The sequence below is a fragment of the Ixodes scapularis genome, unplaced genomic scaffold (assembly GCF_016920785.2).
Source record: "Ixodes scapularis isolate PalLabHiFi unplaced genomic scaffold, ASM1692078v2 PGA_scaffold1__304_contigs__length_218370807, whole genome shotgun sequence".
Classification (NCBI taxonomy): Eukaryota; Metazoa; Arthropoda; class Arachnida; order Ixodida; family Ixodidae; genus Ixodes; species Ixodes scapularis.
The window spans coordinates 39,672,277-39,814,836 of NW_024609846.1; the positions used below are offsets into that span (position 1 = coordinate 39,672,277).

At 44.3% G+C, this 142,560-nt stretch overlaps 2 protein-coding genes across 2 annotated transcripts; one reads left to right on the forward strand and one right to left on the reverse strand.

The window, feature by feature from the left end:
• The first annotated feature begins 61,867 nt into the window (after nucleotides 1-61,867).
• LOC115317413 lies at nucleotides 61,868-79,043 on the forward strand. Its single transcript, XM_040214443.1, has 7 exons — nucleotides 61,868-61,910; nucleotides 61,984-62,048; nucleotides 69,972-70,070; nucleotides 72,457-72,535; nucleotides 75,704-75,777; nucleotides 76,704-76,793; nucleotides 78,948-79,043. Exons 1-7 carry the CDS (start codon nucleotides 61,868-61,870, stop codon nucleotides 79,041-79,043), a joined length of 546 nt encoding a protein of 181 aa, XP_040070377.1.
• A 20,661-nt stretch (nucleotides 79,044-99,704) lies between these two features.
• On the reverse strand, nucleotides 99,705-114,158 carry LOC115317933. Its single transcript, XM_040214444.1, has 7 exons — nucleotides 114,116-114,158; nucleotides 113,978-114,045; nucleotides 108,433-108,531; nucleotides 106,009-106,084; nucleotides 103,002-103,075; nucleotides 101,952-102,041; nucleotides 99,705-99,800 (listed from the first exon to the last, which is right to left on the reverse strand). Exons 1-7 carry the CDS (start codon nucleotides 114,156-114,158, stop codon nucleotides 99,705-99,707), a joined length of 546 nt encoding a protein of 181 aa, XP_040070378.1.
• Nucleotides 114,159-142,560: the final 28,402 nt, after the last annotated feature.

Consider the following 142,560-nt stretch of genomic DNA (forward strand, 5'->3'; position numbering starts at 1 on the left):
TATTGTTTCCACCCTTTATGAATGAATATTCTCTATGCAAGATATAAGCGATCTGTTGCATATGACATGCTCGGCTCTATCACCGCACAGCAAACTTCTTTCATATACTACAGGTTCATTAGAAAAGTTACCTTTCAATGCTAAAGCATGGGTTCTGTTAGTACTGTAAAAATACGAGTACCCCGTGGTCAGGCCATAAATGACTTACGTGTTAGGCAGTAGGGCCCTACAGCCCCTCCCGCATCAACAGCCGAGCCGCAGGTAGTCCTGCAATTGATAGAGCAGGGTAAGTCAGAGAAAGGTGTTTCTAGCAGCTCTGCCGGTGTGCCCCCTAGCAGCATTACTCACGCACATTGGAGTGTAGGCAGAAAGCATGGCATTCCTCATCAGCAAATCATGACAACACATTGTTGCCGGCATCAAACTGGATCCCTGTGCTATTTTTTTTTTGTGATTTAGTTGATTATTTGTCTTCCTTGTCACTCCCGACTGCTGTACTGGCCTTTGTGAAATAAAGAAGGCTTGGTAAACTGCAAAGCCTTGACTGAGTGGTGAAAAAGAGCAATCCCAAGGAAGCATAAATGTTAAGGACTCGACATGACATTACGCAGTGATGGGATTCCCAAGCTGCTTTCCACACCCACATTTTGTGCACGACCAGCTCTCTTTCTGCATCAGTTGGACCGGTCAGTTGTGTGCCCGGTTCGGTCGCTGCTAGCGATATGTGGCTGGCGCTGCTTTTGAGAGCCTTGCAACATCGTCACTTTCAGCTTTTGTCCTGACATAAACCGCATCTAAAAATTTAATTAGCGCTAAGATTTAGCTTTTGGACACTCCCAGAAAAATAGGCTGTACCACATTACATAGACAGGTAATAATATTCTGGTGACAAAATTTCCACAAAAACTGCTTTGCGTTAGAGGGCACAAGGGCTGACGTTTCTGGGAGGAGCAGCTTTGTGTGAACTTGCAGATGCTTCAGCTGCCTGTTTGCGCCTGGCCACCCTACTGAAAAAAAAACCATTTGGCGCCTGTATGAAAATAAACGGGTCCATACCGGTAACAGTTTAGCCATACGGGTCACCAGTTTGCCAAAGGGGTCGCCCGTATGGCTCAAAGGGGTCCCCCGTATGAGCCATAACGGTAACCTATTTGGGCAAACAGGTCACTTCTTTGGCAAACGGGTCACTCGTCGGGGCAAATGGGCGACTCGTTTGGGCAAAGTTGTCGCACGTTTGCTCAAACCGGTGACCATGTTGCACAAGCGGGTGACCGGTGACCGTTCAAACTGTACCGGTTTAATCAAACGGCTCTCGGGAGCCCGTTTGATATTGAACGTACAGATCGGCGGCCTGGGCACGCCTAGCTGTTTGAGCCGTGGCAGCCAATGTTTCCGGAAGGCTGGGAGCGCCGGGTCATTGATTTCAGATCGTCCGCCTAATGCAAGTAATTGTATTTATATTTTAAGTGCGCTGATGTGCGCTTATACTGCAACTAAAACTAACACTTTTTTTTTTCTCTTTTTACGTAAACGCGGCGACGTTGGTGAGCCGATATTTTTGACAACTTTAAAAGTTCGTCCATCTTTTTTGCCTCAATTTTCTTATTCAGCTCGAATCTCTCTCGCAGAAGACTCGACCGCATGAAAGAATGTACTTCTATACTTCGTTTCACCTTATGTGCTAGCGAAGGCAAGACTGGAAGTGCGAGCACGAAAGCTCCGTGCTTTCAGGCTTTGCTCGAGCGCGCGAGCTGGGGAGAAACGCAAAAAGCGCTGGTCTCGCGCTTCCAGCTTTGGCTTCGCTCGCAGATAAGGTAAAACGAAGTATAGAGTCCGTTTCACATCATTTCAAGACGCGGCGAAGGTAGCGCGAACACGTGCCTGTAAGAATATCGAGCATTGCGAGAGCACGCCCGCCGTTGCAGCAGTCAAAATACGAGCTCGTGCTGGGTGCTCTTTTGGCTCTGGCGCAAGCCGAGCTCATGGCCGACGCCATTTCCAGCGTGCGTGCTGAAATGCGCACGTTTCGCCTGCTTTCCAAGGCTGCAAACGCGACGTGCAGTGGCAACTCCAAGAGAGAAAAAAGCGCGTGTCCAGCCAACACCTCCTAGAGAAGAAGGCCAGAGCGCTCTGAGAGGTTACGTCACAATGGCGGAGGAAGGAAGTCCATGGCGCAACTACGTGAAAATACGCTATCGACGTGAAAAAAATGTACCTCGGCGCAGTGGTGTTCATGCGCGTTTATCCGGCATTAATATACGTTTTAAAGGCGCAGTCTTGTACCATTTATTATATATATAATATAAACATAATATACAACGCGTTACCAAGGTTGAGAGTACCAAATTTATATTTATGAGTATCCCCGTAACCGCGGGACTACGTGCAGTTCCGCAGCACCCCACACTTTTCGAAAGGACCGACTGCGATGCTGCCGATGCCACATGGCTCCGATTCTGGTAAATTTACGTTGTGTGTTAGCTGCTGAGTGTCTGAAAAGGAACGCTGAGACATCTCAGAAGGGAAGGAAACCGAAAAGAAATCCAGTCATTGTCGCAGGGAGCGCACACGAGCAAGAGATGGTTCGACAACGTCAAGCCTTTCGTCGCCGCTGCTCTCGTGTGTGGTACTTTTGAGACTTGTTTTCCGTCGTATTTCTGTCATCACCGTATAGTCTCGGGTAGTTTTTTTTTGTTCGCTTGATACTACGGCATTTACGTGGATTCGTGAAACAAGTCCTGCTTCGGTTTGAGTGACATGTGTAACAACTAGCCAACGAAGACTGGTCGATTAATCGATAGACCTCTCTCGACGCTCTCGACAGAGAGAGGCTTCATGGAGTTCGTGTTCAAATGTGTACGTCACGGATATTGTGGGACGTATGGATACGATCGACAGGTGAGAAACAACTTATTTACGGGCTTTCTTAGTCATGTAGGACGCAAGTAAGATGCTGCAATCGTTTTTTTTTTTTTTTTAATCGCATGATAGATTGCAATTTTGTTCTTTGTCATGATTCGCGTGCAGTTTCGTCGACATTTGTAAATATGCGCTCTAATCTTGTTTTCACTGGAAGGTGAAAAACAAGTTTGTGTGATTATTGAAAGTGCGTTGTTCGTGGTTCTGTGTTTATTTTTACTAAAGTTATTTTATTGCCTTTTCCGCGTTTATACTAGAATCTTAACTGTATTAAGGTAATAGTATTGTTATATACAAAATAAGTTATATGTTGTTCTAAGGCAGCTCGAGCCCCATAGGGAGAAGTAAATTAGTTGACTAAGTAGTAAGTTTAGTACCCCTGCCACACGGAAAAGTTAATATATTTTCATTCAGTGATATAGGATTTAATCAGCTCGCGGTCTTGAGTGGTTATACGAGCGCCGCAAGCGGATTTGTCGACCCCACAATGTCATTCGATCGAAATTGCATTAATTTTGCCATGTGGCCGGGGTATGATGCAAGAATTCAGTGACTGCACGCAATAACGTCGCTTACATGATCGTGAGAAACACTTGTCTTGCCTTGTCCGCGTTGACCACGTCTACCTGATTTTTAACTGTTCTGTTTTGCTGTTTCCGAATCACTGCGTGTCTCGCCATTTTGTCGAAGTATTTCTGTATAAAATATGCATTCCTACAACAATAATTGCAAGACTCAATGTTTTCGACTTAAAACAATCACATTTTTTTATAGACGTCTTGTACGCATACCTCGTGCCATTTCGTACCGATTATTTAGAGGTGTAATATTTTGCTCGTGCAATAAAATGTTTTCTAGACCCGTTGCTATCTGCAGCTTTCATTTTAGCTAATATGACACGCGTATGTGGCTAAAAACGCGTTACGACGGTCGATCTACGCGCGTTGCATTCGCTTCGACGCGCGCCCCCGATGGCCTTCCTTTGCGACGTCACGAGGAGAGCGCTACGGCCTTGTCTTCTAGGAGGTGTTGGTCCAGCGGTCCGCGCACCCTCTCCCCTAGCATTGACTGCATTGCCACAAAACGCCAACGACAAGTTGTTTTTTTTTTTTTTTTTTTTTGTGGAATGCATGAGGAGAGGGTTGCGAGGGAGGGGGGTGGGGTGTCCCGGAGTCTTGCTCCTTGACCTCGCCGTCTCCCTCTTCCCCTCTCTGGTCGGCTCTGTCACGTTACGAGAGAGAGTTTAGGGCACGCTCCACGCTGATAAGCATAGCCAGATCCGGCTGCGCGCGCCTTGGCAGTCGCTTGTTTCTTCGTCTGTTTGTTTTTTGTTGCAGCTTCGTTTTTCCTGCCTGCTTCGATCTGTCTCCTTTCCCTGCGGTGTTATAAGGATGTCTCTCGACAAGGTATGGGATGTGCACCAAATGTTCGAAAAGTGCTACGTGTATATCGGCAACAAGCGATTCTTTAAAGAAGTCAGGAATTCTTGCGGTTTGGCTGGGTTCGGCAAATGACAGCTTGTGCGCCGCATCGTGCTGATACTTCAACGAGCCTTAATTCTTGTTGTGTTTGTGTGGTTGTCCTGCTTTGACCGCGTCGACATTTCTTGGATTACATCTTTCAAGTCCGCTGTTTTTATGGTAAGTGCACTGCAACCTACGTGTAGGCAACGATTGACCGCTCTTCTACGCGTACTCTTCCAGGTTATCCGTAAAATTATGCAGCGCCTATTCACACGGCAGCCGGGATAATAATTTCCCCGAAAGTCTAGCTGTATAGTCTTGAATTACCTCGGTTCTTGTTTGCTTTGCAATCTTCTCAGTTGTATAAAAGCTTAAAGTGCCTCGCACATTTCACAGATCGCTTGCACGTTTGTACTTGTCGCCAGAAGAGGTAATAAACTTCGAGGAGAATCGAAAACAATCCTTTGTGTCTGTCTTTCTGTTCATTTGCAAGCACCTACGCGAGCGCATTTGTTCTACGTGTTTTCTCCTTGTTGTAAATACGTTTATGAGTTTCGGGACGTCTTAAATAAGTTTAAAATAACCAATTTCCCAGACGATACCCAGTTAGGGCTAGCGAACCGAATGGCACGTTCAAACGTGTGGTCACGTGCCAGGTCGAACGGGCACCCGTATCAAACGGGCACCCGTATCAAACGGGCACCTGTATCAAATGGGTACCGTTTCGAACGGGTACCGTTTCAAACGGGTACCCGTATCCCATAATCACGTTTGATTCAAACGGATCGACAGGTTTGATTCAAACGGGTCGACCAGTTTGAATTTCAAATGGGTTTCTTCAGTAGGGCAGTCTAGTTGCCATTTCCTCTTGGGTTTCTAGTAGGTACAGTCGGGAACAAAAATCTCCAGGACACGCAAGCTGCGACTGAAACGCATTGATCTGCCATCTGCCGGCGGGTCGCCTGGTTTCGAGATCACAGAAGCGCGCATGTGCGTCCTATTGTGCCTGCCAACGTGTGCGCTTTCCCGCTCTGCTGCGACGCGGCGCCTAACTCGGAATCGGGCGCGTGGTACCACTTCGGAGATAGTGCTTACTGACATGGCACCTATAAAGCAAGAAGTCACGGCAGCTCAACTAGGCGATAAGCTGAACTGGTTATAAAGCAAGGTGCGCTGACACGGCGAAATGCGGCGCAATGCCCCAGGCGGTGTCTCGAGTTTCGGAATGTATAGCAGACGCTCGTCAGCCGCCAGCGCTATCTCCGAGGCGGTACCATGTGCCCGATTCCTAGTTAGGTGCTGTGCCGCAGAAGAGCAGGAAACGCACATGTTTGCAGGCAGTGTAGGACGCGCGTGCGCTTTTATGTGATCTCGAAACCAGGCGGCCCGCCGGCAGGTGGCAGAGCAATGGGTTTCAGCCGCAGCTAGCACGTCCTGGGGACTTTTGTCCCCGACTCTACATTTGTGATCATGAATAAATAAATTGGTCAGGAAGCAATGGCAGCTGATGCAACATCAATGCAAGCCATGTATTATATGACTCGCATGAATTGACATTGAATCAGCCACGATTGTGCGCCTAAGTTTGTGCTGCGGAGCGCAAGAGTTTCGCGCTCTGTTCATTAAATGGACAGAAGCGCCACCAAAGGACTGACACTCAAGCGTGCTCTTTTTGCACCGAGTATTTCTTGAAGTGCGAGTCATTTCTTCGCGCTGACAGAAACGTCGCCGAGACGAGGAGTGCAGTGGATCGCTGCCTGATTTCAGTTGAAGAATGCTTAACCCAGCGAGTAAAATGATTTGATTTCAAAGCCAGGACCATTACGGAAAAGATTTGTTCCCGAATCTCACCTGAAAACGAATTACCTATCGAACAGTAGCATTATGATGGTACAGCGACAGAAAAGTTGTCGGGATGAGAGGACAGTCCGATCGCTGCCCTTTGTAGAATGCACAGCCCTGCGAATAAAGATACTTCGATTGGAAAACGAAAACGTTGCGGAAAAAGCTTGTCCATGCATCTCACCTGAAAAATAATTAATGTGCTATTTATTGAACGGTGGTGTGCCAGTATTGGAGTAGCACATCGACAGGTTCCATCTCGCGCTGGAAGACGGAAACCCAACATATCTGACAAGTTTGAGAGTTTCTTGTTTTGACAAGCGAGATCAAGAATGTCTTCTTTCATTTGAATCTAAACAGCATGCATTGTCAATAAATAGATCGGTCAAAGTAACATTCAACATATCTGGTCGAAGCGAGTCTTCAAACCTTTCACAAATATTAAAACATTCGCAAAATTTCCTAACGTCGCCGCGGATTTCTTTTCCAGCTCGCCGACAGTTTCGGTGTGTTGCGCTACTGTACGATATGCTTCGTTTAGTTGCTGCGCTCGGAGTGTGAAACTCGGAACGGTGGAGTACGAGTAAATTAGCGCGGACGTAAGGCACAGGAGCAATGGCGGCTTGTAGAGTGCCATATAATGTCACGTGCAAGGCAGTCCAGTCCACACGTTCAACTGAAGTATTAGCCCATGCATTCATCTGCCTAGCTTGGTGCCCCATATAAGCAGTCTACAATATTCATTTTTAATTACAGTCGCAATAAAAAAGAAAGAAAACGGCGATTGCTTGTGACTACGTCGCAATTTGGGATGGTAAAAAATACACACTCACCCGTCAGTTTGAGGATCTCGGCGTCGTAATAGCCTCCTCGAGTGTTCGCGTCGCCGTCCCAAAACACCTTGTACGCCGTCCTACACTCGAAGTTGACCACATTCGAAGGATTGCAGTTTTTAAATAAAGCCCTGTGGACGTCGCTTATTTCTCTGTTCTCGCAAAATCGAGTGAAACCTACCGAAATATCTAAAACCTCGAAAACACTCCACGAGGTAGGCTGACTGGTGAGGCTGCCGAGGCAACAAAGCGCACGAAACAACTGGATTTGGATTTGGATTCGAAGCTTTTGAAGACGCAGTTGCTCGAACGGATGTAAGCGGCGAACGTTTTTCAAAATATAAAGTATACATTAAAATTAACGGATTGTCGAGTGTCGAACACTGCGTATGAACTTGAATGAGAACATTTTTGAGAGAAATCTGTCAAGTGTCAACACTGCGTGTAAAGAAACTGGCGCCGCAAGTAGCCGATGCGCCGGCAGTAGCCGATACATTAAAGAGTAATTCATAATTTACGCGATCCTCGACAGTCTTCCGCCCGTGTCGCAGGGGTAGCGCGTCGGCATACGGAATGGGAGGTCGCTGGTCGACTTCCCCCCGGGAGAAGGAAGAGAACTATTCTTTTTTTGTGTGTGTTTTTCTTCTTTTTTTTATTATATCTATGATGGTGGTGAAACATTAATTCAGTCTAAAACCCCTGCGACGCTCCTTCCTTAACGACCGCCCTGGTCCAAAATGGTTCTAGTGCAGCTGAATACTGAATAATGCGGGTTTTTCTACCTTTCGTGTCGCCGGTTTTAGTGCCTTTCGTGACTCCACGTGTTTCCGCTCAAGAACTTTGAAGGTCGTCTGAACGACGAGACATATAAGGCTTTTCCTTAATAAAAAAAATCACATCAACCCATTGACCACGCGGCTGCGGCCCATCATATATCATACGCGAGATCCAACGACAGCTTTTTTTATCGCGACATAGCCTCAAATCGCCTATTTTGTAGCGTGCAAAGTTGCGGAGCCTCCTCGACTTTGGGCTGCTCATTCAGCGAGGCGGTGGCGCATTCCCCCGACTATTTAATCTTCGAGCAAAGTAAAGCAAAGCAATGGCCGCGCGGTCTGTTTGGAAGCTGAACTTAATTGCCGCCGCGACCGTCCGATGCGCACAACGGTTGCGGGGCTCGGGGGGTGCAGTGTCTATAAAAATAAATGTGTCGACGAAAAGTCTGTCGACCTTCCGTTGGTAATGAAAGGCGTAAATGAAGCAGATGCGAAACGATGAACCCTACCGTGAGATACGGGTTTCCACGGTGCGTGATTGCAGACGAACGCACAGTTGCCGGTGAATCGGGGACTCAGTGTGTAAAGACAAATCGCGTGACGTAGTTATGTCAGCACCTCGCGAGCCCGCGACTCATCACAAGCTGGCAAATATGTCGCGACCCATATATCAATTGTTATTAAACGCCTCTGACGGCGCCGTCAGAATACCGCGAGCAACAATTAATCAAGCACTTTTGATAAACATTGTGCGCAAAGAAAGTCCCGGTGGCCGGGAAATAAGGCGCTTTTGATGGAACCGAAGTGAAACATAAAACTTCTGCCGACCATTAGACCACCTCTGACGGCCCATCAAGAGTGTCCAACAGACCATTAGGCGCCGTCAGGAACTTCTGACGGACCATCTAAACGCATCTGATGGTCCATCAGGACTGTCGGATGGTGCGTCAAGAATGGGCTGATGGTCAATCAGACTTTCTTGATGGTCCATCAGGAAGCCTGATGGGCCATCAAAGAAGTCTAATGGTCCATCAGGAAAGTCAGATGGTCCGTCAGGAATAGGCTGATGGTCCATCAGGAGTGGGCTGATGGTCCATCAGACTTCTTTGATGGTCCGTCAGGAAACCTGATGGACCGTCTGATGGACCATCAAGAAACTCTGATGGTCCATCAGGAAAACCTGATGGTCTTTTCGATCGGGAACTTTAGCTACAGTTACTCTCGAGATCGAGGGAGGGTTAAGGGAGAGTATCATCGAAAGAAGTGGCCGCGGAAGAGTAAATTAAATTAATGTCAAGAGTTGGGCTAGTTGGTATTCGTTGATCATAATGTAAAAACAGCGCAAACAAACACGGACGAAGGAGAAGAAACACGCAGACGGGACAAGCGCTGACTCGCAACTGAAACTTTATTACTTCAAAAAGAAAAAAGAAGAAAATAAGATAAAAACACACACACCAGGAAGGCCCCAGATCAGCACTCTCACTCAGACATGTACGTGTCAGCCCCTTCCCCTATCAGCACCATCACATTACCGCGTGGCCAACTTTCACCCTGTCGCGCATAAATTCAAATTCTTTTTGTGAAAGCGTTATTGAGGCCTCACTCACACACCGATCCCCCAGAGTGGCAATGCGAAAGGCCTTGAGCACTTCTCTCACCAATCTATCTTTGTTTCGTCCTAATACTGGAGTGTCAGGGAAGGACGGTTTACACTTGCCTACGTTGCAGTACAACGAGAGGTGCCCTCCAACCGTGGCCCTAAGGGAGCAGTTATGCTCTCTAAGCCGATCGTTTAAGCAACGTCCTGTCTGCCCGACGTAACACTTATTACACAAGAGGGGGATCTTATAAACAACCCCCTCACAGCATCTCACGAACGGTTTCGCATGTTTCTTTCCGCACTCTTGTTTTGGGTGCCCTTCCGCTCTTGCTTCAATCCTAGAGCAGACCCGTTTCTCTGCTGCGACGCAAAAACCCAAGCATCTCGCAGTTGCAACGCCACCAAGATAAAGTCACTATTTTTATTTCACACGTGAAATGCCGTAAATTGAAAAAAAAAGTAAGTGTTTTGGTCCAAAGTAACATTTTAGGTTTGTTTAAACATGAGAATTCGACGCGAGCGGTCGACCGGTCGTGTCCGCTTGCGTCGTCCAGGCAAGAGAGGTCTTGTGTACTAACTTTCGCACATCGCACCTTTGCCGAAAAATGCTCGCTGGTCGCAAGCATCAAGTTGCCGGTGATCGCTGCCAAACCGAGTGCAATGTCGTCCCGTATTTAAAATCGCAGTCGCGAGGATGCCGCCGACGTCGCGCTCACGACGGTGCCAAAGCGGCCGCAGCCGCGGTCCTGGGAGCCGCCATTTTTCAACTGAGCTCGTCTTGGCTTTAGCCAACTTCATATCACGAATCCTCCTTGGGAGCAGCGCAAAGACTCCTTGCGTACGCGCGCTATTTCCGAAAAATAACATGCGCTAAAATAGCTCCCGCAAAGCGCAAGATGTGGTTAGCGTTCGGCGCATGCGCAGGGGCAACGACGCTATTCTTGGCGTACACGAAGCTTTAGCGTGTGTTATTTGAAAACTTCCTAATTTCCCCCAACATTTAGCGGGGAAATTTAAATAAAAGGGAGTTTTAGAATAGCGCACGCTAAAGCTTTGCGTACGCAAAGAATAGCGTCGTCGCCACTGCGCATGCTCCGAACGCAAACCAGGTTTTGCGCTTTGCGTGCGCAATTTTAGCGCGCGCTATTTCTCGGAAATAGCGTGCGTACGCAAAGAGTCTTTGCGCTTCTCCAAGGAGGATTCGTGATGGGAAGTTGGCTAAAGCCAAGACGAGCACAGTTGAAAAAAATGGCGGCTTCCAGGATTATGTCGGCGGCTGCTTTGGCGGCGTCGTGAGTGCGACGTCGGCGGCATCCTCGTGACTGCAATTTTAAATACGGGACGACATTGTACTCGGTTTGGCAGCGATCACCGCCAACTTGATGCTTGCGACGCGCGAACATTTCACGGCGAAGGAACGATGTGCGAAGGTCAGTACACGAGACCTCTCTTGCCGAGGCGACGTAAGCGGACACGACCGGTCAACCGCTCGCGTCGTGTTCTCATGTTTAAACAAATTAAAATGCTACTCTGGACCAAAAAGCTCGTTTTCTTTTAAAGTTACATCATTTCGTGTGTGAAATAAAAATTTCACTATCTTGGTGGCGTCGCAAGCGCGAGATGCTTAGGCTTTTGCGTCGCGGCGGAGAAACGCTATTCTAAAACTCTCCTGCGTCGCGTGCGCTAATACAAGCGCTAAATTTAGCGCTAGCGTGCGCTAAAATTGCGTACGTTATTCTAAAACTCCCTAAAATTTGTCCACTAAATTTAGCGTTGAAACTAAATTGGTGTTGAGGTCACATGACGTCAATTTCCACGCTAAATATAGGGGGGGGGGGGGGGGGGGGGGGGGGGGACTCAACAAGGCAAAATTATCGGGGAAATTTTCCTGCTAAATATTTCCTCGATATTTAGTGGAAATGTTCTTCCGCTAAGTTTAGCGCTTTAAGTTCCGCCGCTAATTTTAATGGTCCCGCCACATTTAGAGGAAAATATTTCCGCTATGTTTATCAGGTAAATGTTTCCACTAAAAGTAGCGGAAAAATTTCCCCGCTAATTTTAGCGAGAAATTTCCCGTAATTTAACGCGCGACGCTACGCCGACGGCGACGCCGCCCAACGCGGAAACGGCCGCCTAAGAGCTGCACTTTAAAAGGAAGGCGCCACCTGTGAGTCTTTGTCGGCGTCTTCTAGTTGTGAACTAGCATTTTAAAAGGTAAAACAGCGCAAAAAGACACGGACTGGAAGAAGTTCAAAAACTAGCACCTCCAAGAAATAAGTCCCGCCACTGTGTCATTTTTCGTTGAAATGATCGCTGAACAGGTCACAGGAACTTCTGATTTCTGGTTGCTCTTGTACCTATTTACACAACCAAGTAGATCCGAACCATCATGTTCATTTTTTAATAGCGCTACGCATTTTTTTATCGTTCTATTTCACAACTTTTCTTTGTCACTAAAGTGTTCATAATAGTGTTCAGCTCAAATTCGCGTGGGTGAAGAGGAACAAGTGGCACACCGTGGTGGCTTCTTGCTCTGCACTCTAAGAAAAAAAGGAGGAGAAAGGTAGCAACAGCGACGGTTCCTCCTTGTTGCGGACAAGTTGCCCAGAGAAGGGAGGAACGGCAGTTCAGATGAAAGGAGGAGGGTGATCGAGTTCCTCCTTGTGGAGAAAGAAGAAGACGCCGTTCCAAACGGACGCTTTTCAATGTTCTCCAAGGAAAACTCAACGGCCACAGGCCGGGGAACTGTTGAGGCTTCGGCCGGTACTAAGGGAACTATGACTGAAAAATACCGGACCATCCTGCCACATTTGCCAACAGGAGAAATGGTGAAGAACAGCGTGGTGTTGCACTGCGACACCGGCGGACGCCCATACCGGGCCGAAGATTTTGTACGACCGTTACAACAGGCTGGAGTATTGTCGGAGTTGGCGGGTCTCGGAGCCTATCAGATGGGTCACGTGTGGCTCCTCAAGTTGAAAACACCAGAGGCCAAGGAGAAGCTGCTGCAAGCCGGTGAAATCCAGGTGAAGGGGCGTCGCTGCCTAGCGATTGACCCATATCGGAGAGAGGTCAGGGTGAAGCTGCATTGGGTGACCTTTGACGTGCCCGTCGACACTGTCCGCCGCGCTTTCGAACCGTATGGCGAGGTAAAGAGCGTCGTTCGTGAGATGTGTAAGGTAGACGGACTCGTGGGCGTCGAGTCTACAACGCTGTCCGTCGTCCTAACTCTCCGCCAGGACCTAACACTGGAGAGCCTGCCACACCAGCTTCGATTCTACGGGGGCACGGTCCTGGTAGTGGTTCCGGGGCGTGCGCCCGTTTGCCTACGTTGCCGACGCATTGGGCACATACGGCGTGAGTGTAGGGCGCCTTGGTGCTCAGAGTGTCGTGGTTTCGGGCACGAAAGCACGGACTGCACCCGCAGGTATGCCCGGGCTGTGGCAGTGCACAACGATGGTGGCGGCGTCAACGAGGAACTGATGGACGAGGTCGAGGCCGAGGAAGCTGCAAGCGTGGCCGGGGATGCGAAGAGTGAAGCTGCACACGGTAGCAACAGTCAAGCACCTACTGAGGGACCGAATACCACGGATGAAGAACGGCAAGGAAAGTCGGAGGCTGAGCAGACTTCTTCGACGACGCAAAGTAGCGAAGACAGGACTGTGCCTGGATCTGATACAACGAAAACCTCCGAGGGCGAGAAACACGGCAACGACATGGACTTCAACCCGGCGATGATTAAGCGAAGACACGAAGGGGCAGATGCGGCTGTGGCTGGACCAGGTGAGCAGCCTCGGCAGAGCTCGCAACAAGAGGGGGACGACGTCAAGAACAAGAAAAGTCGCGGGGGGTCACCAAGGCGGTCATCGTCCTTGTCTCAAGGCAGCCTGCCGCCCCAGTAACTGTTTATTATTGAGGCATGATATGCTCTTTGTGCGCACGCGCAAATGACCACACCAGTCCTTGAAAAGCCATTGCGTGTAGGCAGGTTGAATGTTCGAGGTCTAAGTGATAGGCGTAAGCAGTATCAGCTGAATCGCCTGTTTATTGACCAAGAGCTAGACATAGTTGCAATACAAGAGACAAAGGTGGAGAGCGACGAGCTCACTCAGAGCATGTTACGACCCTTTACATCGCGGTACAACGTTTGTGTAAGTCATGCAGTAGGAACTTCCGGAGGGTGCTGTTTGTTCTTAAAGGACTCAATAGGTATAACTGTAGAGTCTGTCGTCACATGTCTAACGGGTAAGCTTGTGATTTGTGATTTCACTTACTATTCGACACACTGGCGTGTTATTTGTCTGTACGCGCCGACGTCTGCAGTGGACCGCAAAATTTTCTTTGAATTTGTCCGTGGCTACTGTATGTGCGAACGTAATGTTATTTTAGTAGGAGATTTCAATTGTGTCTGTTCAGCAAAAGATAAGACCGGAGTGACCCCGTACAGAGATGCTGGCACGTTGGTATTGAACGACATCGTCAGCGAGGCAGGTCTTTATGACGTCGCGGAATGCATCGGTCACGTGGGAACTGTTCAGTACACTCATTTCCAAGGAATCAGCCATGCTCGGTTAGACAGAGTTTACTTATCATTAGAACAAGTGCCAGTCTGCAACGAATATCAAGTAGTTCCGGTATCGTTCAGTGACCACTGCTTAGTTTCTTTTGTTTTGGGAAGCACGCATAGGCGACCAAAGTTTTCCTGGGAACTATGGAAGTTGAACTGTCGACTCCTAGACGACGAAGGGTTTACAAAATTGGTACGAGGCCTCTTAAACAAGTTAGAAGAAGTTTCAAGCAACTACGCAGCAGAATGGGAGGGTTTTAAAGAAGAGTTTAAAATGATAGCCATAGAAAAAGCCTGTGCTGTAAAGGCACTTCAGAGACATGAGGAGGCGATCCTGCGCAGAAACTTTCAAACGCTCATCAGAGAAGAAAGTAAGTCACCGGGCGAATTCAAAAACGATATACGTGAATTGAAGGAAAAAATGGAAGTCCTTGATCAAGAGCGTTATCACGGAGCTCTTATCAGAGCACGAGCAGAAAAGTTCGCTGTAGGGGAATTTCCGACAAAAAAGGCGTTGGGCATGGAAAAACGTTATGCACGAAAGAACACTATCAGCGAAATCGAAAAAGATGGAAAGATTATGAAGGACCATACAGATATTGAACAAGCGTTTTTTGAGTATTATTCAAACTTGTTCGCGCACAGCCCAGTGAAAGTGACAGAATTTATGGAGGAGTTCTTAGTGCTTTTGCCGAAGCTAAATGAGGAGACAAAGGAATTTCTTGAGATGCCGATCACCGTAACAGAAATAGTGAAAGCGATAGACGAATTGAGCCCTGGAAAAACACCTGGATCCGACGGAATTAGTGCAGCTTTCTATAAGACCTTTAGAGATGAAGTTGCGCCAGTGCTTCACAATGTCTTTAACGAGGCCTATGAGGAAAAAAAACTACCACCCTCCTTTGTGAGGTCTCACACGGTGTTAATACCCAAGACCGAAGATATTGTCAAATTGCGTTCGGTTACATCCTATAGGCCAATCAGCTTAACAAACGTAGACTACAAAGTACTAATGAAGATTTTGGCACGACGGCTTCAAGGAGTAATAAGAGAAATAGTTGGTTCACACCAAACGTGTGGAATAAAAGGAAGATCGATAACAACAAACATTCACACCGCTCGAAGTGTACTAGAATGCTGTGACGCAACAAATGATAAAATTGCAATGCTCCAGATTGACTTGGAAAAAGCATTCGATCGTGTGTCACATGAGGTTTTGATGGCGATAATGGAACATGTAAACGTAGGCTCCGTAATTATAGAGGGTGTTCGTATGGCGTACGAGGGGTGCACGACAAGCCTGGTTGTAAACAAGTCAGTTGGTAAACGTATTGGCGTCCTCCGGTCCGTGCGACAGGGTTGCCCTCTGTCCCCGCTTTTGTTTTACATATACATAGAGTCTTTCTGCTTGAGCGTAGTTAAAAGCAGCGTCATTCGTGGCTTTAAGCTACATGCTTCCGAGGTGCGAGTACTGGCCTACGCAGACGATATCGCGTTGTTCTGTGCAAACAGAGAAAGCGTACGAGAGGTGATAGCACTAGTAAAACGTTTTTGCAATAGAAGTGGTAGTGCCGTAAACTGGGAAAAGTGCATTGGTTTTTGGCATGGGGAGTGGGACGTGAAGCCCAGTGTGTTTGAAAACGTCAAATGGGTCTCGTCTCCGGTAAAGTATTTAGGGGTCCCCCTGGAAAACTATTGGGACAGCGACCCTTTTTGGAGGACCCAGGTAGTCGAATTGCAAGGAAAAGCTGAGAAGTGGAGAGGAAGGGATCTCTCGGTATTTGCCCGATCCACTGTTTGCAATGTGTTCCTAATCAGTAAATTGTGGTATGTGCTTCAGGTTTTACATTGTTCCAGGGTGAATATCCAAAAAATGCATCGGGTGTTTGCGGTCTTCATTTGGGGCTCTTCCTATGAGCGCACGAGCCGGACTAGTCTTTTTCGCAGTGTGAGTGATGGAGGCCTGGCGCTATCTCATTTGTTTTTAAAGCAGCTGGTAAATCGTTTCCTTTTCTTACGTAAAGTCAAGGACCCGTTTTTGAGCACAGTTTGTCAAGTGCGATTGTGTAATGTTCTGCCTGAGTTCATAGTATCGTCAGAGTATGGATATGGTGGGTGTATTTTCGGTTATATGCGCGATGTGGTGGGAGCGTACAAATTCCTAAGAGCACGCTTTTCGTTGGAATATCTGAGTGAAGTCACTAGGAAAAAGCTGTACCAGGACCTTGTTGACGTTACCCTGCCGGTTCCACTGTATAGAGCTCTGTATTCTACAGGTTCGGGACAGGATGTCCTGAAACGCGTTAAGAAAATGTCCGTCCCAGCGTGCATCAAAACCTTCTTTTTCAAGTTGCACACCGGTACTCTGCCTGTTAAAACGTGGATGGTGGAGAGGGGTATGTTTGTCGCGTGGGGTGACCACTGTTTTTTGTGTAAGAAACCTGAGTCAGTTGAACACGTCTTCTTGGACTGTTGGGACGCTATATTTTTCTGGGATGTGTTGCAGCGTACTCTAAAAAAGGAGTTTCCTCTGGATTCCCATGGCATACGGTTCCTAGCAGTCGAAAACGAGAATTGTGTGCCTTTCGATCTTTTCATGTTGCTCGGCCTTCACAGCATATGGAGATGCCGCATGGCGGTTCGCCATGCAGATGTTGACACAAGGCCTGTGGGGGAATATTTTTCCGAGTCTATCCGTTATATTGTCGAAGTTTGGAAGGTTCGATCAAATGTCCCGGAGTGGTTACCAACAATGGAAAAACTGTTAAATCTAAATTTTTTTTAACCATGCCACGTCAGTCGGTAAGTGATTGACGGAATTTTTACAGCACTGTACTTATTGGCTGCACCATGTCAACGTCGGCAATAAAGAAAAAAAAAAGTTGCTCCTTGTTCAATTGGCGCAGGGGTAAAACATCGCGCCACTGAACAAGTGGTCAAAGATTCGATCCCTAAAGGAGCGGTTTTTTTTTTATTTTTTTTATAAGGTTTTTTATTATATTTTTATTTAACAAAACACACATAAACAAACCCAGACCGATGAAAGGAAAATTAAAGTTCTTCTTATTCACCGAGACGTTTTCCTCCTTCTCCAGGCAGACGGGAGAAAGCTTTCGCCCTCCCGACTCATCTTCTTTCGGTTTCGTTTTTCGAGCACATCGCGCAAGTTGTTTAATAAATTAATGTTGAGTTGATTGAGCTTCAGCGGCAGCGAAGGCCGCCTGTAATTCCGTCTTGTAGTCCAAACGTGCAGAACATTTCGGTTGCATTGACGTTTTTACGACTAATTTTATCAAACGATCTAACGGAGCCGCTAGAAACAGCGAAGTTCCGGAGCAGTACCAGCAGCGCTACATACACTGGGTAAGACGGCCGTCTCCGATTTGCGGGACACACGCGGAACTACAGCAGCGAAACCACGAGGAATTGTGTCGACGTTTTCGACGTTATGGAAATCGCGGGAACTGCGTTCAAGGAAGGCAGGTTTTCCTGCCGGCTACCTGGGGGCCTTCCATGCTGAGTTCGGTTCTGTTGACCCGTGCCGAGTGCCAACCGGCGTTCAACGTGATTCTGTATTTCTGCGTGTCTGCAACATCGTCACCGTGGTTCTGTATTACTGCGTGTCAGCGACATCGTGATGGCAGTGTTGTGGGTTGTGAACAGAAGACTGGAATCGTCGCCGATGTGACCGTGTGTTCGTGTATCAGTGGTGTAACAACAAGATGAGATGACGTAAACTGTCGGGCATTGATGCCGCTGGCCGGGCCGCGTACGGAGGGGGCGGGGTGTCGCAGGATGAGATTCCGCTTTACATTAAAGAGTTTAAAACCACTTGAGGGATTAGGTGCAGTCGATCGACGTGTGGATAGTCATGTTGAACGCTGGTCTGAACGGTAAGCTCCTATCGTACAGTGGCCAATGTGACTGTCGGTCCCCGAGAGCGATTGCGCTCTGGGGAAAAGACTGAACAGTACGAAAGTATGACGGAAAGTACGTATATTTACAACGGAAGTTTAGCATAAAAAAAAACGCTATCCTTTATTTTAGTGTTTAAATATTGTACGGTTCCTGTAGAAACTGCCCTCCAAGTGGCGCGCTGGGATGAGCGCTAGAAGTGTTCGAGCTCGCAACGGCGTAGCTCCGTACACTTTAACAGTTGCCGCAAGTCGCGGCTTTGACTGCATTCAAGTTGATCGAAAAGCGATTTCTCTGCCCGTGAAGCATCAGTTCCAGCTGAGTGAATATCCGCCCTACAAAGATTAATTCAAGACGGCAATTGCAGCCGTGCGCGAACACCACAAATAGAAAAACAAACACTACAGTATAAATACTGGCTACGAAGGGCCGTGCGGGAAAACAAACTCATGGCTTGGAACCACATTGGAGCGGCTCGATTTATTGGCTTTCAAATAATTACGGCATGATCGAGCGTTTTCATTTTAATAAGAGATTCATCCCCTGGGCCATTAAAAATAGTCTCAGATGTATAACATTGCTGGAAAAAAATGAACATGTTCGGACTAGTTTTTATTGCTTAGGGAGTCACCGAAAAATTCCGTACGGTCAAAACGACCAGTATAAAAGAGGGAAACGCAGGGCTCGGAAGTAGTGATCGGGTTTGTGCGCTCAATATATGTTCACCTGATGCTTCTGGCGTACGTAACATGTCCACATGTGTTAGAGATTCCCGAAGAAAAGGAAGCGCAATTGAAGCGTAAGAAAATAAGAATATTTTTTTTTGTAAAACCTGAATTGGGCGGTACCTAGCGCCACCTAGCCTAGCTACTTTCGATTACTCTGTTTGACCCTGCCATCTTGTGGCAAGCGATTTAACATCCTTTTACGCTACGCGGCTGCGCCATAATTTCGTGTTACCGTGCTGAGATAAGCCAAGAGGTTGCTTCGGATTTGCTTTTATTTGAGAGCGGCTTTTGGTTTTGCGGGCGAGTGATTTTTACTCCTCCGTGATGTGCGGTTGACGCAACGGTTAACGAAGGAATTGTGGCTTGAGGAATAGCAAAGGTAAGACATAAAGTGCGCGAACTGGGTGCCGGGTTGTCTCCGTTGAACATCGCAGTGCTGACGATGAGAAGACTGAGTGACTGCATGCTTTCGAAACGTAAGTTTCTCTACCTGCAGGGGTAAAGAAACTTCGGAAATAAATACAGTTCGCGGAAAACTCGTGTTACGTTTTTATTTGCTGCTCCTCTCGCTTCGTACGATAGACTTAGTGTTCTCGTTAAGCCTTATCGAGCTCGATTTGCTCAATTCGTGGCCGCCATAATGAGATGCAGTCGACGGAGGAACTTTTGCTCTCCTGCTTGAGGGACGAAAGTTTCTCCCTTTCTGAAGGAACATATGTGTCAAGAACGTTCCTCCCTTTAGGGAGGACTATACTGACCCTTTTTTCTAAGAGTGTAGCACTAGTTGAAAAAGCGCCAGAGTATTTTTTTAGTTCCTGTTGCCACATACCTAGTAAGTTGCAGGACTTGAGACAGAGATGCCACGTATAAACCGGAAAAACCACCCGTGAAACATAAATCTGTGATATGTTCGAAGAATTAGGCCCAGAGTTGCCGCATGAAAACCAAACAATCAGAAGTGAAGCCTAAACTTGTCAGTTGCTTGGTGATTTAGGCCCAAAAGTTCCAAGCGACAAGACTACCAAATTCGAAGTCTACCTTTTGCAATTGTTTGGCGAGTGAGTGTCGAAATACAGACTCTAGCAAAAAAAAAGGAGAAATCTGACTATCTTGTTGTCATGGGAGCTCAGATGAGGTCATGAAATTTCTCGAAGAACCCAAGGACAGAAGGATCATGGACTTTTTTATCGACGTTCAAGATCTCTATTATGACCTACCTGAATATTGTTTCCTGGTGCGCATAGAGGACAGTGTTGACTCCTTTGCTGTCGTAGCCTTTCAAAATACAGCAGTGGTGTCTATCAAGGGTTTCCTGAACCTAATATCTACCTACATACATTTTACTTTTGCCACATACAATAGCTTAACGTTTTTACAGAAAACCGACGTATGTATAGGGTCTTATATTGCTCCTGTCCTCAGTGACCTCTTTTTGGCCTTCCACACAGAATCTTGCAGCAAAACCTTGACAATACAAAAATAGTGCGTTTGTTTCGGTACGTGGATAGCTGCTTGGTTTTCATTGACAGAAACGATATCACTTTGCCCATTACGGTGGCCGATGGTCTTTCTACCTTCCAAAAATGCTTGACCCGTTAAAACTTACGAACTTTATAGGCACCCTGGCGGCGCCCCAGCCCAGTTGCCCGACTGCGGGGCACAGGTGGCGAACTTTTCCTGCGTGGCGGCGACGTCACGCCGGCCACGCGCAGATCGTGCACACCGCCTAGATAAGGCGGACGAGAGGCGGAGCACAGAGATTCGGTGGCTGGACTCAGACACCGCCGATGCTTCTTGTGTTTTCTGTTAGTATTATAATCGTCCGTGTCCAACTAGGTTATTTTCTTGTTGTTAAAACCGTTGGTTCCGTGTTGTTCCTCCGGGTCGGGTATGCAGCAAGGCAAACCGACCACAATGGCACCCAAGCGTGGTATGCTACCCACTCGCAGGAATTTCACGGGGCTTGGTTTCTTCTTTCGGTAAGCCTTTTTCCCACTCCCCGTGTTTCCTACCGTCACTCTGTGCGTCCATTACGCCCGCGTTTATTGTATTGGCGTGCTTCTAACTGTGTTGTTATGACCGCGGCAATCGTTTTGCGCGCTTGTGTTGGTTTCTGGGGACGTTTCCTTTATTTGCTCTTGTGTGGAGCTTGTGTTTGTTTTCCTGTGGCGTTTTTTTTTCTTTTGTGCTCGGAGGCATGCTCACACGGGAGCAGGAAGCCGCGATGGCCATAAGGGCAGAAATAAACCTGCTCAGGAAGGTCACGCAGATGTCCGACTCCATGATTCCGCGCCTGGCCCACACGCCTGGCCAGCAGGAGATCCCACCGCGAGAGGCTCGACCACACTTGACTGTTCCACTCTACACGGGGTACGACGACGTCAAGTCCGTGGCAGGCTTTCTGGGCGAGCTGCAGACGTACCACCTTGCCTGCGGTGCCTCGGAAGCCTTCATCGTGGACCGGATTTTCCCGCTGGCGTTGCAAGCCAGCGCCAGGTGCTGGTTGAGGTTGCAGGCCTCCTTCACCAGCCTGGCGGACTTCCAGACAAGGCTTCGAGAAGAGTTCCTTCCTGCCGGCTACGAAACGCAGATTCTCCGAGAGCTCGAGGCAAGGACGCAGCACCCGGACGAAAGTCTGGTCCGGTACGTTCGGGTCACGCAGGAGCTCTTCAAGGGGGCGGACCCGAGGTCACCGGAGTCGGACAGAGTAGCTCGGGTCAGAAGACAGTGTCACCCAAGGTACCACGTTTACTTCCTGCTCTTCCTGCCGAGCGGAACTACGTGCCGCCACCACCAGCCAAGTAGGCGCTCGAAACGGCATGCGCATGGCGGTGCCCCGAGGCCTCCACGCAAGTGTACTGTCCAAACGAGACTTCCCTTCCCCACCACGTCAACCAGGAGAGTTAGCGTGGCATGCTCGGCGATCTCCAGTGCGGGACAAGCGAATGTTCGTCTAACTATCGTCGAGAGGTCCCTGGAGGTCACAGCGGGGCCCGTGAGGGTCTCCGGCGGGGGTCGCCACGACAGGTAGGAGGTCGCTGGCCGTGCCCTATTGTTAGCTGGGGCCCAACGGAGATTACCACCCAAGCGAACCATCTTCATCAGTCTGCTACTGCAAGTGCTGGTGAAAACTGGCACGGTGCGGTCGCAGTCCCGCGGCCTACCAGCATTGACCCCCGCCACAACGGAACAAGCCCTCCCTAAAACTGCCGGTCAGAAGATCGGTGGAGGCCCTCCCATAGAGTTTCTTTACCCGATCACAGGAAGCGGTTCGACGGGCACCTCGGTGCGGGTGTCGTAATCAGGCAACTGTCGTCGGAGTGCTGCTACGAGTGTGAGCAGCCCGGCCGTCACCGAAACCAGTGTCCAAGACTTCTGAACACTACAAACAAGAGGTGGCACGAGACGGCGGCAAAGAGCCGGAAACAACCAGGGAAACTACTACGGCCGGCAACGCGGAAACCAGACAGCCATTCGCCGACGGCCGTTGCAGTCCCTGGGAGCAGTGAGGCCGAGGCACAGATTCCATCATTATGTCGAATCCAATCCCAGCCTAACATCATTGAACCCCGCATGACAATTTCACTGCTGGATTTTCCCATTGCCGCACTTTTGGATTCCTAGAGCCGCTATCTCTCCTCTATGGGATTTCGTTTTCGAACTCTACAAAGTAAAAAAGATAAGCCTCCGGGAGTGCGAAACCCGTTTGCAGCTAGCTTCTGGTACAGCGATAACAGCTGGAGGAGCCGTGAGGCTGCAGACTCGGTTTAATAGAAATAGGCGGCGTCAGCGATTTCTTTATAGTCAATCTGCAATGCTGTTTGGTTTGGCGCTATCTAGCGACTGAAGCAAGAAATATTGGGTATCCCTGGGAGTGGCAGCTGCGTTATTCAAACGTGAGCTTTTACTCTGGTGGCGCCGCTTGCCCTAGTGTCTGAAGCAAGAAATACTGGGTATCCCAGGAAGCCGTAATCGCGTAACATGCCAGTACGACGGAAACTACGGCCCTAGCGGGCCAATGGGAACGTGACTGCCTATCACCGGAGCGCGTCTCTACGCCGAAGAAGAATCAGGCTTTTCGCTGCGTCATGCTCAATATGTGCGTTGCGCTTGTATACGTCCCGCATTTCGAAGCCGTCGGCACGCCAATGTGGGACTTATCATTCCCCCTTTGCCAAGTTACAAAGAGAAAGGGTATGACCGTGGGCTCTCGCTCTGCCGGCGCCGCCTGGCTGTTGCCGGCTGGCTATATGCCAGGACTCGTGGTACCCGTGATCTTGGGCCGAGATTTCATTACAGACGGAAGCATGACACTAGACTTCTCTGGTGGTGGATACCGGCTGAGACAACAACCGGAGCTTACTTCGTTTACCAGATGGGAGGACTGCACCTGTAACCCGCCCACTGCTGCTCACTTCACCGTGGTGCCAGACGTCTTGCCTGCCGGTGTTCGAGAATCATTGCGAAAGTGCCCCGCAAGCAGCCAGCACAAGCAGGAGCTTCAAGCCGTCCTACAGTTTTCCTCACCGACGTTCACGGAAACGCCTGGAAAGACTGACATCCTGCTGCACCGCATTGAGACCGGTGATGCGCCGCCTCGGAGGTGCGACCCTCGACCGATCAGCGTCCACAGAAGGGCACTATGCGGCGCTCGAGGAAATGATCGACACCGGTTCAATACGTGAGTCGAAGAGCCCCTGGGCGTTCCCCGTTGTTCTCGTTCCGGAAAAAGACGGACGCTCCGAAAAAATACGGAACAGCCAGACTTTGTGTGGATTACAGGCGGCTTAACGATGTGTCCGCACGGGACAGCTAACCCTTTCCCCAGCATTTCCTCCGTGATGTACTACGTGCTGGGTAACGCGACCGTGTGTACAACGCTGGATTGCAGTCGCGGGTCTCTTCAGATTGAGATTCACCTATCAGGCGCTCCAAAAACGGCTTTCATCTGCCACGGAGGCGAGTTCACCCGACTGCCGTTTAGCTTGTCTTACTCTCCAGCCAGTTTTCAACGCCTGGTGGATGTTGTACTCGGGAACTCGAAGTACGAATTTGCCATTTCATACATGGATGACGTGGTTGTTTTCTCGAGAGCTATTGAGGAGCATGTCGATCATCTTCGCATAGTGCTTGAGCGAATGCGTAATGCTGGCCTCACAATTCATCCCGGAAAAGTTCAGCTGACTGCGCCCAATATTAACTTCCTTGGATTCGTTGTGGATAACGACACGCTCCGACCCAACGAAGATAAGTTGCGCGCGCTAACGGAATACCCAAGCCCACATGACGTACAGAGCCTATAAAAATACCTCGGAATGATTGTGTTCTATCGAGATTTTATTCCACACTGTTCCTAGATATCCCAACCACTCATCACCTTCTAAAGAAAGGCGTCAGGTGGTGTTGGGCCGAAGAACAGCAATGCGCATTCGCAGCCCTTTAAAAGCCGTGTCTGACAACGCATGCCCTATTGAAAATCGCTCTGATGGGACCTCAGGATTTTTTTAAAGGGGTGAAGGGGACTTCAGGAATTACTGAGATGTTTGAAGGGGGCACCGATATTCCCTGGTGGGTTCGCTGGCCCCGTCGGAGGCTCTCCTGAAATGTCTGAAGTGCCCTTTACAATGCCTTGAAATGTCTGAAAGCCTGTCAAGAACTTTTCTAATGGGGTCGGGAAAACCTTCAGGCTTCTTGAGATGTCTGTGGGCAACGGCTTAGATGGCGAAAACACATTTGTCAGAATCATAGCATAGCTGCTTATTGTACGCGAGGGGAAAAAATAAGTATTTGGAGATTGCCGACCCCATGTGTGTACGGTCAGATTTTTATTACTGCTCTTCTATCAAATACGAGTGGTGTTGGCCGAGCGGCGTTTCGAGGCGAACGCAATCCTGTCCGCTCGAGGGGAAATCCATGAAGTCATGAATAAAAAAAGGAAAAAAACACATTGAGAGCAGTGCGTTTTCCAGGAACAGGGACGCACGCGGGAGCGACTCGCTCCGTGAACCGGTTCTTCCACGGGGGACCGTCCCCAGAAAGCAACTCACATTGCGCCTCTCTCCGCCCGGCGACGGGTGCAGGGCTGCCAGGCCAGCGGTCGGCGGGAGAGAGTGGTTTGTGCAAGCGGGGGATTTTCTCTCTGCTAGTGGGCGGTTCCGGTTAGCCCACGAGCCACCGCGGATGTTTGGAGTGGAACAATTTCCTCCAGGAAGGTGAGCATGCATGGCTTTGAGGGCTTGCTCCTTGGTCTGTTTTGATCCGTGCAGTTTTTTTCTTGGTCACGCAGGTGAACCACAGTTCGGCGATGGCCGCCTTCAGCACCGCTCGAGCGCCATCGTGTTCAGCGTATTCAAGGAGATGGCGGCCGGTGTCGGCTTACTCGCTGCAAAGCCTGGCAGTCGGGGTCAGCGTCCCACCGCATGTTGTGCCTGCGCAGCAGGATTATGGCACTGTGGGTCTTGAGACGGTGGATGACGGCCGCTGTCCGGACTTGTTCCTTGCACCTCTTCGTCCGTCCGACTTCAGAAGCATCCAGCGAGCGAAAAATACCCCGAAGACGCCGGCGCGACGTCATCATGGACGAAACCGTGACTGTGCTCGTAATTTCTCAGTGGCGGCGGGTGCTGCTTGCGAGTTCGTGGTTTTCGCTATACGTCCTTACTGAGACTGAGCATACGTGTCCGTGAGGTGCACCTGCTCGGTTTTATTAGCTGAACTACCGTACATCAGGAATGTACCCAGTGGCATTGCGAGTACTTTGAAAGATATTTTTCTTTGTGATAAAGAAGTCAGTTGTCCCTATTTGATATGGTCTCTTTCGTCTACTGCTTCTTGCGCCGGGTTTGAAAAAATTTTTCTTTTTATCGCCTTTTTCAGTTATAATATGCTTGTAAAATTAAATATCTGCTATAAATATTCAATAATGATTTGAACTGCATTTTGTCTGTGGTTAACAGTCATTTGGGCGTCTAAAGGGTGGATGGGCTAAATCACTCTTTAAAAAAAATGGTGCGCAAAGGGACCAATCGCCATCTTTTATCCCCACGACCCTAGCGCCCTCTATTCACAAGCGGTAACTCGAGCAGTTCGTCCCGCGAGCATTTTGTTGCTCCCACTGGAGTTGCTTCCCTAATGAATACTTTAGTTCCCTCGTCAATAATGGCTGCCGCAAGCCTTCGATGAAGTGGACGAAGGATCACTCGAGCAGCTATTGTGGGAAAAAGCCTTGGGAAAACAAGATTTTGGCACCGGGATTTAGAATTTTTGACTACACGCGCATATTTGGTGAATGTTTCCAACCGCGAAAAGCGTGAGAACGGAATCCGAGGAAGCGGAGGCGCCGGTTACGAGGCTACATACTGTTCAACTGCAGCGCAAGCGCCCGAGTTTGAACTACTCAGGTAACAATTTATGTTGTGGAGACAGTCGGCGCAACAAAGTTTCGCAACATGAAAACAGTTTTACTGCAATCGCGCAACAATGTTGTAGCAACAGTCATAACACTGCAGAAGTGTCCGCTGCTAAAGCACTGCGGCAACTGTGTCGGTCAACCGTTGATTGTTTCATGCTCGCAACAGTTACCGAAGCATTGCTTTTACCCAGAAAAATGTGTGCTGTCCTGATGTAGCTAAACTGTTCCCGTGGCAGATTCAAAAACAGTTTGCGTTTACACTGCCAGAATGCAGTCACCAAACATTGCTTTCCAAAAGTGTTCCAACCGGACGACACAGCAGTTTCGCGCTAAGTTGGGATAGATGTGTCGAGAAATTGGTGTGAAAACACCAGACATCATTGTTGGTTGACTCTTGCTCAAACCTATTCGGCAGACGTTCCGTGCCACAACGGTACTGCAGCTGTACATCAGATTTTGCAAACTGCTGCCGCATGCATCTGCTCAACATTTGCACTGCATGTGCAAAGGGCTGTAGTCTTCCATCCTTTGGCACATATACCACCCTAAAAATTTCAGTTTTTCGTTCAGCGCACTGACGTTTCACTAGCGGTACCACCTTTTACGAGCGGCATGATGACCGTGTAGGACAACTTATCAAAATAGCATATGGACTTGTTCCTCACTGCAAAACAAATAATCGGGGTTTTCTTGGCCCTGCTCGAAGTGCTCAGTTTTATTTTCTAGTCTTTGCTACATACTTTAGCTGTTTAATAAATTATATCACACTGTTATCAATCCCCTCGCAAATTTTGGGGCCGTCAGTTCGTCGTCATGGCGCTGGACGTCGAACGGGACTTTTGGGTGTGGTAAATATGGCAAAAGGTGTAAAGCTACACCGATTTATTAGAGTGACAATAAACAGTCAGATGCCGCGGTTTAGGTAAAACTTACTCAGCACTGTGGGAAACTGTTTTCGAAAACGACTGCTAGAAGTTCGAAGAACGTACATTGCATAAAATACGGTGGTACCACGATTATTTATTTAGCGAAACTATATATCCACGCTCGCTTCACAGTAGGTGTACGAACAATGCTTCCGCGATACATGTTGTCTCAGCCAGATATACAATGAAGATTGTTCATTTTACAGTCTTAAAATAAACAACTTACGTATGGAAGTGACGCTTGCTTGAACGTCAGTAAAATATTGAAACTCAAGAACAAGTATAAGACTCAAACAATGATCTCTCCTTACTCGACAATACAAATGGATAGGAAAGCTCAGAACACAATGAAATTTCATTCGTGGCAAAACAATAGGTTTCCTTCTGGTGCATGTGTTCAGTTATCAAAAGTAGCGAATGTGAAAAATCTTTTTACATCTAACAATAAACAGAAAGAAAAGTTCCAAGTGCGGGAGACTCCGTGTCCTGCAAAAGTATGACCTGCGACGTACGTTAGTTTTTTTCTTAATGTTTTCTGGTGTGAGGAATAACTTCGAAATAAACCCCTGCTGAGAATCGTTAGTTCGCCAATTATTAAGAAAATGCATACCCTAACCGTAACTTGAATTGGAAACATAATCTAAACATCATTTCATACAGAAAAAAAAAACTTTTAAAGTCATATTAAAGTTGATTACAAAACAAATTTATTCCTGCTTCAACAAACTAGAAATTGCTGGTAACGTTGCTTTTTGTTTAGTATTAATGACTGACTTTTAAAGCATGAAATGTTTTTAAACGCATGACCCACCCCCCCCCCCCAAAAAAAAAAGAAAATCTGTCCATTTGTTCGTCCATTTTTTTTAAACATTAAGCGGAGAAATTGATTGCACGTGACCAATTGACACTTAACGTTCTGTGACATCGGCGCTGCCATCTTGGAATTATGTGACGCGGCGACCATAATGTGGCCTCAACTCGGCACTCTGCCCTCTTCAAGCCTTGGCAAAACTTTTGTAATCGTGTTTTTACCTTCTTTACGAAGTGTCGTCTGTTGGCTCTTTTACTGCCTAACTGCTTGCCATTATTATGTGCACAACGTCTTCATTTGGTTTTATAAAACGTTTTGACTATTTGCACCGTCGGTGTACCGGATTCGTGTGAAGAATTGAGTCCTGCAGCTTTAGCACCGGCACACATTAAGCGTGTTGACGACTCTAAGACACACGAGGGTTGAGACGCCAATTATTTATGACGTCGCGAATTTGCTTAGGTTGTAGTGGCTAAGTGATAGTGACGCAATAAAAAGCGCCAAGTATATTTATGTAGTATCACGAATTTGTGATCTGAGAGATCATAAGTGCGCGTTTCTTGAAAGCACCGCGCTCTGCTTCTATAACAAATCCAACACAGTTGCTTTTGATAATATTAGGGAATTAATTTTGCAGTACTGATATTCGCTTGATTTGTTTTTTATGCATCTACACTCTAAAAAAAAGGGTGTCATGGGGTACACCCATAGGGGGTGTAAGTGCTTGTCACATGTACTACACCCTTTGGGGGAATACATGTGCACCCCAAATATGGGAGTACGTGTACACCCATTGGTGTGGTGCATATGTACACCTTTTTCTACAGAAATCTCACTCGAAGGGAACACAGGTGCACCCCATTCAATGGTGTACGGCTACACCTCTTTCTACACCCAATGAAGTGAAAGGGAACACAGATGCACCCCATTCGATGGTGTACCATTGCACCTCTTCATACACCCGCCTCACTCAAAGGGAACGCAGATGCACCCCGCTCAATAGTGTACCATTACTCCCCTTTCTACACCTACTGCTCTCAAAGGAAACACAGGAGCACCCCGTTCAATAGAGTACTGTTACACTTCTTTCTACACTCACTAAATTCGGAGAGAACACAGATGCACCCGATTCAAAGGTGCATGGTCACACAACTTTATGCACCCGTTTCATAACTTCATAAACCTATTTAAGACATCAAGGAAAACATTAAAAAATACACGCGCTCCGGTGATTGCAAAAAGGCAGGTAAACGGACACACGGGATTGTTTTCAAATCTCATAGAAGTTTATTAGAGAGCCTATTCCGTAAACAAGTACAAACTTGCAAGCAATCCGTGATATCTGAAGACGTACAAAGAAGCTGTTACACAACTGAAATGATTACTAAGCAAACAAGAACCGGGTGTGAGCCTTAGGTATAGTGTCCATTCTGCCAGCAGCCGTTAGAATTATTTCCACAAAATTCCACCGGCAGTCGCCATTAGTTCATCGAACGACGTTTTATCGACAGCTCAGATTAGCTTTTCTATATTAGCTTCTCTCCTTTCTTTTCTTGTAATGAGCCGCCCCAGAATGTATCCGCGAAGTGACGTGTATGGGTGGGACAGGTCGGTTAACATTTTTGTAATGAGCCGCCGCAGACTGTCGCCACGAAGTGGCGCGAACGGGTGTGCTGGGTCGGTGAGCACGCGCCTCAGAGATACACGCGCGACAAAATGTCCATACAGCGTGCATTTTGCGTAACGAGTGACGATGAAACGTTAGTGTCGATGAAACGTGTCTACAAAACGTGTATCGACAAAAAGTTTTTTCACAAAACGCCAGGAGAATAAGAAAGTCAGTATTCCACCTGCAGTTGTCACATGATTGTAGACAGCTAATGGCAGGCGACTGCCGATAGAATTTCGGGGAAATTATTCTCCCGGCTGCTAGAAAATAGACACGGCCTAATTCTAGAGGTAATTCGGAATAAAACGGTCAATTGTTGCAAAGGAGTAGGTTGCAGAGCACTTACGATGAAAATACCGGACTTGAATTATGTAATCCGATATATATGTCGACACGGGCACTCCAGTACCACACGAACACAAAAACGAAAAGAAAGGGGTCCGTGAAGATTCAACACGATGTGGCAGAAGCACTAATTTGCCGAAGCGAACACTGAACACATCACATGAATTCCTTGGGCTTTTTTGAAGAAATCCCCTGTTGCCGATATACGCGTAGGACTTTTCAAACACTGGAAACCTTGGTACACTCGAATTCGTTGTCGCGGGCGAAATCTACGGCAGCCCCGCTGGTCGCAGCACAGCACACATGCAACTAGGCCGGGAAGCAGACATTCCGAGATCGAAAAAAGCTACTACGTCATCCCTGAAACATTTACCACATGATCACGCTCCTGCCGTTATCCGCGCTCAGACAGTAGTGTCGAGGCATAAAAAAAGCCTCCGGTTCATTGGTCCGGCAACTGCGCGCCTTCTTCCTTGCTTTCAGCTTAGGGGGAGAAAGAACAAGAAATGAGTATGAAAATTGCAGCTCCTTCAAGGCCAAAAGGGGGCGCCTTTGCAAAGGCTTATCTTCAGGGGCAACCCAACACTGAAAGGATTTGTCGCTTATATCCTCCTGAAAGTTCGACCCAAAGTTAACACTGCAGTGGATGCTATCCGTGGCCTTGGCCTTCAGGCAGGTGCCGTGCTCTGACTTGTCTCTAGCTTGGAGACTGTAGTCACGTGATCCTACCCGGAGACCCGATTGGCCTAAAACAAGCATAGCGTCCACTCTACTGTCAATACCGAGGGAACAGGATAGCTCCATAGTTCCGAAAAAACTGCCCAACCCAAAAAGTGACCCCCATGGCGGAATCCAAGCACAAGCTAATCGGGGCGCGTGGCTAGCGTGGCGGTGCATTGGTACACCTAGATGTTTTTAAGGGAGAGGGGGATGCTCATTGTCGGTGTACAAGCACACTGGCTGCGCAACGGAGGGTGCGTCTTTCAGGAAGAGGGTGCATGAGCGCCTGATGCACCCGACTACACCCTTTTTTTCTTAGATGTATAAATACAAAATATGTGCTCGGTCTCATGTCTGCAGTAATTAAATTTCTTAAATATATATAATTCAATTTATTTATTTCGACACAAAGCGTTGGGTTTCTCCGTGTGAAAAATGTGATACATCCAGCTTTTGGGGGCCTGACAAGAGCTCCTGAGGCACGCAATATCTGTCGCCGGAAAGAAGTCGTCTGCATGGAAATATTTTGTGTGGAGCATTATCGCTGCCAAATTTACTCCCGACGCCGCAAAAAGTAAAAAAAAAGAATTGAAATAGAGAAATATATGTCTACCCAAATCCATGAAGTGGTGACTGGCATTCTCCTTGAGCCAGGCTTGTTGGACGTCAATGCTCTTGAGTCATTTAGTCTTATTTCGCAAATTATACGGAACACGTACGTGAGATTTTAATTGACTGCTTTGTCACTTATCTCATATTCTCCATACGTCGTAAAGAAATGTCCGTGTAACAAACCGTTTGCTCAGCTCAACATTGTGAGAAACATACCTCGAGTACTTAATTTATTAAAAAAAAAAAAAAAAAAACCGATGGAGACAAGATTGCTTCTTTTTTTTTTTTGCATTCCGCCGCATCAATACACGAGAGTTTCCCGGTTGGCAATTTTCACAAACCTGTGGAGTCCTGGAAAGCCGAATAGTAAGCACAAAACTTGCGAATTAATGTTTTGTTTGAAGAAGTGACTCACGATGATTTTTGTGGTGGTCAAAAATTGTTTAGATTGATTGCCGAACGGTACGGTTCCGTGTTTTCAGAAATAAGAAACAACACTCGCGGGTTAAACTTTTTTCATGAACTCTGTATTTTGAGGTCACGATAGCAATTAAGAAATGAAGAAAGACAATAAAGCTTAAAACACAGGGCTAAATGTGCTTAAAAAAGACTTAGTTTGTTAATATTGTCAAATTAGGATTTTTTCTTTTCTATTCGATATACTAAAACCCGAGACGGGGGCAAAGAAAGAAACATACACAACTTAAGACGTTTTGTTTGTCCTTTTTTTTGGTTGTCTTTCGCAAGTTGTACGAGTTATGCTTCGACTCCTATTCTGAAGGCCTTCACTACAGAAGGGTATCAACTTGGGCGAGCTTATATGACTTATACGAATTCAACTTTCCCACTAAATTTAGAGGAGAAACTGAATTGGTGTTTAGATCAGCACAGCACATTGTGCTGTGCATTATAGGCTGACTTGGTGTTGAGGTCTCTTGACCTCAATTTTCCCACGAAATCTAGTAGGGAAATTTAATCCGGAATCACTTAATCTGGTTACACTTGATCCGAATTCTCTTAATTCAGCTTCACTTAAAGAGGAACTCCGACGATTTTATGTAGTCTTCGATTTGGCTCAAAATTGGCAGCCCACATCAATAGCAATTTTTCAGCAGATAGCCAAAATGTTTTATAAATATAAAATTTTTCCGTGAAGTTAATTTTTGGGTGTGCCTCGTTTTGAGCTATGCAGGGCCGTTTCGCAGCATGGAGGTAACTGCACGCTTAGTAACGCACGGACGATATCCTGAGATTTCTGTAACCCCTCCTTTGCTCACTTGGGCGAGACCTTACGATTGGTGTTTTTTTTTTTTAGTGGATTTCACAAACCATTGATTGGTAACCGATGTTTGGCAGCTGCCGCAAAGCACTATGGGTATTCTGCCTTCCTCTTTATAGCTACCGACCGGAGCATGACCATAGTGGCTATGGCAGCGTGTGCGGTATTGAACCCCATCAATTCGAGCTATCCTATTTTTCTGCTGCTAGGCGAGTTGAGCGATTGAAGCAGCTTCTACGGACATGTTAGGTAGAAATACATCGAGAAAGGCCACGAAAGCGCCGAGTGCGGCCGGCAGCTAGCTGCGCTCGGGTCGCACTTTCCGTATCGTCGTATGACAATTCAAGCTAGGTTAGCTATTTTGCTTTCCTTTTAAGCCAGCTTTCTTCATTGCGCTTCGCTTATTTTTTATGGTTAAGTTAGATCAGATCTTTGAATTATATAGGTATGACTGCGAATGTACGCCATGGGACTCAGCTAGCTGGAATACCCGATTGGAGGTTTGGCGTACATTTCACGCCCGAACGAAACTGCACTTTTGTACTAATGTTCGTTTGGACGAAGGTGTTTTTGTACTCTGCGTAAGTCGTGCCCCGCGTACCATGAACCCCATTGAAACATCTCATCTGTACGAGACATTTTTGTGTCCAATTCACACATATAAATCATACAAGATATATAAGAACATATAAGAACCACATAAGAACCATTCAAGAACTAAATGAGAACTATATAAGATATATCGGAACTATATAAGATATATCGTAACTATATAAGAAATTTGTGAAAAGTTACATAATAAGTTTCTTGTAGGGTTCTATATGTTCTAATATGTATTATATAGGTATTATGTGATTCTTATACTTTCTTATATATCTTGTATGATTTATAGGTGTTTATTGGACGCAAGAAAGTTCCGATAAAATGGCTTTTTCACTGGGAAACCTCTTCCTGTACTTTTTCTAAGGATGTCGAGTAAGATAACATGCATCAACGCACACTGATTTCAACATGAGCTACGGTAGCGCGCGCAGTGCATGTAAACTAAATATTTTGCTTGAAGAGTCGCATTCTCTTGGGCCCCTATCCTTTCGTCGGCACTGATGTTTCATAGAAACTATTTACGGAAACCCCACGGTGTTGCGACATTTCGTCGCGCGTGTTTCACTTGGGAGCAAGCGTACCATGCAACTCCGATCAGGCCCACCCTTTACGTCGCTCGGGGCATCAGTCTCAGACTCTCAGGCGACTTCTTACAGAGAAAGATAATCTGTGCTGTCGATGCAAAGATCTATAGATCATTAAATAGACTGTCATTGAAACGGTCTGTCGACAAAACGTCGTGCGATAAACTGATGGCCTGCGAGATCGCAGGCAATTTGATGTCTGCTCATTCCCCGTTCTTGCGGTTGCCTTGTTCAACAAGCAGTGCTCACCCCTTCGCAGATTAGTCGATTACTTTTTCATGTTGTCGTGAGAGTTTGTGAGAAATTGTAATTTGGCGCGGCCCTTACCTGAAGGAAGCGAGAACACGTTGTACTGACCAGTAATAAAATGTGCCGGTCCTAAATCGGCACCGACGCTTGCTGCACCCGGACACCTCGCTCGGTTCTTCCTTCCAAGGAAACCGGAACATCACTTGTCGTAAATGGCTTGCATTAGAACAATGTACCGCAGAGCAGTGAACCAGCTTAAAAGCGAATGCAGCACGGCTGCCACTTTTAGAAGGTCTCTCGATGCAGCTGAACGTACCATGACCGGCACCAGACGAACCGGAAGCATCAAGTGACGCCTCGTTTCGGATGACTAAACTTTCGTCTAAAACCCCGGTAACCTTTAGATCAGGGGTCAGCAAACTTTTTCTGCAGCGGGACAAATCGCCGCAAAGCGGGGGCGTAGCAGGCCGGACGGAGAAACGGAGTTTCGGGGAGGGGAGGGGGGGGGGGGGGGGGAATTCTTTAGGAATTGAATTTAAAAAAAACTGTCAGATTCTAAGCGTGATATGCAAATATAAAGATCGCTTGAACCCCCTCTCCATAAGATTTTGGGTGATCAATATTGCTTACCATGCTGCGAAAATTCCCAAGAAAACGCTTAACTAAAAGTTGTAGATCATTTTCGAGGAGCATATCTGTCATTTGCAAGACCCAGGTTTGCCTCCTTATCTTTTTATAATATAGGCACATGTTGTAGCGAATACTTCGAGCAAGCCCACTCCGAGATTTGGCATATTTGAACAGTTTAATTCAGGGAGGCCAGCGGAAAACTCAACAAAGTCGTTTGCTGTAAATGCATTCTTCGGGTTATTCTCTGTATCGAGACCCTCTGGTTAGTGAACTCTGAAATATTCCTTGATCTTGCTCAAAGTTACTACGTCTGGTTGCACCGAGTTCGCAAACAATCATACCCCTTCCAAGAAAAGTTAAGGCGCAGGCAAGCTGGTGTAGGTTTCCCATTTTGTTAGACCACCTGAGACTGGGTGGAAGAAACACGACAACGCTTCAGACACAGCTAACAACTTTATTCAGTGCTCCCTCTTTTTATACATCCTGAACCCAAAATCGTCACCAGACAAAACAAACTCCGAACAATGGCAACAGGAAGACACGCCTTAACATCACAAAAAAAAAAAAAAAAACACCCAAAACCACGAACAGGTATACACATCAAAATATCGGCAAAAGGGAACACGCTTTGACCGCGTAACCAAACTTATCTTTACGAAAAACGAACAAGTGAACCGCACGGACCCAGTTCGAACCCATCGACGTTTTACACTTTTTTTTCGTTCCCTTTTGCTTTTCCTTTACATACGCGTATAAACAGAACAAGATCATGACACAGCCGCTGTCTCTCACGAAAAACACAAGACCTGTTCGATTCTTACTCGCAGAAAAGCTTTCGCGCCATCACTAAGAAGCATAGACACCTGGCTCATGCAATCGCCGATCGACCTCATTTTTACTGTCTCTTTAACAACCGTTTTGACGTCATTGACCTCTTTGCATACTACCGTTGTATCGGACCACTCGGCTGCGCAGTTTCTGCACGCTTGTACGTGTGTCGCAATTTCGGAATTACGCGCTTTTATCTTTACGTTTCTTTTGTGCTCAGCTAGACCATCGTTCTGCCGTACATACCTAAAACCGCAAGTCATCGGTATCTCGTAAACAACACCAGTTTCACAAAGCGCAGATTTTTTCCTGTGGTCCTTTTGGCACCCTTGTTTCTCTCTTTGGGACGAGGTGAGGTTGCCCAACTTAAAGTCCGAGCTGAAAACCACATTAACGCCAAATTTTTTTTCACACGCTTTTACATTGTGTGACAAGGTGTGAAAATAAGGCATCACTGAGATCCTATTCCTCGATTTGTCCTCTGTCTTTTCCTTCTTGCGGTTCATTAAGGTCATTTGCGTCCCGACGAAATCTCTCTCGTAGGCTGCATTAATCAACCGTTGCCATTGACCTCTGACTGCCCTAACCATGAAATGAACACAAGACCTGTTCAGAGCATTAGAGAGCATTGATCTAACGACACTCGCATTTACCGTCTTAGATTGGCAACTCTTCCTTGCGAGTACTGGTTTCGAAGCATTTTTTTCCATACTCCCAGCATAGGGCTTCAACCACATGAAGTTTTAGTCCCAAAAACTGTAACCTATCTTTCGTTGGTTTTTCCATTGTGAACTTCATTTCAGGAGCTGATGATACTATTAGTGACTGTAGCCACTCCGCAATTCCACTCTGAAAAGTGTATACGCTAATGTCGTCGTCATATCTCCTGACTATACAGCTGCCGGACGGCATTTTTCTTAGTCCCTCTACCGCGGCAAAAATCAAGGGAGTTCAGGTACATCTCCGCCAAAACTGGTGCCAACATAAACCTATGCACACCCTATCTTTCTGCACACATTTTTGTCCATCGTATTCAACCACCGTTGAACGAAGATACACATACAACACCGTCAGGAAACAATCTACCGAAATGCCCGAACCTGACTGGACTTTTCCAAGATTACCCTCCAGGGCCCCTTTTACTCGCTTCATCAGTCTGTTCTTGTCCAACGAATAATAAAGGTGTTTTATGTCCATAGAAAATATCGAGCACTTCCTGCCATGAAGGACCTCCGAGATGGCAATATATTCGTTTGAGTTTCTCAGCGAGAGTGAATCTACAAGCTTAACATACTCCAACCCTTGTTGCAGGAATATAGACACCACCTTCTGCCATGTCCCGTTCTCTTTTATCACTGTGCGGAAAAGAAGCTCAGGTTTATGGCCTTTTAGAAAAAAAAAAACAGGCTCAGGGGGTCTAACAAAATGGTGTGCCACTTGCGCTGGAGTGCTTGTTTGGGGTGGCGTGCCAGGGTCTGAAGAGAGGGGGGGGGGCGCTCTTTTCGATCATTAAGCAGAAGAAACTCCTTTACTTGGTGTCCATTACAGATGAGCTACGCCTGGATGGCCACCTTCTCCAATGCAGCAGCCAAATGCAAGATCAAAGCATGTGTTCGAATGAAAGAATGACCAACTCGAATGAAAAGATCAAGCTGAAATTTAAGTGGTTCCTACTGCATTTTCAGACAGCAAAAGGAAGAATTTTTTTGAGCCGCTTGGCACGGTCAAAGGTATTCAAAGAAAGTATAGCGAATTTCTAAGCCTACGGGGAAGAGAGTGAAACAACTACACTAGTCGTGACACCGGATCTGAAGGAACATCTTTCTGTGGAAAAGGCATAGCACATGCCCAACATCTGTTGTGTGAACACGCTTGTGGTCATCCCTGGACGTCCTCCTCTGTATCTACGCTGTAAAGCCATCGGTCATATTCGTAGTCAGTGCTGTAAACCCCGATGCACCAAGTGTTGATGATATAGGCATATCGGTGAAGAATGTGTGAATACGTAGGTCTCGAAGGCTGCTAGGAAATGCCTTGCCGAAAGCTGATGAAAGTGAGCTCATCATGGACGTGGAAGAGACAGATAAACAAGGATGTCAATTCTCCTCAAGGCTCTCTTAATAGGCAGAAAGACAAGGACATATCCGACGTTCCTGAAGACCTAGATGTTGAACAGATTCTCAATGTAAAAAATAATACAGGCTCAATGCAAAAATTCTCTACAAGACCTCGAAGTGTCACACAACCAGCAAGGGTAAAAAACCCGAAGACACAACTTATAAAGGCATCTGAGCACGCAATGGCAGAGGCGAAGGGAGGTAGCCCAGGTAGCACGCCAGAGGAATGCCGAACTTGGGCAAATGTCTGGCAAACATAAGGGCCCAACTTTGGCGCATTTAGGTTTTTGCACCGTGGCACTCATCAGTGCCGAAGTACGGTGCCTAACTATAGCCTTAGTTGGGTGATCCTAGGGCATGCCAAAGTTTGGCTCTTCTCTGGTACGCCAGAGGAGTGCCAAAGTTGGTGCCATACTTGAGCCATAACTGCCATAGTAAATCCGAATCTGGGAATTCGGGGCATGCCAAGGTTTGGAGTTTCTGTGGTCCGCCAGAGGAGCGCCAAAGTTGGTGCCATACTTCAGCCATAACTGCCAGAGCAACGCCTAATTTGGGTATTTTAAACATGCCAAAGTTTGGCTTTTCTCTGGTCCGCCAGAGGAGCGCCAAAGTTGGTGCCATACTTCAGCCATAACTGCGAGACGAACGCCTAATCTGGGTATTTTAGACATGCCAAAGTTTGGCTTTTCTCTGGTCCGCCACAGGAGTGCCAATGTAGTGCCATACTTGAGCCATAACGGCCGCAGTAAATCTAAATTTGGCGATTCGGGGCATGCCGAAGTGTGGCTCTTCTCTGGCTACCCAATGCAGTGCCAAATAAGTACCAAAAGTGGCAAAGAAAGCCAAGAGGCCTGCCCAAGTTTGGAATATCCCTGGTGGGTCACAGAAGTGCTCTTTCACGCGCCCCAGAAGAGAATTAAATTAAATAAGCGTTGGAAACATGATGGTCAGATGTCATCCCCTCCGTTCCCAAGCAGCACGGCAATACCTTGCAGTATCGTGACAGTACCGACCGAAACTCGGTTCAAATATCACTCAAACGTCCAGTTTTGCACCACCGTTCGATATCCGGCAAGCATTGCCGTACAGCCGCTTTGCTCCGGCCTAGCGTTCGCGCAATATTTTCCGAATACCCAACGATGCGTCTGCCCCGTATTGACCGAACGTCGTGCAATTATATGTACGTTGCATATCGTTTGTTGCATATCCAATCGCATATACGGACAAACAAAATTTTTTCGATCGCTCCCAGAAGTTTATTAAACCACTATCATTACACACAGTGTATTCTCGACATATTTACAAAGGTCACACCTCTTTGTGAAACAAAAAGCAAATTATAAAACAGAATTAACACTGTCCTCATGCCAAGCAAAACTCATCACACAAAAAACCGCGGAGATTGAGAGGAAAGCAAGACTACTATCAGAAGCATGCTTGCAGCGTACTTACCAACAAAAGAGCGATATCCATGCAGTCCTTGATAGATGCATAATCCAACTCAGGCACCCCACAAACACACTTGAGAAAGAAGGTTGCCCACATTCAGCTGGCGTCTCGTCGTCGGCGAAGAGCAGTTTTTGTCGAAGCGTGTCCAACAAACAAATCACAAAAAATTCCACGAACTCTGGTGAAAAAAATGCCTGTTATCAAAAAATTGCCATGGTCGTATTCCGGCCGTTTACGACGAAAAAACACAGCGGCGTCTGCAACGCACGAAAGCAGCAGAACACTGAAGAGCGGATTTCAAAAACCGGACCTACGTGGCCCGCCTATTTGTATAACTAGACAAACGGCGAAAACAACAGCCCAAGAGAACCCATCAGCGTGACAGAGAGAGTCACGTGACAAATTTTCGTCCAAACGTATTTGTCCTACGCGTCATACATAGAGAGGTCACGCGTTTCGCTCTACCCTTTTGATTTGCTTCAAGCGGGTGTCGCGCTCGCTGACAGCCACACGAAGACAAAAAAGCAGGTGGGGAGGATTTGCAAAAGGCGAAATCGAAGGGGCATCCACCGCGCAGCTAATGGTGAATTCCACTCGTAGATCTGGAGCGCTTTCCAAAATCCGCGAGGGAGGCAAAATTCCGCTCCGTGGGACCCGCTCCGAATCGACGAGGGGAAGATAAACTTGCATTTTTGGAGCGACGTCCCCCACACCCCTCCCCACCTCTTCTCCCTCCGCCGTACAAAATGGCCGCTGCTCAAACTTGACCAGCCCACCAGCGCCTCAGCCGGCTGATCTTTCCGACGACCAGTGACGACTGTCACTGCTTAGCTGCAGAAGCAACACGCGACACAGGCCGGGCGAAATTATACGTACCACGGCGCCCATGTCACAAATAACAAAGACGTCCGCGTTCGTCACAGTCACATACCTTTCGGCCGCCTCGAGGCGGCGGGGCACGGACACCGATTGCCAGCGGTGGAGTTCAGATTTGTAGTACGACTTTAATAAACCCAGAGGTAACAAACCATCACTTGCGCGGTCGTTGCCTAACTACTTCTTGCTTTATTTCACGGGAAAACGCCGACGGAATGCAGGTAAACAATCATTGGCTGCAGAATGAATAGGCCTAACCTTGCGTCTGCCTCCGGCTTTTCTGTCATTCTTTTTCTCGTTCTTCCTCTCACGATCGCAGATGTCAGCGCTTACGTTTTGCCACACTCCACATTCCCGGCATTTTATCCTTGATCTACGCGAGGTAGAAGCGTTCGAGCCGTTACATTCCAGAGTAAACAACCGACGCACCCGAACAGAACCAACTCCACGATCTCTCCAACCTCGCCGCGCATGCGCACCGCCGATTTAGACGAAAATCGCGTGGGCCGCTCTGTCAACTTCCGGAGAGATCTATGAAATCCCGCAGAGCAAGTTCGGCGGAGTTTGGGGCGCTCCGTGGAGTGGGCGCTGCCAGAGATTTACGAGCGGAAGATGACCAACTTGAGCCAGATCTGCGAGCAGAATATGCGCGCTCCAAATAGAGCGCTTTTGGAGCGCTCGAGATCTGCGAACGGAATTCACCATTAGCTCCCTCTGCATTTTCGACGCTTTAGAGTAAACAAAAACAAAAACAAAACAAAACGGAAACAACTTATAAAAAAAAAAAAAAAACCTTTGCTGTACAGCCAGAGCTAGATGGGAGAGAGTGTACCTCGACCCAACAGTAGGGAAATAAGGGACGGGGAATCCCAGCCCTCCTCTGGAATGAAATGGAACGGAATGAAAGGAAAGGCCGCTTCTGCCGGTGACCTTGTCGCCTTGCCTAGTCTGTCAGCGTTCGGCTTCGATTGTGGGCATCAGGAAGATAATCTACTTTCTTCAGAGCGAAATGGAAGGGGTGCTTATGTTTTTCGGGCTTGTCGCCATCCCATAGGGCTCAATTATTTCTCTCCCGACTCGCTCGCAGTGGCCTCCCATGGCTTTTGTGCCGGTGAAATTAGGAGCGCAGCCGGGATATTTTTGCCAGTGAATGACGATCGAGTGCTGAGAAGCAGCTCTTTCGGCGTCCATTTGACATTCTCGGAGTCGGTCGTTGAGGCATCGCCCCGTTTGCCCGATGTACCTGGCCCCGCAGGACAGGGGGATCGCGTACACTTCCTCCGCCTCCTCTCCTTCCCCCGATAATTCACTTTCCCGTACTCCCACGGAGCGGGCGGGCTTTGAGTTTGAAGCCGAAAATAATTGTTGCTGAAGCTGAAAGATTGATTTGTCTGTATCATCCCTTATGTGTCTCCACTTTCTAAATATTTAAAAAGTACCAACACACTAAAATAGTACAAGTTCCGGGACTTCATTTTAATTCCCCAAGTGTGATGCGGGAGCGGCGCCACGGAGCCCCGGTCGTTTCCGTTCTTTGTTATCGCTAGGATTTGACAGTGCTCAATCACAATACAAGGCACGCACATGAGCCACGCTCGCTTTTGCATTGCGCCACCTAATAATAAGATCTGTTGAGGAGACGTGCGCACATCACTCTCGCGCAGCGCTAGCTCGATGGCAGCACTTTCTGTAAAGGCGCATTCACACCGGGGATGCAAGCAGTCGCGCAGTGCGACTAAATCGCATCGCAAAAAAAAAAAAAAAATAATAATAATAATTAGAAGGTCACTCTGGCGTGCGCGATGAGCGAGTCCGACGTCTTCGTTGGCAAGTCGCTTCTCAAAAACTCTCGCTCCGAACGCCGTTGATTGGCTGAGCCTCTCCGCGACTACACTCTAAGAAAAAGTGAGCACCCCCCCTAGTCATCATGCGTTTTGACGGCTGTAACAACCCCACAGGATTACTTAACTACCCACTGGGCTCGAGCCATTGAGCGTTACCACCCTGTTGGCAAGTGACAAGCATGGGGTAGTCACTTTTTATAAACTCTTGAATTGAACATTCGAGTGTATGCAGTCGTTCAATAGTAAAAGTCACTACGAAAATCTCAAAAAGTACTCGAAACTTGTTTTCTTTGTGCGTTGGTTACCATTTATTCAAATTTGAACCGGTCGAAACAGGCGTGTGGCTCAGTTCGCCTAAACTGGCAGAAAAAAAAAATATATTGCCAAAGAGTACAGGCAACCTTGGTAGGCACCTACTAAAACCCGAGGCAGATAAAAAGTATCGCAGTTGTCCTTTTCGGTTCTGTCGCGGGTTTTACCATGTACTGGTAGTGAACAGCTGGCAGCTGGCGTCGTGCTCGAGGAATTTAACCAAATCTCTAGAAAAGCACAGAAATCTACGCACAGGCGTCAGTTGACTGGAATGTTCGCCGGACGAGATACTCTTGTCTTTTATTGTGCGGTTCAGTAAAGAGCGTGCTCTCATTAAAGGTGTGATCGGTCAGTTCTGCGTGCAGATCAGTTGCAAATGGCCTCCTCGGCTCCGCCGAACTTGCACACCTGTCATATCCAATTGTTTTTGCTTTCAATTGCAGTGAGGTATGAAGCATTGAACACCACGACTGAGGCCGGACAGGACGAACGTACACAGATATCTAGGATCATGCCCCTGTATTTCAGTATTTCTCTGTCTTGGGATATATGATTCGCCTTCACTGGCTCATTTGGCACATTTCATCGAGCATACTCGATAAAAGTGCATCAAACAAAAATGCTTCAAACAAGTGTGTGTCATACAAGGTGGAGTACTTTGAAGGGGACTAGCATTTCAGGCCTTTCGGCACGCGTTCCTTTTACCTGTATAAAAGATTCCAAGTAAATTTCCAAAAATAAGGCGTTGCCAAACATACACGTGCTACTTATTTCAGATTTTTTTTTTTTTTTTTTAGAAAAAGTACTGCTGGAGAAGCCAGCAGATGCAGCGCAGAGAGCTATGTTCTCGGCGTTCTTTGATGCTTCAGGCCGGTTCAGACACTTGCGTTTGAATGCGTTTGACAGCTTTGCGTCGAGAACCGAAAGCGACTCACCGGCACATCTGTGCTTCGTATGAAGAGTGGAATCCAATTCAACGAATCGTCTTGGCACGCGATATAAGCTGCAGGGATGTCCTGGTTTCTCGCTGCCGCTACGCAGTCAAACGCAACTGTCTGAACCAGGCTTCAGATAATTTAGCATACGTATTTCGCGCTCGGTGTGGGTGGCCCGGTGTAGGTGTAGGCCCGAAAACGTCAATTCTGCGCTGTCCTCTTGGCGCGAGCGCGAGCGCATAGAACGCATATTTGAAAGACACACGCTTGAGCAGAAACAATTGTAGCGAAAAGAAGAAAACTGAAACAACGCCTCGGGGAGGACCGGCGGACGGGCTTCGCTAGACTCACCTGCGCGCGCTCAGTGTACTCAACATTTACTCAACCGCCGCTGAAGTCATTCGGATAGGTAAAAAGAGAAAAGAAAATGCATCAGCGTGTTAAGAAAGTTGTGATTGCAGAAATTGGTTTCGATAATTAATACAATTAATTAAAGAGGCTTCTTTATACTTTAGGTGTAGGCAAGCGAGAAAATGAAACTGATCAACACGGGCCGTGTAGCGACTATTCAATTTGATTTATAACGTGCAGTTCACTTTTGCAATGAATTACATTAGAGATACGAGCGCTTTCCTAAGGGCAGTGGAGGAAAATAATATATACGGGTAAATCTTGCACAGTCTTTTCGTATTTATGCAAAATATGACAGTGGTCACCATCCTAATCGGTAACAGGAAAGACAGCAGTATATAAGCTGGTGGTGTCAACTATTCGTTTGAGGGGAGGAAGTGGGCTAACGCGTCTCAGCTCGGAGCGTGGAGCGAAAGCTTGCGCTGGGAACCTCCTGGGTTCGATCCCCGCCGCCCCCGCCCGTTTCGATCTGGATGAGTTTCGTACCGGCACGCGTTCGTGTGATCACTACTGCGTGATGCACGTTAAAAATCCCAGGTTAGCGGTTGTACCGCACTGGCTAAATTTTCTCATCTACAGCTAAGAGACCGATTACCCGTTGAGGCGCATCTCCATCAAGGCTGTATAAACATAAAGAGCAATCCAATTTTTTTTTCTATTCGTTTGTATAGGAATGTAGTGTGTGAATACCTCACGTTGTACCTTGTGCTATTTGTGAACGGTTTATATATATTATTGTGTGGTGTCTGTATGTCGCGTATGTGTAAAGTGTGGTGTGGAATATGTAGTACGTGCATGTGTGGCGAGGCGCTCAGAGCAAAGACTGTTGGTTTCTTTCTTCTTAGTTTGAGTGAGCGCTGTCCGTTAGGTGGCGCGTGTCGCCGCCTAATTCAAGGAGTCGCGCGTTTATGTGTCTACTTATTTGAGTGAAAAACATGGAGGCGCTAGATGGCTCCATAGAGCAGCCACAAAGGTTTCGGTTCTCGGCCTCTCGTCCCAGTCGGATCAGTACCATGGCCAGTTGAACGGGTGTTCCGTGTGATGAATAGTGCGTGCACAGACGCGGTGGGGATTACCAGGGATTTGAAAGTGGATAACGAATGCTAACAGGTGAGCAGGAGCGTCGAACGATCGGAACCGACGCCGCTTGAATCGGTGATGCCTCGCCTCGACGCTGTCAACCGAAAACGCCTGATCACTTGCGGCAAGCACAGCAAGCAGATTCTCTGTTCAATAAAGACATCATTCTATTTGTCGCTATACGATTCCTTCTTTTAATGTTATCTGGCCGCGAAGCAAATGCAGACGGCCGCGCGAAAACAGTCGCGGACAAAGCCCCTCGAATGCCCCCGCCCCCCCCCCCTCCCCCCCCCCCCCCCCACACACACACACATACATCGCCGCCCCTACTCGTTATAGGTGCGGTGCCGGTGCTTCGACGCGCGTTTTGGAGTGCTTTAGTGCGCACGAAAGGCAGCGAACGGGCGTACGCACTTGAGAATCGTATTTTAGCAAAAAGCAGTCCAGCTCGCTAGGCCTTACTCGTATTGATCCACTGTCGCTCGCAAGCTGCCATGTTGCTTTTGGGGTTGCTCACTGTGACTACCTGTTCATTGCATGCGTGTGACTACCCATGGGGTCGTTAGTATTACTAAGCGGGGGGGGGGGGGGGTAGCGATATCTGTGACGGTTTCTAACTACCCCAACTATAGTACCCTACGACTACCCTTTTGTTGAGAGTGTAGATCGCATCGCAAAATGTCGAGTCAGCAAAATAAAACTTGATTTCTCTTTTAATTAAAATGAAGACTACCCACGTGCATGAAATACTTCATCAGCCGAACTCCAAGGCAGTATGCCTAGTTCTGGCACTTGTTTGGCAACTTTGGCCCGTAGCTGCCAGGTGATACCCGAACTATCGGGAAGCGAGGCCTAACTTTGGCACTTGTTTGGTGACTTTGGCCCGTAGCTGCCAGGTGATACCCGAACTATCGGGAAGCGAGGCCTAACTTTGGCACTTGTTTGGCGACTTTGGCCCGTAGCTGCCAGGTGATACCCGAACTATCGGGAAGCGAGGCCTAACTTTGGCACTTGTTTGGTGACTTTGGCCCGTAGCTGCCAGATGACAGCCGAACTATCGGGAAGCGAAGCCTAACTTTGGCACTTGTTTGGCGACTTGGGCCCAAAGATGCCAGATGTCAACCGAACTGCAAAGTAGTCAGCCTAACTCTGTCACATCTCTGGCGATTTTGGCCCGAAGGTACCAGATGACAGCCGAACTATCAAAAGGTGAAGCCTAACGTTGGCATTAGTTTGGCGATTTTGGCCCAAAAATGCCAAATATCTACCGAACTACCGGGCAGTAAGCCTAACTCTGGCATTTGTTAGGCGATTTAGGCCCAAAGTTGCCAGATGACAGCCGAAGTACCAGGCAGTGAAGCTTAAGTTTCGCATTTGTTTGGCGAATTAGGGCCGAAATACACAGACTGTTGCCAAGGGAGGTGAGGTTTGGCTCTACTTTGGGCTTCTTCGGGGTTTTCAATGCCCTAAACTCCCAGACAAAAGCCAAGTTTTGGCCCAGAACTCGGTGCTACCTGGGAGGCTATCCAAGAAAGTCTCACTCACCGTGACCGAGAAACAGAGGTCTCCGGAACCTGGGGGGAATCAAGAGGGCTTTCTTGTTACACAAAAGCCCTAAGATTATTTTTAATTGCTTTCATTCAATAATCGAACAAGTGAAATAACGGCCTGAGTTCCAAATCATTAAAGAACGGTAATTTATAGACAGTAGGCTGTGTAGGACCGTTGAAACATTTACACACGCTTCCGTTTTACGTGGTGATGCAGTTATTTTTTCCTAGGATGCTTTTAAAAGTACGTTAAAATATATTTCAAAGTTTAAGAAATACTTTCTTGACATTTACGATACTCTGACCACCTGGATAGCGTGGTGCAGTCTTAGGGATTTACAATATTGGGGAAATCAAGGAAGGTCGATGCTGAGGAAGGGTTGCCAAACCCTGATGGGTAAATTTCAAGTATATCGTGATCACAGTGGGGCAATAGACGGTTAGCATTTCTGAAGGTGAAGAGTTGGAGGAAGTGGGTGAGATATCTAAGTCAGTCACCCGACATAATAGAGCTCTAGCTGACTTAAAAAAAAACCAGAATCGAGTTGTTTAGTTTTATGAACCTATAAAACGCTGTAAAAGCGTAGCTGACGTTGCCTAGAATCAGTCTCCTACTTCTACGAAATGTATTACGCTATTTGATAGCCATGTATAATGATGATTTTTGATTGGGCCATATGTACATAATAAATATAGGTATATGAAATTCAAAGAAAAAATCCTGATAAAACAACGCTTCAGCGTAGATTTGTGCTAACGCGCTCACTTCACACACAGTGAAAACATGTTCGAATCCTCGGAACACCGCAATGGCCGGCGATTTGTTCGAAGCATTATGCGATATCGATGATGGTCGCCTACGACCACTTACGCAAACCAAAACATCATCTATAACAAAAAGCAGATGTGGTAGCCAGTGAAGAAAAGAACCCACAACGGCCATCGCTGTAAAATAACGCGGGAACACATGTAAGGTTCCACTTGAGAAGTCTCGGTCTAGAAGTGCGTCCTGCAGGCGTACGCGGCCTACGAGGAGCTCTTGTGGCCTCCTGTCTCAAGCAAAGCCCTTCAGTACAGAATGAATACCGAGGAGAGGCTTCAGGCCACTCCACATCGAACAAACATTAACCGGTATTCTGACCACAACATCACATTTGTCGTCATGAAGCGGCCTCACACGGAACTACCCAAGAACGCAAAGCCCGCGGAACACCTGCCGCTATAGCTATCCTCGTAGAGAGATCTCTTCTTTAAATGGATCATTAGCTGATTTTTTACCTTATTTCTTAGCACAAATCCTCAACTCATAGGAGGCACACGCGTCGTGAACCAGGTTTTGAAACATAAACATACGACTGCCAGCCGCTCTTCAGAGCAAACCCCGAATGTTCGGAGGCGTATGAGAGAACCATATCTGCTTCCATAAAATTCTATGAAATAGTTTAGAAAGAATACACAAGCTTCTTAACGTTCAAAACAATATGAGTTAAAGCTTCGTAACATACGTATCGGCGTATTCATCATTTGTATGCGACATGTATGTAACAGCTCAATATTGCATAGGAGGATGCATCCGAGGGTGTTATTGTAATCATAGATTACCGTGCACCTGATTGCGACGGGGAAACTTGACAAAGGTGCCATGTTTCAAAAATAAATACATACTGCTTCGAAGGCGTCGTTTCAGTAGACAAACTATTTATTAACGCCAGCGAAATCGGGTGAAGACACCCTTTACGTTGATGGTTCACTCATGCTCATCCCGTACATAGTACTACATTTATAAAGAAGATTTTGGTGACTCCTGCATTTTAACGCCGCTCCACGGAAATCGCTGCGCATTAAAACCGATGCCGTCACACTCTTGAGACGCAATCTGAGGCAGACAGAAGCAGACAGCGACCGAATACGATGCTAAGCTTTACGCCCACATCGAACTTTTCGATGGCAATATCATCGCTGAATTCTCAAGCGGTCGCGCAGAACCTAAGCGAACCTAAGTCGCGCAGAACCTAAGCAGCGAGCGATCCAGACACGCGTGTTTTCGGCCTCAGTTGACGCATTGCCTTCTGTATTTTTGCAGTCTGCGGTCATATCGCCCAAACGGTGCCTATCAGGGTTTCAAGCGATCATCAACGCCCTTCGAGATTAGCTCCTGAGGGACTGCCAAGACTACGTTGCAGTTGCCGGTGACATCAGCTTTCCGGAACAAGAGCCTACAAAAGGAAGCTCTCGCCGTGGGTCCTTCCATTGCAGCGGGCGATCCAGACACGCGTGTTTTCGGACTCAGTTGACGCATTGCCTTCTGTATTTTTGCAGTCTGCGGTCATATCGCCCAAACGGTGCCTATCAGGGTTTCAAGCGATCATCAACGCCCTTCGAGATTAGCTCCTGAGGGACTGCCAAGACTACGTTGCAGTTGCCGGTGACATCAGCTTTCCGGAACAAGAGCCTACGAAAGGAAGCTCTCGCCGTGGGTCCTTCCATTGCAGCGGGCGATCCAGACACGCGTGTTTTCGGACTCAGTTGACGCATTGCCTTCTGTATTTTTGCAGTCTGCGGTCATATCGCCCAAACGGTGCCTATCAGGGTTTCAAGCGATCATCAACGCCCTTCGAGATTAGCTCCTGAGGGACTGCCAAGACTACGTTGCAGTTGCCGGTGACATCAGGTTTCCGGAACAAGAGCCTACAAAAGGAAGCTCTCGCCGTGGGTCCTTCCATTGCAGAGGGCGATCCAGACACGCGTGTTTTCGGACTCAGTTGACGCATTGCCTTCTGTATTTTTGCAGGTGGGTAGTGTTGCTGCATTTCTTCTCTTTTGTGGTTGTCTGGATCGCCCGGCTGTATTTTTGGCTGTGTTGGTTTGCTGTATCGCTAGTTGTTTGGTTGTTAGCACCGAGTAATGGGTGAAAAACAGCCTGGAACTGCGAAGGAGCTCGCTAAGCTTTTCTTCGAATTTTCAGCAAAGCTGGATGAGATGAATACAAGCTTAAGCCGGGAAATGAATGTAATGAATACGAACTTGGGCAAAGAAATGGAGGAGATAAATCGGTCAATGACTTTTATGAACAAAAGTTTTGAAGATTTCAAGGAAGATCTAGCCACCACTGTTAAGGAGGTAAAATAACTAAGGGTGGAACAGCAAACTCTTAAGGACGAAAATAGGAAGCTTACTGAAGAACTTACCTCTGTAAAGAGAGAGCTGGTGGAACTAAAACAGTACAGTAGAGCTAACAACCTCGAAGTCAAAGGACTTCCACAAAACGCAAACGAGGTTCTTGATGCGCTCGTCGTTGAACTTGGTACCCGTGTCGGAGCTCAGCTATGTCCGTCTGACATTGATACTGTTCACCGTGTGCCTTCAAAAACCAATGGCGTGCAAAATGTAGTTGTGAGATTTGTACGACGTAGCGTTCGGGACCAAGTCTTGCAAAAGGCAAAGAAACATAGGCTCACGAGTGCTGACCTTGGTTTTCATGGTACTGAGCCTATCTTTGTGAATGAGCATTTGTGTCTCGAAAATAAGATCTTACTGAGCAAAACGATTCGTTGCAAAAAAGAAAAAAGGATGGAAGTTTGCCTGGGTTCCTCAAGGAAAAATTTTCATGCGAAAAAATGAAAACAGTGACGCTCTTCAGATAACCTGTGATAGTGACCTTTCCAGTGTAGCGTAGACGGTTATCTGTCTCGAAACAGCATTTACTTTTACTTGTTTTTTATTCATGGCTCAGCACGTTTTCACGCCACTTGAATTGTGTGAGTTTCTAGACGATAAACGTACCGTTTCTGATACGTACTTTCATATGAATGCGAGATCAATAAAAAATAAACACGATGAATTGAATACATTGTTTGGCGAAATCGGACCACATTTAACTGTTATCATGTTTTCCGAAACGTGGTACAGGAGTAGTTCGGACTATTATATTTTACCGGACTATAATCATCTTTGCATGGATAGATGCGATCGAAGAGGTGGTGGCGTTGCCATGTTGCTGAAAAAACATATGGGTTATGAAGTATTAAAACAATTTTTTAAAATAACCGAATGGTATGAAGCTTTGACAGTGATTGTAAACAATGTACTATTCTCAGTTGTCTATCGCCCTCCGGGTGCAAGTTCAGCGGCTTTCCTTGAGTTTTTCGAAGGTTTATGCGGGTTTATTATTGATAATAACTACAAGTCTTATATTGCTGGTGATTTTAACATCGATGTCCTTAATCAGAACAACCTGAAATCACTCTTTACTAATCAATTTCAGTCTTGTGGTTTTTCAAACGTTATTACAAAGCCTACTAGAGTGACTAGTACCTCAGTTTCCCTTCTCGACTTATTTATTACGAACTGTGAACATTCAGTACTTTCTGCCGGTGTCATTTCATCAGATATCAGTGATCACCTTCCAATTTTTATAACTGTGCAAAAACAGTGTGCTAGCAAATTTGTCACTAGCTCAACGCTCAACATGTATCAGCCAATTTCACAACGTCAGCTGAACGCGTTTAGGTATGAAATTGAGCGCACAAATCGGAGCTTCATTTCGGAAATTCAGTCGGTAAACCAGGCCTATAACACTTTTTTGGACACTTACATCGGCATATATAATAAGCATTTCCCATTCAAAATCTTAAAACCATCGAGGCATTCTCGCAAACCTTGGGTTACACCTAAACTTCTAACTATGATTCGCACACAAAATAATTTATACGGGAGGTTTTTTTAATATCTAGGGATAATGTTGCACTCGAAGTGTTTAAAAAGTACAGGAATCAGCTGACAGTCATGTTGAAACAAGCAAAAAAGCAATATTATGTTCATATGTTTAGTGTTGACGATATGCGGAGAGCCGATATAATCTGGCGCAAGCTAAGATGCGTAGTTAATTATAAACCACAAACTGCCACCCCGCTCGAACTTAATATAAACAATACTCGTGTTTCAGAGTCAGATATGACAAACGCGTTTAATGAACATTTTGTAAAGTCTTCGACCTCTTCAGTCTCCACACCCCTTGCAAATAACGCAATTGAATATATGCCCGTACCTTTACCAAATTCTATATTTTTATTCCCCACTGATATTACTGAAGTACAAAATATATTCATGAGTTTGAAAAACAGTAATAGTCTTGATGCCTATAATATGCAAATAAAAGCAGCCAAATTTGTTCTAGATATTCTAGCGCCATATTTAACCCATATTTTCAACCTCGCATTTGAGACTGGTGAGTTCCCTGCCAAAATGCAGCTAGCCAAAGTGAGCGTTTTACATAAAGGAGGAGAGTTAGGCAATATTAATAATTTTAGACCCATTTCTATACTTCCAGTGTTTTCCAAACCGCTTGAAAAACTAATTTCTGTGAGAATTACCTCGCATCTTGAAAAATACAGTTTAATAACTGAGTCTCAATTTGGTTTCCGTCAAAATCGTTCTACCGAATTTGCTTTATTAAAACAGAAGGAATTGATATTAAAAGCGCTAGACAATCGCTTATTAACAATTGGAATTTTTCTAGACTTTTCTAAAGCTTTCGACACAATAAATCATGACATACTTCTTGCAAAATTAACATGTTTTGGAATTCGAGGTAACACGTTAAAGTTATTAAAATCATATTTGCAGCATAGAACTCAATTTGTAGTTATATCTAACTTTAAGTCGCATATTCTAAATATAACCAGTGGCGTTCCCCAAGGTAGTATATTAGGCCCATTACTTTTTACTATTTATATAAATGACATTGTTAACGTAAATCGCGACCCTGACATCGAGTTTATTATCTATGCCGATGATACTAGTATTTTTTTCCTGGGCGAGATATTAATACACTTGTAGCCAAATGTAACAACTTGCTTGATAAAATCAATAGATGGACGACGAGCAATCTGCTTAAACTAAATTCACAAAAAACCAAGGCCATCATATTCAGCAGTTCCAATATTCCAGTTGTGATCTCAAGCCCCGTGGTTTTAAACAACGAAGAAATTGAATTTGTAGATAAAATTAAAACTTTGGGTATCTGGTTTACTAGAACTATGTCCTGGACCGCACATGTTGATTTTATTCTATCCAAATTATCAAAAACAGTTGTATTACTCATAAAATTTAAGTCGTTGTTACCTCAATCTGTAAAGCTTTTACTTTATAACTCATTGGTATATTCGCAGTTTAATTATTGTCACCTTGTGTGGGGCAATACGACAAAAGCAAACATGAACAAGCTGTTTATTTTACAAAAGAAAGCTGTGCGCGCTATCGCTAATTGTTCATATTATCACCATACCGAACATTTGTTTTCTTCGTTAAAAATTAAACCTATTCAAAATATCTATGAATATAAGCTTTTAGTCACGTATAAGAAATCATTGCTGATTACAGATAGCTTTTTTATGCGTCTATGTAGTCTTGTCCCATTCACTTCACCATATCAACTTAGACCAAAAGAAAAATGGTTTGTTGCACCATCACGCACGTTGTATTTTAATCAAACATTAAATTACCAGTTAACTACTCTATTAAATTACTTATTTACCAAAGAAATTGATATCGATGGGGTGACACTGACTGAGGTACGAAAATGTTTTTGATTTTCTTTTTTTTGTATTGAAAAGTCCCGTATGTTATAATTATATTTATATCTATTTTTCTTAGCCGTATGTGTGTAATTATATTTATATGTATTTTTCTTCGCCTGCTGTAAGAGGGGGCTCGGACCTTCGTCAAGCTGCAGTTGCAGCTTTTTGTCCATGTCCCCTGTTTTCCTCTCCGAAACGAATAAAGAGATTTATTATTATTATTAAATCGAAAAAAGTGGACGAGGGTACCACTTAGCGATGTACGCTCGTGTAAGTGTAAAACAGCGGTAAACTGCAGAATAATTGCTGCAAGAAGCTGGAGTCACAGAAAATCTGCCCGACGGCGATATTGAAAATATTCCTTGAAAAGAAGAAGATTGGTTGCGGAGGAAGATTTTTGTTGAGGTGCATTTTCCATTACATTCTTGACTCGGAACCGACCATAGCGACCATTACAGTAGGAGAGGAATGAAAACAATGATGCCGCAAAACTCGGGGTGGTTAAGGGTAGCGTCCAGAAGAGGCAAAGGCACCGACACGAGTGTCCCCAGGCCCCTACTTGCCTTACGAAGCTTGATCTGGCCCGCTTTTCCGAAATCTTTTGTTTATTTTTTTTTCTATTCCAAGGGGAGAATTACACTGATATTGTTTGGGGGGGGGGGGGGGGGGGGGGGGGGGAGGCGGAAGGAAGAGGAGGAGGTAGGGTGCGTTCGTTTCACTCAACAATTGGGTTTGAGGAAAATCAGCAAAACAGATTAATCAATTGATTATTCAATGAAAATGCGACAATTATTCAGATTAAAATTTCATTCGGCGCATAACACTTATATACACATGTTTGTAAAACGTTGCTCAAACGTCCGAAGCACATAAATTTTGATGTGCTTTGGACGTCTCGTAACTAGATGTCGATATTGTAACAGTGGAACCCAATGAATCTACGAGTACACTAACATGCAGGTTTCAAAACTAAAAATCAAGATATCTTCATATCGAAAAGGAAGCAACACCCTTGATTCTACCTCTCTCTACCTCACCATACCCCATATCTTCGAAGCGATATTACTAGAACGCAGATACGTCGATGTAAGTTTGTGGGTGCATTTTCATCCCTCCGGTGCCCGGGGGCCTGCCTGCCCGCGCCTCCAACCTTCAGGGAACAGCTTATAGTCCCGTGGCCTGCGGAGAGGCAAATATTGGTGTATGAAACGAACCCGTCGCGGGTATATATACAACCTAGCTCTTGAGGAAGTTGACATGTGAAACTCATGTAGCGATAACCAACGTTGAATGCCTTTTGCACCAGGCCTTTGAGCAGGACGCAGTTCTGACGGCGTCTTTCATGCCTAGGTGGAGGAAGCGAATCAGTAATGATAAAAACAGTGACCACTCTCTCCCTGATGGCTAGCTTACCGAAATACTTTCCTTTCTTTGAAACCAAACTGCTTATCATGCGTTTGGAGAAACACCTTCTAAAAAAATGCTACCACGTTAACCTTAGCCTCTATATTAATCGGGCCCGTTTGTATTGAATTATAGGATAATTGTGATAAGCACTTGGAACACAAAGGAATAAAACACATACGGACGGACACACACAGAGTGGAAACTTCTTTTATGTCCTTTCTGTGTGTGTCCGTCCCTATGTGTTTCATTATTTCTTGCTTTGAAGTCATCTGTTCCAACCTGCTCTGGGTTCATGTTGTCATGAACAGCTAGCCGGCGAAGTTTTTAAAAGAAACTCTCCAATAGCATGTTTTTGTTGATTGGACAACAGTGCGATGTTGCGGGTGTTAAGGTAAATTTTATTATAGCCGGAACCAAGTTTTGAAACGTAAAAGGTAAGCTTAATATATATATATATATATATATAAACGAAAATACTCAGATGAATGAACCGTACTTAACCCACTAAATCGAAGTATTAAAGTTTTCAGGAACCCGCCGAAAGCCAAAATAACGGCGGAGCCAGGATTTCAACTCTGGGCCTCCCAATGTCCGGTCGGGTGTGCTAACCTCTACACCACTCCACCTTGGCTTTCTGGCGTTTCCTATCTGCCTTAATAATGCACAAGAAACGAAATGTATCCAATCGGAGGTGTTCTGGAAACACACGCCGCCGCGTGGAACGCGGTACGACGCTTGGTGTCAAGTGGTACGTGCTCGTTTGTGCCCCAGAAATCCTCCGAATGTTTTGTCTCGTCCCGTGTACATGTAATATTCTTTGTTTGCGAGCTTTAGAGACACGGTATCATCATCGTCTGCAAGAATCAAGAGCCACGTTATTGAATATACAACACCGGCACTTCACACCATCGTACGTGGTCTCCGAGGAGGATATGAACGAATATATTCAGATTTATGCATATGTTCAAATTCAACGTCAAAATAAAAAAAAAAGAAATTACTCAGATAAGATATAGCAAACAATTGGTTTTGAGCTAGAACCAGCTGAGTGATGAAGTAATTTTGGTTTTCAATTAAAGAGTGTGTCAGCAAATGTCGACAGCTTATGACTCTAAAAAAAGGGCTGTAGTCTTGCATCCTTCGTCACATATGCCACCCTAAAAATTTCAGTTTTTCGTACAGCGCACTGACGTTTAACTAGCGGTACCAGCTTTTACGAGCGGCTTGATGACCGAGTAGGACAACTTATCAAAATGGCTTTATGTACCATTCCCTCACTACAAAACAAATAATCGGGGTTTTCTTGGCCCTGCTCCAAATACTCAGTTTTTTCTTTTTTTTTTCTGTAGTCTTCGCTACATACTTTAGCTGTTTAATAAGTTATTTCGCACCGTTATAAATCCCCTTGCGAATTTCGGGGCCGTCAGTTCGACGTCATTGCGCTGGACGTCAAACGGAATTTTCGGGTGTTGTAAATCTGGCAAAAGGTGTAAAGCTACACCGTTTTATTAGAGTGGAAATAAACAATCAGATGCCGCGGTTAAGGTAAAGCTTACTCAACACTGTGGACAATTGTTTTCGACAAAGACTGCTAGAGGTTCGAATAACGTTCATTGTATAAAATACGGTGGTACCACGATTATTTCTTTAGCAAAACAATCTACCCTTGCTTCACTGTAGGTGTACGAACAATGCTTCCGCGATACATGTTGTCTCAGCCAAATATACAATGAAGATTGTTGATTTTACAGTCTTTAAATAAACGACTTACGTATAGAAGTGACGCTTGCTTGAACGTCAGTAAAATATTGAAACTCAAGAACAAGTATAAGACTCAAACAATGATTTCTTCTTACGCAACAATACAAATGGATAGGAAAGCTCAGAACAAAATGAGATTTCATTCGTGGCAAAACAATACGTTTTCTTCTGGTGCACCTGTTCAGTTATCAAAAGTCGCGAACGTGGAAATTCTTCTTACATCTAACAATAAACAGAAAGAAAAGTTCCAAGTGCGGGAGACTCCGTGTCCTGCAAAAGCATGACCTGCGACGAACGTTAGTTTTTTTCTTAATGTTTTCTGGTGTGAGGAATAACTTCGAAATAAACCCCTGCTGAGAATCGTTAGTTCGCCAATTATTAAGAAAATGCATACCCTAAACGTAACTTGAATTGGAAACATAATCGAAACATCACTTCATACAGAAAAAAAAAAGAACTTTTAAAGTCATATTAAAAGTGATTACAAAACAAATAAATCTATTCCTTATTCAGCAAACTAGAAATTGCTGGTAACGTTGCTTTCTGTTTAGTATTATTTACACTCTTTTAAAGCATGAAATGTTTTTAAACGCACCACCGTCCCCCCCCCCCCCCCCCAAAAAAAAAAAAAAAAAGATAAAATGGATAGGCACAAAGGGTTGCGCTTTCCGGGTGAAAAACGTGTCAAATATAGCTTGTGAGGGACGCCTTGTGTGACGCCGGACAGAAGCCGTTCGCATTGAAATAACTAGAGCACTGGTTCTCAAATGGGGATCCGCGAAGCCAATTAAGGGGTCCGAGAAGCGCTGTCTCATTAGTGAAAAGCGGCAATAAAAGTTGACTTTTTGCAGATTGAAAAGAGACGTTTCAATTTTCAGCAGCGTTTTATCATGTGTATGTCAATGAGTGAAGTGTACTTCGCACTAGCTCATTTATATTAAGTTATTAAATCATTATCATAATCTATGCATTTCTCTTCCCCCGCCCCCTTCCACAAACGGTGGCCTTCATCGCTTCCTGCCATCTACAAGGGGTCCGCGAAACATCAATAGTTGAGAACCACCGCACTAGAGTGCAGCGTCTTCAATGGCGGATATACTCTCGAGGCTGCTGAAAGTAAAACGCGCATCTGTTTAAGCAAATAAAGATATGTCTACACAAATCCATGAATCCACATCAATCCTCTTGCAACATTTATTCTTATTTTGAGAATCGTATGGAAGGCGGACCTCAGACTTCAGTTGACGGGTTTGTCCCTCATCTCACATTCGCAATACGTTTTAAGGAAACGTTCGTACAACAAATAGTTTCCTGAGATTTGAGCCTTGTAAAATACTGATAATAAATAATCTAGCCGGGCTGATGCTTGGAAACAATTTCCTACGCGGCCTAGGATGGACCATTAAATCATCTCTCGAGTGCTTAACTTCGATGAAGGGGTCATGAAACGATATCAAGTCAGAATATTACTTACTTTGCTGAGGCGTGCTGGTCCTAATCTGGCTCAAGTGTACTCGCACAGACCGCCACTGATTCAGAAGCTTCTTTGTTGCGATGAAATTGCGAGGAAAAAAGGGGACTATTTCTCTCGGGCCTGCCTTCGCAAAGCTTAATAACGTAACTGTGGGACCGAAACCATCCGTCTGACGACAGTCGAGCACGGCTCATGGTTTGGGCACGAGAACTGCATAAGCACTCGGTTTCGGCTCGCAACAATGAAAGCCTCGGTGGATACTCGGGTAGTGAGTAGCTCGTGCTTAACTAGGGCGGTGATGAGAATAGCCGAACTCTATCAATGCCTGGAGCTCATCGCGCGTTTTCTACTTTGCCAACCCCAGCGCGTGAGAATGATAGACCCCTTTTGGCCTTTTACTGGATGCTGTGTAATTCCTGCGCAATGGCATACAACAGGGAGAGCTCTTTGGGTTCGAATGCGTCCCGGATTACGAATCCTCGTGCACTGGCAACACAAGTCCACGCTACCCGCCCGCTCTACTTGCATGTTCAATGCTGTCAGGTGTTTCACCATTGTGCAGTAGATCTGATTTATTTTTATAAATTGGCACGTGACTTTCGAAAGGCACCAGGCCACGTGGCCGCGAGCTTGGGCTTCGAGTTCAGTGGACGAGCGACGCTCATATTGCTCGCATTTTTTTAGCAACTGCCATCGCATAGAAAGAAAAACTAAGGCAATTTTTTTTTTTTTTCAGTTCGTAAGGTTGGAGAGTGATTCTAAGTAGTATTTAGCGCAAATAGAAAAATTGTTTCGTGGAAGCTTTAAAGAAACAGAATGAAACAATATTGAAACGATTGACGATCGATGAGGCGACGAATCACTGAATAAAACTGACACCCGTATTCACCAAGCGGGAGTAGCGCCTGTTTAACCACTGACTAGCGACGTCATCGACTAAAATGATCACGTGGCGAGCGATAGTCGCCGCTAAGTGAGCGATTGGTGTTCAGCGGTCGTGTTTAGGGCCTAGTCGCCCCACGCGACTAAGAAGTCGACTAGCAAATCTTAATCATGGGGTAAGGCTAGTTTTTGCCCGTGTTTAGCGGGTGACTAACGGCTCAACGGCATGGCCGACTCGTATCACCGCTGACCGCCAGCGGTAACGAAACACTCCCTGTCTCGGAACGCTGGGGAACACATGCAGAATGAATGTGAGGAGCAAATATTGTGTAAATATCCATCTTGAACGGTCAGAAACACCGCTAAAAAGATCTCAGCAAGGCGCTGGATGACGATGAAGAAACGCACTTACGGTCGCTTCCATACTTGTTTATGTCGCTGGCAATGCGGCTGCCGTGTTTCTCCTTTGCGTTTTCTTAACTTCTTCTTTGTAAACCCCTCTCTCGAACAATTACTCTCGTTGTAACTTTTTTTTTTTCCTGATATACATTTAAATATTAGTTTTGATCCGATAAAATACCCATTTACGCAGCGACGGTTAAGTACATGTAAGCGTGACCCATCTTTTTATGTCACTTCCGCTTGTTAGTTCTGACTAGATAGTCACGCGCTCACTTCGTGCTCGTGAACACCGCAGAACTAGTGGATCCTTAGTCGCTGATTTGTTCTCTTAGTTCGCCACTACTTAGACGCGATACTAATTTTAAAACAGCTCTAGTTAGTCACGACTGGTGAATACGGCTGCAAATGTTTAAGGGGCCAACTTGTGCCAAGACAAAATAAACCTTAGCGGAAATAAGTCGTCGATGCTGGCGTAGCAACAGGAACAAGCGCAGTCGAAAGACTGACTCCCGATCGCCACGCGGAGCACCTTTTGTACCCTAAAGGGTGTCTGGAACATTCGGCGTATAACGCTGGACCCGTAGAACATCTGTAATTCGATCAGACGGCAAGATTCTCCAACTTACGAGAACTCTGAATTGAAAAAAATAAATAAAAGAATCGTCCTTTCCCCTGGGATCGAACCTAGGGCCTCCGCGCAAAAGACAAGCGCTGAATCCATTTTGCCACGTACCATTTTTTTTAATTATCTTTATTCGGAATACGAACTTATGCCTGGATGTATTTACGCATTATTTACACTTCTAAAATGAGGAAGCACAGTGCACATGGGCGGCGGTGATTAAAGTTCCTTCATACGTGAGAGGCTATCATACACTCCAATCCACTGAGGCAGGTATTCGCTCTCTCCGTTAACACTATTTAACTGTACAACATAATCAGTAAAGAAAATACGCACTGACCTGGGCAATTGTTCTGCGTGTCTCACCGTCATCCGCGACTTTCCACACGCTAAACTACCCAACAACCATAATCATATCTAGCGGAAGATTCTCGTTTGCCCCGATGGGTAGAAAACGGATAGAATGGGGTGTTCGGCGTAGGTCTTCTGTTAATGTTCGTTGCACGACATCTAAAAAAAGAAACACTTTATCCCAGCACTACAGAAAGCTATGTTCGATAGTTTCGGAGATTCGGCCACGCACCAGCTCGGTCGGCGATGCGCGTGGCAATATCGCTTCCTTTTTGCCTTCCATCGTAATTACAAGAGGATTTCCCTAACGGCAATTTTAACAAAATCTTGGCGTCCTCAAAAAAAGAACAGTGGGCGCTAAACTTGTCAGTTCACCTGTTCTCTGTGATTCAGCACATTGTTAGTCAGGTTGTTAACCTACATTATGTCTGTGCCTCCATATACTAGTCTTAGTTTATTTTTTTGAAAACAGGTATCAGCAGACACGTCCAGTACGGCCGCAGGCGTTCGTAGCCTTCCCCCTGCATTATGCCAGTTCTTTCACCGCCGAATATGACCAAACAAACTACATATTCAAATAAAGGTGTTCGTAAGAACGTCCAGAATTTAGGCTCTTAACAACGTTTCTTGTTCACAAGGTGGGCCATTGCCACTGTATCATTAGTTGTGTACAACAAGGGGCACATATATCTTACAAAGCTAAGCCAAGACGACATAATACACCAACACGGCCTTAAGTCCGTCGAAATCGAAACCAACCAAATTGAAGCCACGTTATGTGTCAACGCCCTCTGTCCACCGCTCAGGTAACTACAGAGATAGAAAAGTCTATAGGCATAGTTCAAATAAAAACTCCCTAAGCGTCATCGAAAACCACTAAATAAATCAATTCTAGAAATAATTTGAGCGCGTGGGAAGCGTAGTAGAGCACTAAAGGTACTACTTCTGCAACAGGTACCAAGGCTTCTTACTTCTGCTACAGGTACGTACCAAGGTATGATAAGAAGCGGAAAACGTCGCGAAGGCACGTCATCGCTCCGGCAGCTGTGATCCTGCTGCACGAACGATTACTTTAGCGCAGAACTGCGCTTCTCGCCCGCTCAAAATCTATCTCAAAACTATTGATATAGTGGATTTTGATGCCGCTCAGCTAGTTTATTTTTATTGGAACCATGTGTCTATTTTCACTAGTTACAAGTTAACTAACAAATTTCACCTAATTAGCCGACAGATCGCTACGATTCGCCTTCATATCATGTTACCCTGGCCCTATAACACGCCTGCACAAACCGCATAAATGTAACTTTCAAGGATCATTTTAAAACAATCCTGTTCATCTTACAAAGACGCCCTGTGCAAAGGAGACACATCAAAATAAAATTTGCAGCCGAGTTTTTAGACGGTATTGTGTTGCCCCCTTTACCTTAAATGCATGTTTTTGTGATTTCTTTTTCTCACTAAGTTCGTTGGACAAGTAACTCTTTCAGTAGTTCTTACATTTCACATAGAAAATAAAGTAGCTTTTTGACTAACTGCCGCCATTTGTTAGCCCGCATGAGTCGTGTTTGCCGCTATTTTAATAGCCACCCCCGTACGCGGTTACAATCTAAGACATTGGTCACTGTTCCAAACAGGATAGCAAGAACAGCTTCTCCGCCGACGGGTCAATTCCCGACTTGCGGAAAACTGCTAAATAGTGTAGGGGGTCCGTTAGAGCATTATGTTTGAGGGAGACTGTACACCACGTGCTTCGCACTTGAATTACAATATTTTAAACAGAAGTCCGTAGGCTTCAGTATTGCCAAACTTATGTTGTGAATTCTGCAAATATAAGAATTGGTTATATTCATATGAATTCCACAATAAATGCTGATCGCACATTTTCCACGATAATAGCATGGCTAAAATAATAGACCAAACAATCAATCCTTTCTGCCGTTTTTGTAGGAAAAAATGTTCTTCTTTACGGTATTTCTAGAACGCTGTTTCTACAGGTACTATTTCAAAGTGTATATTCTACATGTTTTTTGTTCTTTTCGTAATCGTGTTAAAGTTCCTCATACAAGCATTTCGCTTGGCACAAGGACTTTTTACCAACCTAGCTCTTGCTACAGTGTTTTTTTGTTTTTTTTTAGCATGCACGATTTTTAGGCACATTTTCTTTAGCTTCACAAACACCCATTGTTGTCGTGCCTTTCAACAGGTCCAAGCGTCCGAGCTGAATTGTTCAGAGTAAGATCACGCATAGCAGGTGCTAAAACGTTAAGCCATTCCAGATCTCTTCACTTTCGCAAATCATATTTGAAGGCGAACGACGCGCTTTCTTTGTCCATTGTTGTTATAGGTACACGCGTCTTAACTCACACAACCTCATATATAAAAAGGGGGATTACCTACCACTTGCAGACAGAGACAGCGCTAGCCTTTTCCTCAGCACGTACCTCAGGCTGATATCGCACTAGTTTACCGTTCTTTATATTTCAATTCCTTGCGAGAACTGATAATGTCGGCCGCGAGTCTTTTCATTGTATTCGTCGCTTGTCTAGGTAAGCCCTCAAATATTATATATTATTGCTTCACGTAAGTTATATCTTGGCCTATTTGTGCTCCACGCAGCAGGTCAAATAACGTGCGCTGACCTCGATACTAAATTGAAGAGATGTCCAGACGACCATTTCCAGAATGTAAGTGATTTCTTACTGCCTATGAGTAATCGCAGTGTAGTCAATTTCTTGTTTTAATGAGTCGTGTTTCTATATCGTTAGGCGCAGTTTTCTGCGTAAGCTACAACTTCGTGTTTAATTGTGGTAGGTCTTGTACTAGAATGGAAAGTTGGGCGAGTTGGTATGAATTAATTTTGAAAAACAGCGCGAATACCACACGGACAAGAAGGAGGAACACACAGGACAGCGCCTCGTCCTGTGTGTTACTCCTTCTTGTCCGTGTGGTATTCGCGCTGTTTTTCAAAATGAGGTCTTGTACGCTGAGCGGCAAAATTATCATAAAGAACAGTATGGCCACGGTGTATTTTTTTTTTTTCATAGAAAAGAGAAACAACGTTTATGGGACTTTATTACTCTCGATAGAGCAAAAGGAATTAGCAGACGCAACTTCACTGCTTGTTTATGGCAGATTTGTGGATCTAGGAGAAACTTCAAAACTATAGCAGTATTCTCTGAATACCTGAATCTGGTTCAAGATATCATAGGTAAAGTACAGTGTCAAAACTCAACGCACTTCTATTTTAACTGTCTGGATTAATATGAAACTAGAAACAAACTGGCTTAAGAGTCCGAGTTTATTACTGAAAACTGCCTCTTATCTCAAACGTAACACAGAACGATCGGAGTCCATAGGCATTGAAAAATTTCTAAAACTTATTTTTGTGTTCTGTATACTGTGATGTGTGAATTAAAGCGCCGAAAAAGAACCGGCATGCAGTCCTTTATGGCGTAATTTCTTTTGGCGGTTTAATCTCTACAACTTGCACTTCCAAATAGAACAAAAACATACTCTTCTGGAGCGTTCTTGTCCCTTTTTTTATGAAAATATAATTAATGTTAAGCTACACTTCATGCTTTTATTCCGGATATTTTGAAACATTGCTACATTTCTTTTACAATGCTATGCATGCTTCGTTTCTCTTTTTTTTTTACGCGACAATCATCAAATGATGTTTAAAGCCGATTTTACTTTGCCCAATGACGTTTTGGTTTCAAAAGCACAGTCCAATAAAGACTGGACGTCCGACAGCAATGCCTTGCTGTTATTAATTTATAACTTTTGTTATTCTTTTGGCAGCAGGTAGAAATGAAACATTTATTTTCTTTATGTGACTCACATTAATTGAACGCTCAAATACGGCTGTCTCTTAACGCATTCTCTAATAAATTACATTTTTATTTCAGAATCAGCCTAAATATATATATATATATATATATTATACAATACCGTCCACCCACTTTGAAAAAATTACGTATTCTGCTTCAATGTAGCCCGTACAGCTACAGTGACCACGCCCTCGACGTTTTCTTTCATTATTTACTGTTCTCTAGAATACGCTTTGCGTTTTGCGTTTTAAAATGTTTAATCCTGTATATCCTGACGTACACAAAGAGGATCAAAGGTTGATTGGCAATCTAGGCACTCTCATCGACTTGGAAGAACGGTTCTAGAATAAGCATCAATTAACTTCGCAACGGCAATACATTTTTCTACGAATACGAACTAAAGTAGAATAAAAACATGCGTTTCGAAAAAATGGGCATAGACAAAGAAGAAACAAAAATCAAGACCAAAATATGTTGTTTGTGTAGACCAAGCGGTGGCCATTTTTGAGAGCATGTCTTCAATATAAAATAATATCCTGATAATACACATTACCTCCAAAATCCAATATAACTTATTCGCTATTTGGATTATGGAACAAGAAATCTAACTCTGTCAGGTTCGTTCGGGAAGGTGAGAGAGAATCATGGAAGCCAGACCCAGCAGGAGAACTCAAGCGTACTTTACCGTTAAAAGAAAAAAAAAAAAAAAAAAAAAAAAAACAGCAATACGATCAGCGTCGGATAAATGAAATAAATATTGCATTCAAATGTAAAGATGTAAAGGAGGGGTACCGCTCGCGGTACCCCTCCTTAGTATACCTAAATCTTTGGAAGAGCGCTAGCTTGACCTTTCCGTAATCCAACGCATCCGCCGGTGCCATCCGGCCAACCACGGACAGTGCCTCCCTGGTCAAGCATAAGCTTAGTGTGGTGGCCCATTTCTCCAAAGGCCAGCTCAACCCTGTTGCTGTACGCTCGAAGCGAAGTAGATACGAGTCTAGATCATCCCTCCGCTCGTCGAACTGCGGAATTAACTTGTGGGGACTCCCTCGAATTGCTAGGCCTGGCGCTTCCCCGCTCTCGTCTTCCACAGTTCCTGCACTTTCATGACTAATCTCACGTGCGGCGATTTTCAGTTGCAGAAGCTCCCTTTCCTTTTCTAATTTAGCGCACTCTGCAGCTAACGCTCTTTCGGCTGCTTCCCGGTCTTCCCTTACGTTATCACGTTCCTCAGCTCTCTCGGCTCTCACGCGCGCTTTCTCTTCATCCGCCCGAACTCTTTCTTCAGCTACCCATTTCGTTAGCTCGTCACCAGTATACCCCACTTCCTTACCCAACGCGATTATTCGTTCTAGCTCCATATTAACACAACGGACTGAGCTTGCCCTTAACACTCTCACTTCCCGAAAAAAACGCAACTTGGATGTCATGGGCCTAGACGAATCCTGGCAGGCTCGCCAATTTGTCAGGTTCGTTCGGGAAGAGCCAGCGGGGAGAATCATGGAAGCAAGAGCCAGCGGGAGAACTCAAACGTACTTTACTGTAAGAAGAAAAAAAAGAAAAAAGAAAAAAACAGGAATACGATCAGCGTCGGATAAATGAAATAAATATTGCATTCAAAAGTAAAGATATACACTGTCAACACAAATAGTCATCCCCCTGTATAGTCACCATGGGATGGGCGGGTGGATCGTCGTTGGGCAGATCGTCGGAGAATGATGCCCGGCCCGCTGGTGCCTTTCGGACCAAGATGACGATGCCGAGCGCGGTGATCCAAGCTTGGCGGAGTCGATCGCGAGGACGGAACGTGGCCGACCGGTTCAAGCCTGGCGGAGTCGATTTGGAGGACGGGACATAGCCGACCCGAGCTCCGCAACCCCAAAAGACAGCCGTCAAATCTCGCGCTTCGTCGGATTGCTTCGAACCCTTCTCGCGCCTCTTTATTCTTCTTCTTTTTTTCATGCTGCCACAAATCTCTCCTTTGTTCTTTTTCTTTTTCCTTGTCTTATAAATCATGACAAACTCGCAGTGTTTTTAGAAACATGAAGTCGAGATAGATTTCAGTAAGATTTGTTATTCTACAGTCAAAATAGAGAAAGTTTCTAATGGGCTTGCCAGATTTTTCCCTTTTTCCTGGCAAGAGGCGGAACTAAGTTATTAAAAGTTAGAGGAAAAAGCGATACGACGTACGCTAAAGGACCTAAACTGTTGTCGAGATAAAAGATAGGGATCTTTATTTATTTATTTGTCTATACTGCCAGCATCTTTATTTAAACGCCAAGGCAGAAAGAACCCAAAACAAAAATGACTAAAACAGAACACACCAATGCAATACAGGGAAACTAAATAACTAAGAAAAATTTGAGTAGCGCGTCGTTATATATGGTGAGTAATTCTGCTTCGAAAACATTTTTAGGAACATTATTCTATTCGCCTATTGTGGTAGGGAAGAAGGGCGATTTAAAGAAAGTTCATATTCTGATAAAAAGGTTCGTATACTGATAAAAAAGGTTCATCATCATTAACGTCCTATTTTGGTCAATTTTATTTTTTTTTGTAAATGTAGCAATATCAGAGTGACTATCGTTGACAAAGCTGCATATCTCTTTCTTTTATCGCGTGAAACATCGAAAACTTCCAAAACTAAAAATATGACGCTGCTATTTTTTTAGTTTAGCTGGTACAGCAAGTTGGAGGTGGGTTCCGGACCTTCTTATTATCATTTAGCTATGCGCTCAGATCCATTACGTGGTGTTTTACCGGACCGTTGACGTAACGCTTCTTATTGATGAGAAGCTTATCTTAGCAGGTTTCTAAGGGTGTGTAAAATCGAAATAACTTGCCACGCTTAAGGCCGAGACGATTTGGTATATTCCTTTATTATCACGAATGTGTTGTGTTTCAGTTCGTGACCAGACGCCAAAATTGGTTCCTTATTTTTAAATCAAAACAAAGTTGCCACAATTCGGCTTTCTTATTTTTATTTTTTTCTGAAATTCTGAAATTCTGAAATTTGAGGGGTTAAAATCAACTCTAAATTGTGCAAGAAAAATCTAATTATATTCCTTTCGCATCTCACCCACATTTCTGACTGAGATTAGACGGATCTGTATCCAGGCCGATAGAAGAGCGGTGGTCTGGCAGGTAGGGCCACCGCATGGATAGATACTGGAGTACCTGAAGTAGAGTGGTTGATCGCTTGACAGTTTCGACATGCTGTCCCTAAACTGGAAGACGGATCGCGCGGGCTTCTGTAGATCCTGACGCGAGTCACATCCCACACCTAGTTGCCAGCGCCAATGAAGTTGCGTACTAGGTGTTACTGCCCGCAATGTGGGCCGGCTTGTAGAAGCCTTATACCCAGTGGATCCAGCAATGGAGCAATCCAGTCAGCTCGGTATACAGGGAAATCTATATCCAGTATTCCCATGGTAATACCGTGCCCCAACTGGAGGATGGATTGGGTGGGCTCTAGAAGATCCTGATGCGTCACATGACCTCCCTAGTTGCCCTCTGGCAACTAGATGAAGTTCTGTACTGAGCTGAGCTGGTCGCAAAGTGTGGTAGCTTATAGCTGCCATATATCCAGTGCATCCCATAAAGGAACAATCTAGGCAGGTCTGTATTCCACAGCCCAGCAAACAAAAATGGCAGCGCACAGAAGGCGATTTTTGCAAAGGTGTATACAGGGAGATCTGTATCCAGGCTGGTAGAAAAACGGTGGGCTGGCAGGTACAGTCACCGCGAGATTAGTAATCAAGAGTGGTTCAAGTAGCAGGGTGAATTGCGTGACACTTCCCACGTTAATGCCATGCCCCTTCCTCTGTAACCGCTGCCTTTTTCACTAGCTTGACATAGGCAGTAGTTACGCAGACCGTGATGCGTTATTGAGAGGAAACTGTGTACACATGGGGATAATGGTTGGCGCGAGTGGAAGCGTCAGCAATTTATTTGTTTCAAATAAAATGGAGGGGCTAAAGCGGTGTGCACCGCTAATAACAGTGCAACTGAAACTCTGCAGCGTGGATAGAACCCAGGTGCCAGCTCGCAACAAAAGAGAACCAAACAGCGTCTGTGTCTGTGAGGCCCAGAGCGTGCTTGTTGCACAGAAAAGAGCACCGCCGTCTGCTTGAACACATAATATTGGATTCCACCTGGGTTAACACGAATTTACACGTGGAAGGCGTTCGGCTTACACCTATGTCCAATCAGTGAGACGAGCGCGCCTCAACGTTCGGCAGCCAGTCGGCTTATTGACTTGCGTCCCTGTGTTCCAAACGCAAATGGTTACGTACCTGTCATATACCACACTCTGTATTAAATAAACACCAGTCTTAGAGGACCTGGAGAATCCTATTTTATCAGCGTTCAGATAGTCATCAAAGTCCTGAACGAATGTATAAGCACTCTACACATAGTTGAAACACACAAAAGAACAGACGTCCTAAAACGCCCTACGCATGGTGCTTTTTTTTGTTTTTTTGCCGGTAGTTTAAAATTAGCCAAGGAGCAAAAGGGCTACATTTGGCCTCTGTGCTACAAACGGATATGGCCCATTCGGATAATATTTATATTTCCGGGCAAAATGCAAAGGTGTCACTTGCGCTAACCACAAAATGCAATAACACGTCATCTTATCATGACTATTCAAAACCTCAGATAACTAATCTTTACATGTAATTTTGAGCAGCCGGCGTCAGAGCGCCCTGGCAGCCGGCGAGCACCCCGGCGTCCGGCCTGTACATATGGACTGATTTCGAAACCCCATAAGGGTAGCCGGCCCTATCATTATTGAAGAACACCTCTAACCAGAATTTTCGCTCTTCTGAACTGGCTATGCCTGCGTCTCTATAACTTTTATCACTCAACCTATTCTCACCATTCGTAGTGATCGGGCTTACAATACGCATAGTCTTGTTCCTTTTAGAATTGTCTCCGAATGGCTTCTTCGTTTAGTTAAACCGGAAAAAACAGCACCAACATTCTTGCTAAAGCGTATTTTAAAAAAAAAAAAAAGTTAAACAAATAGGAGAGGCATAACATTGCCTTTTTTTGTCCTCCAGAAAATGCATAAATATAGCAGATATATCCCAAACATTGTTGTCTTCCATAAGTTCACAGGAAACAGTGTACCCGTCTAAATTGCAGCGTGTCTGCTCGCATTGACCTCATTTAAATCTTCAATGTATAATTTTCACGTTTTAATTTTTTGAAAAAGCACCTCCATGAGTGCCATCCTAAGTAAAACGCTATTAGCTAACTGAACAGCCTCAGTTACACCAATACAAGCATAGAGATTCACGCTATATAGCCTGTTGCAAGCTTAACACAGCGCAGACGTATCATATTCGCGTGTGCCTAAAATTACTAGAAATACTTTTCAATATTTTATAAAGGATAATTCTTTCTTGAATAAAATATTTGTCACAACTTCTGTTTTACTGGGTATGTTTGTACACGCCAAGTAAGTTCGTCTGCTCCTTGGATCGCCAGTGGAGAGAAGTCACAACGCAAGCTCTGATTTCAAGATACAGTTGGTGGCGTATGTTCTCATACGCGGCAAAAGCCTGTCAGCTGTTTGTGCAAACGCTGCAGCTGCGTCGGGGCTCTAAGCCCCCACATTCTCTGTTACCGTATTCATGGCTGCCTTGTCTTTTTGAACCGTGAGCTACACTGGCCGAGGTTGAGCAGTTTTGCGTTGCTCGCATAATGAGCCGTGCTCAGTGCTCCGCATGCGCGAGGAGCAGTGACGTCACTTTGGCGCACAGCTGGCGCGCCGGAGCCACCACCGCCGCGCGCTCCGCCGCCGCCTCGCCCGCCTCGCCGGTCTGCGAATTCCAGAGGAGTGACGTCATAACCGCGGCAAACGCACTGGCGCCGCAGCGTGCACAGCTGTGCGCCTCCGTTGCGCACTAGCCAAGTCTGACGCTGCACCGGAGCCGCTTGATCGCGCCTCTCATTTTGTGCGCATATACTCACGCTACGTTTATCCTGGCATAGCCGAGCTAAGCCACCGCAAGTTTTTACGGCTGTCGCAAATCCGCCGATAGTTTGAGAACTTTTTGTTTCTCTTCTCTGCATTCGAGAAGAGAAACAGAAACGAGTTCAAAGAGAATGTTGCTCTTTGCCAACTTGCAACCACCGGGAACGACATGAAAAAATCAAAGTCGAGGTGGTTGCTAAACAACCACAAATAATGGCGTCAGGGGGCGGCGTTTCGTTGCACACGTGATCAGTGCCTCTTGTAGATTCTCGCCACCTCTCTCACGCACAGAGAGACATGTCTTGTTTATTTTGCTAGTCCTATAGTTTTCTGGTCTTTTGAGCTCATTTGCCTAATACTCAACAACGGATACGAAAACCTTTCATGGAGTACAAATAACTTTAGTAAGCACAGGTGAATAGCTGAATGCCATAATTATTCAAATTTCTGACCTTATATCGACAACAAATTTACCTTTATGGCAACAGCACGTTAAAAGTCAATCGAGATATTGTTAGCCTAAAGTTAAAATTGTTAAAAGAATGGAGCGTCTAAAACAAAAGCCGTTTATTTAAACTCTGTACCTATTTTCAGCATTTCTGTTCACTGCACTTTTTTGCGTGGATTAATTAACAACTTCTCTCTTTCTTATTCCGTTAGATACTGAAGTATTAAGGCAAATACACATCAAGATTGTTTTATATAAATGAAAACGTTCTCCTTGTTTGTTTGATTTTTGTATAATTTCATTTTATAACATATTTATTGAATAATTTCTTTTTCATGTGAACTAGCCGGGATATTCGCCGGGCTGCACTTACACCTGCAAGAATGGGGATTCTGAAGATAAAACAGAATATTGGGGTACTTATACAGATGCTACCCCGTGCGTTGTAAGTATAGCTTCACAATTACTACGATCTTGTTTACCCTTATTCCCTTTATTTGTAACCTGTAAATGCATGTACAAGGCATGACCGGGCCATACATGTTTGAGTTAAAGATGACTGCATAACGTAATGGCATTTATTATCGAATTTATTGACTCGTTATTTATATTGCGCGTCACTTTTTCAAATGAGATTATACAATTCATTGATACAAACAAATAAAAATATTACTTAAATCCAACGTGTTGGTCACATATTGGAGGCAGTGCGACAACTCATTTAACCTTTTTTGTAGTAATAATTTGACATGAACACTTGAACATATAAAATTGTCATTTTTTGTACAATCCTCAAGCATTGAGCGCAGCTCATTTAAACGGACAATTTTGTAATGTAGAGTGTAATATTATATTGTGCCAGAAATGTATAGATATTTATGAGTATTATTTCTAATACGAGAAATTATCTTAATGGTTGCCTTTGTTTGAGAATGTTACCTTGACGATCGTACGAAAAGTTACGGATTCATACGTTTATATAACTGCTGACTAAAATGAGTTCCTCCATCTCGATAATTCTTCAGCGCAGACATTTCTTAGCTGACTTAATTGTTACATAAGACCAATACCGTCCGATGTATTTATTTGTTTAGAAGACTATAACTCGTCTCAAGGAAAGTTGTTCAGATCTTTTTCCACGTTCATAACTGTAGTTGGAAAACACATAAAATAATGTCGAGTCCAACAGAAAACTCCCAATGCAGTGGAAATCGAAAATTCAGGGAAATCCCCACAAGCTCTCACTCTACATCAAGCAGCTAGCTGTAATTATTATCTGTGTGCTGTATTCTTGTAATCTTGCAAGCTGTCAAAAATATACCGTTTCATGGCAAGGTAAAAACACGGTCATTGTTTCCACGTGCACGTTACTCAGTTTAAAACGGGCTCCACTTTTATTGTTTCCAAAATTTCGGTAAGTTGTGGGCAGGCGTACATAGTACAAAGCGGCGATGTTTCAATTAAAACAGTTTTGTGAATTATAACTTTTGTTCGCGCCTGCAACGCATGCGGGGTTGTCACAGAGTTGTCACAAACAGCTCGTCGACGGTCACGCATTTTTCAAACTGAAAAAAAAATCTTAAAGCGTTTTTATTTTTTTTTATGTCCCGACGAGTGCGTTGGCACGCCAGATTTTTTTTTTTTTTTAGCTACAATTTTTTTTTTTTTATTTTCTTTTTAAAACCGAGCGTTCCGAGATATATTATGTAATGGGCGTAAATATGTTAGATTTTTAGTGTTGTCCGTAGCAGGGTAGGCGGATGTAAAGCTTGAAAAAAATTTTGATTAAACCAGCTGAATGTTCGAGTCCTGCCGTGCTGTGTGTGTCTGCTTCTCACCGGCATTTAGCTGTTCAGAAATAATAAAATGGAGCGCCGTAACGTAGTTCCAAGCTACTTGTCTGAACTTTTTGTTTTCACGGGTACGGCTTCTTTATATGCTCGATAATAAATTTAGTTGCACAAGACTGAAAAAAAGGTTTCTGAAGCCCTACTATGTCAATAAGATATTTGGTCAAGAAGTAAACTTACCCCCGCACTAGGGTTGTGATATTCCGTAACATTGAATGATATTTTTTCAAGAATTATAATTACGAATGCTAAAATCTATAGCTCATTTACGAAAAAAAAGATGCTACAACTCAAAGCAAATTATCGCTGACAGTTTTTTTCTTTGCACCTGCGTATATGTTGATTCATAGATTCAATACTCTTTCCGTAAAGAATGGCTCAATCAGAACGAAAGTGGTTACTAACGAATAAATGACTGGGTTCTTGGACACAAATATGTATATAATAAAAATTGTAACCCATGTTTCAACGCCTAATTGACATCGCTTACTGAGTAGGGGTGCGTGCATACTCTTAAAAAAATATTATGCTCCAATCGATTTCTCGTCTCTATTGCAAAAAAAAAGTATATGTTGTACAAATTAGGGTTGTTCAAGACAAGCAAAGTTTTGTTTAAGCGTATTCTAGAAAAATCTATCTGTTGATTAGATTTCCGGAAACGTTTAACATAACGATTGCCATTCTCATTGTAATGAAGGTGCTCTATGAGCGTCAATCCTAATACATCGCCTCTGAGTACGTTTAATCGCGGTCGCCTAGACGTATTTCAGCAGCCGTGTTTCCTACCCGCAAGACGCTATTCCTGTATACAAAGGGGCCGCGTTATATTATAACATATTCGAATTACCCTGGTTTTCTGATACATGTGTGTTGCCGTACAAATTAAAACCCGGAAGTTTGGCATTTTAGAATGTATATTTTTACTATATGAATCAATATTGTTGCGGTATGTGAATTTAAGAGACAACGTTTTCACTGCAGGCTCCTACAAATGATAACAGTACAGAGTTCACACACATTGGGACTTGCAAAAACGGAAAATGCGTTCAATACGGTGAAGGTAAGAAGACTTTGCATTTAATTTTTATATTTAAAATGTCGAGAATAACACAATTAGCGGTTTTAATGATAATTTGTTTTGCACTTAGTTCTTTGCCAAGTATTGTTACCAATCTAAAATGCCGCATCGCCAATACCTCAAGCAGGGATTCGTTAACAGTTTTTGATCAGAGTTTTTGTGTAAGCCTCCTTCATGCAGTCATATTTGCACACTTTATCTGGCCTGAAAAATCTATAACATGCCCTACCATTGGAGGGTTGATTAGATTGGAGACCTAGGCGAGGTGTAGCACAATCAGCCAAAAAACGTAGCATAATAGAAATGAACAACACAAAATACATCGTCCTGAGGCACGATGTTGAGTGCTTTATATACCCTGACAACTTCTGCTATACTATTAGTTGGAATGCTCTGCTGCGTGTTCGATACGGAGGAGGGATAGGAAGCGATGATTTTAGCTTAGAAACAAAAACTTTATTTAATTTGACGAGACGAGGTGCAAAACATTGTGGAGGATGGATGTTTGGGCCAGTTAGTGAATCATACTCTACGGTGCAACGCAGAGAAACAATCACTCACCAGTTACTCAGAAAGACAAGCACACGCGCTGAACTTACAAATTTCGTGTATTCAACTACTTTGTTCTTCTCTTAAACGTCTGGATTGACTTTCCAGAACGTGATAAGCGGACGAAATAGCGCTAAATACAAAAAGGCGAAAGACAAGACAAAGGAAAAGAAAATAAGAAAAGAGAAATAAACGTTAAAATAAACATGCAAAAAAGGAAAAGGATTTCCTTTTCTCCTTTTGCTTTCTTTTTTTTTTTTTTTTTTGCTTTTCTCTTCTTTTTTCTTTCGTCCTGTCTTTCGCCTTTTTTTCTTGTATATTGTGCTATTTCTTCTGCATATCACGTTCTGAAAAGTCAATCGAGACGTTGAAAAGAAGAACGAAGTAGTCGAATACACGAGAGTTGTAAGTTCACCCCGTGTGCTTGTTTTTCTGAGTATCTGGTGTGGGATTCTTTCTCTCCGCTGTCACCGTAAAGTTTGAGAAGCATCAACATACACGGAGCCATCGAGCGGGTAAGGAGGGCAGAAGCGCTTGTGCGGGGCTGTGACCGGCCACCAGGCACGTACACTCGTGAACGATGTGAAGGTGAACAGCCCTCTTCTTGTTTTTGACGCTCCTGCAAGTTTTGGAACGAGCTCTGTTCCAGAAGGGGGCTAGAAAGCAAAGTTTAGACCTCCAAGTCACGTACCATTTGAGACCTTGAGAGTTAATATAGCTTTAGCGAGCCGTAAAACAGGCAAGAATCCAGGTAAGGTATTCACCTTCATATTGCCGACGGGTGTACATACGGTCATCTGGTTCCACTAGTATAGGGCAACACTGGCGCTTGCAAAACGCAATTGCTTGGACTAGCAAATGTGCTCTGCAACTGAAGCACCAGAAAAGAAAAGAATCACGTTTGTAACTCTCCTGAACTAAGGCCTTCGTGCAGTGCGTGGTAACTTCTGAATGAAGAATGAAGAAAAAAAGAAAGGAAAAGACCGACAAGCAACACTGGTGGCTCCAGTGTTATCTCCCCCTTAGCTCTCGTTGTCGTTCCTTCGGACGGAACTTTGACCTGTTAGTGTAGAGCATTCTAGGCAAAGGTTACCCCCCAAAAAGTATTTGATATTTGAGAAGGGTAATATATATAAGCACCTCCCCGAAGGTCACTTGGACGTTCACAACTGTGTTCCACAACAATACAAAGTTAAGGTGTAGCGCGTAACAATTCACGCAACATTGGTCCCAGAAGATTATTTGTTCAGATATGCTCATGATATGTACCTTCGGGAAAGTGAGAAAAATCATGTCAGAGACTTTTTTCAGTGCGTCAACCGAACTCCAGTTAAGCCTGATGTAACACAATCACGGTTATAAAGCGTCATAGAGTGTCATAGCGTCATCAAGATGATAGTGGTTCACAAGCTGCAGTAGTGCATCATGCGGGTATAGGTCACACACATTGGGACTTGCAAAAACGGAAAATGCGTTCAATATAATGAATGTAAGAAGACTTGCATTTAATTTTTATATTTAAAATGTCGAGAATAACACAATTAGCGATTTTAATAATGATTTGTATTGCACTTAGCTCTTTGCCAAGTATTGTTACCCATCTAACATGCTGCATCGCCAATGCCTCAAGAAGGCACTCGTTAACAGTTTTCGATCCGAGTTTTTGTGTAAACTTCCTAATTGATCTGATGTAAACTTCCTAATTGAACTAATTCCTAATTGAGCTAGCTATTGCTATATGAGGAACCTTATAAGTTACCTTATAAGTCTCTTATCCGCGAAGACCCGCAAACTAAATATTATGAGAAGATTGCGTGGTATTGAATCATTTACTCACCAACAACGTTTTTCTTGAGCGGAATTATCGGAACTCAAATTTTAGTCCATTTATCAGGCGATGGGTAGAGCATCGAACATGATAGTTTTGTAGGAATCACTTAACTGACGGTGTGCCACAATCAAGTAGGCGTGGCGCAGAAAGATGCAGTGGAGTGCCAGTGGAGCAGATGGTGTTTTATTTCGTAAAACCGCAATGCGGCAGCCGTTCGAAAGATACATTGGCAGCGGTTTTTTTTTTTTTTTTACGTAGTTGTTATTGCTGAATGTCTACATTATCCCCGACAGCGGAAGTTTCGTAACCAATTTGTGTAACGTTCCACACACAACCATTCAACTATTAAATCGTATACAAACAACACCCTTCAAGTTTGGTTCTCAAACTACATAAAACAAAATCATATTCCGTTCTTAAATTGTTTTTATTTGTACCTAGAATTTTCTCCTCGAGAAAACATTGCCATTTCAACTGGATCATAAAAGACTGAAAGTTAATTTTAAGGATATAGAGTTATTTTCAAAGCAAAACACCTCTTAGACAGTGTTTTACTAGCCCAACTATTTAAAGGAACAAGCGACGTTTATAAACTGAGAATAATATCCATTAACGATCCACCTATATGTTTCAGTTCCCGAGTCCCTCCAACATACCGTTTTTACCTCTTTTCTAATTAATTTGTTATAAACTACACGTTCGAAGGGCTCGTCTTTAGCCATATCTAATACCGCGCAAAACTAATGTTTCATACATTTCCATTACGACAGATAATATTCAACAAGTATGGAGCCAACTTCCTGAGCTGCAAGGCCAGTTTCATAATTGCGACACCATTTCAAGCGTGAGTTTCGAAACAAATAAATATAATTATGAAAAGTAATTCAAGCCAGACGTACAGTAGAAATGATGTTATTGTTTAGCTTTCTTCCCCAATTTTCATATTTGGTTATATAGGCACTACACCTCATTGGCAAGCAAACGCAATATCCTACAGTGAACAGGCAACTCAATATTGAGCTATAAATCTAAGTGTATGGTTTTGTTAAATCCTCTTTCATAGAAACCATAAGTAGTGTGTTTGAGTTAATTTGTGGCAACGTATCAAAATAGTTGATGCACGCTACGCGTGTCGAACCAATGCAGAAATGTTCACAGACTTGTTACGCGAGCCCAGACATTTTGGCGATGTGCCTAAGTGCCTACTTAAAATAAATTAACTACGTCACTTTTTAAAACAGAAATTTGTGCGCAGACTGTCCAATGCAAAGTATGTGGAGCGTATTTAGAAACATATTGTGTCATTTTAGTTAGTTTTGAGGTTTTCTTAAACCTCGTAATTCTCGCGCGATACTTAAAAAAGTCCCACGCGGTAATGCAATTTGTTTTTAGATCTCGCCATATTTTTATGTTTAAAACCATTAGACACAATACGACCTTCAGTAAAAACGACGCTAGTTGATTATTTTAACGCGCTTTACAACTTCTGTATTAGATGGTGTGTGTACAAAAAGTAATGTTTAAAAGTTAGCTATTTACTGTTTCTTAATTAGCCTCTTGTGTTTATTACAAAAGTTTCATGACTCGCTCAATAGCACTGTAAAAAATACTGGGTTGTTTCGACATATGTAGCGTGCAGAAGCTACTTTTATTTATTTGCGTTATTTACCTGAAACTCCCCGTATATTTCTCCCATTGATGTTAGGAGGGAAATGTTATTGCTGTTTTATAAAGAGTGAGTCATGGCGCTTTGTAACATGCCTTCTTCAGAACGATACTGTGGAAAACTGCCTGTATATTTGCAAGACAGATGGCTACGGATATTCCTACGGAGTTTACCAGGATCGCAGCACATGCAAAGTGAGTACTATTAAACAGTTACCAGTAAGGGCCCAGTTGCATTGTTTCAAATATAATATAGATTTGGTTAAGGCTAAGCTAGATAAAAGCTGGTCTACATATTTGCGTTTAATTGTGGCTGACTGCGTTCCGATTGAATGTGACTGTTTACAACGAGAGATCACGATATCATGCTGGCGTGTAGGCGTGTAACTAGACTGAAGGTTTGACCGTATTTACGACACCAAATCTATCCACACTTCATGAGCAATGGTCGCTTAATACATTGTAAGGAATATTTAGGCAGTAAAATAATGGTGACTAAACATAAACAAATATACGCAGAAGCTCGTGACATTATCGCCAACAAACGTTCATTGCGAAAACAAAATTCTAAAATTATAGCGGGAGGAAGAGCCCGTAAAGTATCCACGTCCGCCTTCCCAAATCCGACTCTTCCTTGATTCATTCATTTATTTAAGTGATAACGTAGAAGGTGACGGGAATTTTTTTTTAGAGATTTAGAGATGTCGCAAGTTGCACATCTGTGTAATAATTGTTAGTGACGTTACACCGCTGAAGTTGAAATGTAAAAACTTGTAGCCCGAAAGGAGCGCTGAAGAGTCATTGGCGGTTACTTGGTTTATATCCATAATGTGTTTAGAGAGTGTAACGGAACACCACGAAAACCGCGAAGAAATGCGTAACTCGTTTTTAAGATGACAATCTGTACGAAACAAAACATAATTGAGAACTGGTAATTGTTGGATAAGAAAGAACAAAATCCTAAACGCCCCACGAAAGGAATCGAACCGACGGCCCTACAATTTTGCAACCGAAACTCAATGACTGCGCCGGGAAAGTTTTTCTTTTTAGCTTATTTCGCATTAAATTTTTTCCTTTTTTATTTTTATATGAAAAAGGGGTAGGGCAGACGGTTGGCACCAAAGGAATTGTTGCGGACGTGAACGCGCAGTGTCCCACGCCGGCCTTCCGCGTTTTCACGCGTTAGAACAACAAAGGCAAAGAAAGCTAGCTTTACGTCCTTTCTTATTTATTGCCACATTGCTTTCAGTGCAGAAAATAGCCATGCAGGCTAACATTTTGCTAACACACAAGCCGAGTTACGGCCAACACTGATTGGCTAGAAGGATCTTAAAGCAACCAGCCCGTCGAGGACAGGAAACCAATCTGGGACATCTCCCAGAGCCTGATACCCCTCTCGAATATGTATCATACTGCAAGAAACAGCCGGCTTGCAGGTTGTACATTACACTGGCATGCCGCGCTCCCCTACGGCTCTTCCAGATACAGTGTAATCCAACCAACATAATAATATTATATGGTAGAGTGTCTCCTGAGTCAACGGGCAGAAAGCGTACCTCATGCGCAGTTTAAGGAAAGTCCTTCAGATAACACTGTAGTACACCCCAGTCCCAACAATCTAAGAACTAGCTTTGCGTGCATTCAATAATCTTTCGGATTAGAGTTTTGTGCTTCTAAAATCCTCGCATGCTCTTATATCCTCCTCTTCCCTCCGTTGGCCGCATTCGAGCTGCTGCGACAAAGCGGGGATGCACGGTCCAACAAATTAATATAGAAATCAGTGATCATCACTTAGACAAATATATACTTTTGAAACATGCATACCTTATTGTGAAAAGCTCCAGAACCACCAATGAACTGTGTGTTTATTGTGATAATACGTAGTTGATGTATGTTTTTTTCTTTGTTAATGTAAACATGTGAAATGGCTGTTCCTCGGCTACTATTTGCCCTTTTATTGCAAAAGGTCTACGACATAAGAGTAAATAATTTATTAATGAAGAGTTTATACAATATAAGACAAAATTTGGGGAGATAATATTTTTTTCTGTGAAATATTACCATGCAAATAAATATTTGCTAGTGCTTTATTCATAATTTATGTATTGTAGTAAAAACTGCAAATTAATATTATGATTTGTTGAAGTGGATGACCTATCTTTTAAGATATATTTTTATGTCACACATTTAATTATTTATTTAGCAAAAAATGCAAAGAAACTTATGTTCAGTTATGGCTTGTGCCGCACAAAAGTGTCGTGTTAAACGTTATTTAGTTCTTTATCAACCAATTTGTTACATTTGATTAAGAAACCAAATGTTCACCGAAACATGTCTCTTCTCTTTTAGTTAAAAAAAGGCGGGCTCGGCATCTGCTTGAGTGGATTTTGCCACGGAAGAGAATACTTTCCGACAATTGATAACGATTCCCTGAAACCTCAGTAAATAAAAAAATCTTGGGCACTGAATTGTGTTTACTGCTGCTATAAGCACGAGATACTGGGAATTGCATCTCCTGGTACTGCTTCTATTTCCTGTACGAAATATTCGTTTGTTCTTGTCTTCCAAATATTTTAAGAAAAAAAAAGTAACGGTATAGTTCTATTTATACAATTTATATAGTCACTATAAGTGACAACCAAATAACTTCCTGTCCTACAGGGTCAGCTATTTTCGAGGTTATAGGAGGAAGGTAGTATATACAAGTGTGTTAAATATTTTCAGAAAAAAAAAAAGATATTCGCAATACAAAAAATTGCCAAAATGTCTTGGTGGAACTGGCTTTACTTTAAAACAACACCATGACTTCGAACACACCTGTGTTTTTATAAATTTCCTCATACTTGGCTCAAGAGTTGCCTTTTTTTTAAATTTATCTTTCTGAAACATCAGGTTGTAAAATCTAATTATCGTAAACTGAATCACACGATATGTTTAAATTAGACATTTGAGTGTGTGGGAAATCATTGTTCCCCTTTTATAAATACTGGAATACATCAATAAATCATTATATCTATCAATATATTAATCAATTATATTTATTGTGCCCACAAACAGCTGCAGGCTTTAGGAGGGGTGGACGCGCATAATCAATACAGATGGCGCGCAAGGCAATCGTGGCTTAAAGCTTTGTATATCCTGAGTTATCCAAGTAGCGCCATCGTTTTATCGTGCCGCGGGCAATCCTATAGGTGCAGCCGAGGCGCCGTATTTCGGCTTATGAGGTCCTATTCGTCTGCTGTGGCTGCCGCAGACTCACAGCCGTTTGTGAGCACGCTCCGGTTAGTCTAAACTGGATTGCGTCACCGTGCCGCCGCGACACACTACATTGGCGTAGACGCGATTTCCGTCTGAAGTACGGTACTTTGAATCTTATTAAAATATATCCAGTGCTTTATTGCGGCTAAGTAAGTGACTTCTTGATTGCGCGCGCATGAATGCGTGAGTAACTCCACGTCTTCCGCCACGTTTCTTGTGAAAAATTTATATAAGCTTGATCACGCTGGCAAAGACTTCAAACCGGGATATGTGTGATAGGACTTACATCTATCCGCGTTTGTCTAAGCGGCCTACGGTAAAGGCTCTTCCTGTTGCTTTCGACATTATATATGGGTATAAATAAATAATAATTTATTGCGTTCCCGATGAGCTCGCATACATCCTGCGGCCGTGTGCCTTGCAAGATCATGCCCAAGATGGAAGAAGATAAGAGAGATGCGCCTCAGCGGCATCGCTTCGCACCGACGCAAGTGTGCAGAAGATTCCAACCCATTTCCGAAAAACGCCATGAAATGATGCAGCATGAGAGGAATACATGAAATCGTCCTTATTCGCCCACTGGTTTTTATGGCACCATGGCGTGCAACCGCGCTCACGAGAAGGTTTCCGTTCTAGAGTGCGTGAGAGCCCGTGCTCAACCAATCTTTTATTCTTATATGCAATTAAGGCAAATACGGCGAGGGCGTTCAGCTAGCCATCGGAACACTCATCTTCCCCGATTTGGGTTTCAAAGAGAAAGTCACAATGCTCTGGCTTTCTAGTCCGCATGCACCTATGCAAAGTTGGGGAAGCCGTGGTGACCTGAGGTGGCTCGACGATTGCTTGTGAACCCACTGCTTGTGGTAATGGTTGTAGAGCAACTGGTGTTTCATTTACTGGCACCATTCTCTCTGCGTGAGTTGACCGTATCTCAAGAAACGCTGGGATTAAATTTCTTTTAGACTATTCAGTTGGGGTATCGCGGTACTCGGCCATCAGGGCCTGATACGATTGCCGTGCCAGTGCCAATTGATTCAGTCTTCCAGGTGTACTTCGACAGAAGATGAACTTGTGGGTGTGACAACAGTTGCTAGTACCCAAAACTGACCTGGCCTGAAGTTCTCTACAATGAGCTGTCTAGGCCTTGCAACTTCAGAATAACGTGCGTCTTTGGCTTGGACTAGCTTCAATTTCAACTGCTTCACAATAAAATTGTTCCAAAAGTCCGAACAGAGATCTTAGTGACGCTTTGGCAGCATTCAGCTGGACAAGAACCTGTCAGATTATGAGGGGTCGTCAAGAACACAAACAGCAGCCTGGCTATCTTGGTCATAAATTCTCCAGATATGGTCCTTTTCAACTTGTGCTTTACCAGCTGAACTCTTGCCTTAATTCCTATTTTTGATGCTGAATGATATTCTGATACATTGGTGCTCCTGGTGTGATTTACTCAACAAAACTTGAGGATTCGCGCACATATAAATGCAGTACCATTATCAAAAACCATCTCATGGCACAGACATTATTGTCATCCGTACCCGGCCATCATCAGAATGTAAGTGAAATAGACTACGACATGCTTGGAACCTTGGAGTTGGGTTTCCATCTTCCTCTACAAGATTGTTGGGGCCGGAGAATTCATCGATGAAAACCTTGTGTACTCGAAAAGTCCTTTGCCGTGTCGATCTTGGTGCATTTTGTTTGGCGCTGTATTGGCGACGAATTGATGATGGTTGTTCTTTAGGTCAATCTCGGTGAATCTGGCCGTACACCAGACAGCTTCGTCCACAACTCCTCAATCTGGGAAATTCGGTATTGGTTCTGGACTGCATCAAGGTTGACAGACACCTTGCAGCCTTCGAAAATGCAAATGCGATAATCCTTATGAAATACTTTGACGATCGGTGCTGACTAGTCGGAGGACGTTACCCGCTCCAGGGCACACCCTCGCTGTAGTCTTTGCAGTTTTCCAGGTATTTTGTCAAGTAAAACGGTAGGAACACTTTCTGCCTTGATAATTCGCTGTTTTTTTTTCCTTTTGGGTTGTTAGTTTCACCGAAACTTTTTAAAATGTTCGTGGTTCATCAGATACCTAGGCGGTGCGCTCATTTATGAGCAATTGAACATCATTGTCGGATGAGACATTTTTAACGCTGATGTTCCACTCGTCTGTTCAATCCCGTTCAGCAAGCGTAGCAGCATTGCCTTCGGCTACTATTAACAGGAGCTCAAAAGAAGTGATGATTGTACTTTATATATACAGATGCTTTTCAGAAAACAGGCTTCAGCTGCCTGGTTCTCATTTGAACCTTAAAACATTTAAGAGAAAAATAAAAAAAGAATTATGGAACTTTTTTTCTCGAATATTGGAATATTCCTCTTTTGTCGAGGCTCATTTTTGTTGGTTTTCCTTGAAGCTCCAGCTCATCCAATAATGAAATGTTTTCTTAGGAGCGTCTAATGTCCACATGCCATAGATTTCTGCTTTGCTGCGCGGAGGCTTTTCGCGTTCTGGTTGTTCCACGACGTGTACTGGAGCAGACTTTTAAAGCCCATTTTTTATATCCGTCCTCTTTGGAAGCAGACGTACGCTAAAGAGGCCCGAATGAAAAGTCCATCAATGTAACCCTGTTTGGCAGTCAATGTTTTCTAGTGGACCGCTCACTGTGCCTGACTGTACGTCAAGCATGTCTGATTGGCCAACAACCCTACCGAAAAATCCAACAACCCTATCCGGAATATGGAACCGGAAAATTGTTACTGGAAACCCGAAATCCAGATTGCAGACAAAGGAATAATTTCTGAAAACCTAAATTCCAGATAAAGTCCAGATAGAATCCAGAGAGATTTCCGGTTCCATAATCCGGATAGCGAAAAGTTATACCGGATTTTTCGGTAGGGAAGTTACACTGACCGACAGTCACAATCCAGTCAGACTACACTTGTCGGCTTTCTGATGGTTTCCTGGTGGCAGTCGGCCACCGCGAAATGCCATCAAGATGTCTTGGTGGCGATTCTGACTGTACATCGATTGTCTCTGACTGTACGTCAAAAAGCTTTGACGTGCAGACAGACGTACGGTCAAAGGACGTAAAGTTCGTTCGGATACCACTATTTCGTCTAATCTATGAATACGAAAAATAATCTATGCTTGAGAAAACGATTTCGGTACGTGAGCCCATAAAACTGCTGATGTTAGAGATATGATGCGCAACCGACCGACAACCTTGATCAGAAGCCCGCCGAAACGCCGAACACGCCAATTTCGCTTCGCCCATAGAGGCTTCTCCGAGCTTCCATGAAGGATCGCTCTCGACTCGTTTTTTTTTTTTTTTTTTTTGCCCGTTTGTTTCAATCTGTCGATCCTGCCCGGGCTGTACAATGTCTTATGTTTTAGTAAAATTTCTACTCGACAAGACCCAGCCTGTTGTGAGTTCCGACGATGTAAGGGACTTTAGCGGTGTAGTTGAAGATGACAAGGTGTACCGGGTCTACTGGGCCGGAGACACGCGAACAGAAGGATCGTTCTACGACGCGAAAGTACTCTACATGGCAGGTGAGTAGAACTGAAGTACGACGAGTGATGTACGAGTGCTTTGCATAATATGCTGAAGGCTTAACTGCATTTGCAGCTGAAGTATCTCGTATACAACAAATGGTCAAATCGAGTTTCCTAAGCGATAGCATCGCATAGGAGTTAAGGTGTCCGCTTTGTACGCAGGTAAAAGCGGGTTCGATCTGAGGTCGACCTCCTTTTTTTTCTTCTTTTCTTTTCTCGAACATTTTGTTGTTTCGAGGCATTTGGCGATATTTGTGAGTGCTTATAGCTTTACTTTTACATAAATGCTGCCCTTGTTGATGAAATTCCCTTGGCAGTAGCAGTCAGACGTCCTCTGATGGACCATCAGGGCACGTTCCACCAAGGCTGCTGACTGGCAGTCAGTGTCCCAAATTACCTATCTTGATGGAATTTTCAATAGGGCGGTCTGCACTTTTTTTCTTCGTACATTGGCTGGGTGTCCTTTCAATGAGTGCAAATGCCCCAAAATGCGCGGCTGCTCCTTTGCAAAGGGACACTCGCAACATCGGTAGGAGCTCACGCTATTTTTCATCGGTATCCTTGACTTCGGAAATTGTTGGAAATGAAATGTCACTACTCGCATAACTTCGACGTATCGCGTTTTCCAAATTAAATTGCCCCCTCCCCCCCCCCCCCCCCCCCCCCCCCAGAGTAGGTTCCCCTCCGTACTTTAACGTGAGCTTGTGGTCTCCCTCCCGTCGAGTGTGCATGTGCGTGTTATTAATCTCGCAAATGATAAGGTCTCTCAGGAGATCATTGAGAAACGTACAAAATCAGCAGTGTTCTGATAGTTTCGTCAGTGATCGCATGTAGTCACTGATCGATTCGTTCTCTTCGCGTATTCGAATATTGATCTTGAAACCTACACCATGAGCTAGGAATTCAGCAAGAAGTAGTTGCTCAGCGTTTGTTAGTAGGGAGCCAACGTCGTTTCCGTCGGCTTCTCTGGCGCGGGAAAGCTTCGGCGGATAGAACAAGTCAGTGACCCACAGCAGCTGAGTTAGACAGCGCGTTACTTGTTGGCTGAGATGTAATTCTCCGCAAAGAATGGCTCTGTTCATTCATAAAGTTTTTGCAAAACATAATTATCGGAATTCAAAGGTTTCAGCGTACACTATTTCGGCATCTTGTAAGATAGTTATATCTGTGGTTTACCTTTGAGTCATAATTAAGAATATAAACATAAAAAAGAAGCGAAACAAAAAAGCTGGAAGCTCAGTCATCCCAAGCTACAGGAAGCGTTAAGCACAAATCATCCGGGTCTTCCAAACACTATATCTGAGCGCATAGCAGAAGGAGTCGAAATAATCATGAATGGATTGCCTGCTCCGTGTCCAGAAAATATTAAAAATTGAGAAACTCTAAAAGAGGCGCGATTAAACTTTTCGTATACTTTTTGGTGAAATTACTTTCGCACACAAATTTAATTTTTATTTAATTTTTCAGGGCATAGCTTAGAGGCGTTTTACTTTTTCTCTTTCGCCAAAGTTGTCCTGGCATATTAGTTACGCCCACAGCTTCTAGATTATTTGAATAACGAACGCTCTTATGTAGACGACAAAACCCTCTCTACAAAAGATGAATCCAATCCTCTCCACTAGGTCACCGAAAGCAGGACTCTTAGATTGTCTGCGTGTCCGGCTTTCGGTGGCCCAGTGAATAGGTGTTTCTTCTTTGGTGGAGAGGGTCCTGGCCTTATAGACCTTTCCAGCGACAGTCTCGAACGAAGCGATTTCCAGCGCGCCTCCCTGGTTTTGAGAGTGTACGTCAGTGTTGCCCGACTGCGCTGAGCTGTGGGTTTTCTCGTCTGTAGGCTGTGTCAGCCGGCGTAGGAGCAATTTTGAACACTGGTGGCGGCAAAATCGCCTCGCTTTATTTTTTCTTTTGTGTTCTATGGCGAAGAGAATTTCTCGAAATTATTAAGAAAGCGTTGAACTATTTTTGACAACAAAAACAAACAAGCGAAAGCTATTTTCGGCGAGTCCGTGCGCGACAGAACAAATGCAACTGGGTTGTTTGTTTCATTTTATGCTGATCTTTTTAACGGTACCAACACTCAGCTAGCCGTGTCAAATTACAAAGATTTTAACTGCCTAACATATTTGACCACACCAGAGGATAGCCGAACTGCATGGGTATTACCCCCTCACTATATGAAATTCAACGAGTCTCATCAATGGAACAACATATATTATACGTACCCCACGGTGCCGCGTTATTCGAACAGGATTTGAGAAAGGTCTCAAATAACAGAGCATATCCAATATACAATGTTGACGATAGTCACTTCACGACGATCGGACAGAATCCAGCTTGTCTTGGGGTACGTTTTGAAGAGTGACGTTTTTTTACACAGCACTAAAGCCAATGAACGAACGTGTCTATTCAGTTCCCATACCCCGGACCCTATCAGCTGCTTCTCGCCAAGACCGGGAACATATCCGGGAAGGCTTTTCGGAGATTATCTCAAAGGAAATAATCCTCGAAGACCGTCGAACGGCCCGCGTCGCGGGCTGCTTGACTTTCGCTTTCTTCGCTCGCTCTCTTCGTTCGCGTCCTGCGAAGGTCCAGCAGGCTACGAGCCCTGATATTCCCTGGTTCTCACAGTGGAAGATTACAAAAACACGCAAGCATCCTGAACAGGCAAATAGAGTAAACACGTTCAAGGAAAGCCGGCGAACTCCGAACACACAATGCAGGTGGGGCGTCACGCTGACCGGGTTTCCACAGCTCAGGCGGGTGGCAGAAATTTTTGGTTGATAGGGGTCGCTCGAGTCGCAAAATGGCGACGGCCGGCGAGCTGTTTCTGCAGAGGTCTATATATAAAAGCGTTCGTTGTTCAAATAATCCAGAAGGTGTGTTTAAGACTTGTTTTTTCTGTTTTTTTTTTTTTTTTGTTGTTGTTTTTTGTTTTTTACCGTTCCGTGTGTTCGGCTAGTATGGAAGTCCTTCACCCAACTCTCCTGTGTTTTTTCCCTTTCTTCGATATTAGTGAGTCAACACACTTAGTTTTGTTGAGGCGTGAATCCTTTTAACACTAATTGACTTAGTTCACCTGAAGAATAAACTCGAAACCATCTTCTTTCTTAACCCATTAACAAGTGAATTACGAGACATATGACTAGTAATTTATTTCTTGCTTTGTTCTTGATTATATAAGCCTAAGGAGTCTGCAATAGAAGTATAGAAGCGTTGGCACTAAAATGCCAGAAAAGTAAAACACGTAACGTCAACAATATTTCTTATCTAACCAGGTATGAAAAATGTCGAAACATTGGGATGGTTCTGATAACCTCCCCTTGGTGATTCTCATAACGTCACATCCAAAGAACCGAAACGCAGCAGTTCTTTCCCTTCTTAAGGAATAGGAACACTTTGCATATCGTTCACTAGAAGATAGAGACGTCTCAAGGGCGGTGTCAGATGTCCTCGAACTTTTACTCAGGGTGATAAACTCCTTGCACTGCTCTTCAGCGGCGACTGGCCTGTGACCTGTATTGTCGAACCTACAGTCATATGTTGGCATGGCATGATTTCATATTGCGTTGTTGTTCTAAAGACATCGCAGACGATGCTTTCCTACAGGACGCGCTGTGTTTAATTGGAGAGTGATTTTTAATGTGTTTCCATTACTAACGCGGAGGGGTTCACTGGCATCGCTTTTTCTCCCAGTGCCGCACAGTCGCGTTTATAAACTAACAATGCATTCACAATGCAAGCGTCAATAACATATGTGAAAAAAAAAAGTTAAAGACGTTTACGATTCTCAGTAACACCGAATTAGTGCGCAGCTCTTGAGAAGGAGGAGGAGGGAAGGGTACGGAGGGGAGGATATATGCCCTCCTACCCCTCCATACCCCCCTCCTCCTCGCCTGTTGCCCTCCCATTTAGCGGGAAAGTTTCGCCAAATTTCCTGCTAAATTTAGAGACAATAGGAAATTTTTGAAATAACGTAAGCAATTTTAGCGCAGGCTAGCGCAAAATTTAGCGCTTGCGTTAGCGCGCGCTACGCAAGAGCGTTTCAGAATGGCGTTTCTCTGCTGCGACGCAAAAGCCCTAGCATCTCGCAGTTGCAACGCCAGCAAGATAAAGTCACTATTTTAATTTTACACCTGAAATTCTATAAATTGAGAAAAAAGTAAGTTTTTTGGTCCAGGGTAACATTTTAGATTTGTTTAAACATGATAATTCGACGCGAGCGGTCGACCGGTCGTGTCCGCTTGCTTCGTCTCGTCGAGAGAGGTCTCGTGTACTAACTTTCGCACATCGCACCTTTGCCAAAAAATTATCGCGCGTCGCAAGCATCGAGTTGCCGGTAATCATCGCCAAACCGAGTACAATGTCGTCCCGTATTTAAAATCGCAATCGCGAGGATGCCGCCGACGTCGCGCCCACGACGCTGCAAAACCGGCCGCAGCCGCGGTCCTGGGAGCCGCCATTGTGTAACTGTGCTCGTCTTGGTTTTAGCCAACTTCAGATCACGGATCCTCTTTGGGAGGAGCCCAGAGTCTCTTTGCGTACGCACGCAATTTTCGAGAAATAGCATAAGCTAAAATAGCGCCGCAAAGCGCAAGATGTGGTTAGCGTTCGGCACATGCGGAGTGGAGACGATGCTATTCTTGGCGTACGCGAAGTTTTAGCGTGTGTTATTCTAAAACTTTCTAATTTCACCCTAAATTTAGCGGGGCAATTCATGCTAAATATAGCTGGGAAATTTAGAGAAAATTTTTTCACTCAATTTACCGTTGAAACTAATTTGGTGTTGAGGTCACATGACGTCAATTTCCACGCTAAGTATAGCGGGGGAACTCAAGAAGGCAAAATAATCGGGGAAAGTTTCCTGCTAAAATTTTCCGCTATATTTAGGGGGAAATTTTTCCGCTAAATTTAGCGCGCTAAGTTTCGCCGCTAAATGTAATGGGAAATCTTCCCGCTAAATTTAGCGGAAGATCATTTCCGCTATATGTTTATCAGGTAAGTGTTTCCGCTAAAATTAGCGGAAAAATTTCCCGGCTAATTTTAGCAAGAAATTTCCCATAATTTAACGCGCGCGGCTACGCCGACGGCGACGCCGCTCACCCCGGAAACGGGCGCCTAAGAGCTGCACTTTAAAAGGAAGGCGCCACCTGTGAGTCTTTGCCGGCGTCTTCTAGGGGTGAACTAGCATTTTAAAGGGGTAAAACAGCGCAAAAAGACAAAGACAGGTACACAAACTATCATCTCCAAGAAATAAGTCCCGCCACTGTGTCATTTTTCGTTGCAATGATCGCTGAACAGGTCACAGGAACTTCTGATTTGTGGTAGCTGTTGTACCTATTTACACAACTAAGTTGATCCACAAGATCATGTTCATTGTTTAGTAGCGCTACGCATTTTTTTATCGTTCTATTTCACAACGTTTCCTTGTCAGTAAAGTGTTTACAATAGTGTTCGGCTCAAAGTCGCGTGGGTGGAGAGAAAGAAGTGGCACACAGTGGTGGTTGCTTGCTCTGGCACTAGTTGAAAAAGCGCCAGAGTACTTTTTTAGTTCCTGGTTTCGCATATATAGTAAGCTACTGGACTTGAGACAGAGATGCCACGTATAAACCGAAAAACCAGCCGTGAAACATAAATCTGGCATATGTTCGAAAACTTAGGCCCAGAGTTGCCGCATGAAAACCAAACAATCAGAAGTGAAGCCTAAACTTGTCACTTGCTTGATGATTTAGGTCCAAAAGTTCCAGACGACAAGACTACAAAATTCGAAGTCTAACTTTTGCATTTGTGTGGCGAGTGAGTGTCGAAATACAGACTCTAGCAAAAAAAGGGCAAAATATGGCTCTATCTTGTCACAGGAGCTTAGGTGAAATAATGCAATTTCTCCAAGAACCCAAGGACAGAAGGGTAATGGCCTTTTCTATCGCCGTTCAAGATCTCTATTATGACCTACCTCAATATCGTCTCCTGGTGCGCAGAGAGGACAGTGTTGAGTCCTTTGCTGTCGTAGCCTTTCAAAATGCAGCAGTGGTGTCTATCAAGGGTTTTCTGAACCTAATATCTACCTACTTACATTCTAATTTTGCCAACTGGAATGGCTTAACGTTTAAAAAAAAACGAAGTATGTATAGGGTCATATATTGCTCCTGTCCTCAGTGACCTCTTTCTGGTCTTCCACAACAGAATCTTAGAGCAAAACCCTGACGATTCAAACCTAGTGCGTATGTTTCAGTACGTGGATAACTGCTTGGTTTTCATTGACAGAGACGATAGCACCTTCGCCACCTTGGTGGCCGATGTTCTTTCTGCCTTCCGAAAATGCCTTGATTAGTTAAAACTTACTCATGAACTTTATAGGCACCCTGGCAGCTCCCTGCCCAGTTGCCCGACTGCGGGGCACACGGTGGCGAACTTTTCCTGCGTGGCGGCGACGTCACGCCGGTCACGCGCACATCGTATGCGCCGCCTATATAAGGCGGACAAAAGGCGGAGCACAGGCAGTCGCTGGCTGGACTCAGGCGCCGCCGGTGCTTATTGTGTTTGCTGTTAGTATTTTAATCGTCCATGTCCAACTAAATGTATTTTCTTGTTGTTAAAACCGTTGGTTCCGTGTTGTTCCTCCGGGTCGGGTATGCAGCGAGGAAAACCGGCCACAATGGTGGCCAAGCGTGGTATGCTACGCACTAGCAAGGAATTTCACGGGGCTTGGTTGGTTCTTTCGGTAAGCCTCTTTCCCACTCCCCGTGTTTCCTACCGTAACTCTGTCCTTCCGTTACGCCCGCGTTTGTTGTATTGGCGTGCTCCTAACTGTGTTCTTATGACCGCGGCAATCGTTTTGCGCGCTTGTGTTGGTTTCTGGGGTCGTTTCCTTTATTTGCTCCTGTGCTGAGCTAGTGTTGGTATTTCTGTGGCGTTTTTTTTTTCTTTCGTGCTCGCAGGCATGCTCACATGGAAGCAGGAGCCTGCGATGGCCACAGCGGCACAAATAAACCTGCTCACCAAGGTCACGCAGGTGTCTGACTCCGTGATTCAGCGCCTGGCCACCAGCCTGGCCAGCAGGAGATCCCACGGCGAGAGGCTCGACCACACTCGACTGTTCAACTCTACCCGGGGTACGACGACGTCAAGTCCGTGGCAGGCTTCCTGGGCGAGCTGCAGACGGACCACATTGCCTCTGGTGCCTCGAAAGCCTTCATCGTGGACCGGATTTTCCCGTTGGCGCTGCAAGCCAGCGCCAGGTGCTGGTTGGAGTCGTAGTCCCTCTTCACCAGCCTGGCGGACTTCCAGACAAAGCTTCGAGAAGGATTCCTGCCTGCGGGCTACGCAACGCAGAGTCTCCGAGAACTCGAGGCAAGGACGCAGCCCCCGGACGAAAGTCTGGTCCGGTACGTTCGGGTCATGCAAGAGCTCTTCAAGAGGGCAGACCCGAGGTCACCGGAGTCGGACAGAGTAGCTCGGGTCAGAAGACAGTGTCGCCCAAGGTACCACATCTACCTCATCAACCGCACTCTTTTGAGACCCTTGAACAGTTAGCCAGGGGCGCGGGCACCCGCCTCATCGAGGAAGCTCTTTATGCCGAGCGGAACTACGTGCCGCCGCCACCAGCCAAGTACGCCCCTCCACCCAAGTGGACTGTCCGAACGAGACTTCCCTTCCCCACCACGTCAATCAGAAGAGTATGCGCGGCATGCATGGCGATCTCCAATGCGGGATAAGCGGATGTTCGCCTAACTCTCGTCGAGGGGTCTTTGGAGGTCGCAGCGGGGCCCCTGAGGGTCTCGGGCGGGGGTCGCCACGACAGGTAGGAGGTCGTTGGCCGTGCCCTATCGTAAGCTGGGGCCCAACGGAGGTCACCACCCAAGCGAACCATCTTCATCAGTCTGCTCCTGCAAGTGCTGGTGACAGCTTGCACGGTGCGGTCGCAATCCCGCAGCCCACCACCATTGACCCCCGCCACAACGGAAGAAGCCCTCTTCAATACAGCCGGTCGGAAGATCGGTGGCGGCCATCCCATAGAGTTTCTTTATCCGATCACTGGAGGCAGTCCGACGGGCATTTCGGTGCGGGTGTCGTAATTTGGCAACTGTCGTCGGACTGCTGCTACGAGTGTGAGCAGCCCGGCCGTCACCGAAACCAGTGTCCAAGACCTCTGAACACTACAAACAAGAGGTGGCACGAGACGGCGGCAAAGGGCCGGAACCAAAACAACCAGGGGAAGTACGGCCAGCGACACTGAAACCAGGCAGCCCCTCGCCGACGGCCGTTGCAGTACCTGGGAGCAGTGAGGCCGCGGCACAGGTTCTATCGCTATGTCGAATCCAACCCGAGCCCAACATCATTGAACCCCGCATGACGATTTCACTGCTCGATTTTTCCATTGCCGCACTTTTGGATTCTAGAGCCGCTATCTCACTTATAGGGGATTTCGTTTTCGAACTCTGCAGAGCAAAAAAGATAAGCCTCCGGGAGTGCGAAATCTTTTTGCAGCTGGCTTCTGGTACAGCGATAACAGCTGGAGGAGCCGTGAGGCTGCAGACTCGGTTTAATGGAAATAAGCGGCGTCAGCGATTTCTTTATATGCCAGGACTCGTGGTATTCGTGATCTTGGGCCGAGATTTCATTACAGGCGGAAGCATGACACTAGAATTTGCTGGTGGCGAATACCGGCTGGGACAACAACTGGAGCTGACTCCGTTGACCAGACGGGAGGACTGCACCCGTAACCCGCCCACTGCTGCCCTCTTCACCGTGATGCCAGACTTCTTGCCTGCCGGTGTTCGAGAATCGTTGCAAAAGTGCCCCGCAAGCAACCGGCAGAAGCAGGACCTCGAAGCCGTCGTGCAATTTTCCTCACCGATGTTCTCGGAAACGCCTGGAAATACTGACATCCTGGTGTGCCGCATTAAAACCGATGACGCGCCGCCTCGGAGGTGCGACCCGCGGCCGATCAGCGTCCACAAAAGATTACTCCTATAGATGCGGCGCTCGAGGAAATGATCGACACCGGTTCAATACGTGAGTCAAAGAGCCCATATGGGTATTCCCCGTTGTTCTCGCTCCAAAAAAAGATGGACACTCCGAAAAAAGACGGAACATCCAGACTTTGTGTGGATTACAGGGGGCTTAACGATGTGTCCGTACGGGACAGCTACCCCTTTCCCCAGCATTTTCTCCGTAATGTACGCGCTCCGTAACGCGTCAATTCGTTCTCGAGAACGAATTTTCTCGAGAACTATTGAGGAGCATGTCGAACATCTTCGCATCGTACTTGAGCGAATGCGTAATGCTGTCCTCACAATTCGTGCCGGAAAAGTTCAGCTGACTTCGCCAAAGACGAACCTCCTTGGATTCGTTGTGGATAAAGCACGCTCCGGCCCAACGAACATAAGTTGCGCGCGCTAACGGAATACTCAAGCCCACATGACGTAAAGAGCCTATAAAGATACCTCGGAATAATTGCGTTCTACCGGGATTTAATTCCACACTGTTCCGAGATATTCCAACCGCTCATCACCTTCTAAAGAAAGCCGTCAGGTGGTGTTGGGCCGAGCGACAGCAATGCGCATTCGCAGCCCTTGAAAAGCCATGTCTGACAACGCGTGTTTACAGCTCCCAGATTTGAACAAGTCGTTCGTTCTGCAAACAGATGCAAGCGACTGTGGCCGGGGTGCTGCCTTGCTGCAGGAGTATGGCACTGTGCTTCGGCCAGTTGCTTTCACGAGCCACACGCTAACTCAGCCAAGCGCAACTACAATGTCGCCAGAACGTGAATGTCTCGCCATTATTTATGCTTTGCAGCGCTTCAACATGTACCTAGATGGCGCAACGTTCCAGATTCAATCTGATCACTTAGCGCTCTCATGACTAAGAGGACTCAAAAATCCAGCTGGACGGCTTGCTTGTTGGGCGCTTACGCTACAACAGTACGACTACTCCATCGTCTACCGCCCGGGGTCAACCAACAAAGTGGATGATGCGCTCTCTCGTGGTCCCCTTCCCGACGACACTCGCTGGACGCCCATGGCTTGGTGACCGTCGCGGCCACAGTACGAGGACTCCAGATTCACGGCGGGGTACATTGGTGAACCACGAGGAGCTTCGCGAGGCACAGCTGGATGATGGACTCTGTCAACGCGTGTTCGCTTAGCTGGCAGCAAGAAGTCCAGTCGACCGCCAAAGTGACAAGGAGCTCGACTCCTACTTGATGAGCGACGACGGCCTCCTGCTGCGCTACATCCCGCAGGCCGACGACGATCCGGATGGCTCGGCATTCCGAACTGTGATATCCCGCAAGCTACGTAAGCTTTTCATCCGATACATGCATGACTCTGCCTAGGCAGGACACAGCAGTGGGAGCAAAACTTATGAACAGTTATCCCAACTTGCTACCTGGCCAGGCATGAGGCAGGATGTGCTCCGATACGCTCGTAGCTGCTCGGTGTGCCAGAAGGCAAAACCACATGGTGGACCGCCCCCCCCCCTCTTCTTGTCTCACGCAACCAATTGTGAGTCAGAGCCTTTGGCAGATTTTTTGCTTTGACGTCATGGGCCCTTTCCCACGTACTACCCGCGGCAATCAGTACTTGTTCGTGGTAACCGAACTTGAAGCATTCGCTAGATTTGGCTTTTCTGGACAGCTTGTAAGCTATAATGCCTCCTATCTCACGATTGATTAAGGTGCTCTTGGACGCATGCGCGGTGCTGGGAATTAAGCACGAAAGAACTTCCCCATAGCACTTGCAAGCAAACATCACTAAAAGGGTAAATCTGAAACTTATAGGTGCTCTGCAATCATGTTTAAGCGTCTACCTTTTTTGCGGTTTCCACGTCTCTTGGGATTCGGGCAAGCCAGCGGGCACGGAGAGAGTAACTAAATATCAGGGAGTCATATTTTAACTGGACGACGCGGAGATCTCCTCCACCTACGAGGGCGACCCGCGTTGCCCAAAGCGCGCAATATGTGACGTCTTTGGTCCTGGGCTTACTACTGGTCAGAGCCGCTAAAAGCTTTTCTTTTAGCCGAGACACAAAATATAAGTGTCGCGAACCGTTTCAATTATGTATAAAAGTAGTTTTTGTTCAGTATTTAGATCAGAAAAGAAACAAATGGAGTTTATAAAGTACGGATACAAGAAACGACCCGTTGACAAACACGCCACCAAGCGGCGAAAAAAAAACGGCGCATACTAGAAAGGGATAGTGGGATGAGGCTCCGACGAACGGCGAGCGTAGAAAGGTTCCGGATGTACGCGGCGGCGCTGCGGTCGTATACCGGCTCGAGGATCCGACCGGTTCCGAGCGTTCGGAATGCTTTCGGCGCGGGCTTGGCTGGCGATTTGGCCATTTGGCGCCATGCCAGCGCGAAGTGGCTCCCGTTCTGAACTGATCTTTACCCCGTGTTTGCTGTCGTTTTTTGCGAATGAAGTGTTATGCCGAATTATTCGTTAATCGCGCAACAAATGTAATGCGAGCCGCCCTGGCCACCTGTTTCTTACAGCCTATCAAACACGTGCTTTAGTGGTGCCCTCTCGAGCCGTCGACATGGAGTGCGGCAGCCGTGAGAGTTCGATTAGCTCACTACTCCTCCTCTAGTTCATGGCCACTAAAGCCAGGACCTACGACGTCATGAAGGAGGTTATTTTTTGCACGTTTTTGTAATTCTAATTTGCCTATAACTTTTAAAATAAAGCGAAATTTGAGAAAAGAGAAGTTTCTTTATGTTACTACGTTCAGTGCGTTCAGGTTCGGTGCAAATTAAAAACCAGTCAAAAAGTTGTTGTAGGGCCCCTTAAAGAGGGGGCGCACCTCAGAGCCCCATAGAGAATACATGAGGTTTTTCCCCAGCTTAGAAAAATTCTCACATTATAACGGCTGCGCGGATCTTCTTGAAATATTCGGCTTTAAAGACATTGAGGCATTATCGAGACATTAAGCAGAACAAACGTTTTATTATAAATTTAGTTACATTCCTTAAAAAATCATGTAAATGGTGAAAATCGGCTAATTCGGCACTCTTGCGTTCGGAGCGAATTTACAAAATTATCTAAGTGCAAACAGAAAACGTATTTCATTTACTGTCTTCTAAATTTATTACGGAATCGAATAACATCAAATTTATTCATGTAAGTAGATCTGTTTTGTAACTACAGAGAATATATAGAACCAAGGTGTCGGTCCTCGTTTTCATTGTTTTTAAGGTGCCTCTCTTTCCCGTGAAGTGGCGCTGGATGTCCACGATATCCGAAATCGACCGTTCGGCGATCGGCCGGATCGGCACTCTGCAAGGTGTTCTTCCGCGGCCGTATTCGCGCCCGTGTCCCAGTTCATTTTGCACGCCGAGGCGTCAGTGTGCGTGTCTCGCTTTCCTGGTTCTCGGTGGATAGGTCTCCGTGTTTTCGCACGTGGCAAATTCACCTTGGAGTTATGGGTCGAAGACAACCGTCCTATGGCAAGCGGACCGCGAGGTGTTCCACAACCTCGTAGTCCGTCAATGCGTTGTGCTTGTTTGTACTTTTTTTTTTTGGCGCACAGTTTTATTTTATCGTTACCTTTCACACAAACGTCCTTCGGCTTCGGGGTCGTGGAAATCGGGGATGAGCACCGTACGGTTCGTGGTCACCGCAATCTGATGCGGGGAAAAACAGGTCACCTGCTCTATAGTCAGGGTATTCCTAGGGGAGGGGATAACTCGCTGTTCTCCTGGAAATTCACATATTGCCCAAAAAGGCGAAATGGGTAGTATTTAGGGTACCTTTTTTCCGGTGTTTATTTTTGAGCAAAAATCGGCGCATGTTTTTGGGTGCTTATTTTTCTAAACACCAGCGTATTATGGTTGAACGTCTCGTGATGACGCTGAAAAGTGTTGATAACGGAGGAAAAAAATGCGAATGGACAAGAAAATTTCAAATTTCCAATTCTATCCACGTATCTCATACGCTCTTCTCGTGGGAGAATCTATCCCAACGAAAAATGCCTACGTCATGTAGCTGTGAACGCATACGCAGTGTACAACCTTTTGGCCAAGAGATCTATTGCACACGCTCGAACGCGCTTCACAGCCCAGTAGACGAAGCTAGTGGCACCCAGAAGGCGAGTTTTTGAATGGTCTGTAGTAGGCAAAAGAAACAAATAACAATCAACGCATCCCAGTTCCCCAAGCGAAGAGGCGCGTTTCTAAGGTCATTGGTTCCGGACGATACAAATGTTGTTGGCGTTGTGTTCCAAGAACCACACCGACCTCTGAATAGGAACTGGAAGGATGGAGGATCGACGAGATAAAATGTTTCACAAACTTCTACACAAGGCGTTTCGAAGAAACTAGCCGTCGCTAGGGCGGGAGCAGTCACCGACTGGAGTATTTTGGTTTTACACAGGCCCAATATTCCCAACCACCGGAGTTTTTTGGTGTTAACCAATTTAGTATTTTCGTCACCGGCGGATGTTTATCAACTCAGAATATTAAAGGTTCTCCTGAAAATTATGTTTATTTTTTTCTTGGTGAATAGAGGTGATTTGTTGAGTTCAAAACTTCACATTATCAAAATAACAAACATCAAAATCCTGAACACCGGATAATGAAGATACTAAAAGGCTAAGGTGCCGGAAGGCAACCCTGAAATGCAACAATATTTATTTACTTTGACTTCGAAACGTATTTTTGTAAGGAAAACTGAACTAGGGCAAGAAAGAAGGGAGAATGAAAGGGCCGGGAAGGGAAAGGTAGTTCGGAAGAATAGAGTGAGGAGAATAGGGAGTTTCAGCAGAACGTTTCCGCAGCCCGCTAAGCGCCATTTTAGGTCTGCGTTATCCGTCACGAGACCTTGAACTATGCAGAAAAACTGGAGGCGTGCATGCTCAGTTGCGGCGCTTTCTTTGGGGATACTGACGCGGAAAAGAAAAACGGCCTGCTAAATCTCAGTATCTCCAAAGCTGACTAGTAACGTCACGCAGAGGAAACGGCGGCCAAACGTTTCGGGCGTAGAAAATCAACCTCCTTTCGAGATATGCTCATGAAGGTGGTGCATATGTTATGTTTGAAGCGACGCATAGCAAACGCCTCAACGATCGCGATTCATTTTAAAGACTGACCTACGCAAATGATAATCTACAACGCGGTCAAAAGCGATGTCTTGGGCACCCCGATAAGCCGTTTTTGTTCGCACTGCGGATTATCGGTTTCCCGAAGTTAGCACAAAGAAGTTCAAAGTGGGGAGTTTCTGTGTGCCTAACAGAAAACGAACCACCCTAAACATTCCATAGCCTCGCTCAGTGAAGTGGCCTACTAATCCTTGGGGTCTCGTGTCTGTTCTGAAAACGGAGAAAAAAAGAAACTCTTGAACGTTTTTGTTTAGACCTGAGTGACACACCACACCCCTTTCGCAACAAGAGTCGTAGCAAATTTCTACCTCTCCTACAGACCGCTTCATGTTTCACTAGGAGGATCGGAGAGAAAAAAAATGCCCTCCCCCTCTCACCCCGTATGTTGTCTGCTCCGCCGTGTGGGCTGTACCTAGCATCCGGATGGCGTTCAAACTCGGTTTAAAATCGCGTCATTTTGGAAATTTCAAGCGCAGATGCGCGGACTTTGATGTGTAATGTGTAATGCTATGTAATGTAATATAAGCCAGTAAATAAAACCACCAGTAGGTCCACAGCCATTACCACAAGCAGTGGGTTTACAAGCAATCGTCGAGCCACCTCAGGTCACCACGGCTTCCCCAACTTTGCATAGGTGCATGCGGACTAGAAAGTATTTGCCTTAATTGCGTAAAAGAATAAAAGATTGGTTGAGCACGGGCTCTCACGTACTTTAGGACGGAAACCTTCTCGTGGGCGCGGTCGCACGCCCGGCTGCCATAAAAACCAGTGGGCGAATAAGTACGGTTTCTCGTATTCCTCTCATGCTGCATTACTTCAGGGTGTTTTTCGGAAATGGGTGGGAATCTTCGGCACACTTGCTTCGTGGCAAGGCGATGCCGTTGAGACGCATCTCTCTTATCTTCTTCCATCTTGGGCATGATCTTGCAAAGCACACGGCCGCAGGACGCATGCGAGCTCATCGGGAACGCAAAAAATTACTATTTATTTATACTCATATATAATGTCGAAAGCAACAGGAAGAGCCTTTACCGTAGGCCCCGCAGACGAACGCCGATAGATGTAAGTCCTATCACACATATCCCGCTATAAAGTCTTTGCCCCCCCCCCCCCCCCCCAGCGTAATCAAGCATATATGAATTTTTCACAAGAAACGTGGTGGAGGACGTGGACGTGCTCACGCATTCATGCGCGAGCAATCAAGAAGTCACTTACTTAGCCGCAGTAAAGCCTGGGTAGATTTTAATAGGATTCAAAGAACCGCAAATCTGTCACATGCTGGGACGTACTTCAGACGAAAATCGCGTCTACGCCAATGTAGTGTGTCGCTGCGGCGCGGTTACGTGATCTAGTTTAGACCAATCGGAGCGTGCTTTCAAAAGGGCTGCGAGTCTGCGGCTGCCACAGCAGACGAATAGGAGGAGCAATCGCGTCCGTATGCAGGATACCTCATAAGCCGAAATGCGGCGCCTCGCCTGCACCTAGTAGGACTGCCCGCGGCACGATAAAACGATGGCGTTACTTGGATAACTCAAGATATCCAGCGCTTTAAGCCACGATTGCCTTGCGCGCCATCTGCACTGATCATGTACTTCCACCCCTCCTAAAGCCTGCAGCTGTTTGGGGGCACAATATATAGAATTGATTAATATATTGATTGATGTAATGACTTAGTTGTGTATTCAAGTATTTTCAAAAGGGAAACAACGATGTCCCACGCACTCAAATGTCTAATTTGAACTTATCGTGTGATTCAGTTTACGATCTTGAGAATTTACAATGGGATGTTTCAGAAAGATAAATTTTAAAAAAGGCATATCAGAAAATTTATAAAAACAGGTGTGTCCTAAGTCATGGTATTGTTTTAAATTAAAACCAATTTCACCGAGACATTCTGGCAGTTTTTCGTATTGTAAATCTCCTTTTTCTCGAAGTATCAAACATACTTCTATATAACACCTTCCTCCTATAACCTCGAAAATAGTTGGCCCTGCAGGATAGGAAGTTATGTGGTTGTCACTTATAGTGACTACGTAAATAGAACTACACCGTTTGCATTTTTATCTTGAAATATTTGCAGGACAAGAACAAATGAGTATTTCGTATATCAAATCGAAGCAGTACCGGGAGATACAATTCCCAAAATCTCGTGCTTAGCAGCAGTAAACACAATTCAGTGCCCAAGGTTTTTTTATTTACAATAGTGTCAGGGTATCGTTATCAGTTGTCGGAAAGTATTTATTTCCGTGGCAAAATCCACTCAAGCAGATGCCGAGCCCGCCTTTTTTTAGCTAAAAAAGAAGAGACATGTTTCGGTGAACATTTGGTTTCTTAATCAAATGTAACAAATTGGTTGACATAGAGCTAAATGACGTTTAACACGACACTTTTCTGCGGCACAAGCCATAACTGAGCATACGCGTCTTTGTGTCTTTCGCGAAATAAATAATTAAATGTGCGACATAAAAAAATATATCTTAAAAGATAGGTCATCCACAAACAAAAATCATCATATTACTTTGCAGTTTTTATTACAATACATAAAATAGGTCTAAAGCACTAGCAAATATTTGAATTCAAGATAATATTTTACAGAAAGAAAATTGTGTTATCGCCCAAATTTGTCTTAAATTGAGTAAAGTCTTCATTATTAAATTATTTACTCATATATCGTAGACCTTTAGAAATAAAACGGCTAATTGTAGCCGAGGAACAAAATTTCACATGTTTACATTATTCAAGAAAAAAACATAAATCAACTACGCATTATCACAATAAAGAATCAGGTCATAGGTGGTTCTGAAGCTTTTCACAATAAGTTATCCATGTTTCAAAAGTGTATAATTGTCTAAGTGATAATCACTGATCTCTATAATAATTTGTTGGATCGTGCATCCCCGCTTTGTCGCTGCAGCTTGAGTGCGGCCACCGGAAGGAAGAGGAGGATATAAGAGCATGCGAGGATTTTAGAAACACAAAACTTTAATCCGAAAGATTATTGAATACACGCAAAGCTAGTTCTTAGATTGTTGGGACTGGGATGTACTACAGTGTTATCTGAAGGACTTTCCTTAAAGGCGCATGAGGTGCGCTTTCTGCCCGTTGACTCAGGAGACACTCTACCATATAATATTATTATGTTGGTTGCATTACACTATCTGGAAGAGCCGTAGGGTAGCGCGGCATGCCAAGGTGATGTACAACCTGCAAGCCGGTTCTTTTCTTGTAGTATCCTACATATTCGAGAGGTGTGTCAGGCTCTGGGAGATGTCCCAGATTGGTTTCCTCTCCTCGACGGGCTGGTTGCTTTAAGATCCTTCTAGTCAAACAGTGTTGGCCGTAACTCGTCTTGTATGTTAGCAAAATGTTAGCCTGCGGGGCTTTTTTCTGCACTAAAAGCATTGTGGCAATAAATATGAAAGGATGTAAAGCTAGCTTTCTTTGCCTTTGTTGTTCTAACGCGTGAAAACGCTAAAGGTCGGCGTGGGACACTGCGCGTTCACGTCCGCAACAATTCCTTTGGTGCCAACAGTATGTCCTACCCTATTGACGTTTGGAAAAAAAGAAAACTCATTTAACGCGAAAGAAGGTAAAACAAAAAACTCTCCCGGCTCAGTCGTAGAGTTTCGGTTGCAAACTCGTAGGCTCTTTGGTTTGATTCCTGTCATGGGGCATTTAGTATTTTGCTCTTTCTTATATAATAATTACCACTTCTCAATTATGTTTTGTTTCGTACAGGTTGTCATCTTAAGTACGAGTTACGCATTTCATAGCGGTTTCCGTGGTGTTCTGTTGCACTTTCTAAAGACGTTATTAATATAAGCCAAGGAACGGCAAATGACTCTTCAGCACTACTTTCTGGCTGCAAGTTTTTACATTTCAAATTCAGCGGTGTAACGTCAGTAACAATCGTTACACAGATGCGCAACTTGCGACATTTCTAAATGTCTAAAAAATGCTGTCACCTTCTGCGTTATCACGCAAAGACGTGAATGAAGTAAGGAAGAGTCGGATTCGGGAAGGAGGACGTGGATGCTTTACGAGCTCTTCCTCGCACTATAAATTTAACAATTTTGTTTTCGCAATTAACTTTTGTTTGGGGATAATGTCACGTGCTTCTGCGTATATTTGTTTGTGTTGAGTCACGATTACTTTACTACCGAAATATTTCTTACAATGCATTAAGCGACCATTGCTCATGAAGAGTGGATAGATTTGGTGTCGTAAATACGGTCAAACCTTCAGTCTAGTTACACGCCTGCACGTTAGCATGCAGGCGTGATCTCTCGTTCTAAACGGTCCAATTCAATTGGAACGCAGTCAGCCACAATTAAACACAAATATGTAGACCAGCGTTTATCTAGTCTAACCTTAACCCAATCTATAATATATTTGAAACAATGCGACAGGGCCCTCACTGGTACGTGTTTAATAGTACTCACTTTGCATTCGGTACGATCCTTGTAAATTCCGTAGGAATACCCGAAGTCAGCTGATTGGCAAACATACAGGCAGTTTTCCACAGAATCGTCCTGGAGAATGCAAGTTAGAAAAAAGCCATGACTCACTCTTTATAAAGCAGCAATAACATTTGCTTCCCAACATCATTGGGATAGAATTAGATATACGGGGAGTTTCAGGTAAACAACGCAAATAAATAAGAATAGCTTCTGCACGCTACGTATCTCGGAACAACGCAGTATTTTTTGCAGTCCTATTGAGCGAGTCATAAAACTTTAGAGATAAACACAAGTGTCTAATTAACAAACAATAAATAGCTAACTTTTTTAAACATTGCTTTTGTACGCACACCATCTAATACAAAAATTGCAAAGCGCGTTGAAATAAACAAATTGTGTCGTTCGTACTGAAGGTAGTATTCTGTTTAATGGATTTAAACATAAAAAATGGCGAGATTTAAAAATAATTACGTGTGCACGTGGGACTTTTTTTAATTATCGCGCGATAATTACGAGGTTTCAGAACACCTCAATACTAAATAAACACACGTAGGCCACCTTGTGGAAAATGTCACGATATGTTCCTAAATGTGCTCCACATACTTTGCATTGGACAATCTGCGCACAAATTTTTGTTTTGAAAAGTTAGGTAATTCGTTTATTTTAAGTAGGCACTTAGGCACATCGCCAAAATATCTGGGGTCGCCTAACAAGTCTGTGAACGATTCTGCATTGGTTCGACGCGCGTAGCATCCATCATATATTTTGATACGTTATTGTCACAAATTAACTCAAACACACTGCCTATGGTTTCTATGAAAAAGTATTTAACAAAACCATAAACTTAGTTTTATAGCTCAATATTGAGTTGCCTGTTCACTGCAGAATATTGCATTTGCTTGCCAATGAGCTGTTGTGCCTAAATAACCAAATATGAAAAATGGGGAAGAAAGTTAAACAATAATATCATTTCTACTTTACGTCTGGCTTGTATTGCGTTTTATAATTATATTTATTTGTTTTCTAACTCACCGTTGACACTGGTTGGCAATTATGAAACTGGGCTTGCAACTCAGGAAGTTGGCTCCATACTTGTTGAATGTTCGCTGTCGTAATGGAAATGTATGAAATATTAGTTTTGCGTGGTATTGGGCATGGCTAAAGACAAACCTTCGGAATGTGTAGTTTATAACAAATTCCTTAAAAAAAGAATTAAAAAACGGTATGTTGGAGGAACCCGGGAATTGAAACATAAAGCTGGATCTTTTTATGGATATTATTGTCAGTTTATGAACGTCGCTTGCTCCTTTAAGTAGTTGGGCTAGTGAAACGCTCTCTAAGAAATGCTTTCCTTTGAAAATAACTCTATATCCTTAAAATAAACTATCATTCGTTTATGATCCGCTTGAAATGGTAATGTTTTCTCGAGGAGAAAATTCGACGTACAAATATAAACAATTTAAAAACGGAATATGAATTTGTTGTATGTAGTTTAAGAACCAAACCTGAAAGATGTTCGTATAGAAGAATTAAATAGTTGTATGGTTGTGTGTGGAACGTTACAAAAACTTGTTCCAAAACTTACGCTGTCGGGGATAATGTAAACATTCAGCAAAAGCAACTATTTGAGAAAAACAAACTCCGCTGCCAATGTAGCTTTCGAACGGCTGCCGCATTGCGGTTTTATGAAATAAAACGCCATCTGCTCCAGTGGCACTCCACTGCATCTTTCTGCGTCACGCCTACTTGATTATGGAACACCGTAAGTTACGTGATTCCTACAAAACTACAATATCCGATGCTGTACCCATCGCCTGATAAATGGACTAAAATTTGAGGTTCCAATAATTCCGCTCAAGAAAAACGTTTTTGGTGAGTTAATAAGGCAATACCACGGAATCTTCTCATAATATTTAATTTGCGGGTCTTAGCGGATTAGACCAGGTACTTATAAGCTTTCTCATATAGCAATAACCAGCTTAATTAGGGATAAGTTTTTATATTTCTTTGTACAGTTTCATATGACCAATACCGGCATTATGGACTACTGCAGCTTATCGACCAAAATTATCTTGATGACACGTTGAAATTCTATGATGCTTTATAACCGTGATTGTGTTACATCAGGCTTAACTGGAGTGCGGTTGACGCAATGAAAAAGCCTTTGACATGATTTTTCTCACTTTCCCGAAGGAACATATCATGAGCATATCTGAACAAATATTCTTCTGGGACCAATGTTGCGTGAAATGTTACGCGCTACAGCTTAACTTTGTTTTGTTGTGAAACACAGTTGTGACTCTCCATGTGACCTTTGGGGAGGTTCTTATTTATTTTACCCTTCTCAAATATCAAATACTTCTCGAGGGGAAACTTTTGTCTGGAATGCTCCACACTAACAGGTCAAAGTCCCGTCCGAATAATCGACAACGAGAGCTGAGGAAGAGATAACACTCGAGCCACCAGTATTGCTTGTCGGTCTTGTCCTTTCCTTTATTTTTTTATTCTTCATTTAGAAGTTACCACACACTGCACGAAGGCCTTAGTTCAGGAGAGTTACAAACGTGATTTTTTTTTCTTGCTTCAGTTGGCAGAGCACATTTGCTAGTCACAATCGCTTTGCTAGTCAAAACACAATTGTGTTTTGCAAGCCCCAATGTTGCCCTATACACGTGGAACCAGATAACCCTATGTACACCCGTCGGAAATAGGAAAATGAATACGTTACCTGGTTTCTGGCCTGTTTTACAGCTCCCTAAAGCTATATTAACTCTCAACGTCTAAAATGGCACGTGGCTTGGGGGTCTTAATTTTGCGTTCTAGCCCTCTTCTGGAACAGAACTCGCTCCAAAAGTTGCAGGAGCGTCAAAAACGAGAAGATGGCTGTTCACCTTCATCTCGTTCAAGAGTGTACTTGCCTGCTGGCCTGTGACAGCACCCCACGAGCGTATTTGCGCTTCGTTTGCGCTCAAAGGTTCCGTGTATGTTGATGCTTCGCAAACTCTATGGTGACAGCGTAGAAAAACAATCCCACACCACATACTCAGAAAGACAAGCACACGCGCTGAACTTACAAGTCTCGTGTATTCAACTACTTCGTTCGTCTCTTAAACGTCTGGATTGACTCTCCAGAACGGAATAAGCAGAAGAAATAGCACAAAATACAAAAAAGGCTAAAATCAGGGCAAAAAACAAAAAAACAAAAAGAAAAGAAAAGGAAAAGTAAAAGAAACGAGAAAAGGAAATCCTTTTTTTCGTATCTTTATTTTTACGTTTATTTATTTTTTTTTACATTTTTATTGTCTTTGCCTTGTCTTTCGCCTTTTTGTAGTTTGCGCTATTTCTTCTGCTTATTACGTTCTGGAAAGTCAATCCAGACGTTTAAGAAAAGAACGAAGTAGTTGAATACACGAAAGTTGTACGCACAGCGCGTGTGCTTGTCTTTTTGAGTAACTAGTGAGTGATTGTTTCTCTGCGCTGTGACCGTAGAATACGATTCACTAACTGGCCCAAATATCCATCATATACCGCAATGCTTCGCACCTCGTCTCGTCAAATTTAATAAAGTTTTTGTTTCTAAGGTCAAAACATGACTTCCTGTCCTTCCTCCGAATGTAACACGCAGCAGAGCATTCCAACTAATAGTACAGCAGTAGTTGTAATGATATATAAAGCACTCAACTTCGTGCCTTAGGACGATGTATTTTGTGTCGTTCATTTCTATTGTGCCACGTTTCCTGGCTGATTGTGCTGCACCTCGACAAGGTTTCCAATCTCATCAAGCCTCCAATGGTAGGGCATGTTTTAGATTTTTCAGGCCACATAAAGTGTGCAAAAATGACTGCAGGAAGCAGGTTTACACAAAGCCTTTGATCAAAAACTGTTAACGAGTGCCTGCTTGAAGTATTGGCGATGCAGAATGTTAGGTTGGTAACAATACTTGGCAAAGAGCTAAGTGCAAAACAAATTATCATTAAAATCGCTAATTGTGTTATTCTCGACATTATAAACATAAAAATTAAATGCAAAGTCTTCTTACGTCCATCATATTGAACGCATGTTCCGTTTTTGCAAGTCCCAATGTGTGGGGGCTCTCTAGGGTCATCTCTTAGAGTCTGCAAAGAAAGCGTTGTCTCTTAAATTCACATACCACAACAATATTGTTTCAAATAGTAATAATATAGAATCTAAAAAGCAAAGCTTCCGGGGTTCAATTTGTACGGCAACACAGATGTAACCGAAAACCAGGGTATTTCGAATATATTATAATATACCGCGGTCCCTTCGTGTAAAGGAATAGCGTCTTACGGGTAGAAACCACGGCTGCTGATATACGTCTAGGCTACGGTGATTAAGGCATATAGTACTCAGAGGCGATGTATTAGGATTGACGCTTATAGAGTACCTTCATTACAATGAGAATCGCGATCGTTATGTTTAACGTTTCCGGAAATCTAGTCCATAGGTAGGTTCTTCTAGAATATGCGTAAACAAAACCTTGCTTGTCTTGAACAACTTTGATTTGTACAAAATATACTTTTTTTTTTTGCAATAGGGACGGGAAATAGATTGAAGCGTAATATTTTTTCTCAGAGTATGCAGGCACTCCTACTCGGCAAGCCATATCAAGAAACCTAGTTATTCATTCATTTGTGCCCAGGAACCTAGTTATTGATTCGTTAGTTAAGGCCACTTTAGTTTTGATTGAGTCATGCTTTACGGAAAGAATATAGAGCCAATAAATCAACATATACGCATGTGCAAAAAAAACTGTCAGCGATAACTTGCGTTGAGCTGTAGCATCTTTTTTTTTTCGTAGATGTTACGTCACGGAACGTTACGTAATATCACAGCCGTAGTGCAAGGTAAGTTTACATCTTGACCAAATATCTTATTAAAACAGTAGAACTTCAGAAACCTTTTTTTCGCAGTCTTCTGCAGCTAAATTTATTATCGACCATATAAAGAAGCCTTAGGCGCGAAAACAAAAACAGAAAGTGAAGAAAAGTAGCTTGCAACTACATTACGGTGCTTGATTTAATTAATTTTGAACAGCTAAAAAGGCCGGTGAGAAGCAGACACACAAAACATGGAGGAACGCTAACATTCAGCTGGTTTAATCAAAATTTTGTTCAAGCTGTACACCCGCCTACTCTGCTACAGACCACAGTAAAAACCTAAGATATTTACGCCCATTACAGAATATATCTCGGAACGCTCGGTTTTAGAAAGAAAGTAACAAGAAATAAAACAAACTTGTAATTTTAAAAAAACTTATGGCTTGCCAAGGCACTTGTCAGGATATAAATAAATAAAACGCTTTAAGATTTTTTTTACAGTTTTAAAAGTTGCGTGATCGTCGACGAGCTGTTTGTGACAACTCTGTGACAACCCTGCATGCGTTGCAGGTGCGAACCACAGTTATAATTCACAAAACTGTTGTAATTGAAACGTCGCCGGTTTTTACTATGTACGCCTGCCCACAACTTAGCGGAAATTTTGAAACAATAATCGTGGGGCACGTTTTATACTGAGTAACGTGCTTGTTGAAACAATGACCGTGTTTTTATTTTGCCATCAAACGGCATATTTTTGACAGCTTGCAAGATTACACAAATACAGCACTCAGATAATAATTGCAGCTAACTTCTTGATGTTGAGTGAGAGCTTATGAGGAATTCCCTGGATTTTTTATTTCGACCGCATTGAGGGTCTTCTGTTGGACTCGACATTATTTTATGTGTTTTCCAACAACAGTGATGAACGTGGAAGAAGATCTGACAACTTTCCTTGTGACAAGTTATATTCTTCTATACAAATAAAAACATCGAACATCATTGGTCTTATGTAACAAGTAAGGCAGTTAAGAAATGTCTTCGCTCAAGTATTATCGAGATTGAGGAAATACTTTTTGTCACCAGTTATATAAAACGTATGAATCCGGAACTTTTCGTAGCATCGTCAAGGTAACATTCTCAAACAACGAAAACCATTAAGATAATTCCTCCTATTAGAAATAATACTCATAAATATGTAGATTTTTCAGACAAAATATTACAGTACACTCCGCATTACAAAATTCTCCGTTTAAATGAGCTGCGCTTATTGCTTGAGGATTGTACAATAAATGTCAATATTATAGGTTTAAGTGTTCTTATCAAATTATTACTGAAAAAAGGTTAAATGAGTTGTCGCACTGCCTCTACAATGTGACCAACACGTTTGATTTCAGTAATATTTTTATTTGTTTGTATAAATGAAATATATAATCTCATTTGAACCGGTGACTCGCAATATAAATATTGAATAAATAAATTCGATAATAAATGCCATAACGCTATGCAGTCATCTTGAACTCAAATATGTATGGCACGGTCATGCCTTGTACGTACATACATTTAAAGGTTACAAATGAAGGGAATAGGGGTAAACAAGATCTTAGTAATTGTGAAGCTATACTTACGATGCACGCGGTACCATCTTTAAAATTACCCCAATATTCTGTTAAATCTGTCAGTGGCCCATTATAGCAGCTGTAAGTGCAGGTCGGCGAATATCCCGGCTAGTTCACATGAAAAAGAAATTATTCAATAAATATGTTATAAAATGATATTATACAAAAATCATATAAACAGGGAGAACGTTTTAATTTATATAAAACAAAGTCGATGCGTATTTGTCTTTAATACTTCAGTTTCTAGAGGAATAAGAAGGAGAGCAGTCGTTCATTAATCCACGCGAAAAACTGCAGTGAACAAAAATGCTGAAAATAGGTATAGAGTTTAAATAAACGGGGTTTCTTTTAGAAGCTCCGTCCTTTTAACAATTTTAACTTTAAGCTAATAAAATCTCGATTGACTTTTAACGCGCTGTTGCCATAAAGGTAAATTTGTTGAGGGGGGTGTCTATATAAGGTCAGAAATTCGAATAATTATGGCATTCAGCTATTCACTTGTGTTTACTTAAATTATTTGTTCTCCATTAAAGGTTTTCGTTTCCGTTGTTGAGTATAAGGCAAGTGAGCACAGACGACCATAAAACTATAGGGCTAGCAAAATGAGCAAAACATGTCTCTCTGTGCTAGAGAGAGGTGGCGAGAATCTACAAGAGGCACTGATCACGTGTGCAACGAAACGCCGCCCCCTGACGTCATTATTTGTGGTTGTTTAGCAACCACCTCGACTTTGATTTTTTCATGTCGTTCCCGGTGGTTGCAAGTTGGCAAAGAGCAACATTCTCTTTGAACTCGTTTCTGCTTCTCTTCTCGAATGCAGAGAAGAGAAACAGAAAGTTACCAAACTATCGGCGAATTTGCGACAGCCGTAAAAAATTGCGGTGGCTTAGCTTGGCTATGCCAGGATATACGTAGCGTGAGCTTATGCGCACAAAATGAGAGGCGCGATCAAGCGGCTCCGGTGCAGCGTCAGACTTGGCTACTGCGCAACGGAGGCGCACAGCTGGGCACGCGGCGGCGCCAGTGTGCGCCGTGTGACGTCACTGCTCCTCGCGCATGCGCAGCACTAAGCACGGCTCATTATGCGAGCAACGCGAAACTGCTCATCCACGGCCAGTATAGCTGACGCTACAAAAAGACAAGGCAGCCATGAATACGGTAACAGACAATGTGGGAGCTTAGAACACCGACGCAGCTTCATCGCTTGCGCAAAAAGCTGGCAGTCTGTTGCCTCGTATAGGAACATACGGCACCAACTGTACCTTAAAATCAGAACTTGCGCTGTGACTTCACTGCACCGGCGATCCAAGGAGCAAACGAACTAACTTGGCGTATACAAAGATACACAGTAAAACAGAAGTTCGGACAAATATTGTATTCAAGAAAGAATCACCCTCAACAAAATATTGAAAAGCATTTCTAGTACTTTTAGGCATAGCCGAATACAGTGAGTCTGCGGAGTGTTAAGCTTCCAACAGGCTATATAACGTGAATCTGTATGTCTACATTGGTGTTAGTGAGGCTGTCCAGTTAGCTAAAAGTGTTTTACTTAGGATGGCGCTCATGGAGGTGTTTCTTTGAAAAATTAAAACATGAAAATTATACATCGAAGGTTAAAATGTGGTCAATACGAGCAGGCACGCTGTTATTTAGACGGGCACACTATTTCCTGTAAAGTTATGGAAGACAACAACGTTTGGGATAAATCTACTATATTTATGCATTTTCTGGAGGAAAAATAAGGCAACTTTATGCCTCTCCTAATTGTTTACCTTATTCTTTTTTTAATACGCTTTAGCAAGAATCTTGGTGCTGTTGTTTGTGGTTTAACTAAACGAAGAAGCCATTCGGAGACTATTCTATAAAGAACAAGACTATGCGTATTGTGGAGCCCAATTACTAGACAAGGTGAGAATAGGATGAATGATAAAAGTTATAGAGACGCAGGCATAGCGAGTTCAGAAGAGCGAAAATTTTGGTTAGAGGCAAGGTTACTAAAACACTCAGTTGGGAAACTCGCCGTCGAAACCTGGGCCGGTGGCGCCCACCGAGACCGAGCTAAATGCGACAACAGCGCCACTCTTTTTCGTTTGTCTGTTCTATGGTCACCTCGAGCTTTTTGAAAACCTGTTTTTTGCGTAAAAACAAACGGAAAACACTCTTTTTGTATGAAATTTATTGGAGTTTAGTACCAAATGATGGGCGCGTGATGTTTTTATCATCTTTAGTTCGCAAGGTTTTGCGGAACAATTAATATTGTTTTTATAAAACCATGCCTCAGCGGGCCTTTCAGGTAGCGCGTCCCGACCTAGGTGCATTTTAACTTCAGGAGTCCAACGCGGCGCGTCCGCCGGGGAGACGGGGGTTCACCCCCTGTCAAAGCCAAAAATAGAAGTCACGTGCAGTTCCTCGAGTGGCCGCTGCGGGAGAAATGGTGGCGTTGTGTTCGTCATTAGCTCGGTGCTCGGAGACAGATTGGGGCCATAATTTTAGGGCTGTCTCTATGGGAGTTTCCCAACTGAGTGTTTTAGTAACGTTGGTTAGAGGTGTTCTTCAATAATGATAGGGCCGGCTACCCTTATGGGGTTTCGAAATTAGTCCATCTCTACAGGCCGGAGGCCAGGGTGCTCGCCGGCTGCCAGGGCGCTGTGACGCCGGCTGCTCAAAATTACGTGCAAAGATTGGTTATGTGAGGTCTTGAATAGTCATGATAAGATGCCGTGTGATTGCATACTATTATACGTCATTTTGTAGTTAGCGCAAGTGACACTCGGTCGACGACGGTCGGAGGCGAGGGTTTTCGTAGCATCGGAGAGCGTTGAAAACCCTCGCCTCCGACCGTCGTATTGCGCGGTCGGACGTCGGATCGGACAGTTTCGTCGTACATGTGTTTCGCGCTTAAGTGCGCGACCTAAAAAATCCGTCTAATCTCAGTCAGAAATGTGGGTGATATACGAAAGGAATATAATTAGATTTTTCTTGCACAATTTAGAGTTGATTTTAACCCCTCGAATCTCAGAATATCATTACATATATAGGTTGCTAAAAGAAAGCCGAATTGTCGCAAATTTGTTTTGATTTAAAATTAAGGAACCAATTTTGGCGTCTGGTCACACAATGAAACACAACACATTCGTGATGATAAAGGGATATACCAAATCATCTCGGCCTGACGTGTGGCAAGTTATTTCGATTTTCACACACCCTTAGAAATCTGCTGAGACAAGCTCCTCATCAATAAAAAGCGTTACGTCAACGGTCGGGTAAAAGACTACGTAATGGATCTGAGCGCATAGCTAGCAATAAAAAGAAGGCCTCAAACCCACCTCCAACCTGCTGCTTTAGCTAAACCGAAATATAGCAGCGTCATATTTTTAGTTTTGGAAGCTTTCGATGATACACGCGATAAAAAAAAAAAGAGACATGCAGCTTTGTCAACGAAATTCGCTCTGATATTCCTATATTTACAAAAAATTGGCTAAAATGGGACGTTAATGACGATGAACCTTTCTTTATCAGCATACAAACTTTTTTTTTATCAGAATATTAACTTTCTTTAAACCGTCCTTCTTCCCTAGAAGAATGTAATAATCTTCCCTAAAAGTGTTTCCGAATAAAAATTACTGACCATCTTTAACGACGCGCTAGTCAAATTTGTCTTAGTCAGTTAGTTTCCCTGTATTGCCTTGGTGTGTTTTGTTTTAGTCATTTTTGTTTTGGGTTATTTCTGCCTTGGCGTTTAAATGAAAATGCTGGCAGTATAGGCAAATAAATAAATAAAGATCCCTGCCGTTTATCTCGACAACTGTTTAGGCCCTTTAGCTTTGGTCGTATCGCTTTTTCCTCTTACTTTTAATAACTGAGTTCCGCCTTTTGCCAGAAAAAAAGGGAATAATCTGGCAAAACACAGTACGAACTTTAGCTATTTGGAATGTAGATCAAGAAATTTTATTGGATTCTATCTGGACTTCAGGTTTCCAAAAAGATTGCGAGTTAGATTTCTTTTTCCAGGATCCAAATAGCAAAAATTTATATTGGATTTTGGAGATAATGTGTATTATCTCATACCATTTTGTATTCAAGTCAGGCTCTCAAAAAATGGTCACCGCTTGGTTCACACAAACAATATATTTCGCTCTTCATTTTTGTTTCTTTTTTTTGTCAATGAAAATGTTTTCGAAAGGAAACTTTTTATTCTACTTTAGTTCGTATTCGCAGAAAAATGTAGGGCAGTTGTGAAGTTAATTGATGCTTATTCTAGAACCGTTCTTCCAAGTCGATGAGAGTGCCTAGATTGCCAATCACCCTTTGATCCGCTTTGTGTACATCAGAATATAGAGGATTAAACATATTAAAATGCAAAACGCAAAACGCAAAACATATTTTAGAGAACGATAAATAATAAAAGAAAACGTTGAGGGCGAGGTCACTGTAGCTGTACGGGTTACATTCAAGCAGCAGACGTATTTTTCCAGGGTGGGTGGACGTTATTGTACAAAAATAAATATATTTAAGCTGATTCTGAAATAAAATTGGAATTTAGTAGAGAGAGCGTTAAGAGACAGAAGTATTTGAGAGTTCAATTAATGTGAGTCACATAAATAAAATGAATGTTTAATTTCTACCTGCGGCCAACAGAATAAAAAAAGTTATAGCATTTGTATCAGACGTCCAGTCATTCTTGGACTGTGCTTTTGAGAACAAAACGTCAATGGGAAAATAAAATCTGCTTTAAAAATCATTTGATGATTGTCACGTAAAAAAAAGAGAAACAAAGCATGCAAAGCAATGTAAAGGAAATGTAGCAATGTTTGAAAATATAAAAAAAAAGCATGAAGTGTAGTTTTACATTAATTATAGGTTCATAAAAAACGGAACGAGAACACTCTAGAAGAGTATGCTCAGGCTATTTGGAACTGCAAGCTGCGGAGATTAAACCGCCAAAAGAAATTACGCCATAAAGAACAGCATGCCGGTTCTTTTTCGGCGCTTTAATTCACACAACATAGCATAGAGAGCACTAAAATAAGTTTTAGAAATTTTTAAATGCCTATGGACTCCGATCGCTCTGTGTTACGTTTGAGATAAGAGGCAGGTTTGAGTTCTAAACTCGGACACTTAAGCCAGTTTGTTTCTAGATTCAGATTATTCCAGACAGTTCAAAAAGAAGTGCGATGAGCTTTAATACTGTGCTTTACCTATGATATCTTGAACCAGATTAAGTTATTCAGATAATACTGCTATGGTTTTTATGTTTCTCCTACATCTAAAAATCTGCCATAAACAAGCAGTGAAGTTGCGTCTCCTCATTCCTTTTGCTCTATCGAGAATGTTGAAGTCCCATTGACGTTTTCTTTTTTTCTATGAAAAAAAATAACCGTGGCCATACTGTTCTTTATCATAACTTTGCCGCTCAGTGTACAAGATATACAACAATTAAACACAAAGCTGTAGCTTACGCAGAAAAATGCACTAAATGATATACAAACACGGCTCATTAAGACAAGAAATTGACTACACTGCGATTACTCATAAGCAGTGAGAAATCACTTACGTTCTCGAAATCTTCGTCTGGACATCTCTTCAAGTCAGGATCAAGTTCAGCGCACGTTATTTGACCTGCTGAGTGGAGCACAAATAGGCCGAGATAAAACCCACGTGAAGCAATAATATATAATATTTGAGGGCTTACCTAGACAAGCGGCGATTACAATGAGAAGACTCGCGGCCGGCATTATCAGTTCTCACTAAGGAGTGAAATGTAAAGAACCGTAAACTAGTGCGATATCAGTTTGAGGTACGTGCTAAGGAAAAGGCTAGCGCTGTCTCTGTCTGCAGTCGGTAGGTAATCCCCATTTTTATACATGAGGTTGTGTGAGTTAAGACACGTGTACCTATAACAATAATAGACAAAGAGATCAGGGCGCTCGCCTTATAATGTGACTTGCGAAAGTTAACAGATATGTAATGGGTTGACGTTCCTGCACCTGCTATGCGTGATCGTACTCTGAACAACCCAGCTCCGAGACTTGGACCTGTTGGAAGGCTCGATAACAATGGTTGTTTGTGAAACTAAAGAAAATGTGCCTAAAAAGCGTGCTTGTGCCGAGCGAAATGAGCTGTGTGAGAGAGTTTACACTGTTACGTAATGTAAAAAAAAAGTAGATTATACACTTTGCGATAGTACCTGTGGAAACAGCGTGCCAGAAATACCGTATGAAAGAACATTTTTTCCTACAAAATTGGTGGAAAGGATTGATTGTTTGGTTTATTATTTTAGCCACGATAGAATTTGTGGAAGAATGTACGATGAGCGTTTATTGTGGAGTTCTTATGAATATAATCAAGTCTTATATTTGCAGAATTCACAGCCAAACTTTGACAATACTGAAGCCTACAGACTTCTTGGTAAAATATTGCAATTCAAGTACGAAGCACGTGGTGTACAGTCTCCGTCAAACGTAATGCTCTAACGGACCCCTACACTATTGAGCAATTTTCCGCAAGTCGGGCATTGACCTGTCGGCGAAGAAGCAGCTCTTGCTATCCTGTTTGTAACAGTGACCAATGTTTTAGATTGTAACCGCGTACGGTGGTGGCTATTAAAATGGCGCCAAACACGACTTATGCGGGCTAACAAATGGCGGCAGTTAGTCTAAAAGCTAGTTTATTTTCTATCTGAAATGTAAGAAATATTGAAAGATTTACTTGTAAAACGAACATAGCAAAAAAAACAAAAAAAAAACAAAACGTGCATTTAAGTTAAAATGGGGGCGACCCAATACCGTCTAAAACTCGGCTGCAAATTTTATTTTGGCGCGTCTCCTTCGCACAGGGTGTCTTTGTAAGATTAACAGATTTGTTTTAAAAAAGATCCTTGAAAGTTACACTTTTGCGGTTTGTGCAGGCGAGTTATACGGCCAGGGGGACATAATATGAAAGCTAATCGTAGCAATCTGTCGGCTGATTAGGTTAAATTCGTTAGTTAACTTGTAATTAGTGAAAATAGACACATGATTCTAATAAAATAAACTAGCTGAGCGGCTTCAAAATCCGCTATATCAATAATTTTGAGACTGAATTTGAGCGGGTGAGAAGCGCATTGGTGCGCAAAAGTAATCGTTCGCGCAGCAGGATCACAGCTGCCGGAGCGATAACGTGCCTGCGCGACGTTTTCCGTTTCTTATCGTAGACCCCGCCTTGGTACCTGTTGCAGAAATGGTACCTTTAGTGCACTACCACCCTCCCCACGCGGTCAAACTATTTTTAAAATTTATTGATTTAGTAATTTTCGATGACGCTTAGCAAGTTTTAATTGAACCATGTCTTTGGACTTTTCCATCTCTGTAGTTACTTGACGAGTGGACAGAGGGCGTTTGCCCATAACGTGGCTTCAATTTGGTTGGTTTCGATTTCAACGGGCTCGTGGCCGTGGTGGTGTATTATGTCGTATTCACTTAGCTTTGTAATCACGTGGATCACGTAATCACGTGGACAAAAAGGATCACGTGGCGGCGGCTATCGCCCGACACGTGATCATTTTAGTCGATGACGTCGCTAGTCAGTGGATAAAGAGGCGCTACTCGTGCTTGGTGAATACGGGTGTCAGTTTTATTCAGTGATTCGTCGCCTCATCGATCGTCATTCGTTTCAATATTGTTTCATTTCGTTTCTTTAAAGCTGACACGAAGCGATTTTTCTATTTTCGCTAACTACTACTTAGAATCACTCTCTAACCTTACGAACTGAATAAACTTGCCTTAGTTTTTCTTCCTAGGCAATGGCAGTCGGCAAAAAAATTCGAGCAATATGAGCATCGTTCGTCCACTGAACTCGGGGCCAGAGCTAGCGGCCACGTGGCCTGGTGTAACATGCCAATTTATAAAAATAAATCAGATCTACTGCACAATAGTGAACTAACCGACACCGCAAAACGTGCAAGCAGTGCGAGCGGGTAGCGTCGACTTGGGTTGCCACTGGACGAGGATTGGTAATCCGAAACGCATTCGAACCCAAGAAGCTCTTCCTGTTGTCTGACATTGTGCAGGGATTACACAGCATCCAATAAAAGGCCCACTTTCGAAAGGGGTGAATCATAGTCACGCGCTGGGGTTGGCAAAGTAGAAAACGCGCGAGGAGCTCCAGGCATTGTTAGAGTTCGGCTATTCTCCGGACCGCGTTAGTTAAACACGAGCTACTCACTACCCGAGCGTCCACCGAAGCATTCATTGTTACGAGCCGAAATCGAGTGTTCGAGCCGAAATTGAGTGATCATGCAGTTCTCGTGCCCAAACCATGAGCCATGCTCGACTGCGGTCAGACGGGTGGTTTCGGTCCCACAGTTACGTTATTAAGCTTTGCGAAGGCAAGCCTGAGAGAAATAGTCCCATTTTATTCTCGCAGTTTCCCTGCTACAAAAAGCTTCTGAATCAGTGGCGGTCTGTGCGAGTATACCTGGGCCAGACTAGGACCAGCACGCCTCTGCAAAGTAAGAAATATTCCAACTCGATATCGTTTCATGACCCCTTTATCTAAATTCAGTACTCGAGAGATGGTTTGATGGTTCATCCTAGGCCGCGTAGGAAATTGTTTCCAAATATCAGCCCGACTAAAGTATTTATTATCAGTATTTTCAAAGTTCACCTCAGGAAACTATTTGTTGTACGAACATTTCCTTAAAACGTATTGCGACAAACCTGTCAACTGAAGTCTGAAATCCTCCTTCCATACGATTTTCAAAATGAAATTAAATGTTGCAAGAGGATTAACCTCCAGCAAGCTTGTCTCTAGTCACATGCAAGGCATCACTTGATGGATTTCTGTAGACAAATCTTTATTTGCTTAAAACATTTGCACGTTTTACTTTCACCAGCCTCGACAATATATCCGCCATTGAGGACGCTGCACTCTAGTGCAGTGGCTCTCAACTATTGAAGTTTCACGGACCCCTTGTAGATCGGCGGAAATGATGAAGGCCCCCGTTTGTGGAAAGGGAAGGGGGAATAGAAATGTATAGATTAATTATGATAACGATTTAAAAACTTAATATAACAGTGCTAGTGTGAAGTACACCTCTCTCATTGGCATATACATGATAAAACGCTGCTAAAAATTGAAACGTCTCTTCTCAATCTGCAAAAAGTCAACTTTTGTTGCCGGTTTTCACTAATGAGACAGCGCTTCGCGGACCCCTTCTTTCCGGCGTCACATATGGCGTCCCTCACCCGCTTTGCCAGGCCCTCACAAGGTGTATTTGACACGTTTGTTACCCGGAAAGCCCAAGCCTTCGTGTTTAAATAAATCATAGAATTGCATATCTTAAGGAAATTGAATGACAGTAGACATCCCTTACAGAAATGTCATATATGACCCAGATATATTTGATATAGGGCCGTATACGGGCATATAAGTAGACATATACGGTCATATATTGCCATACAAGGGCTGAAATTAGGGCAGATATGGTAAGGTGACACCATATATGACGACATATATTGCCAGATAAAGCCCTATATGGTGCCAGTGGCTGCCATATATAACAGTATAGGATGCCTGATACTCCTGTATGTGGCACTATATGGTGCCAGTCAACATGTAGATGCAGGTAGCACTCCGCGTCGGCCGGTATCGGGACTACGCCGGCCCGCCCATGGTAACAGGATGGCAGCACCCGGCAATAGGCACCGGGGAGCTACCGGCCCCGGCCGGCGTCGGGGTTTCGTCTTGCTCGCTGGCCAGTCCAGCCGTAGAACTGGCCGGCATCGGGTGTTTGCTGTCTTTGCTGAGTAGTCTTTCCATGGAGGTTCCAGTAACTGGCCGGCATCGGTATTTTGCTGTTTTTGATGGGCAGTATTTACATATAAGTTCAGTGACTGGCCGGCATCGGCGCTTTGCTGTTCGCAGGCTGGCGAGCACCGGGAACTTCCGTTTACTAACCGGCATCATTCTATTTTTTTTGCCTTTTTTAGAAAACTATGCAGTCATGTCATTGAGATTCTGACAAACTGCGGCGATTCATATGTAGCGAGTGGAAATGTCTGCGTTGACCAATCTTTCGTAAATGACTGCAGACGCTGGCGTATTCGAAAAGGCTGACGTGTTTTATCGCGAAAACGCGAAAAAAACAAAAAAAAAAAAAACAATGCCGTGAGGAATATTTCCAGCCCAGGATTTGAGAATCTGACCCCTTACGCCACGAAAATTAAATTTTACAACGCCGAACGATACTTTTTTCAGGAAGTTAGTTTAATTTGATGTACTATACTTAAGGTCTGGCGTTATACGCACGTGTTTGGCTCTGATAAAAAAATAAAAACGGTATAGCGGAGCCTCGAATGAAAAAAGAAAAAAGACGTGGCATGATTGAGCACGCGCTTTGAGCTACAAAAACAATAATAAACATTACTTTCCAGAAACTAGAAAAGTAAGAGATGTGTTTATGGCTTATGACGCTACGAGAGGTACATAAATCTCCTGAGAGATCATTTTATTGGTGATTTTAATCTAGTGTGAAAATATGCTATTTCAGGCAGGAATCGACTGTTTTCCGTGGTAGTTACGATCATCTAAGAGAAATATTTTAAATGTTCACATAGCCAAACGATATCTGTCTCTTTAATAGCTTATGTTATACGACGTACCGTACCAGGGGAACGCGAACATAAAAACTTCTTTTCTTTACTCAAAAAAGCGAGAAACACCAATGCGTTGTGGATGTACACACTGCTGGGTTTGTGAATAACACTACGAAAAATAAATGTCACAATGCCGAACGATAGCATTTCTGAAAGCTAGTTTAATTATCCGCGCTGTACTTGAATTTCAGGAATAAAAAAGTGTTTAGGCCTATACAATAAGTAAAACTGCGGACCGCAAACTGTATAAGTAAGACCTGGCGGCACGCGAGGGATAGCGCTGATCTACCAGGACAAAATTAAATACTACTTTCCGCAAGTCAGAAAATTAAGAGATGTGGTTATGAGCTATAAGCTCAACTAAATTACTGCCTTAAAATGGCGGTATTTTTGTTTAAATAGTGGGTGAAGATGACCGCTTCCATGACAAACTTTGGCTTCATCACTGCGGCAGTTTTACCACTTACATTTTCCCATTTTGCTCTAAATGTACCCATTCTTATTAATTTTATTTCTTCGTTGAAAGGACTTGCGCTGTTTGCCTACTACACTGACCCACCTATTAGCACGGAGGTAGCGAATCATCCCGGCAAAAAAAGAGGGCCAGGGTTTCTGAACTGCATCAATTCAAATGTGGGCTCGCACTTTTTATTTTCACATTCTGCGTGATTGTTACCCTGAAGAACGGTGCCGACGACAGCATAAACATAGAAAATATTTAAAATAATAAAAACTAATAAACGAAGTGAGAAAATTTTTAAAATAATAAAAACGAATTCAAAAAGGTGAGAGAAAAATATTTAAAATAATACGAAATAATACGAAATAATACGAAATAATACGAAATAATACGAAATAAAACAAAATAAAACAAAATAATACAAAATAATACAAAATAAAACAAAATAAAACAAAATAAAACAAAATAAAACAAAAAGGTGATAAAAAAATTAAGAAATAAAAACGAATACAAAAAAAGTGAGAAAAAATATTTAAAGGAATTAAAACGAATACAAAAAAGTGAAAAAAAAAACATTCAAAATAAAAAAAAAGTGTAAGAAAACAAATACCGCTTACCGCGATTGGAACCAACGACCACAAGCTCAGCAAACTAGAGCGTTAACATATTACGCTACCGCCGCCCGGATGCCCTCCGCTCTCTTTTTAGAAGGTTAAATGTGGGCTAAATTGTTGTTCACGGTTTTCACCATTGCAGGCTTAGTTTCGTATTTATTATTTTGCAACATGTTCAGGACTTATTCATAATATTGTAGCGAAATTTATTATTGGTGTGTATTTAATGAGTTTTATAATGCGGTTTGCTGATCGTTTTATTTCAAACGTACTGAAGATACGAATACAATCTTATCGAAGCAACGGCCTATGTTTCGCACGTTTTGCCGGCCGTGTGCGTTTGAATGACTGTGTTGACGGCCGGCTGACGGTCCAATTACCCGATTAGTGGTGATGCGTGGAGTTTGCCTTAGTTTCAAACGTGTCCGACAAAGACGGAAGCGACTGTGGGACGTGGAACTACGTCCAATCTGCTCAACAGCCAAGATCATGGAACGGGATCGAAGTAAGTTCGTGTTTTGTTCGTTTGGGCTAGATTATTTTCTGCGTTCAAAAGGCTTGCTATTGTCTGCAGATCGCTTGCTTTTACCAGTATTACTAATTGTGCGCGAATGGTGTTATGCAAGGCTGTTTTTCTTTTTTCCCCGATGCAGAGGCCGTCTACTCGCTTAAGGTCGATCAGTTGCGGCGGAACTCTTTGGGAGACGGATTGAAAGGTGGCTGGGGGGGGGGGGGGGCGGCAAAGGCGGAAGAGGAGGGTGGGGGTTGATTTCCTCCCTCCGCCATATTGTTTACTGGTAAGCTACAATGTTTGGAAGAGCGCGGTGCCCCTCCATCGCCGACGCCACTCTCCGTACCTGCGTGCTGAGAGCTGGACCCGACAAGAACAGCGATTAATTGATCGAGCAAGTTCCTAGCTTTCGCCGCCCCAGTCGTCTGCAGACGCCTTTATTTTCGCAGTTCGTACCCAGAAAAAAAATTGCCAAAAATTGGTGCCGCGATGAATTTACCCCATGGTGATTAATGCAAAGCATACCACTTCCGATCGCAAAAATTTGTGCCTGCGAAATAATTTTGGCGCTGGCATTTATTCCTCGCGAAATGTCGAGCTCTAAAGATCATTTGCTGTACACGTGTTTCGTATGATCCAACGCACGTGTAACGAATTTCACACCGCCAGAAACACTTTTTTTCCGAACTCTGATCTCCACGAGATCACAATACCAATGTTTCTGTTGTAGTGGCACGGCAGAGTCTATACTTGTTTTGCTCCAGTCTTTATAAGGGGGACGCTGTAATCTGATTCTACTCAATTATGGTGTACTAGATAGCGCTATATTTGCAGAGCTAGTCTTCTTTTTTTGTAGTTGCATCGAAATATATTTCAGCTTTTAAGTTACTTGTTATTTAGCATGTAAAATTACAAGCTTATCTATATTGAAGGAAGCAAATATCTTGCCAGCACTCATGCTACGTCTTTGAAGTATATTGCGTTAACATAATTGACCAACCTTTGATTTTTATTTGTCAGTGCCTCAAGGGAAGCAAGGAGAAGGAGTGGATCCCCGCCCCTGCCCGTTTCGATCTGGATGAACATCGTAACGGCGTGCGGTTGTGCATCACTACTGCGTGGTGCGCGTTAAAGACCCCAGGCTAGCGGTTGTACCGCGCTGGCTAAATTACTCTACAGCTGAGACAGCAGACGCCCACTGAGGCAAGCTAACTTCCGACTGTATAAACATACACACAATTTTTTTTTTCAGAAGGAGTGGCATTATGTAGAGAAGCTAGTGGGTTTTTCTATGGGTACGAAGCTGTCGGAAGTAAGGTCAGAATGGAAAAAGCACCACGAAGTTCCGCCTGGTCCCAAACAGCCAGAATAATGAACACGGAATTCAGAAGAATAGTAATACGAAGGACTTACGCAGGCAGCCACACTTTCTGAGTTCGCAATGACATTTGATTATGATCACAAATATTCCTGCTTTGCTCAAGGTGGCCTAGTTTACACACCATATTGGTGATCTTTAGTGCAGCAAGAATATTTTTTCTCAGAATTAAACGTCGTTGTTAACTGAACAAATGTAGCTGTCTGTGTAAGTCCTTCGTGTTTTTATTCTTTTTACTTCTGTGTTCATTATTTCATTTTTTTTCATGATTTAGTCCTTTTGTTTTTGTTTCTTATGTGTTCAATATTTTATTTTTTATTTTTATGAGATTTTAGTTAAAAATATGGTGCCCTCGTCATTTCCTAGTCCGGGAAACAGTGGTGACCTCGTCGTGTTCAAGGAGCAGTAACGACCCTTTCATCTTGTATAGCTTCCGCGGCGAAACCCGGTGTCTGTGTGCGTGTGTGATGTGTTAATCACACGGGAATATTTGACGACCGAACGGAAAAACAAGGCCAGCGAGGAGCGACTGGGGGCTTTGAACACCACACGGTGCGAGGAAGGACTTCAACGACGAGGCTAGCAAGCAAGCCCTTGTCAAAACTGCTGTGCTCGACCGGAGAGTTGAATCAGGACTGCGACTCTGTGAGTAAGAATCAACGACTTTGGAACTTCCGTATAGTTTACAGCTTAATTGTTGCCTTCCGTTTGTTTTATTTTAATAGGTGTCTGTGTGCTGATGCATTTTTAGTTTATTTTAATGGTTGTCCGTGTGATATTACAGTTTTGTTCCTTATAATTTTTTTCTTGAACAGGGAAGTGCTTGTTTGGAGTTTTCACGCTTTCTTGTATAAAACTTATTTTGCAAACCATACTCTCGGTCCGCTCTCTCGACAACCAATCCCGCCAAAGGGCTGTGACTTTCCGACGTCGAATGATATGTTACAATGTTTTCTAACTAGCGATCGCCTACATTCTATCTTTGTAGCATACATATTTGTTGAATGACGAATTCCGAACCAGGCCAATAAAGATTGGTCAGTGGACTATTCTGTAGATATATCTATGGGAACACACGTTTGGGGCAGTGTGGGATAGCAGTACGATATATATTTTGTGGATACTCATAGAAATGCATTATATGATCCCATGTCTGGACCTGGAAAGTATGGTAACTGGCAATAATTTTCATGTGATGCCAGAAGGAGCATCACATGAAAATTGTTTTATATGGGGTGAGTACCTATCTACCAGACCCAAACACGGGATCATATAAAGCAGTCTATATATGGTACATAAGGAATTGGGCAGATATGGATATATAAGGAATTGGGCAGATATGGGTATATAAGGAATTGGGCAGATATTGCTATATCCATCCATATATGGCCTGATTGTGCATATCTGGCCATATCTGCCCAATTCCTTATATATCTATATCTGTATTTTTTAATATAAGTCCAGATATGACATTTCTGTAAGGGATGAGACCAAGCACAATGTATAGTTATTTTAAATTCATAAATAAGCTCTTAAAGCGAATGTTTATATCACAAACATTATTTCCCATAAAATAAAAATCAACTGATTTGGATTTGGAATGAAGGCAGAACATAATGTTTTTGAGAAACACAGATGGTGACACCTTGCGTTGACTATATTTGCCTTCTATAACATCTTGAATACGTGATCAAAATATACCTAGCTCTTTTTATTGCGCCACTATCACATAAGCATATTTCCGCTGCCATACACAACTGGTCTTTCAACCTTCGTACGTGTTAGGCTGGGGTCACACTGCTCGTACGTCATCCAAAAGAGAATGCGGGCCGTTCTTTGAAAGACGATTCGTAATAGGGCAAACTGTAACAGGGCGATCCGTCACTGAGACAACTCGTCGAAGAACCGGTGATAAGTTTTAAAGATCTTGTTTTTCGTGTACTAGCTTTCTTACCGTTCGGTCACCTTTGTTATTCAGCTTCTGCGTAATGTCCTCTTAAGAAAGTTTTTTTTTCTTTGTTTTTTGGTTGGGAAATATTTTAGTTGACCTTGGAAGCATAGAATATAAAAGTTCCAGGAGCGGGACACAGCTACTGCGCTACACAAACTTGGCATGCGTCACACTGAGAGAATGCAGCTGGTCCCCGTGCGCGACACAGATGGCATATGCGCGACACGGAAAGAATCGAACTCGTCCACGTCCGCCACACGGACAGACCGCGCATGCACGACACAGGCTGCGCGCGACCGATACGTCTGACGTAACACCGCGCAGTGGCCTAATAATTTTCTATTCATTCCTTTCCTGTAATGACAGAGAGGTGCCAAAATGCTGGTGAACAAAACCTAATTAGTCACTGATTAAGAGAAATCAGTATGTTCTATTTCTTGTGTCGAGATAAGTTTAATTAAATCAAGAAAGGGGGTTGCTGGTAGTTGAAAGGATCCTGTTCGATAAACATCATAAATGTGTAGACCTCAAATTCCCTGCGATCTCGGAGGCCATAAGTTCATCGCGCGACGTTTCGTCTACTGACCGTTTTGTCGCTAGTTACATCGAGAAGCTCAGGTGATACTTTTTCCGTAAGAAGCCGCCGTAGACATTTGCCCCGAAACGGCGTGAACGGGTGGGCCGGATCAGAGTCGCCGAACCGATCACAGCGTGCGGTTTCCGTAACCAGCGTCCATGGAACGTCAGTGTCGACAAAACGCGTCTCGACGAAACAATAGGGGTCTACGTAAAGGCTACTCTTCACGGAAAATATTTAATTTACATGCACTGCACGAACCTAGTGTAGCCTTATTAAAATGTGTGCACGTTTATGCATTTTTTCTTACCCGACATTCTTGAAAAAAGGTCATGGTACACGGGGTACAACCTACTTTAAGTATAAAAAAGTCATTGTTTAAAACCAAGGGCTCTCGCGTATTCCAATGTTGTCCAAGCTAACCTTTGTACGCAAGGGGCGTTTCGATCGCCGGGAGAAATGTACGCTAACGCTGCGATCGGGCATTTCAGCTAGCCAAGTCCCATCCCTACATTCGCAGTCGCGCCTATTTCAGCTAGTGGCGCCATCTAACGTAACCATTAAAAATAAGCAAAGCCGAATGAAGAACGCTGCCTTAAAAGGAAAACAAAATAGCTAACCTCGACTGAATTTTCATACGACGATACGGAGAGCGCGACGCGAATGCAGCTTGGCGCCGACCGTATTTCGGGCTTTCATGGCCGTTCTCGATGCTTCTGCGTACCTATTCCTACTTAACATATGCGTAGAAGTAACTTCGGACGCTCAGACATTCGTGACTCGCCCAGCAGCAGAGAAAGGTGGCTTGAATTGATCGGGTACAACAACCACACACGCTTCCATAATCGCCATGGTGCTGTGCCGGCTGCTCGCTGCGAACCGGAAGTGAGAATACCCATGGTGTCTTAAGGCTGCTGCGAAACGCCGGTCACCAAATGGTGGTTTGTGAAATCCACAGAGAAAAACACATCAAGCGTAAGGTCTCGCCCAGGTGAGCAAAAGATTGGCTATAAAAAACTCAAGAAATCGTCCGTGCTTTTCCAAGGGTGCTGTCCCCACCATGTATGATACTAAACGGCCCTGCATACGAGTACCTCAGAAGGAGGTACCCCACAAAAATATCGAGTGAGAATTCCACAGGGCATCGCCCACTTAAACGCTAAAAGGCTAAAAGCCCCACATCGTAGCATGCGTGTTCGTCATCGCCATAGTCTTGGTTTAAAAGTGGCTATACTTTTGAAGAAACTGTGGCTTCTTCTAGCAGAGAGACAGAGAACAGACTGATCACAAAGGTAAAACAGAGCGCCTGTCCAAATGCGTTATTGGCACTGCTTGCATGCTCTGCCAGAGTCGGAAGCGAGTGTTGCTTTTACTTTCCGTTCAAAAGATGCGTGGCCAGATAGTCACAGCAAACAGAGTCCTGGTCTTCGTAGTGTGCAGCTCTACTATTCACGACACTTTTTGTACAAGAAACTGCAATGCATCTGACACTGGTGTAGACGCCAATTCTATCCTCGGAATAGCGGATATGTTCCTTGACCGCATGGGGGGGGGGGGGGGGGGGGGGGGGAATTCAAGCTGAACAACGGTACGAGCTGCTTCTCACAAAGATGATATACAAAACGCGGGATACAAAAAAAAAGTAGATGCTTCCGAGTGGAGGAGCACATGCACTTTGATGCCTGTGGTGTGGGCGACGTTTTCCCGAAATATTTACCCTGTTTCGAAAACGTTGCTGATACTTTTAGATGAAAAGGATATCCACAGCAGCCTAAGTTGTTAGTTTTATTCTTGCCAATGTTTTAAATGCAAGGGTACACCTAATAATTTAACTTCAGTTTTTTTTTTTCATTCTGCGTCTTAAACTACTTAGCTCCTATACTATCTCTTTCTTTTTTTTTAATTTCACGCGTTTGTGCTTTATATCGCCAAACAAAATTCATCGAAATAACTTTTTAGCCTGAAGCTTTTTTTTTTTTAAATAAAATGTGTTTTGTTTGAATACAGATAATTTCGTCAAGCACGACCTAATGGCCCGCGAAGTGTGAAAAACAATCTTGTTTTTGATTGATATGAATATAGTTACAACGCTTGAGTCCGGATTCTACTCAGGAGTTACTTTTAGAGGCCAAGTAAATCCTAACATACTATGCTTTCTATAATTTTATTTAAAAAATAGATATCTAATTACATGATGCACGTTTTTTCAAACACACACAGGCATATTTTCATAAAATTATCGAGTTTTCTTTACTTTCCGTTGATGGAAAAGCTATGGCCAATACTCTGTAGGGCGATGGACTACTTTTCTCGCCTTCTGTCCTTGTCTCATATATTCCCATTTTTTTTTATTAAGTCAAATGCCATTCTATTACGCGCCACTCAGTCGTGTTGGGAAGATACACTACTTCCTCTAAATAGTTCAGCCGTTGAGGGACAACCCAGAAACAATCGAACTGAAACCCGGTATTATAGTCCAACGACGTGCGGATATTCCGTTCTCGTTCGCGTCTCTTCGATCGCAGAACTAACGTTCTGTTCCGACACAAAGGGTATATAAAGGCTGGAAACTAGGTTTAAAACGATTCCCAGTATCAATTATCTTCTATATTCTTTCTAATGAAAAAAAGACTCATAAAGGAAGACGACCTGCCGAGAATTTCGTTTGAGCGATATTGGAGAAAGCGTGAGTTCAGAAAAATAAAGCAATATATGTTTATGAAATGCGAAACAAGTAATAAAATTGGCCCCAAGGGTGCACTCCTTCGTTTTGTCAATTCTCTAATGGTGTAAGAATCACGGGTTGAATCCAATAGCACGGTACCAATCAAATAGCAATAGTGGAAAAGACAGCGACGACAAACGGTCTTCTTAACTGTGTTCAAGATAAGAATGACGCGGCGCAATTTGTCTCGAATTTTCACACTCAGTTGTTTGAGTGCCGAGGCACAAGGACAAGTTTCTTAGCCACTTAAATATTATCAATTGAACATACCAATCAGTAATTGGTGTGTGTGTCTGTTTGTACGTGTGTTTGTGTGTTTGTGTGTTCATGCAGCCTTAAGTTAGTCACCTCATTTGACAACGAGTATCTTAGATGTAGATGAGCAATTTAGTGGAACTAACTGCTGCACTTGCACCAACACTGTCCTTTAATAATTGTATCTTTAGCCCAGTCATGGCACGAATAATTTAAACGCTACTTGTTCCGCTATCAAGAGTGATAAATGGTACTTTTTTTAATTTTTGTTCTTCAGAATGCTGAAGTGAAACTTTGCCTGAATGCCAGTGTAAGCTCCATAAAAGTCACCTTGTCCCTGCCTAACCTCTCTCTCCGTAGTAAAGTTGCACGTTTCTGTCTTTTTCACAAGATCTATCATGCTAACCCGTACTTAAAGCAACGTCTGTTCATCCCGCCGTTGTACATTTCACCTCGCATCGATCATCATTTCATAGTTGAAATTTTTAAATAATACCAACGCTTATCTTCTATCTTTCGTCCCTAAAACTTCTTTGGAATGGAATCACCTTCCGACTTCCTTAATTTGTATTACTGATCCCCAAATGCTTAAAAATGTTAGAAACACTCTTTACTCTCCTGAACGGCAATGACACCTATATGTACGCCTCCATTTTGTTTCTTTTTGTGTGTTATTTTGTTACTCTCACTCCCCTATTTAATGCCCATTGACTTTGAGGGTATTTAAATAAATAAATTAATTAATAAATAAATAAGCACGTGGTGTTGGAAGGGTGGGATGTTTTTATTCAGCAATTTGCGATATTAGGTAGTGCAACTAAACTTAAATCATTAAGAAAAACAAACATAAGTGGAAGGTCCCCTTCGTCGCAAGATATTTCTTAGCTATTTTTTTTTTTATCTGAGCAAGCAAAACTTACTTTTTATAGAATATGTTTGCACCAAGCGAAACAATCATGTGCTTTCGTGAGTACCAAATCCGAGCACACGCGAAGGCCACGTTTTGACGTAACAATAAGCTTCTTTTTTTTCTTTTTTTTTGTAAACGAAAGTTACACGATCGTAAGTCATACACAATGGCCATTCTTCATAGCCCGACCCTTGTTTGTGCCGAATATATTGTTTACGCGAAGCTGTTACTCCTGCGTTCCTAAACACGTGCCGTTTGGTTCATGACATTCTGTATACCATGCCTACCTAGCAACCTACACACGTTTTCGCGTGCTTTTAACGTGAAACGTGCTTTGACTGGTTTCTCTGGATTAAAGGGTAACTCCGCAGGTTTTTTGAGCTACCTAACCAAAAGTATCATCTGAATGCGCAGGGCTTCTTGATATCGAAATGCTATCTCGTTCTTTCAGATTCACTCTAGTTAAATAAAAGAGTGATATTTTGTTTTTAATGGTCAGCATCCAATCAGTTAAATAAAAGAGTGATATTAAATAAAAGAGTGATATTTTGAACGATGTTTCGGTTTCTGCCGTAACCGAAACATCGTTCTCCCTAGTTTTTCCCCAGTTTTTTACGCCACCCAAAACGTGTCGTCCCCGCCGGGCAGCGATCCGCGCGGCCGTCAATCGAGTATACGCTCGCGGATGCCTTTCTCGCGTCTAACAGCGAGAAAACAGGGGCGTTCGTACTATTTGAAGTTCATAATAATCCTTTTCTGCACAACGTATGACCATGGCCTACGTGCGAAACTATAAAAAAGTTTTAAAAAAATAAGAAAAAAGACGGAAGCAATTGGGATTTTAAGAAAACCGTTTTTGCAATTCGGTATGCTCAAGCCGCGGCTTGTTAGTTTCTTGAAACCACTAGAAAATCTGTTATCATTCTATCAGAAGCTGGCAGAAACGCTGGCAAAGAAGAGTCGAAGAGTCGCGTCATAAAGTTTTTGGAAATTAACTAATCAACAAAGAGAATGTTCGGACTGTGGTGACAGCTGCCCCACACGCTCGTCTTACCGGAAAGAAGGTGCCGATTGTTCTAAAATTTATTTAGAAACGTTAACTGTTGGAGACGATAGCACATGTACCTACCCTTGTAGTATGCATTTGTCCCTTTGTGATCAAGTTATTTAGTAAAATATCGGTAGACCATTTCAGAAAAGCGCTTCTGGTCGGTACTAGTCTCAGCGTTCGTGCGTGTGGCGCGTACGTTTCTCGCCTTCCAAAGCGACGAGCATTTGCGTTCTGGGCTGTGCTTTAACACATGTAGGTTGTGATTCTCGTAAGCATTGAAATGCATAGAATGAAATGAACTGCAAACGTGTAGGCCAGATGGCAGGATACTATTAATGAAGACTGTTCTAAAATTTAAAAAAAAGAACTCCGCAAACACCAAGCCATTCAGAAGGTGCAGTGAAAGGAGTATAAAATACACAAATACAATATTAATCTTGAAATAAAGAATATTTGGTTAATAGAGTAGTCGGTCAAGCCTTAGAATGACTAACATCTCCATTTACCGTTTTCAAGTCAACCCTTTTGTGCGTTGCAGAGGACGTGCGACAGCATGCTGAAGACACGTTTTCTGCTTGTTCGCCGCAGTTCGCCGAAGAACTTTTTATTAAAACCTTGTGTAAACATTCGTAGTTGCCTTCGAGAACTTGCGGACATTTTAACGAAAGCGCAGCGCCGAAGGAAAAGACACAACTCGTCGAACATCAATATCTCCGGACTCGCGGTGTGATCAAAGCTTCATTGGCACGCCGAAGTGCTGCGTCTCTGTGCTTTCGCACGCTTGGATGCTGACCACTGATGGACGCCGCATGGCGTCGATCCTTGGTCACGTTCCTTGGGTGCACGTTCCTTCGGCGTACTTGGAGACGGGCCTTGGTCGCGTTGCGAGTGCAACGCGCGCACAGATATGTGTACCTCTGCATAAGCGCTTTAATGTCAGAACTGCGATGTTAAACACAGACAACCGATACCTAGTTACTTCGCGCACTTTACGTGTTACCTTTGTTATTCCTCGATCCACAATTCCTTCGTCAACCGCAGATCACGAAGGAGTGATGAGCAATTCGCGAAACCATAAGCCGCTCTCAAAAAGAGCAAAATCGATGCAGCCTACTTGGCTGTAACCCGAAATGATCTCGAAGTGTGAAAGATTGTTAAATCTCTTGCCACCAGGTGGCAGGGTCAAGCAGAGTGATTACAAATTGCTAGGCTAGGTGGCGCTAGGTACCGCCCAATTTAACTGCTAAAAAAATATTTTTATTTGCTCATGTCACCATCATGCTTCGGACACCATTATTGTACATATTGGTAGATACATTGTGCATACCACTAGCATCAGCTGAATATATACATTGCACGCACGCACATACATGGCGCATACAAATATAAATACAACAGCACACTAACCGGATAACCACTCCCGAGCTCTGCGCTCCCCTTTTCTATTAGCGGCGTGCGCGATCGAAAGCGTCGCTGTGGTCGGCCGGCCATGATTGGCGGAAGGCTGGCTATGATGTAAGGAAAGAATTTCTCATCGACGAGAATAAGAGGAATGTAAGAGCCGAAATATTGATGGTATTGGGAGTGTCGCTTTGAGAGTGTAATGATTTCAAGCTTCCACCATGCTCATTGCAAACACCATTGAAGTTGTTGTTCCCAAGGCAATGACGTCACCAAAGGAAGCCATGGGCGGACGCCACCAAAACATCTCGCCGCTAATGGTGGTCGTTTTGAAGGTACGGATTTTCTCAGCGACCATTTAACCGGTAAAAATTATTCCCAGCATGATATTGCTTTAAGCATTGTCATGACTCTGAGAGTATTTGGAACGGCTCAGGGGATGAATATCTTAGTAAAAAGTAAACGCTCATGGCGTAAATATTTGAAAGCCGAAAAATCAAGCCGCGCCACCGCGCTTCCAAGCCATGTGTTTGCTTCCACGCACGGCAGGTCATAGCCATTACTTCTATTCTACAATTTGTTTTTCCATTGGTGCTGTTCGCGTGCGACTGCAATTGTCGTCTTGAATTCATTTCTGTAGAGGTGGTATTCACTCAGGTGGAAGTGAAGCTTCGCGGACAGAGAAATAGTTTGGTCAACTTGAATGCAGTCAAAGCTTTGCGGTAGCTGTTACGAGTACGCAGCTACGCCCGGGTGAGTTAGAAACGTCTTACGCTCATACCAGCGCGCCACTTGGAGGGAGGTTTCTCCAGGAATCGTAGTATATTTAACCAGTAAAAAAAAAGATAGCAATCTTCTCTTTTTTTCGATTTTACCTACAGTGCTCCCTCAATGCTAAAATTGGAAACTTAAAATATAGATATTTTTCGTGATATTTCCATACTGTTAAGTTTTTTTCCCCAGAGCGCAATCGCTCTCGGGGAAGAGAGAACACGACATCGCAGACGACAGTCACATTAGCCACACCAGCGTTCTAACATGACTCGATTGCACCGTAATCTCTCAAGTGATAATACAAATAACAATTCCTCCGTAATACCAATAAAATTCACGGGGATCATTATATAATAACTGAAAAACAAAACACTCATCCCGGTATCTTCTACTTGCTTATAAAGATTCACAAGCCAATCAATACTAGAGAACCATTATATCACGCATAAGTTCTCCAACCGAACGGATTTCAGAATTCGTGGACCACGCGATTAAACATATACCTCCCCTGCTTGAGTTTTACTTGAAGGACACCACGCACTTCCTTAATCTTATCCACCAGATAAACAGATCCCATTTAGTATCCGAGGAAAGCATTCTGGTGTGTGGTGACTGTCGATGTCAACTCTCTTTACACTAACATCCCTCGTAATGATGGAATGCCTGCCGTGAAGGAGGTCCTCTCTCTCTACCCTTTGTCTCTTGCAGACATCGATTGTATCTTGCGGTTATTCGAATTAATCTTAGACTGTAATAACTTTAGATTAACGAAATTTAATACTTGCAAATTCAAGGCGCTTCAATGGAATCAGGGATGTCCCCGAAATATGCTAATATTTTATGAGTAAATTAAAAAAAAAGAATTTTGTGGTATATTAAGAGGCCGGCCATATATGTTTGTTATGTTGACAATATTTTATAATCTGGAACGACACAGCAAATGCACTTCTTTCCTTTCTGGGATATTTTAATAGATCTCACCGCACAATAAAATTTACTTGCAATCACTCCGTGAAAACCATGAACTTTCTTGGTGTTAACGTTGAATACCTTGGAAATAATTTAAAAACAGAGCTATACAGGAAGCCTAAAGAAAAACGTCAGATTCTTCACTACAATAGCTACCACTCAAAATGTAAAAAAAGGATAATAGCTTACAGTCAATTCCTTCGGTCACGTAAGATTCGCTATGAAGATTCTAACTTCAAAGAGAATGCAACATCACTGTAAAACACACTACTCAAGAGAAAATACCCCATATCTGTTCTTAATGACGCGATGAGAAAAGCGTCCACTCTAGAACGTGGCACATCCCTTCAGTCTTCGTAGCACCTCCGCTCTAACGCAGCAGGATTACCATTAATTATAAACTACTACTCGAAAATATCAAGCCTAACTCTATACTGAGGAGGCATTTGAATATCATGGACGCCGGCAACAAACTTAAAGGGGCACTGACACATCAAAATCATATTTTTTTTTTTTTTATTATCCGAAACGATTGAAAACGATGCCGGGACATTACCCCCAAAATTCGAAATTAGGAAATTCAGTATTTGTGAAGTAAAAAAAAAATTTCCAAGTGCCGAATGCGAAGTTCCCGCGCGATCGGCGCCGGTGCCTGGACGTCAAATATTGCGGAGTCCTGAGTCCACTTTCTTTCACCACTCCCTGCTGTTGCCATGGCGACCCAAAGGCAGGAGGAAAGGAGCGACCGCCGGCGTTGGGCGGCGGACCGGTTTTGAGCGGTGTCGCCTGTTTTCCGTTGGAGGATACAAATCCAGGAGACGGCACCACAACGAACTCCCGATGTTTGGTATTTCAAAAAGAAGGGCCGTAGTGCGTCCGCAATTGCGGTAAAAAACATGTTTTAGGATTGCCGTTATTAAATTTTATAAAGATGTCGCCTACAAAGCTTCTAAATTTCATGATTCTTGACGTCACGAATCAAAAGAAGCGAGGAGGCGAGAGGCGGGAGAATCAAACGCCAAAAATTAAAAGGCGCGCGCGCGCGCAGAAAAGATTTTTTTTCGCGATGCGTTTTTCTTTTTTTGCGTGTCTATGACCGCAATTTGCATCGTTTTAGACAATACAAATAAATATGACCTTTGGGGTGTCAGTGCCCCTTTAAGAATATATTTCCCGAATCACCCTTTGCCACTTTCTGCAACCATTGGGCCTGGGGAGAATGCTTTGTCAGGGACCCCGGAACCGGGGGAGGGGCAACAGGGGCTTGAGCACCCGCTGTCATCTTCCACGGGGTGCTGGGCAGTATGCTCAGCCCCCATACGTTTGGCTCAAGGCCAACTGAACAATGCCTGCACCCTCCCCTCTGTGTTCCCATTGGTACGTGGCTTGTTCTTAGCCAACAACGTCGCTCTGTCTTTGTTAACGCTGGTTACCCAGAGACACAACCTTCGCACACGAAATTTCAGAAAAAAAATAATGATGTAAAGCAAAGTGTCAGTAAACCGCGGACAACGCCGCATCTCCAAAACAAATGGGGAGAAAAAAACAAATCCGGCGCCTGCGGTTTGTATACATGCCTTGCAAGTGACGTCACGTTAGGGAAGGACGGGGCCCCGGACCATACTGGTGGTTGACTTCACACCGCGCGGATGCGCTTACCGAGGCGTAGGATGCCGCTAACGGCCCGAACATGCGCTATCATGCACCATATTTTTAACAAAGGTACCTAGGTGTGTTACAGAGAACTTGGAAAAACGTGCTGAGCTTACGATGATGACGGTTATCCAGTACATGCGGGATTTTTCAGCATTGGTGCGATTACGCTACGAGCAGAAAGCTTCGAAATGCCGCCGACAAAGTTTTGACGCAAAGAATTGCCGTGTCGCAAAAAAAATAAAATAAAATCCCCATAATTTGACGAGCGGTTTTAGGTGTCGCTTGTAGAAACCTTTTTACGATTTTCTGAAATAGCTGGTAAACAACGCAATGTTACAATTCAAATAATGGACAAGACAACTTCATTGTCTCGGGGTTTATATTATGATGTTTCCTAACTGGCTTGCCTGCACACTTTCGCTCCTTGCAAAAGTTACCGTCTCGCGGACGGCACAAACCGATGACCCGGCCGCGTGCTTGAACGCGGGGGCCGCCACCCACCGATCAATCTGGCCGGGCTCGCGACGCGACACTCGGCATGGAGCCCCGAAGGTGGGCTCGAAGCAAGGAAACGGCGTTATGTAACGAAGGCCAAATGCCATATACACCACGAAACGAGCAAAAGTCGATGCAAAGGTGTGCGCGAACGTAAACAACGGTAGAAAAGTGCCGTCGCTCGCTGGTATGAAATGTGTCCCGCAAACTCGATAATCCCCTGCCGCATCCCTTTTCTGCCGCTCCTACTTTCTCTAACTTTCCGGCTACTTTTTCTTGCAGGGCATGCCGACGAAACTATCGGACGATCGTCGGGAGACGGGGTAAAGCGAGAAACACATGTACGACGAAACCTTCCGATCCGCCGTGCGGACTGCCGGAATGACCTTGGGTGGCGTGGGATTTCGTAGCATCGGAGAGCGTTGAAAACCCTCGGCCTACGACCGTTGCATTGCCTGGTCGGACGTCGGATCGGACGGTTTCGTCGTACATGTGTTTCGCGCTTAATTGTTACAGCCGAGCGCGGCGCAGTTTACCATTGCTCTCGCTGCGAAGGGCCGTCGAGTCAAACACCAGCATGGTTGATACCGATGTTCGACGTCATCATGTGACGTAGGTGCAAGGCATGTATAGCACAGTCAGGGAGATTTCCTCTCTTACCCTCCTTCGTCATTGTCCTGGGGCCATTTCATACGGCACTCGCGGATGGACCATGCGCCGGGAAAGCGCAGCGCACTGTGTTTGTCCACCCAGTCAGCAGGCTTCTTCGTTTTGCTTGTATTTTGAGCCGTGACGTTTTCCCCAGAACTCGAGGATTTCTTCTTGCTTTGTTTTGTTCTTTCGGCTGTGCATTTTTTTTTTTTTTTTGCAGTTGTTCTTTTGGCGGTCTCAGCAACCACGAGGGTCGTGTAATTGCTCCCGTGGGGAGAGCCGGAGCGCGAGGCGGGGGGCGGTCTGCGCGAGACGAAAGCCCTTCTTGAACGAGGTACTGCCTACACGTGTAGCAAGCTGGGGGAATAAAGTATCCCAACTACCAAGGCTAGGGTGCCTCAATGTCCATCTGTTTAGGCTGATGCCAACATTTGTAGTACCCGATGCCGACAGCACGCGCTCACGGGTAAAATACAAAGAAATCGACGAAAACTAAATGTCGCCATAGCACAGTCAGCGACACAGACGCTTGCAGGAACCCAGACTTGTGCCCGTTACTTCAAAAAAATATTTAATTACAGTCACAATTACTTGGCCCAAAAAGTAATGGATTACCGTTACAAATTACTTCGTTACTTTACTCGATTACTTTTGCGTTATTCCAAAGGAACACAAAAAAGACACTATCTACTGCGTGCTTGAAGGGAAAAATTTCGGGCCCTACCAAAATTAAAACAAAAATAAACATAGTCATTACTTTCTACCCAGTATTTTAGGTTAATAATTTTAGGAGAACGAATTTATAAAGTTATAAAGAACTTGAACAGGTGCGGAAGATAAACGAGCCTTGCGCTGTCCAACCTGGACAGAACTGAATCCCATGATCATGCGACGAATGCAGTTGGGCGGTGGAGGAACGCACACCATTCGAGTTAATACGAGTTTGGCGTCGGCGAGCTTCAAAACACGATTTCGCTGAAGATATGGTTTTTCAATGTTTGCTGCATGTTACCTAAATTGTGGCTGGTTTACCTACTAAAACTGACTGGCTTGAGACCAAGATGCGGTACTTGCGTCTGGGTACATTTCAAACATTTCTCCTTGATGAGGTTGTTATCTGACCGAATGGGGCAAACTGGACCTTCTTTCTTGATCACCAAACTTTTCAGATCCAAAACGTCACACGAAATATTAGTCCACAATCTTTCAGCTGAACTGACTTTCCTGTCTAAAAATGATTAAAAAAGCCCGATTTTCAGTGAACAGCACACTTCCATGTTTTCCACGCGTTTACAGGCGGCTTCACAACTCCTGTGTCCAAGTGAGTCACCGTTTATTCTCAGAAAACAAGTGAGTCACTGTTCCACTGTCCAGATGCTGCTTACCACGGCAGCCGATTTAACCCTGCCTGCTCTGGCACTGCACGCCGACAAAATCATGGAGGTCGCGCCACCACAGGCATCTGTGCACAACTCGAACGTGCATCAGCTCTCTGAACCACAACAGCAAAGATTCGCCTCCTCTGAAGAAATGACGGCCCTTCGGGAGGAAGTCAAGAACCTGTCCACACTCGTCGCAAGCTCCCTTGCTCGTCATTCAGGGCCATCCCGTAACTCGTCCCGATCTGCTCGATCTCCTAGCCGATCATCACAATCGCGACGTTTTTCCCCTTCGAGGAGCCAGTCTCCCGACGTTCAACCTTGCTGATACCATCGCAAATTTGGTTCCAGAGCAGAACGCTGCACGCAGCCTTGCGGATGGTCGGGAAACGAAACCATTGAACACTAGCGGCGACGAGTGCTCCTCCAAAACCTTCTGACAGTCGCCTGTTTTTCCTCAAAGACGGACTTTCAAATGTTCAGTTTCTCATCGATACAGGAGCCGAGGTCAGCATTGTTCCTTCGCAAACCGCTGACAAAGGCTCCCCTCCTATCTGTTACCTACGAGCAGTAAACGGTAGCAGCATCCCTGTATACAGGAGAAGATCCCTTGCTGTCGAACTAGGCATTCGGCGAACATTTCGTTGGGTATTTCTCGTTGCACCAGTCAGCCATGCCATCCTGGGTGCGGACTTCTTATCCCATTTCACACTTTTGGTTGACATGGCACACAAGAAACTCATCGATTCTACCACCGGACTCTCCGTAATGGGCAAGCCTACAACCATCTCCTATTTTGCCTTCACGATCAAATGCTGCGTACCCGAGCCGTGCACAAGTCTTATCAAAGAATTCCCGATTTTGACTGCCTCTCCTGACTGGACCAAACCTGCCACGCATGACGTTGTACACCGCATTGCCACCCGCGGTCAACCTACTCATGCAGTTCCCCGGCGATTATCCCCTGAAAAATTTCGCATCGCCCGGCAAGAATTCGAACATATGTTGGAAATGGGAGTCGTTAGGTTATCCTCGAGCTGTTCGTCCTCGCCCCTCCACATGGTTCCCAAGAAAACTGGCGACTGGAGGCCTTGTGGGGATTACCGTGCTTTAAATTTGGCCACGCTCCTTGACCGCTACCCATTGCCCAACATTCAAGACTTTACTGTCAACCAAAGAGGATCTACTATTTTTTCGAAAATAGACCTCACGAAAGCATACCATCAAATTCCTGTAGCCACAGAAGACATCTCCAAGACCGCCATAACGACACCATTTGACCATTTGGCCTGTTTGAGTTCACTCGCATGCCATTTGGGTTAAGAAATGCCGCACAAACTTCTCAGAGATATATCGACGTTGTAACACGGGGACTGACGTTTGTTTTCGCGTACGTCGACGATATTCTTGTCGCAAGCACATCACCAGAGGAGCATCTCTACCATCTCCGGCTTCTGTTCGAACGCCTTCGAGACTACAACCTCATCATAAACGTGGACAAGTGTGAGTTCGGAGTTCCTTCGTTAGATTTTTTAGGACACATGGTGGACAAACAAGGCATTAGACCACTGACGATGAAAGTCAAGGCTAACTCTGAGTTTCCTTGCCCTGAATCCCTCCGCCCACTGCGTCGTTTTCTGGGGTTGGTAAACTTCTACCGCCGTTTTATACCACATTGCGCTACCATCCTCCGGCCTCTTGAAGCAATGCTCACGCAATCCAAGTCTCCAGCAGCTGCACTCTCTTGGAATCAAGAGGCCGACAACGCTTTCTCCGCTGCCAAGAATAGTTTAGCTCAAGCGACACTGCTGGAGCATCCCCAGCACGATGCTCTTACAAGCATCATGGTAGACGCTTCCGGAGTTGCCGTCGGCGCTGTGGTACAGCAGTACATTGGTGGAGCATGGAAACCGCTTAGTTTTTTTTTCAAAGAAATTAACCAACACCAAGCAACGGTACAGCGCTTTTGGGCGAGAGCTTTTAGCTGCCTACCTGGCTGTGAAACATTTCCGATATTTTTTAGAAGAGCGCCAATTCATCATCTTCACGGACCACAAGCCGTTGACTCATGCTTTCCAAGCTGCCAGAAACAGCTACTCTCCAAGAGAGGTCAGACACCTTGCTTTTTTGGCAGAATATTCCATGGACATACGGCATGTCAAAGGCACGCAAAATATCCCTGCAGACACGCTTAGTCGCATTGCTTCAGTCAACGCCTCTGATTTGTCGTGGGAAACGTTCGCTAGACTGCAGCAAAAGGACGAAGAGCTCAGGGACCTACGCCACTCCTCAACCTCCCTGCAGCTCACGGACGTTCCACATTTTTCGTCAGACATCACCATTGTATGTGACACTTCCACAAGCAGGCAACGCCCCTTCGTCTCTGCCGAATTACGCCGACGAGTTTTCGACTCTCTTCATTCTCTCGCTCACCCTGGAATTCGAGCATCTCAAAAACTGATCACGGAACGCTACGTCTGGCCGGGCATGAACAGCGATGTCCGACAGTGGGCAAGAGCATGTTCGCCGTGCCAGCGAGCAAAAACACATCGGCACACCGTAACTCCATTTGTAAAGTTCCTGCCTCCCGACAGCCGTTTTGAAAAAGTTCACATTGATCTCGTCGGACCTCTACCACCTTGCAAAGGCTACCGATACCTCCTCACGATTGTTGACCGCTTCACTCGTTGGCCGGAAGCAACACCAATTCAGGATATCACAGCCGAGACCGTTGCATCAGCTTTCATCTAAACCTGGGTCGCGCGCTTCGGAACACCTATCGAGATCGTCACAGACAGGGGACGACAGTTTGAATCGGCCCTTTTCAGATTCCTCTCTGAACTACTAGGAACCACACACATACGAACAACCACCTATCATCCGCAAGCCAATGGACTTGTTGAGAGATTTCACCGTCAACTGAAAGCTTCCATCATGGCTCACCAAAATCCAACTTGTTGGTTGGAACTTCTTCCTATCATTCTTCTTGGTCGTCGTGCTGCTGTCAAAGAAGACCTAGCTTGTTGCCCAGCCCAACTTGTCTACAGCACTTCACTTCGTTTGCCGGCCGAGTTAGCAACGCCCTTGCACCCTACAGCAGCACCTCCCAAGATCGAGACATACGTCGAGAGACTACAGAACATCTTCAGAGAGATCAGGCCAATACCCACCCGGGCAAAAGCGACAACCAAACCATTTATCAGCAAAGACCTTCGTGAAACAACACATGTTTTTCTCAGAACAGACGCGGTACGACGCTCTATTCAGCCACCCTACACGGGACCACATCTTGTCCTGGCGAGAAATTAAAAAAACTTTTACCATCAAGATTAACGGACGAGAAGAAGTGGTTGCCACGGACCGCCTCAAACCGGCCTACCTCGACGTAATCCCAACATTGTGTTTAGAGGCCGAAACACAGTGCTCATCGAAGCAGGCAGCTTCCGGCTACTCATCGACTCTTCCTCCACGACTTCTACACAAAACGGTTCGTTGGAGCGACTCCGTCTCCGGGGAGGGGAGTCCTGTGGTGACACAGCCTCAAAGAAAAGGATGTCCACCGAATGCGGGTGCGCGGGGCCAAAAAGGCAACAAGCGCGTGACGGTGACATAAAAAATAGTCTTGGCCCGAGCTTCGTCGTGTTCGGTTCCTTTCCTTGATTCGCCCCCACATGGGAATGCCGCCTTTTGGTATGTTTGCTTCCGTGAGATGGACACTGCCAACACCGATTTTGTTCTTTTTATCATGTTTATGTATTGCTGAAAACGTGGCCCGGCGTGTGTGAGTTTGTTTTTGGTGTCGACATCTGTCTTCGTCATTGCTCTCCCTCTCTATCTCTCACTCTCTCTTTCGATCTCCGAAACATCTCGCAACTTCTATGATTTCTTCACCTGAAAAAGAGCAGGCTCTGCTCGAAACGTCGAATAAGGCTTCTGCTGCTGCTGCTCACAATCTTTTCAACGTCTTTAAAGTGGAACTCCGCCCATTTTTTGGTAGACTTCGATTTAGTTGGAAATTTGCAGACCGCATCAATAACCCTTTCTCCACTGATCACCAAAACATTTTATAAAAAATACAATTTTTTCGTGAAGGTATTAAATTTTTAAGTTACGCTGGCCGCGAGGGTTCTAGGGGGCGACTCTCTACTGGCAACAATGAAAGATCGTTACTTTTCCCTACCCGCGTACGTCACGGATGGGCAGGTTTACCAGCGACTCGGGCAGCCGCGAAGTGGCTTTCCGGGCGCCAGCGATCGAGATTATTATTTCGCAGCTTGAATGTTGAAAGTTTCTTTGCAATGGGTAACAATCTGTGCTCCGCAATATAATGTAGAAACACTGCCGGGAAACGGCTTCTTTTTTATCCTTGTTTTCGCGGGAGAAAAAATGCGTTCCCCGGCGGCAATGGAGGCCAGCCACGCCAAGGTGCTTTTGCGCGAGCTGTGTGCCGAGAGAACTAGTGTCACGTGAAACATTTTCAATTTTGCTCGGAATACTTTATAGCCACGTACTGCGAGTTGAGTATCCTTCAGCAGCTGGAACAGCTTCAAGAGCGGCCAACGCGAACTCAAGCCGGCTGTGAGTGTGACCACCGTGACCACTACGATATCCGTCCAAAGAAAAGCGCTAATAATATCGAGAAAAATAATACACAATCTAGCACTATATTCTATATTTTGCACAGTCACATTCGTTATTCACAATCGGTTTAGTGATTTTTAAAGCAAATTTTTAAACACTAGTTCTGTTTCGGACATCGAATCTAGCTCGGGCTACTCTCGGAGTTCCACTCACGCAGCCGATCTCTTGAAGACGAGAAGTGAAACGTCGATTCAAGTCTGAATACAGACATGACTTTCGACATATTGCTATTCCTGTCTTCTATTACAGAGGTTTATGGAGTAGGTGTTGAGCTCCAATAATATACGATAGAGGTTTGCCTAGTTTGTCAAATGGTTGGCGTGCAATATTCTCTTTAAAAGAAGTGACGAAAACGACTTTAATCTATTCTATTGCAGAAACATTTTATATTGGGCTGAAAAGCTTTTTTAAGCCATGAAAATATTGATGTCGTTGCGGGAAAACATGCAAAGTTACAGCTCGCGAAATCTGTGATAGTAATAGGTAATAAGTATTATGCTTCTGCATTAAAGAGGACCCCTTAGTCATTATTAAAGATAGGTTCAACTTCACCGACGAACTGATTTATCAATGCATCCATTGCTTTACTTTCAAGTGACGTGCCAACCTATGTTGGCATCTGATGTAAAAGAGTTAGCGGCTGCTTCAAACCACCATTTTGCCTGCTACAAGACCTGCTATAGAGAGATCAAATGTCTCTTCCAATGCTGGAAAGAGCAGATGACGCATTGGAAGTTCGCAAGCAGAACACTCCACAAAATAGTTTTAACGACAGCTCTAAAGGCAGGTAATATACAGCAGGGGTCTCAACCTCACTCCAGCATTAGACAGGGATAGCCAACCCCTAAAGATAATTTATTTTAAAGTTTGGTCGTAAGCATATTTAAAATGAAAGCTTCTACAGGCAACATCAAAAACTGCGCATATTGTAATTTGGATAGTACAACCTGTTCCCGACGGGTTACAAAAAGCCTGATGTGAAATGATTGAGAACGGATATCAAAATATTTTTTTACAGTTCACTTTACCAACTGTTCATGTTTGTTTCATAAAACAGCACATTTAGTATACTTTTCGGGTATAATTACCATTTTTACTTTAGGCA

Excerpts from the sequence above, each read along its gene's own strand:
- LOC115317413 (XM_040214443.1), top strand. The coding sequence starts at position 61,868 with ATGTCGGCCGCGAGTCTTTTCATTGTATTCGTCGCTTGTCTAG. Across the intron at positions 72,536-75,703 it reads ATGCGTTCAATACGGTGAAG|ATAATATTCAACAAGTATGG; the intron begins GTAAGAAGACTT and ends CCATTACGACAG. Across the intron at positions 76,794-78,947 it reads AGGATCGCAGCACATGCAAA|TTAAAAAAAGGCGGGCTCGG; the intron begins GTGAGTACTATT and ends CTTCTCTTTTAG.
- LOC115317933 (XM_040214444.1), bottom strand. The coding sequence starts at position 114,158 with ATGCCGGCCGCGAGTCTTCTCATTGTAATCGCCGCTTGTCTAG. Across the intron at positions 106,085-108,432 it reads AAGATGGTACCGCGTGCATC|ACTCTAAGAGATGACCCTAG; the intron begins GTAAGTATAGCT and ends CTTTCTTTGCAG. Across the intron at positions 103,076-106,008 it reads ATGCGTTCAATATGATGGAC|CGAACATTCAACAAGTATGG; the intron begins GTAAGAAGACTT and ends CCATTACGACAG.